This window comes from Panicum virgatum, chromosome 3K (genome assembly GCF_016808335.1).
Source record: "Panicum virgatum strain AP13 chromosome 3K, P.virgatum_v5, whole genome shotgun sequence".
NCBI classification, from domain to species: Eukaryota; Viridiplantae; Streptophyta; class Magnoliopsida; order Poales; family Poaceae; genus Panicum; species Panicum virgatum.
Window position 1 is genome coordinate 51,591,732 of NC_053138.1, and position 139,934 is coordinate 51,731,665.

The window sequence follows — 139,934 nt, forward strand, 5'->3', positions numbered from 1 at the left end:
AATTTCTTGCAGCTTCTTTTTTGAGCTTATGCCCAAGGAACAGAGTGGTGTAGTTTATGACGCAGCGGACTTGTGCCTCGTAATGAATGTCCACCACCAGCTTAACGCATCGACTGTCAGAAAAAACCGCAACCTTTTTCGCATATCCATCCGCACACCTGTAGAAATCCTATATATAAACACAATGTATCCAGTCATTATTACAAAAATGTCCAATGAATGCGATGTAGTTGAGCAGTGTAGTGCAAGGAAGACTTACCCAAAGCTTGGCCTTCACTCACTATGACTTGTTGTCGAGGCATCTATTTTCCCTATCGAGATAATCGGGGGCCTTGCTGTAGTGTGCCCACGTCCAGCTGGCTCGTGCCTTCCACAAATGTGAACCAGGCCTGGGAAGTGGAACCTGCACAAAAGACCCAGGATGTCGTTGACCTTGCGGGTGTGAGCACCTCCAGTGAGTACTTCCCAACTCCTGCCAAAAGTGATTGATATAAAATATTAGTTTCTATTGTGACTTTCAATTTATCAAATGAAAAGTAGTGATAACATCTAAAGTTACTTACAAGGGAAGCAAGGATCGAATCACCGTGCGTCCGGCAAGAGGTATCGCCTGTCCGGGAGTCGTGAGGGACCTCGCAACCAGACAGCTACCGCCGTACTAGAGTCGCCCCCTATCGTGTCCTTCTCTTCCTCAACCTCCTCCTCCGCACCCAATGACTCCGCGGATGGTACGCTGTCATCCTCCTGCAACTCCTCCTCCTCCTCCTTCTCTACAGGCTCCTTCACTCGACTCCTCCCTCGACCCTTGGGGCCACCCTTCCTTGGACCCTTAGGGCCACCCTTCCCTCGACCCTTGCCTTTGGTGCCCCTAGCGACGGACCCCTCAGCTCCCTCGGAACTTGGGACCATTGTTCTAAAAACAGACACACAAGTTCACTGAATTCCACCGCCCACCATCTTAGTTCAATCACCTGCAATTAAAAATAGTAAACCAATCAGCACGTATAAACATAATTAAAAAGAGAAGCAAAATATACAAGACATAATTAGAAACTAACATGGTATTACAAATAATAATTCAATCAGGACGGATCATCCATGTATTACAAATAATCATCTTGATTGGGATTAGCTGGATCATAAGTCTCTTCATCACTATCATGCATGTCGAGATACTCAGGCACGTGCTCCAAAGGAGGAATGTCGTCATCAACCCCTAATTGTACTCGCTCAAGTAACTCTACATTCTTCGCATTATGAACCTCATCTCCAGCATCCTCGTCATCAACCCATTCATCATGGTCTACTTCCATTCTGATCGATTCAATTAATTCTATCACAAAATGCCCTTGTAGCCCATCTTCTTGAAAGAACTCTTCGTCATATGTATTTGGGTCTACGTTGTAATCTTTATTGTTTGGGATAGGTACTTTACCGTGTGGTGACACCTTGTACACAATGTCCCAACCCTTAAGACGCTGGTCGGTTTTGCAAAGGTATGAGAGATAATAAACTTCTGTGGCTTGTTGAGCCACAATATAGACATCATCTTTTCTGCTCAAAAAAAAATATAGACATCGTCTCCTAGATAGACGGATGACTGTCGAATTTTGACTAGTCCATGATTAGAAGTCCATCGCACTTCGTTAGGATCAGACCAGTGGCATTTGAATATGACAGGCTTAAGAGGTTTGCAACCAGAAACCAGTTCGTATATTTCTTCAACTTTTCCATAATACTCGACCCCATCAAGACTTGTCGTACAAACTCTGGTATTTGTAGTTCTTCGATTGGGCTGACTCTGCTGGTGGCTTTTTATGTGAAAGCGATATCCATTCACGTCATAGCCGGAGTACGACATGACCCTATAGGCACAACCATCGGCAATCTGTGGAACTTGGAATGTCAAAAAAAAAGTACGAGCTCCAGAATGACCATAACTTTTGTTTGAACCCAGAAATGAAATCGGGCGATCCACGTCCCGCACCCTTATATCAATGGTTTTACTATGTTAGAAAAAGAAAGGAATATATAGTCGCAGTTAAGTGTGTGTTTGTAGCTTCTAGTTTGAACAAACACCTAGAGAAAATACGTGGCCCATACTTGCTTCGGCAGGCAGCTGCCCAGTTGAAGATCTGTACAAAACAGGTGTATTGCGCGATTTAAAAACACTGAAGCCTTAGCTTATGTTCAAAGAAGAGGGAGAGTCCTGATCACAGTGCTATGATAACTCGAATCATTTCCAACTCACTAAAACAAACTTTCTCCTATCATAATTGATAAATCAATCCACATCCTGAAGAACATATTTGTTGTCATATAGCGCTACGCGCAGCAGTGTACTGCCAGAAAAACAAAGCAATCAGAGTTGCAACAATCCATATCTGTTCTACTGGCTGAAAAGAGATTAAAATGTGACAACTATACCGGTCATCATTCGTGTGATGATGTGACCACTTATCAATCAAGCGCACTGCAATTATACATGCATTACACCTATCAATGTCAGAAAATAACTTGGCAACTAATGCGCTGCTTCTTCGTAAGTTCCATAAGATTTGTCATACAACCTGCTCAAGAAGTTTTCATTGACTATATCCCTTAACGGATTCAGTGATTGGTCAAGAATTCGTAGAGAAGGACCTTTATTCGGAAAAGGGCCATGTCTTGTTTGTCCATACCCATTGTCAAGACACGAATAGTGGCTAGAAATTGTAGCGCGCCAAATTACAATCTAAGTACCAATTCAAAAAATTTCTGCACTATTTAGCTTTCTAAATATGCACATATTTCTCATATTTCCCTTGTTGACAGGTTGCAAGCACTACGTGAAAAAGCCAAATTAGTAACGGGCATAGATTGCTATTGGTAACGGGCAAAGCACCCGTTACCCTTTTGGCGTTACTAATGACCCATCATCAGTAACGGGCATTTGCCCGTTACCAATAACAGTCATTAGTAACGGGCAATAAGTCAATGCACGTTACCAATAACATAATATCAGTAACGGGCATCAATTACGCCTGTTACCGATAACAAAATATAGGTAACGGGCATCAACATGCCCGTTGTTGATGCCCGTTACCAACAACAGTTATAGGTAACGGGCATTATGGTAATGCCTGTTACCTATGTGGAATTAAAATACAAAAAAAAAGAAATCAATTTTTTCTATTCTTTTATTACATCCACACAGTTACATTCATACACGCTTGTACGCACACATCATTATTCTTCTCAAGGAACTTCTCGCCATTGACCATGATAAGGGGAATGTATTGCAGGACCAATCTCTTGCACTGGCAACAAGATAATAATATGATTAAATCCATGCCATGCTTGCCTAAAACATTAACTAAAGAAACAGAAAACAGCTCCTAGTATTAAACTTCAAATTTATACACACAGTTCTAAGGATAAACATTTATGCAAGTTTTTGTTCTTGCAGGGAACTAAATCTAAAATTTCTGCAATTTAAGCAAAAGTTTACACATCAGTGGATAGTAGGAAAAAGGTACCAAATTGCTTACCTGCTGGACATGACCTTCGATCTTATTGCACTCCTTGATAAGAATTTAAGCAAGCAGGAGTGATGGTCTAATCACAAAGCAGGAGTTATATCTAAGCCGTAGAACTTAAATGCAATGACAAATACTCCTGCTTATTTCATCCAAAAAGAAATAGCTTGACTCAAAAGAATGGGCCACGAAAGATTCAGTTACCTGTACTAGAAATTATAGTACTGCATCATCAGCCAGCAGTGATTTGACTTTCAATCCATGGAAGTCTGCAAGTAAACCTGGAATATATGAAATAGATGACTAATCAGCAACAATGCATTACAGTCATTTGGCAAATTTACTAAGTGGTTACTAAGAGGCCATGAGTGCAAGAGAAAGAAAAAGGTAGCTCATGAATCAAGATCTACACAAAAACTAGGATATAACAGAGGCACTCAACTTCCAGTTCCAGCAAAGTAAAATAGTGATGCCAGTACACTGGAGCTAGCTAGTTGATTCCAGCAAAGTATATATATAGATGACTATGAAATATATTTGATTCTGCCTAAAAATAAAAGGACAGCTAATGTGGTACCAGGGATATGCACAAGCAGCTGCCTCCTCAGTATCATAGGCCCCTGCAGATCGTAGATAATTAATTGGAAAGACAAGCTTAGATATATTTAGTAAATTGTGGGACTTACCCAAATAGACTATTGAACTGCAAGCAGATAAGTCTCTGATGCTACTTTGTACACATAGTTTTCAACCTGAATTTCTGAGATTTTATATACCAAAAGCTACTTAAGCCATTCACAGCATATCTATTTCACACCATGCATTTCATCGAACATGAAGAAGGCAGGAGAGACCATGCCTTACCTCTGTTGTACGCTAATGGGGAGGAAGGGCAACACCCCTGTCATGGCGTTGACGAGGGCGAGCGCATTGCTGGTGACCTAGACGACCTTGACGGCCCTGCAACGGATGGCGGCGCGTGTGCCGGCGTCCACGCCGTGGGCGGCAAGCACTCGAATCGAAGGGAGGAGGGAGGGCGAGGGAGCGGAGGACCAGCCGTCGTAGATCTGCCATGCTCTGTGCGGATCCGGTCGCCATGGCCGCCGTGCAGGCCTCCACCACCGCCGCCACCATGGGAGGGCGCGGGAGAAGGGAGGACGAGGGGGACGGAGGGCCGGCCGCCGCATATCCTCCATGTCCTGCATGGATCCGGCCGCCGCGCAGGCCTCCGCCACCGCCTCTGCAATGGGAGGGGGAGGGAGGAGGAGGGACTCGGAGTGCCAGGCGCCGCCGCCATGAAAGGGCGCGGGAGGAGGGAGGAGAACGGGGCGAAGGGCCGGCGCCACCGCCATGGGAGGAGGACGGCGCAGTGGGCGCTGGGCGGACGCCGGGGGGTGGGGGTGGGGTTGAGTGGGTTGGGCAGACGCGAGACGGAATTTAACGGGATTGACATGAAAATTCGGGTCCGGAACCAGTGATAGGTAACGGTCATTCCACGATGCGTTACCACAAATATTAAAAGTAACAGGCATTAATTAACACCTGTTACCAATAAGGCTGGGCTGCGATCTGGAGACTTTTTGTGTAACGGACATAAACTCATTGGTAACGGACGTTAATAATGTCCGTTACCTTTAATATTTTTAGTAACGGGCCATATAAATCCGTTACCAATGCTGTGTTACCTATTTGAGGTTTTCATGTAGCGAAGGACATACAAAAATATTAATTTACCAGATAATTGTGAAACCATGGAGAAAGAAGTTTCTCGCTACTGCAACTGCAAGATGATGGTAGGAACTACCAGTTAGGAGTGAAAAGTCACAGGCCAATCTTTACTAACATGTGGTCTGATTTTGAAGAAATTTATTTATAATTAGAAGTAAACCCACCTAACAAGTAATAGACAGCTTATTTCCGAAATACATTTTATTTCTAATATACTGAGATCATTGTATTTATGTTGTTATCATTCATTCGCAGATTCTATAAATAAAAACATGCAACCAGAAATAAACAGTACCAAGACAATCATTTAACATTTGCAGAAAAGTTATACTACCATTTATATTTATTTATTTTTGTTCAAAAGGCTAGGCATTTCATTTTAGTTAACGAGCTCCTATATATGTTTGGTACTGTAGTAACTTTTCCACTAAATGGCTGTCCATTGTCTATAATTGAGTAACGGGCGTAGTTGATGCCCGTTACTGATGTTATGCTATTGGTAATGGGCATTGACTTAATGCCCGTTACCAATGACTTTTATTGGTAACGGGCAAATGTTCGTTACTGATAATGGGTCATTAGCAACGCCAAAAGGGCAATGCCCGTTACCAATAGCAATCTATGCCCGTTACCAATTTGGCTTTTTCACCTGGTGTGCCTGTACTGCTGGAAAGTAATTTTTGCTTCTCAGCTTTGTACTGTAGTATTGCTGGTAACTTGGTAGGATATGGTTATGATAAACAAAGGCATTCATAGAATTTTCTTGTGTGTGTAAATTACAAAGGGAAATCGTGGCCCGTTTGGATGATGGAACACATGCTCGCCTGACTAATTCGTTGGCTCCCCAAATGTTCGGCAAGAACTGCCTGGAAATGTATCACTAGCCGATGGCCGTTGACGAGAAATAGGCAAATACTCCCTCCGTTCGGAAATGATCTACATATTTTGACTAGAGAAAGTCATTCAAAGTAAAGTTTGACTTATTAATCACTCTTAGAATATAATGTCAATTACGAATAACTCAATGTCATCTCAAACCTCTTTGAATACATATGTATTGACATAAATTTTATAAACTAATTATACATATAATTTAACTAATTATTAGTCAAAGTTTATAAAGTTTGACTTTTCCTAGTCAAAATACGTAGATCATTTCCGGACGGAGGGAGTAGGTAGCAAAGGGTAGAGCAACTGGAGTTGGGTCGGCAACAACAATTGATGCCCATCCAGATGCATATGAGAGGGATTTCTCGGAGAGCATGTATGAATCCAAACGCGCCCTGGGTCTTTCATGAAATGTGCATTTCCCTGATACCTTCCATGTCTGACATACAGGCGATGGCACCTGTTTACCAATGAAGCCAGTTAGGTCTCCAAGGTCTATATCTATTCCACAAGTTTACACAGGAGAGAAGTACATGCACGCATGCCATGTTTATTTCAAAGATTAGAAGCAATTACAGCATAGCGACACAGCGTTATATATTTCCGACATAAATGTGAAGAGGGTTCAATCGACCATACTCCATTGTGAAAATTAAAACATACAAGAATTAGGGTAACAGAGACCTCCGCACCGAGTGTGATTGAATACTAAATTTTCTTTAATTCTGTTGTTTAGGTTTCCGAGCCAATTTCCTTTTAGAATAAAATGTATGACAAAGTGTCTGCAGTCCAAAATTACGCATCGTTAAACAAAAGAAAAACTCCAATTACTCCCCTCAAGTATGGCCAAAGTCCAGATAACCCCTTAATTATTTATTGGTTCAATTTAGCTCCTAAACTATGTTATCTGATTCAATTTACCTCCTAATGTAGTTTATCTTTTTTATTTCTCCACATACAAGTGGAATCCTAATTTAAGGTTTTGCATGATTGTAGTTGGCATCACAAAGTGTCTCAAAAAAATTATTACGAATTTTCATCATTAGTTTTCCTATAATTTTGTATCATAAGGTTAATTTATTACTAAACACCGTATCCTGTTAAAATAATGATGAAAAATCCTTGACATATTTCCTAAAATATGTTATGATGTCTACCGTCATTCTTCAAAATTTTAACTTGAGACTTCTCTTGTGCATGGGTAAATAAAAAAGATAAATCTTATTAAGGGATAAATTGGACCAAATGACATAGCTTAGATATAAATTGAACAAAAAATAGTTTAGGGGATTATCTGAACTTTAACAATACTTGAGCGGAGTAATAAACTTCACTGTACATCAACCCCTGCAAGGCTGCAACCTGCAACTTTTGAGACTCGAGACCACGGTACTGTGGAAACTCAGACAGTCCCTCCTCAAATATCACACCTAACGAGTCTTGATATATATATACACACACTTTTAGCATGGGCAGTTTTAGAAAATATTGATCTCTATCATGCTTAGGCAAGAATACCAAGCTTTAGAGTCCTCAGTTGCCCAATTGTATTTGTTTCTTGATATCTGCATATTCCCATCACCTCCCAAGTCTGCATGCTGGTGTGATTGCACTAACCATGGTTCTCTCTAAATGGACTTTTAATAAAAATAAATCCAGATCATATAAAACAGAGGCTTCTCCCTATGCACCACTTTACCGGCTTACCGCTTTGCTCTCGACTGTCTAATGTATCAGATTCACCAAAGCAATTTCACTGTCTAATGTATCAGATTCACCAAAGCAATTTCACTGTCTAATGGCACATGGTTCTCTTCAAAAGGTTTCAACAACATCCTGAAATTCACCTTTAGAATGGTTAATTTAAATTAGTGTGTGACGCAGGTTCATGCATGTTTTTAAGTTAAGAAAATAATTAATTTCAGATTCATGAAATAGACCTTAGGATCTGAAACATGTTTGTCGAATTCAGGTTCATAGAGCCCTCCACGATTTTTTCCGAATTTATTTGGGTCCAGTCCTATTTTTCTAAGCTTTCTTGAACTTTTGGGCAAAGGAAAATCCTCCTTTTCTTTTCTTTTCTTTTCTTTACCTTTTCTTCGTTTCTTTTCTTCTTCCTACGCAGGCCGCCGGCCTCTCTCTTCCGCCGCCGGCCCTCCTCCCTCTCCGGCCAATACAATCCCGCACCACCACCGCCGCAATCTCATGTCCTCATTGCCGCTAGCTGCCCTGCACGAGCGCTACGCGTCCGTTGCGAATGCAATCCCGCACTGCCGCCGCCGCTGCAATCTCATGTCCTCGTCGCCGGCCGCCATGCAAAGGCCAGCAAACCCTCTTGCCGAGCACCGCGTGGCCACCGCACGCTGTTCTCCTCTCTATGCGCTACTAGCTCAGTACAGTGGCAAGAGCCAAGAAAGCAGACAAGCCAGCCAGCAGCTAGATCGAGACTTGGGCACTTGGATTTGAGAGACGGAGAGGAGGCAGATACGCTGGAGACGAAAAAAAAAAGGAAAAAATCTGTTTTACCTCCTCCAACTATCACGAAAATTTGGTTTTCCTACCGCAACTACAAAATCAGGTAATTCACCTCCCTCAACTTTTCAAACCGTGCATTTTACCTTCCTCAAGTGGTTTTGAAGACTGTTTTTGCTACAGTACCCGCGGATTGCTACAGTAGCCATAGTTTTGCCTTTTCCTTTTTAAAAAAATTCAATTGAATTTTTGAAAAATCATTGTAAATTATAAAAAAATTCTATTTTGTTGGACTCCACGTGAGAAGATCTACACATTAAACATATAATATGATATACTTTAGTATAAAGTTTTTGCTATGAAGGTTTTGTCTTTGTCTTTTTTATTTATTTGGTTGAATCTATGGAAAATCATTGTAAATCATAGAAAAATTATAAAATAAAAAATCTAATTTTGTTAGACTCCACATGAAATTGAATCTTGAGATAACATGCATCCAAAGGATGGATCTTGAGATTTAAATAAAAGTGCATTAAACTGATATTTAAAATAGAGTAAGATACATTAATCAAATGAAAAACTTTATGTAACAAAAGTTGTAGATATTGTTTCATAGAATCCAGAACAGTTGAGTTTGTATTTTTCTGGTTTTTCTACGATTTTATATCAATTTTACAAGTTCACTGCTTATTGTGCCCTGGGCGCCAGGACCTAAATGTAAAATTTTTTTACATTTAGGTCCTGTTGCCAACTGGATGGGCGACAGGTACCCTGCCGCCCATTAGGGGGGCGACAGGCACCCATTTTTGAAAATTTCCCTATTCGGCATATATTTTTGAATTTTTTTTAAATATAAAAATGAAAAAAACGCCCAGGAACAACCGAACAAGTTCATCAGAAACCTAGTTTCCACTTTTCTTCGGTTATTCGCTCTCAAAAAAAAACTTTTCATCAGCTATTCGGGTGTTCGGTTCGGTGCACCTCTAAAATCAACACCGATACCAATCATCAAAGTTGACAAATGAAAACAGAAACTGAGCAAAAAAAACAACCCTACAATTCAGTTCGCTTCGGCAATTGGTTTTGGGAAACGTGCCCACACCCTAGCGGTGGGTCCCTGCCGCCTCCACCGTCCAATGTCATGACCCAAATTTGATAATCATGATTAACATTTAATTAACAGCATCATGAATATCATTAAAGCATAATGAGGCATCATGTGCATGTGCTTGCATGAGTTTATTTATTTTTATAGATTGTTTGAATGAATGTTTGTGAAGAAAGATCGAACTTTTCTTTACAAAACTATGACCTAAAATATTTTACTCAAATACTAGACGTCAAATGTTGATTTTACAATATTTTTATAATTTTATATCCATTAAACCGAAGCATAAAACTCTTGGAATGTTCAAAGATTTCTGTTTTGTTCTTTTGGCTGTGATCAATCTAGAATGATTTTTAACTTTTTAGTGTTGCGCTATGATACTTGTGATTTTATCTTGCTTGTGTAATTTTTGGGTTATTTTTGGAGCTCGATAAGAACTTACTTTTCAATTTTCAATTTGAACGGGGCCACTTGTAAGTGCTGCCCTCCCCTTCTCCCACTTGTAAGTGTCACACCCCGTCCTACAAAGCCGCACTACCCAGACTCTCACGGTTGTGCATACGAGTCAATGCACGGGCATATGGCGCATGGCGCGTGTGGACCCGAATGGGACACACAACATGGCATATGGCACCGGCAGTAAACGTGCGGTTGTGTGCAAAGAGATGACATTTTTTGATATAGGTCAGTGTGCGGGCATATGACGCATGGCGTGTATGGGTCCGAATGTGACACACAGCATGACATATGGCGCCCGCACTTGACACATGGGTCCGAGTTAGACCAATGAGGATGTCGAGTCCTTTTAGGGGGGTGTATGTGACACCGGCCCAATTTGGATGTGGCCCAGTAGTGGCCCATGTGTGCTATGTGCACATATTTAGTACCACCTTGATAGTTGAGTAAGGATGGAGCTAACTTATAAGCATTTGTCCTCCAGCCATAGTGTCTGTGTTGCATGAATTTATTCTAGATGTTTAAATAGTTGATTTGCCATGTTACACCAGCTAATATAATTGACTAGTTCTATTTGTTCTATAAATTTTTTAAAAAAACATATTTTTAAATTTTGCAATTACAGTTCAAAATATCGCAAATATAATCTTTAAATGTTGCAAAAGGTTAGTGTTGATGTTACAAAACTCTACTTCTACATGCTGTTAGACACATTGGATGTTGCGTGAAATATAGTCATATCGCGGCGGGAATTTTCAATCGATGACAATGTGTGTGTGTGTGTAATATTGCAAGTACCAATCTTTAATATTGCAGTAATTAATTTTTAATGTTGCAATGGAGCGTCCCATGAAAAATTTCACATCGGATATTCCAGCACTAATAGCTCTGTTTGTGAATACAGCTAAAGGAGGTTTTTGGGACAATGCGGTCTCACAAAATCTAAAGCGACGAATATGACGTCCGGGAAGATCTCATTGGTGCACGTCACAAATGTCGCATGTGCTGGTCACTACAGCACTATTACCTCGGGCCCTCGGCACTCGGCAGTACGCGGCACAAGGTTGTACCCAACCACTAGGGATGTAAACAGCGAATACGGATGGATATTATTGATATCATATTTATTTTTATATTTTTATTCGAATATAGAGTCGGATATAAATAGTGTTAGTTTTTGCCGCATAAGATTATAATGAATATTGATATTTTTCGAATATAGATTGGTTACGGATAAAAATTCTTCCAAATCAGATCGAATTTAAATACAGTCCAAAAATATCCATATCATTTGCATCCCTCAACCACGTGTAGCACGATAGAGGGCCGGGCCGGACAATGACACGGGTCGTCAGGCGTCAGCCATCAGTGTGTGGGAATAGTTAGAAGGAATCAGATATTTTACTACGATAGGACCTATCGTAGCACGTTTTAGCAAGATTTCTTCGCACCGGAGAAAAAACAGAAGGTTAGAAAAAAGTTGATGTGTCAAATTTAGCACCATACGTGGTGCTGTATACTGGGGATGCCCAATAGCAAGATTTCTTCGCACTGCTGGAGAAAAAAACGAAAGGTTAGAAAAAAGTTGATGTGTCAAATTTAGCACCATACGAGGGTGCTATATAGTGAGGATTAGTGAGGATTGGGCTGTGCCACCACACCAGTTAATCCATCCGGAAAAGCAATCCGCCTCGCCGCCGTCGGAGAAGATGAGCGAGCGTCGGTACACCGAGCAGGAGGAGGCCCCCGAGATCAAGTCCCTCCGCCGCACCATCGCCGCCTACGCCAAGTACGCGCCCCCCGACCCAAACCCCGCTCCGCTCGACAGCTCCGATCCCCCTCTTCTACCCTACTGGCCCGTACGAATCGGCCCCCGTTCATTCCCCACGGCACCGCCATCTCTGGGGTTGATTGGAAGTGCTTCCGCATGCCGGTCCGAGTCGTGGTCTCGTGGAGCGATGGGATAGCCTGGAGTTTGGACTTGGGAGTGGAGCGTAGTGTGGTGGCTTTGAGTGAAGTGTAGGGTTCGTGGGAGCTCGCCAGTTCTAGGGAGTGAGATGCTAGCCGGAGTTGATGATTGAATGGTGGCCGGGAACCAGCCCGTGGCGGCTCAAGGATAGAGAGATGCTTGCTTGCGCATGATGGTGTTAGCGTGGATAGTGAATCAGCACAACCGGAAATCTCACTTTCGCCGTGTGCACTGAAGTTTGTCGTGTACAAGTTCATGGGCACACGGCAAATATAAATTTTGCCGAGTGTACTTAAAAAACACACAGCAAAACTAAAGCACATGGCAAAATCATCCTTTGCTGTGTGCTTTTTTTAGCACACTTTGCCGTGTGTTTTTTTGTGACACACGGCAAAATAAGACTTTGCCGTGTGTTTTATTTTGGCACACGGCAAAGTAATAAAAAAATTTATCTTTTCACCTCGAAACTTTTTCTACTCTTCACATACAACATGTGGTACTCTATGTTAAAATTTGATATATTTTTGTATTTATTTGTTATATTTAACTAATTAATTTTATTTCAAGCAATTTTTTGAATCAAGTCAAATTGAATCGCAAGTGATTCAAATAATAGAATAAATTAATTAAAAATGATATTCATGTTATTTAACATAGTTTGAGCTCTTACCTATCAAATGAAAATAAATTGCAAACATCTTGTCTAGGAAATACGACCACAAACGTGTGTTCGAATGATTTTAAAATTCTAAAAAAATCAATTGAAGTCTGAAAATTATGAGATTTGTCAATATCTCATGATATCATATGTGGAGGCTGTGGTAAAAATTTGAGTGAGTTTTGCAATTTTGTCACGTACGATGCTTATAAATGGAAACATATGCGAAGAAGAATCAGAGTTGAGAAGGATGCGATTAGGTTTGCAGTCGAAGTGACGATCAAATTTGAGTTTGACTTCAAAAATTTTTTATAGCCAATAGGCAATATATATTGTTTCATGTAAAATTTTGACAATTTTTTGGAACCATTTGATAATTTTAATATATCAAGTACAGTTATAGAATTTACATAAATTGAATTTTGATCTATAACTCCATAAAATAACGCAATAATATGAGTAGAAAAATTAAGTACATATAGTTGACTGAATTTGATAAGATATATTCAAAGTGCAAGGTAATCAATTTGGAAGAATAAAAAAAGAAACAAAAAGAAAAAAAGAAGGAAACAAAAAATAAAAAAAATAGTTTTGGCGTGTGCAAGATCAAGGCACACGGTAAAGCCTAGTGCTTTGCCGTGCCTAGTGCTTTGCCATGTGCCCCAGATCTGGCACACGGTAAAGTGAACTTTAAATTTCGTAAACGATCTCGGATGGAGAAACTTCCAAAACGAAAGTTGTAGATCTCGAAAAGTTATGAAATTTTGTAGTTGACAACTTTTTAATTTGAATTCGTTTAGGGTCTCAAACAAGCAATTTAGAATCGGTTTAGTATAGTATATGGGGAAAAAATGAAGTATAGACAAAACTGAGTGTGGTGTAGTGATAGAGAAGATTAGATGTGAGGGGAAGGTCGCGGGTTCGAAATCTGCCGGACGCAATGTGCACGAAAACAGTTGTGATTTGCGACTTTGGTGGAATGGACACGTGGCTGACCGGTGGGGTCCTCTACGAATTAATTTTTTTTGTTTCTTATTTTTAAAATCAGTTTTCTAAAAAATTCTTTGCCGTGTGTTTTTTTGACACTCGGCAAACTCTTTACCGTGTGCCCGATAAATGGCAAAGGGCCTCTTTGCCGACGCCTATTTGTCGTGTGCTTTTTGCCATGTGCAACACATGGTAAAGAGTTTGCCGTGAATATTTTAACATTTACCGTGTGCCGTGGCACACGGCAAAAGAGCCGATTCCCGTAGTGCAGTGCTGTGGGTACTGGTGTTAGACCCAGTGAAGTTTCTGTTGGTTTTCATTGACTTGTTACCCTCATGTTACTAGGGAGAAAAAAATCAGATACACCTAAGTGATGTGGGTGTTTTCTAGCACCATGCTGGTTTTTGTAATTGTTGTTGATTGAGGCTATTAGAGCACTACTCCTACTACACAAAGAGTTTGTAAGAATGTGTAAGAAACTATTTTTAGAGATGGTGCCACACTCGCTCCTACTTTCTACAGCTAAAAATAGTTGTTTTTAGAGGCGAATACGTTACCCACTCTTAAAATGCATTTGCAGGGGCGGGTCACCCCGCAATCCGTCCCTAAAAATTAATTTCTAGAGACAGATAAAGAAATGATCTGTCTCTAAAAATATCTATTTTTAGGTGCGAACCACGGCCTGACCCGCCCTACAGATCTAATTAAAAAAACACTAGACGTCAAAAGTCGCGTCCTGCGCCGCCGTCGCCGCTCCCCGTGGGCCGCTGCCGCTCACTGCGCACCGCGTCGCCGCCGTGCACCACCGCAGGAGCAGCTCCGCCGGTCGGATCCCCTGGCTGCGCCACTGACTCCTGGGTGTGGCCGCCGGAGCAACGCGACGGGGCACCGCCGCCGAAGCTCCGCGCCGTCCTGTCCCCTTCCTGTCTAGGGGAGGGCTCGTAGCCGTTCCCTGCACCACGTCGCGGCCGCCGTGCTTGGCCACCGTGCGCCGCCGTCCGTCATAGCCCCGCAGAGGCTGCTGCAGATCTGCATAGGCCGGCGCGCTCGCGTATGCCGCAGGCCGCTGCGCGTCGCCTGCGAGTGCCGAGGCCCCGCGCCGCCGCCTTGCTCGCAGCCTCGCACCGTTCGCCGCACTGGCGGCCTCGCGCCATGCCGCCAGCGAGCGCCGCGGCCCCGAGCCGCTGCAGGCCCGCGACGCCGCTTCGCATGCGGCCTTGCGCCATTCGCCGCACCACCGCCGCGGCCCGCGGCCTCGTGCCGTGCTGCCGCAGCCCCGCGCTGCCAGCGAGAGTCGCAGCCCCGAGTCGCCGCCACCGCTGCGCGCGCACTCGCGCCGTGCCGTGTTAGCCCCGCGCCGCCTGCTCGACGGCGCCTGCCACGCACGGGGCCAACCAGCGCATGTTCTCTGCTTCCTCCTCGGCGCTGGTCCTCATCCTTTTGCTTTGCAAGTCGATGGCGCAGAGGAGCGGGAGCGTTGGAGAGAGATGGAGGGGAGCAGACCGAGGAACCTTGGAGAAAGAGACGGAGAGATTCAGGCCATGTTTAGTTTTCAAAAATTTTCAAGATTCTCTATCACATCGAATTTTTAGACACATGCATGAAACATTAAATGCAATTTAAAAAAATAAATAATTGCACAATTTAGCTGGAAATGATAAGATGAATCTTTTGGGCCTAATTAATCCATAATCGGACACTAATTACCAAATAAAAACGAAAGTGCTACAGTAGTCGAATCCAATAATTTTCACCAACTAAACACACCCTCAAGATGGGCTGGTTGGCAGCGCACGACTTGTATTTAATTGCTTGCAGCTCGCTTGCCTGCTTGGTTGGAATTTTTTAGGGGCAGGTCACAGCAGCACGACCAAGAGAGAGTAATGTCAGCAATCCTCGCACGTGTTGCTAAGGCATCTTTACAGGTTTTTGCAAAAAAGCCGTAAACGCATTAAAGTGAAACGGAATCTTGCTAATTTGAAGTACTAAATGAAGTCTATTTATAAAACTTTTTGCATGGATGGGCTGTAAATCGCGAGACGATTCTAATGAGCCTACTTAATCCATGATTTGCAACAGTGATGCTACAGTAACCATCCGCTAATTATTGATTAAACATGGATTAATTAGCATCATTAGATTCGTCTCGCGATTTACAACCCATCTATGCAAAAAGTTTTGCAAATAGACTTCATTTAGTACTTCAAATACCCTCTTTACATCTTTACACAATTTTGCAAAATGAACTAAACCCACCCTAAGCCAATGAGCGCGCAGCCTCACTCATCACATGGATCGCCACATCTCGTCGCCTCAATTTTCAGGGGTATTTGTAGGGGTTGCCCCTACAAATAGATTTTTAGGGACGGTGATGCCCCACCCGCCCCTACAAATGATTTTTTTTCTTTTCTAAAATTTTGTTTAAATGAAAACATGTAGCAAAACACATAAAAATAATAATATTTTTACCATAAGCCTATTGCGACATGTAGAATTTAAAAAAATATTAAAATCATATTTTAGTGTATTTAATAGTTAAAAGTGTGAAACCATAATATATAACTCACTCACTCTACTCTCTCGTACAACTCAAAGTTTACTTTGTGATTTCCACACTCATAATCACTATATACACTGAAATATGTTTTTGGTATTTTTTATAATTCTATAGATCATAATAGGTTTATGGTACAAATTTCACATTTTTTAAATGTGTTTTGCTATGTTTTTTGAATTAAACAAAATTCCAAAATAAATTTAAAAATCATTTATATGGGCGGGTGATAGGGTGACCTGCCCCTAAAAATGCCATTTGTAGGGGTGGGTCACCCCCTCACCCGCCCCTAAAAATAGTTTTTCTATTTATCCAAAAATTTATTTAATTGTTTACATATAGCAAAATAAATTAAAAAATGTGAAACTTTTACACTATGATTAGTGAGAACCGTAGAAACAAAAGAAATATACCAAGTATATTTCAGTGTATATAAAGGTTAAGATTATGAAAACCTCAAAGTATGACTTGAGTTATATGAGATACTATATAGTTATAGCTAGTAGAGAACTTATAATAATTTTTTAGACCGTTAGATGACCTCAAATGAAAAAGTTATCAATTATAAAATTTTAGATCTCGTCATTCTCTACAATTTTGATATAAGGTTTGACTTCGTCTGAGATCATATAAAAAAGTTATGAATTTTTTGTGTGAAACCATTTGTAGCTACGGACCATGCCACCACCCGCCCCTAAAATGAATTTGTAGGAACAGGTGAGGCCATGACCCGCCCCTACAAATGCCACCATTTTTAGGGGCGGTTCATGGCGTCACCTGCCCCTAGAAATGCTCTTTTTAGGGGCGGGTGACGTCATGAACCGCCCCTAAAAATGACGCTCATTTTTAGGGGCGGGTGCTACAGTACATCCCCTCTATTTGTAGCAACGGGTGAAATTTTGGTCCGCCCCTGAAAAAAATTGAGGCGCCCTTACAAATCATTTTTGTAGTAGTGGAGGGTGCATTTGATGGCAGTCTGCTATTTTGAATCCTCAAAATGTTACCATTGGTGATGAATTGCCTATAATCTGCAATGGTGTAAACATTTTGGATGTAGTTGATCAACATACCATCCTTAAAATATTGAATGCAGGATTGGAAGACATGTTTAGTTTTTGTCAGCTGTTGGCTCGGTTGGAATTTTTTACCTAGGCAACATCGGTCACTCAGAACATGAAATGATATTTGTGCAATATAACTAGATGAGAAAAATTCTAGCCCTACCCTTTTATCATGATCAAAGTTTAAAACATTTGTTTTTATGGTTGTAATAGCTATCAAGATGCAGCGGAAAGGGATGTCAAGAGATACGAGAGATCATTCAAAATGCTTCCTCCTGCACACAAGGTTTATATTTGTATAATCATCACATGTTTTCCTTTATTTTAAAACTAGTTGCTCTTTGCTAACTACATTAGAGTTCATTTTTTTCTATTTTATTAGCTCATCTAATGTTGTGCGCTCTCCCTCACTTATGCCTTTTCTGTGTAGGAACTTCTTTTCCACCTTGGTCTGAGGTACCAAAGACTCAGATGGTAACATTTTGTGCTGCATGCGTGTAATCATATAATAGTACTGATAAATAGTTCTCCTGCTTTGTATATGAGATTTTTCAACATGCTCTATCTTGATGGGGCTCTTCACTGAAACATTTGAGCTTATGCCCCTTTAATTTTTTTTTTCGAAAGATTATGCCCCTTTAGAATAGTTCTCCAGTTTTTGTTGATTAACTTGTCTTTGGTTTGATACTGCTGTACAACTTAGATGTATGGATACAGGGCATGTGGATGGCATATAATCATTTATGTAAAAAGGCCTTTGTGCTTAGTGCTGATAGATTTGCTGCTTTTATTTGACGCTTTATTGCTTGACAGGTGTATATCCATGAATGCAGCTTTTATCATGAACATGCTTGAGGTCTGATCTTCTGAGACTGTTATCTCGTGATCAGTGTTTTAAAAAACATTTTTAAATGTCGTTTAATCTTGATTAAACGCTGAACGGTGGCCAAGCGTTGCGTTTAATCACAGTGTAGTTTAATCACAACACACGTTTAATCTTGTTGAATCTACGTTTAATCACAAAAAACTCTAAACCATAGGCAAGTGTTCGCCTAGCGTCTAGCGTTTTTCGAAACCTTGCTCGTGATATCTGCAATGCACATGTTATGTTGAAAACTGCAATGCACATGATGGCATTATTAAAAATGAAAAATTGCAGAAATTTGAACCTCCTTTCGACATGAGTCAGTATGTAAATGTCGGTGGTCATGACCATCCATCAAACATGCATGACCACAGTCATGTGGATTGCACCCATTCCAGTGGGAGGGGTGATTGCTCGACAGTTTCTATCTCCAGAAGCAATTCGCAATTGGATGGGCAGCATGATAACCCCCAAGAAGATGCCAAGACTCATGAATCTTCAAGAGAAACTAAAAATAAAAAGGCACGACCTTCTGAATCCTTCTTTTATATATAATGGGTGCTTTCGTGCAGAAGCCACTTTTAGATAATTTCACTAGTGATATATACGTTTTTGAAGATTCCATTGTATTGCATGTAGAATTTGACTGATTAAATATATAAATATCTAACAGGACGAGGAAGAGCAGATGGCAGGCTGTTCTCAGCCTGTTGGCAGCAACTTGGGAACATCCCAAGGTGCATGTAACAGTGATACAGATGCGAGCACAGCTGCTTACTGTCAAGATAAAGATGTCTCTTCATCTTCTGCTGTTGATAATGTAAGCTCGCTCCATTTGCATGATGTAAGCTGTTGATAGTTCTCAATTGCATAATGCGGGCGATCATATTTGAATTTCATTATCATGAATCTCAAGGATATAGCATGCTTTCTAAATGGGAAATATTCCACGTAAACGGTAATTGTTGGAAATATTCCACGTACAATTGAAATTGTGTTCACACGTTTAGATTCAAATTGCAATAAGTAATCAATTGTGCCAAGATACCTGCACAGAACCAAAATTCCAAACAATAGCAAATTATAGTCTTGTCAAATCTTGTTCTGGGAACAATTTAACATGACGGAGAAGCCACTTATCATATAGGTTGGAAATCCAACCGAACTGAAACAGACTACATGACCGATTTGAAGTGATAGGGCTCGATCCAGTTCCATTGCCATCCCATCAGAATGTAGGTATCAGAGATAGGTAAATCCATGAATTTAAGGTAGGATAGGAAGTCAATCAGCACTCCTAGATTTCATTAAGAAAAATCGTAAAAGCTTTAGCTAACTGTAGCAGAACCACCCAAACTAAACCGGCTTAAGTGCTCTAACTATCATCTTAATAGTTAATCAAGTTATCACGCACTTAAAATGGTTAATCCAATAGCCTGTTGGGTAATAAATCCTGATTAAACTACTGTAATCAAGGATCGAGACATGCACTGGAAGGCTCGCACGAAGACGAGCACAGATGATATCAGCATACCGGGTCTCTCAAATTAATTTACAACACAGAGTTTTATAGATCAGTTTGAAATACAAACGACAGAGTTCAAATGCAACGGAATTTAAAACAGAGTTCAAGTTTAAAATACGATAGCTAAACGGACGACGATACAAGGTGAGCTTCACATCTTGCCCACCGATGTGCTACCAACTTGCCCGAATTTCACGGAGAAGACGGGACCTACTCAACGGTCCAACCAGGAGGAAGAGGATGACCCATCCACGAAGCACAGACCTCCTCAAAGTCAGCGGGAACACAACCTGCTCATTCGGATCACAACAACTCTGAGTATACTAATACTCGCAAGGCTTACCTGACTATGGTATATACTTAACTGACTCCTAAACATGCGAGCTTTTCGCTCTGTAGTTTATTTTGCTGAAAAGCTACTAATAGTAGATCCTTGCTTTCAATAGTTTAGCTCAAGTTTAGTATAACCAATACCAACTAGGTTTGCTTGAATATCTAGAGCACTCATGGTAGACCATATTAATCCTCTAGTAATATCACAATCAAAACATCTTCATTCGATTCTCATTCCAATTCTTTACTACGATGTGACATAGTGATCAAGCCTCTCATATCCGCGAGTCATGGCGAATCGATCTGATTTAACCTTGCAAGGTGGACCTAACTCACATGACACATGCAAGCCCCGTCAGTCCACCCGCGTCAACTGTTCCCATCATCACCCCGACGTCCAGGTGAGGAGCCCGACATGGCGAACACACAGTAAACCCGAGGACGATTACAACACCCGTCATCATTCCACTCCTAGAGTAGCAGGTCACGATTCAATGTATCGTTGCAAATGAGGTAATTAGCTTACCTGTTTTGATTACCTCCTACTTCCGGCATGTGGCTAGTACTGTTCAATCCTCGATCAACAATGCCAAAAACGGTACGGTCCTCAATCAACATAGGCAGAGGCTTACTTTCCATCCATTTCATACCCTAAACCAAACTCATCTATGTCTGCTTTCCATTTTCCGTTCCTCATTGATTCATTCTCAAGCCACTTGCCATAAGTAACAAGATCCTATATCACGCAAGTGACAAAAAATCACTCGACTTCTACCGAATCCTAACTAAGCATGGCAGTACTAACGATCTACACTAGTAGAGTAACTGAGGGAACCTAGGGATCATGCATCTATGGTTGCAGTCAACTCTTAGAAACATAAATGCACAATAATTATATAATAAACATTGAATACTGAAATTAAGAGTCATGCTCCGGGGCTTGCCTAGGGTAACACTAAGTCAGTGTTACTACTAACAAGGCCTTGAGCCCTTCCGACCATGGCCGGGTCTTCAGCTGCTCCAGCTGGTCCCCTCTTTAGGATACGTCCACCAAACATTGTCTTGTGGTTCGGTTCCATCATCAAGAGCTTCACGTCAATGCATTGTACTTCTAGTGTACCTAAATCAGATGCAAAAATATAATGCTGGTGTATGAATACATGGACGGTGCATCAAAAAAGGCAAGCAAGACAAGCACAAGGGCATTATTGCATGGGCATGAGCATCCATATGAATGAAGGTTAATTAAACATCACACAAGTCTACCATAGAGATAGCAAAGAGATAGCAAGCACATCAAGCATGGTCAACAATTTAATTTCAGTCAATCTATTGCAAGGCATTTGGCTACCAAGAGCTAGTTAAGTTTAGCATCACACAACTACCAGGTTATATATAAATAAAGTGTTTCACTTTCAAAAACATTACTAAACTTATTTAGAAAAAACAAGCAACACTATAAAGCGAGGATGATTAACTAGAGATTTTATTTAACTAACAAGCAAGCATATAAAAAGAAAGTTATTTTAAAACAACCACATTTTAGTCCTAAAGGGTTATAGCATGATTTACAGATGCTCAACACAAGTTGCTGAATTTAACCATGCATAAAAGAAATTTAGCAATAAACATAAAAGGAAAAGCTACAGCTAGTAGCTAAACAAAGAGTAAATTGCACCCCAGGTCCCCAAACTTGTCCCGAGATTTCGCTTGGGTCCCTAAACTCTCAAATCGTGCATCTGGGTCCCTAAACTCTATTAAGTGTTTCATCTGAGGTCCCAAATGCGTCACACAAGCGTCTGAAGCCGACGTGGCATGCCACGTGTTGCCACAGTGGCAAATATTTGCAAAAATCCCCCTGTATATTTTTGTCTTCTCCCATCTGCTCCTTTTCTTCCTCCCTCTCTAATCTCCCTCCCTCTCTCTCTCCCTTCCATCTCCGTTCGTCGAGCACCTCCGCCATGGTCTGCTCTACCCGAGACCGTCCTTCGCGCGCCGCCGCCGCGCGCGCGCCTGCTCACCGGGGACCGCATCCCGATCGCCCACCACTTGGTCCCGCCGACGAGGAGCTGCTGCTGCCGCGAGGGACGCCGGATGTGGCCTCCACGCACGTCGGTGAGGGAGAAGGAGACCGGCCGCGTGCGCAGGGCCCGGCCTCGCCCACCGCCGCGACCTCCATGGCTTGGGACAGAGCACAGAGCAGAGGGGAGCTCGAGGCCCCTCGCTAGGCAACGCCTCCACCTCAGCGCCATGGCCTCGAGCTACTCCTGCCCCGGGAGGGGTGCTCCGCCCTGCCGCGAGCCCGCCGCAACCATGGCCCGGGCGCGGCAGCGCGGAGCTCGGTCACCCACTAGCCTCGGCGGCGTGAGCTCCAGGGCCGCCGCGGAGGGAGAGGGAGGATAGAGGATGTAGGTGTGGGGCGGGCGCACCGGAGCCGAGCCAAGCTCGCCGCCCGCTAGGGCCATGGAGGCCGCCGCCCACCAAGGCTCGAGAGAGGAGGAGGGGGAGGGAGGCCGGAGCAGCGCCGCGTGTCGGGCCCATCAAGGATCCGCTCGGTGACGCCCGCCGGAGAGGGAGAGGAAGGGGAGGTGCTGCTGCCCGATGGCCTCCACCACTCCTCGCCCCACACCGCCGCGGCGGAGCAGCAGAGGTGGGCGCGGACGGCCGAGCGTGGCGAAGGAGCCACTCCTCCCTGCCAGCCTCCGCGTGCGGCGGCGCCATGGCCCCGCGTGGCTCGGGAGCAGGGATGGCGCCAGGGCCGGCGGTGGCGCAAGGAGGGAGAGAGCTAGGGCCGGCGCCGGTATGGAAGGAGGAGGGGCGCCGCCCGCCGGAGCAGAGGAGAGAGAGAGAGAGAGAGAGAGAGAGAGAGAGAGGGAGGATCAAATGGGAGAAGATGAAACTCTAGAGGGGTGTTTTTGCAAATATTTGCCAGTGTGGCAACACATGGCGTGCCTCGTTAGCTTCGGACGCTTGCATGGCGCATTTGGGACCTCAGACGAAACACTTAACAGAGTTTAGAGATCCAGATGCACGATTTGAGAGTTTAGGGACCCAAGCGAAATCTCGAGACAAGTTTGGGCACCTCCGATGCAATTTACTCCTAAACAAAAGCAAAAACTTAACTTGCAGCCATGATCTAGTAATAAAAATTTACCAGCATGACAATCTATCAATAAAGCATGCAACAAAAATTTACCAACACCTATTGATAACAGAAAATATTTACTTTAGCTTAACAAGACAAACTGAACAAATAAAGATCTACAGACATGCACATAACTTCTAGACATAAAACTTTCAGAGTATTAAACATGCAAAGAGCAGGCTACTGCATAACTTTTATGTTTTTTTGACATCTAGAACTGCGTATATTAAATAAACAAGCTTAAACAAGCATTAATCATGATTATAACAATACATCACAGAAACATCAACCAAACAGCAGGTTTAACATTCCTCCACGCACTACCAGCTTGGGGACGGCGGTGCGGGCGCCAGAGCTCGGTGCAGGCAGCATGGGGAAGCGACGCGGGTTGGCGCTGGAGCTCGTGGACGGCGGCACGAGTGACAGAGCTTGGTGGGGTATCGGCGCAGGCGTCGGAGCTCGTGGCCAACAGCGAGGCACCGCAGCTCGGCGAGCACGCAAGGCGAGGGAGAGATGGAGAGGAACAATGGAAATGAAAATGTAGGGGCCTCCCTAGCCACCCATGGGAGAAGGGGCCGAAGGGGTAGATCTGGGGTCCTCCCTATTCTAGGGACCCGAGTAGGGACTCTGCTGGATTAGAATTTTTTGCTCTCGGTCCTTATTATTTGAGTAGGGGCTCAAATAGGGACCTTGCTGAAGTTGCTCTAACCCAATAAATTTTATTCTTTTAGCCTGCTCCTAACTCCAACTATGCATTTACAAACTACAAAAGCATTATTTCTAGCATAAGCAAAACTACACAGCAAAAGCCGTCAAACAAGCCATTTCATGGTTCTATCATGTAGAGCATCAAAAAATGAAGCTAACAAAACTGGTTTTGCATTTTTAGCATTTTTTTTCTTAATTTGTTATGCAGTTTACAATTTCAGCCAACAAACAAAAAAAGAAAACAAAATCTACTCTTACCGCGGCGCACTGCAACCCAGCGGGAGGGCGCACGGGACCCGCCCACGACGGGGACGGCGGCGGGCCGGCGTTCCGGCTGCGGCTGTGCAGGAAGGTGAGGGAAAAGGGGCTGGGGAGGTCGAAGAGGGCACGAGGAAGCGCACCGCGTACTCCAATCGGGCGGAGGTAGGTCGGAGAATAGAGCTCGACGTGTGGGGGCAGAGGAGCAGTGGTGACCGGCGGTGGCGGAGTCCGATTTGGCCGGGGAACGGCTCGAACGGGCTCGTGGAGAGGCGGCGCAGGTGGAGGACAATGTTGGGGAGGCTCTCGTGAGGGGAATCAAAGTGGGACGGCGGGGAATGGTTGGCGCGACTCTGCTCGGCTCAGCTCGAACCGAGCCAGAGGAGGAAGAAGGGGAGGGGAAAACGGATAGTGCGCCGCGAGGCATAAGAACGCGCTCACGCGGCGGGCGAGGATCGCCGGACGGCCGACACGTGTAGTTGTCGGTGCTGCGCCGTGTCGCCGGCATGGGCATGAGTACGGCGTCACAGGGGAGCATGTAGAATAGTGGTGTTTCAAATGAATTTGACTCAATTTTGACCATCAAATACTCAAAATTTCATACTAAAACTTGAAATTTGGCCAAAATAAAAGTTGTAAAGGAAGGAAAGATCTACATCTTTGATATTAGACAAAAGTTGATTTGAGTCTTGGATTAGGGAGAAAAACGTGATCAAAACTAGCTAAGGGTAGAGTACACTATGCAAACTGAATTCATGCTAATGACAAGCTTGGGCCTGAGATTAGCAAGTTAAGCATAAAATTAACACAGGGGTGTTATACTGACTAATCCTAAAATTTTAGATAGGATATCACACATCATTTTGCAAACTACTTTTGGCCATCGAGCAGATGAACACTGACCTTTTTCTGTGCATCATGCACTAATTCAGTGACTCCTATTCTAAATCCTTCTAGTATCTTCTGCTCACAGATAATTTGTTCAAATATCTATGGAATATGAATTCCTATTTCATTGTTTTAGGTAACACCACGACATTGCACAAGTTCATTGTTCAAGTTGAATGTTCCTCCAATAGATGTTGACATGGTAAGTGGTGCTATGATTCAATCCATTTTACAGGGAGTGATAATACAATGCTATAAGTGCAATGTTGCTGCTTTTCATTTTGAAATGATTTCCGTTTTATGCCCATGACATTTTAATTGCTGAAACTGCTGTATTTTTGTGATTTCTGTGTGCACTTGTGTGTGAACTTGATGGTTTCCCCATGAGAAAATTGCTATTATAGGATTCGAAACAAGCTGCTGCTAAAATAGAATTCCTAACGTTCGCTTCGCTAAAATAGGTCTCGAAGCATTTGCACTTCGTAATACATGAAATTATCCCCAATCTAATTCATTTGATAATCTAAATACATATTTGGAGGCCTTATAAAACTGATTTGCCCTTAGGCTTAAAAGGCCCTTGCCTGGGCGCCTCGCCGGCTTGCGCAGGGAGGTGGTGACGTTGCCGCACGGCGCCGTGGCCGCGGACGCTCGAGGGCCGGCGGCGGCACCGTGGACGCAGCCGTGGCCGCGCCCGAGGGCCGGCCGCGTCATGATCCTGAAGCAACAACAGCAATGTGAATCAAGTTGCTCGTCATGACGCGCATCGACGCGGCCGGCCACGACAACTAACGAATGGCCCTAGCTAGAGCAGCAGCTAGCGCGCGCCTATCCACACGATCTATCCAGCCGCAGGCGCGGCATCCTGCGTGCGTATGTGTGCACCGCGCCCGGCGAGGCTATACGACACGACGGCCGCCGAGCGAGCGCAAGCCATCACGAAGACCGTGTGAATCAACAACAGCCATGTGAATCAACTTGCTCGTCATGATGCGGCCGGCCCAGAGGCACAGCGCGGCAGCCACGGCCGCGTCCACGGCGCCGCCGCCGTCACGGAGCGCGTCGCGGCTGGCCCTCGAGCACCGCCCTTCGTCCGCGGCCACGGCGCCGTGCGGCAACGTCACCATCTCCCTGCGCAAGCCGGCGAGGCCCCCAGGCAAGGGCCTTTTAAGGCTATGGGCAAAACAGTGATATAAGGCCTCCAAATATGTATTTAGATTATCAAATGAATTAAAATGGGTATAATGTCATGTATTTCGAAGTGAAATGTTTCGTGACCTGTTTTAGCGAAGCTAACGTTAGGAATCCTATTTTAGCGAAGCCTATAATAGCAATTTTCTCTTTCCCCATATATGCAATTGCTCACCAGTTTGCTTGTTGTTTTGGACATTTTCTATTTTTTTGCTGCTTCTATGAGTCATCTTGTTATGTTTCATGCAGGTAAGATGCATCGTAAGAAATATTGTGAGAGATTGGGCTGAGGAGGTAATATTCTGTTCTACTGTAAATAGCTTGAAGCAGAGTTCTTTTCCACTGCACTGATATATACTACTGTTTTTTTTCTATTTATATTGTTCCAGGGTCAAAAGGAACGTGATGAGTGCTACAAGCCCATTCTTGAGGAGCTTAATCATCTTTTTCCTAACCGCAGCAATCAGAGGTAAACCTTCCCCTTGTTGCTTCAATAATTAGGTTCCCTGATCTTTCAGCAGTGGAAACTAACAATGACATATTTTTGTGACATTAATTTTTTAATCTTTGTGTTTGCATGAATTGTGCATCCATGTATGTACATGTTGCTGTTCATTTTTTTACTTGTGGGTGTGCTAGTTTGTTATCAGTAATGACAAAAAAGCTGTTTTTGCTTTCAATCAGGGCCCAGAACCCTGTGAGGTTGTAACTTTGCTGTTTTCAAATTGTCCACTTAATCTAAGCATTATTAGAACAAAAATTTAGCAAAATTCTCCTCACAGGTTGCCTTAATATGTGTTTAATTATGTAGAATATCACCTATACTTACACCTTCTGCTAGCTATGGATGGTCATTGCAAGCCTCTCGACCTAAGAAATAAACAGAAGATACTTTGGTGTTCACTGTTACTCTTGCGTTGTTGATATTTATATCTGTCAAACTTCATAGGCCTCCTTCATGTCTAGTCCCTGGTGCCGGGCTTGGGAGATTGGCGCTGGAGATATCTTCTCTGGGTACGTCAATAAAACTCTTGATAAAAAATTGAGCTAAAATTCTCTGGGAATTGTTGAGATATTTCTTGATGTTTGTATTTTTTTAACCTTGAACAGGTTTTGCAAGCCAGGGGAATGAGTTCTCATATTACATGCTGATTTGTTCAAGTTTCATCCTGAACCAGTATGACGATCTATTAAATATAAGCTATGCGCCAGCTATTCATTGTTCATACTTCATAATGCTAATGATATTTCTTTTCTTACCAGCACCCAAGAGGCTAATGAATGGACTATATATCCTTGGATACACAGTAACTGCAATTCTCTTTCAGACAATGATCAACTTCGGGCTGTTTCATTTCCTGATATTCATCTCTCAAGGTAGCTATTATTCCATTCCTATGTGTATCATATCAGCGTAGCTACTGCCTGCGAACGATAGGTATAGAGTACCTTTGCAGTATGACGTGCTTCCTACTTTCCCTACAGAAATATGACCGTTTGATGTTGAAATATTTGTATTTAGTAGTCAAATGTGCTTTCACATTTTGGATATCTAATTGAACTTCATTTTATCTAAGAGTTCGGGTTGAACATTGGGCATGTTTCAGTCATTTGGCATTATAAATAGTGTAGGTAAAAACCGAGTATTTGCTTGCATTGTTGCCCATATGTCTTGCAAAAAAGAGATATATTGATTTTATTTCTTCTTTTATTTGCATTGATACTCAGCTTACGTATGCTTGAGTGCTCTTTTCTATCAACAGTGCAGGTATCACGGAGGGATTTTCAATGTGTACTGGGGATTTTGTAGAGGTCTACAGTGAGGAAAGCCTAGAATGTAAGATGATCCAATGATAGATACGTTCATTCTGTATGAATATAGATAGTAGACAGCTTGAGTTCAATTTTTTTAAAAAAAAATTAACACACTTTTGTAACCTAACATTCTTTTCATAAAAGGGGTATGTTTCAGAATCAGCATAGCTCTTTGTAATGTAGTACCTGATGCCCAGTGAACACACAAACACTTGCCAAAGGCCGGAGGTCAGCTTGACCTGAGGCCACTTGATTGAATTGGAATGGCAAAAATGAGTTTGGGTTACATTATTGGGGAGGGGGTTGCTGTGCTTTATAGGCAGCAGCTCACCCACTAAAGGCATAAAGCAAAAAGATGCCAAGGCACTTCAACTTGGAAGCCAAGGCAAGTCTAATGCTAAGCTAATGCATAAAGTAAGATACAAATACTAGGCTTATTTAGCTAACAATCTCCCCCTAAGACTAGTGCTGGGTGATCTGCTTCAGTCCGATCTTCTTCCTCATCTCCTGGAACCAGTTCTTGCCCAGAGACTTGGTGAGAATGTCGGCCAGCTGATTAGTAGTGCAAATGTGGTCAGCCTTGATGCTTCCATCTTCCAGACACTCTCTGATGAAGTGATACTTGATCCGGATGTGCTTGCTCCTGTCATGGAAGACTGGATTCTTGGCCAGGGCTAAGGCAGACTTTTGTCCACCTTGAGCTCCACCACATCCACCTTGCTGCCTAGCAGCTCCCCGAGCATCCTGGACAGCCACAGCGCTTGTGTGGTGGCTGAGGCGACGGCGATGTACTCTGCTTCACAGCTCGATAGCGCGACCACCTTCTGTTTGGTCGACTGCTAGCAGACCAAGCAATCACCGAGGAAGAACATGGTCCCGCTGGTCCTCTTGCTTGTGTCGACATCACCGGCGAGGTTGCTGTCGCAGTAGCCGATGAAGCGCATCGCACCGGAGGCACACTTGTAGTGCAGACCGTAGTCCAGCGTCCCCGCCATGTAGCGGAGGATCTGCTTGATGGCCTGCAGGTGCTCCACCATCGGCCTCTCCATGAATCGGCTCACATACCTGACCGCGAACGCCAGGTCCGGCCGGGTGTGAACCAGGTAGCGGAGACTGCCCACCAGCCGGCAATAGTGAGTAGGGTCGACCTCCTCTGCTTCACTGTCGCGATTGAGCTTGAGCTTCTCCTCCATCGGCGTGTGGGCGGGGTTGCAACCCACCATGTCGCCGAGCTCCAGGATCCGCTTGGCATAGTGAGTCTGACGGAGCGTGATGCTGCTGGCGTCCTGGCTCACCTCGATGCCGAGGTAGAAGCTCAACAGCCTGAGGTCGCTCATGTCGAACCTCTATTTCATGACCGCCTTGAACTTCTCCACCTCCTCTGCATCCGTGCCGGCGATGATGAGGTCGTCGATGTAGACCCCGACCAGCAGAACAGCGCGCTCGCTGCCCTGCCGGTACATCGCCGCCTCGTGCGCACTCTGCTGGAAGCCCATCTCCCTGAGCCCGTACAGAGCCTTTCGTAGGCGGTACACCTTGCCTTCTTCTCCGGAAATGGCAAAGTCAGGTGGCTGCTGCACGTACACCTCCTCGTTGAGGTCGCCATTGAGGAAGGCGGACTTCAAGTCCAAGTGGTGCACGCTCCATCCTTCTTGGGCCGCCAGTGCGAGGAGGATACGAACGGACTCCATCCTCGCCACCAGCGTGAATGCGTCGTCGTAGTCGATCCCCTCCTACTAGACGAAGCTCTGCGACACCAACAGTGCCTTGTGCTTGATCACGGCGCCCTTCTCATCCTTCTTGAGCTTGAAGACCCACTTCAGAGGGATTGGGCAGTGGCCGGTTGGCGGATCCATGACCGCCCAAGTCTGGTTCCTCTCCACGGACTCGAGCTCTAGCAGCACCGCCTCGCACCACGCCGAATCGCCTTGCGCTTCCATGTGTGTGGACGGCTTGCCGGTGTGCGTCAGATGCAGCTCCGCGCACACCCGCGGCTCTGCCTCGAGCACGGCTTTGACGACGAGGATGTTGTCGATCCGATGGTATCGGAGAGGCTTGCAGTCGTAGAACGCATCGAGGCGATCCCCGTCATCTTCTAGGGGCGTGGCTGACTCGATTTGAGTCTGCTCGGCCGCTCCCAAGGTCGCTGGAGCATAGGTATCAGGGGTCGGCGTGGACGCGGGTGTCGGCACAGACGCGGGCGTCGGCACGGACGTGAGCATCGGCGCGAGACCGGGGGTCGGCGCTGCCCTAGGCATCGGGGTTGGCACTGACCCAGGGGTCGGCATGCACCTGGGCATCCGCATGGAGGTCGACGTGGACCCCCCCCTCGGGGTCGGCACGGCGCCCGTCGATGCTGCGCTCCCAGTCTCCCCCGGAGCTGGCGAGTTGGAGTCGAAGTTGTCGAAGATGAGCTCCTGCACCACTGACGCAGCATGGGCTGTGCTCCCGCTCCAGTCCTAGCCGCGCGTCTCGTCGAAGATGACATCGTGCGACATGAGCACGCGCCGGGACACCGGGTCATAGACGCAGTAAGCCTTGGCGCCGTCTGTGTACCCGATGAACACCACTGGCCTGCTACGATCATCAAGCTTACGCACCTGGTTCAGCTCCTTGGCGAAGCAGAGGCAGCCGAAGAAGCGTAGGTGCGCCACCGCTGGAGCTCGCCCGTACCAAGCCTCGTAGGGCGTCTTACCCTGCAGGCTCTTGGTCAGCGACCTATTCAGCAGGTGGATGGCCGTGACCACTGCCTCACCCCAGAACATAGCCGGCATGCCTCGCTGCTTGAGCAAGGCCCGCGCCATGGCCACCACGGCCTGGTTCCTCCGCTCCACTACACCATTCTGCTGTGGCGAGTAGGGAGCAAAGTAATGATGTGTGATACCTTCGTCAGCGCAGTAGTCAGCAAAATCCATGGCGGTGAACTCCCGGCCGTTGTCGGTGCGGAGTACACGTAGCTTGCGCCCACAGGCCTTCTCCACCTCCGCCTGAATGCGTTTGATGGCGTCCGCGGTGGCCGCCTTGGTGGTCAGCAGCGACACCCACATGAAGCGTGTGGCATCGTCCACCAGCAACAGGAAGAAATGCCTACTGCCGGGCGTCGCCGGTGTCACTGGACCGCACAGATCGCCATGTACCAGCTCGAGCTGCTTCTGCACGCGGTACTGAGTCGTTGCGGGGAAGGAAGTACACCTCTGCTTGGTGATGACGCAAGTGTCGCAGAGATGGCCGTCATGCTTATTCACTAGCATCTCGTGCACCATGTCCTCCTTGCACAACTTGTGCAGAGCGTCGAAGTGCAGGTGGCCAGAGCGCTCATGCCACAGCCACACTACATCATCCTTGCGGGCGGCGAGGCAGAGCTCCTGACTCTCAGCTTGAGAAGGACGGCGCGGCTTGGCCGTGTTGAACTGGTAGGTGTAGAGGAAGTTGGAACTGCGCAGGACTTTGATCATCAATTGTCCGCGCTGATCCCAAATCCTCGGCACGCCATCCTTGATCCTCACTTCATAGCCGTCCTTGTCCAGATGCCCAAGGCTCATGATGGAGTTCTTGAGCATCGGGATGTAGAAGATGCCGTGCAGCACCCACTGCTCGCCGTTCTTCCCTTCAAATGCGACGGAGCTGACGCCCTGGATGTCCACCTTGGACATGTCGCCAAACCGCATCAAGCTGCACATGTCGCCGTCGAGGTCGATGAAGAGCTCACGACGTCCAATCATGTGGTGGGTTGCGCCGCCGTCGAGGTACCACTCATCGATCTCCTCTTCGACGGCGGTGTTCAGGACGACACGGGCGCATCGCTCGTCGATCTCAATGAGGTGAAGCTCTCCCTTGGAGCCCGGGGGTCGGGCGAGGCGGACCCGCTCCCGTGGGGGTCGGGGATCGGGTGAGCCGGACACCCTCTCGAGGGGGTCGGGGGTCAGTCTCCCCTGCCTCCAGCTCGACGGTGTCGTGCATGAGGAAGAGGCCGGCGTCGATGTCTCCCTCTGCGACGTGTGCCGCGCCATGATTTTGCCGCGACTGGGGCCAATCCTTAGCCCAATGCCCAGTGCGGTTGCAGTTGTTGCAGGTGTCGTCGCGGCCTGCCCTGCGTTCGCCGTCGGCGTCACCTCCCCTATCACTGCGTCCGCCGCTGGGGTTGGTCGCGCCTCCAGTGTGGTCACCCTTGGGCTTGTTCTTCTTGCAGCCGCGGGGACGTCGACGCCGGTCCTGGCCGTCCTTGGACGTGCCGGCATGGTCCCCCTTCTTGCCGGCGGCGCGCCACTGCTCGGAGTACAGCAGCTTGCCCTGCTCTAACTCCAACGCGCGCTGGCAGTCCTCGACCACCTTGAACCGCCCGGCAACATCGTCGATGGAGAGATCCTAGAGGTCGAGAAGGGTTTCGATCGAGAAAACCAACTGCTCGTACCTCTTAGGCATGCACCGAAGAAACTTCTCCACGGCGCATCCCTCGTCAAGATCGGTGTCGCCGTTGCGCACCATCTGATTGTCACACCCGGTTTATGAAGGCAAACCGAATGCATCTCATATGTGCGCCAGGATCAGTTTACACACATATGATTAAACATAAAGTGAATATCACAACTAGTGCAAACGTAAAGAGAGTATTAAAGACTTTATTACAAAACCGAATGTCTTAAACGAATAATTAAACATCTATAGAGTAGCAGCGGAAACTTCTTCAGCACAGGCAGATGACTGGGAGACATACGCCTAGAAATCCTCGAAGTCTTCTGGAAACTCCGGGCAGTTGTTATTACGGTCTGAGCAGCAAGTATGCAAGGGTGAGTACACTTATGGTTGGTACTCAACAAGTGGTAGAAAAACAACTATAATATATGCACGGCTAATTCAAGGAATAGCTGACACGGTTTAACTGCACTCAGCAATTTTAGTTGATCACATTTTATTAGCAAGCATTAACTAGATATAAGTATATACCATTAAACTCATAAGATAAGCATATATGAAGATATACATCATAACCACAAGTAAAAGCATCGATTTAGATCAACTTCAAGTTCAATTATCATGTGAGGGTCCAAGCCGCTCTTGACCGTGAGCACGGCTAACCGGTTAGTTTTAACTCTGCAGAGGTTGTACACTTTCACCACAATCCGCGTAAAAGCTCCGAAGAACTTTAAACCCAACCATGCAAGTGCGGGCCAAGCACCATATCACACTTCCTTAGGTATGACTGCATAGGGACGCTACGAGGCCTTTACAAAGATCCCCTAACCGATGACAACCCGCTAAGGTTTCAAGCCAAAGTGGTCATAACACTGTCCTAATGAGGTGATACCTTACCAAAGGATCATAAAACAATATCAATTGCCCCAAGAGGACTGAGCTATATCCCATCAATGCATCCCCTCTTGCCCTTTCGGTAAGATTGTCACAAGCTAGAGTTTCTAATTAAGCAGCCAAGACCAGAGCCATATAGTAATTGTGGTTGTACTGTTTTCTTGGGTGGTTCTCCATGTTCCAATTAACACATATGATCTTGATTAACAATATTAAACCATCATGAACATGAAGTAACAAGTATAGCATTTGTAATATTATCCACCCATATCCAAGGTAAAGCAACTAGCATAGCTACCCAACATGAAATTAAACCCAAGTTGATCAAGGAATATGGTAAGCAATACTAGGTATGTCCTTAACTCGGTTCCCATCATATTATAGACACATGCACGTACATAAAAGTAAATGTGATAGATTTGGTGATTTAATGGGTCAAAACATGATCAAGGGTCCACTTGCCTTCCTCAAACTGCTGCTGATCCGGTCCTCCGAAGCCTTGATCTTGCTGCTGCTCCTCGAACTGCGGATCGTCTAACGCATCACACACGCACATGCAAGCAAACAAGTACAAACAATAAGAAACAGTACACCAAACAACAAAAACAGTACAAAAAGAGGTTACTAAACTATTCTACTCGTTGCAACGATCGCATGAGCGTAAAGATCATCAAAAACGGATCTAAAACGAGAAAGTTATGGCTAAAACAAGATCTAAGGGCTAAAACGTAAATAAACCTTATACTCAGGGGCTAACTCATGAAAACAGGGACTGATTCGTAAATATTTTTCAACAGCAGTGGACGGCGGGTTAATTTTGGAAAAACAGAGGGGCTTAAGTGCAAAAAGACCATGGTTGACCGGTATCTGATTAGTTGACTGGGATCCGATCTAATTTGAACCGTCCGATTTAGATCTGACGGCTGGAAAGGGCTCGAGGCTGCTGCGGCGGCGCTGGACAGCCGGCGGTGAGCTAAGCGGCGGCGTGCGGCGGCGGGACGGCCGGAGTAGGCCAAAACGGCCATCTGGGCTCCTATTGGCTCGGTTCTTGGACTGGGAGCACGCGCGCGAGCACGCGAACTCGATTAGGGGGTTTGGGAGGGCGCTAGGACAACGGAGCGGGCTAGCGGCGGCGCATGGCAGAGCGGCGGCGGCGCTTGCTCCGACGAGCTAACGCACGCGCGAAGAAGCAAGATAGAGGGAGAAAAGGGATCAAAGAACATCACCACCTTGACGCGATGCTCCTGGAAAACTCGAAGGCGGCGAGGGCGCGACGGAACGGCGGCGCTGCGTTGGATCGAGCTCCGGCGGAACTTCAAAGGCGGCGGCGCGGCTAGGGTTCGCGGAGGCGGCGGATTCGGTTCGATGGGGGTTCAGGGGTCGCGGGGCTTGCTTTTATAGGGGCGGAGCGTGGCCTTGGCGTGCGGGCCACGCCAAGTCGGAGGGGGCGTGCAGCGGCGCTCGGACTCGGGGAGGAGTCCCGGCCCGTCCCGAGCTCGGGGATGACGGGCGGGTCCCCCGCGTCAGAGAGAGAGAAGGGAGGGAAAGGCCGGAGCGGACTGGGCCGCGAGCTGGGCCGGCGCTAGGGAAACGGGCCGCGGGAAAGAAAAGGAAGATGGGCCGGTTTGGGCTGGAAAAGGGCAGGGGGAGAAAAAAAAGAAAACCTTCTCATTTTCTGAAACGGTTTAAAACTCTTTCAATTTAAATTCAAACCCAAGGATTTGAATTTAAATTGACCAACAAGCAAATAAAGATGCAAACCAGCATGAAATGCACACACCTATTTTCCTTATATTTATTTTATGGCTAAATATTTTATTTGATTCCCGACATATGCCCTAAATTCAAGATAAATTAAATGAAACCTTATCGAGCCTACAGTAAACCTAATCAAATTTATTTAGGCTCCTAATTTGAAAATACGGGTGTTACACTGATCCATCAGGTTGGTGAGGCAGACAGCAAAGTCTTCAACTTGCTCGTCAGGGCAAAAGGTGAGACCTTCCCACTCTCCTCGGAGACGCTGGAGCGCGGCGCGGTTAACGCAGTCGTTCCCAACGCGCTTGGCCTCGATCGCCTCCCAGGCAAGCTTGGTCGTGGGCTTATTGGCGATGGTGGCGCCGATCTCCGGCGGGATGGCGGCGCAGATGGCCTCCAGAGCCCGGCGATCCTGCTCGTAATCGACGTCGTCAAACTTGATGGCATCCCAAAGGAAGTGCGCCTGTAGCTTGACCTTCATGAGGAGACTCCACTCGTAGTAGTTCGACCGCGTGAGCATCGGCCACCCGCCCCCGATCTCGCGGTAGATCTGCACGGCCGGCGAACGCCCACGCCGCCCACGACGCCGTGGTGGAGACGGCGATCCGCGGCGGTGGCGGTTCTTCGACTGGTGTGATCCAACGGACTCCGCCTCCTCTTCCGCCTCCTCCGCCTCCTCCTCGCCCGCGATCTCTACTCGCAGAGCAGCAGCGGCTTCCACCGTGGCCTTGGCCACGGCCGCTGCATCCTAGGCTGCCTTCGCCGCTTGGGCAGTGGCTGCCTCGGCGGCCTCGAGACGCGCCTTCTACGCCTGCGCGGCGGCAGCGTCGCCGCCCGCGCCAGGGGCCCGGCGTGCTCTCGAGTTGGAGGTGGACATGGCGGCAGCGGCGGCGGCGGCGGCGGCTGGGGAGGGGAAAGCACTAGAACCCTAGGCTCTTGATACCAATTGATGCCAAATGAACACACAAACACTTGCCAAAGGCCAGAGGTCAGCTTGACCTGAGGCCGCTTGATTGAATTGGAATGGCAAAAATGAGTTTGGGTTACATTATTGGGGAGGGGGTTGCTGTGTTTTATAGGCAGCAGCTCACCCACTAAAGGCATAAAGCAAAAAGATGCCAAGGCCCTTCAACTTGGAAGCTAAGGCAAGTCTAATGCTAAGCTAATGCATAAAGTAAGATAGAAACACTAGGCTTATTTAGCTAACAGTACCATTTGCTACAGCTTTACAACCCTGATTCTAGGATGTACTTCAATGGTTTCACCTTTATTTCTCACTTTTGTCACTTTTATGTTTTGAATCTGTATGATGGAGCAATGCAACTTTAACATTCTTTGCAATACTGTCTATTGTTCCAGCTGCATGGGATGCTGTTGTAACTTGCTTCTTCCTGGATACGGCACACAATATTGTTGAATACATTGAGATCATATCAAAAGTTCTCAAGGATGGTGGGGTGAGTTCTTCCGCTCTAGGAATCATCACGAACTATTTATTTTTTGTAAACCAATTGCAGAGAAGTTCACAGTTCAGTGATTTTTGTAAACTTACCATTGTTAAAGCTGTTCTTCGTCTCATATTTATACTTTGTGTTAATTTCAATCAACAGGTCTGGATAAACTTGGGCCCTCTTCTATACGACTTTGCTGATATGACGCCAGATGATGTAATTAACTAACTTCCATTATGCACAATATAAGCTGTATCTTTTCTTTGAAGTTGCTTGATTTATCTCTCCTTGAACTCAGGATATGTCTATCGAACTAAGTTTGGAAGATGTGAAAAAGGTTGCCGACCATTATGGATTTGTGATGGAGGTGAGGGTTTATGCATTAGATTTATATTTGATTGATTATGAAAAACTGTTATTGTTCTCATGGGTTACTTTGATATATGATTTGCAGGTGGAGAAAATGATAGAAACTACTTTCAGTGCAAATATGAGAGCAATGATGCAGGTAACCTTCTAATCTTTAAGGTGATGTTGTTTTTCCAATTCAGTATCTCCAAATAGCTAGGGGGTTTTCTTTTTTAGGTGCATTCTATGATTTCGTATTTCTGTGCATTGATTTTAACCTCATTTCACATAATCAGCTGTTGGGCTGGATAAGTTTTAATGACTGAAGTATTGTTATTCTCATGATCAGTTGCTTGCCTTGGTGTGTATAGGTTAATCTAACTTTTGAAAGCTCTAGTTCTGAAAAGTTTGGGTTATAGCTATGCTGAATTCTGTTCGTTGACATCTGACATTCCAGTCCCTGCCGATTTATTGTGAATGTTTGAAAACCTCTTGTATTATCACAGTATCATAACCAAAGTCTTATTTGTACGTCAATTGAGTTGCAGAATCGATACCGTGCAGCATTCTGGACCATGAGGAAGAATGCGTCTCGGGCAAAGGCTGAGAAGCATTGTTGAACTTGGATCTGTGGTACACAAGCTAATAGGCTGAACTTGGATCTTGTCACACCCGGTTCTTAAAAGAAAACCGAATGCATAACTATATGTATGCTAGGATCAAGTTTCATACATACAGAGACATTATAAGTGAATAATCAGTAACAGTATCACGAAAAAGAGAAAAACAACAACTAAAAGACTATCAGAGTTTACAGCTTATCCTGGAAACGAATGCTTCAAACTTCACAGGCAATCGACTGGGGGTTGCGTATGCCTAGAACTCAGCATCATCTTCAAAATACTTCTCAGCAATTTTCCATTCTGAGCAGCAGTAAGCAAGGGTGAGTACACTTATAGTTGGTACTCAGCAAAGCCACATGAAATAACCAGAAAAATAATTTAATTCCATCTTTAAGTTAAATTAATCATGTGAGGGTCCAAGCCGCTCTTGACTGTGAGCACGGCTAATATATCAGTTTTACACTCTGCAGAGGTTGTACACTTTCACCACAATTCGCGTAAAAGTTTCGAAGAACTTTGAACTCAACCACGCATATGTGCTGATCAGGCACAATACCACACTTCCGAGGTGTGATTGCATAGCGACGCTACGAGGCCTTTACAAAGAATCACTATATGTACGCACTGGTCCCTTGCTTTCTGCGGTACCTCAGAAGACGAAGCTTCCTTCACCCGCTCCTCAAATATCGATAACCCAAAATCCACCAATCAAACGCCCCAGGCACGACATATAGATCATCTAATTACTTAGCCAAGACCAGAGCCATGTAGTATTGTGGTTGTACGGTTTTCTTGGGTGGTTCTCCATGTTCCAATTAAATCATATCATCTTGTAAATAAAGCATAGATAGAAGTATGGTTTTCACTTGGAACTCTTGATCTTCAATCTTCAAACAGCGATCCTTCTACTCGGAGCAATCAACGAGCAACCATACAAAGCAAACAAAAAGATACAACTAAGAACATTACACCATAACAAAAGAAAGGCTTTAAAAGAACGTACTAAAGGACAGGGCTCGCTACTATGGTTACGAGAGCGCAAGAAAAGCAGAAAACGGAACTAAAACGGCGATTCTATAGACTAAACGGTGCTTCAGGGATCTAGTCGCGATTAACTAAAAGGTTAAGGACTAACAAAAGAGATTCGTAAGGTCATGTTGGGAGCCCATGCCTCGTTGCCTGCCCACAAGATATGTGGATTGACAAAATTGGGCTTCCTTAACATCCTCAACCTACGTATCCTAATCTAGGCTCTAAGTCAACCTTGGAGTGGCATGGGTAGGCCCAACACAACAACGTGCTTGTTTGGACTTGAAGGGCTATTTGTTAGCCCTAGAAAATATTACTATTTAGAAATATTAATATTTCGCAAGACGAATCTAACGAGGTATGTTAATCCATAATTAGCGGATGTGTTTATTGTAGCATCACTGTAGCAAATTATGGATTAATTAGGCTCATTAGATTCGTCTCACAAAATAGCTTATGGATTATGGAATGGGTTTTATCAATAATCTACATTTAGTACTCCTAAATAGCAAGATTCTCTAGGGCTATTTTTTTCCCTAGGGTGGTGGTCTTTTTTGGTTGGTCTTCTAGAGATTCTAGAAGACCACTTCTAGGCTCTGCATGAAGTACTAAATGAAGTCTATTTGCAAAACCTCTTTCAGGGATGGGTGTAACTTTTCGCGACAAATCTAATGACAATAATTAATCGATGATTGGCTACAGTGCTGCTACAGTAACCATCCTCAAATCGCGCGTTCAAAGGCCTCATTAGATTCGTCAGAGTCCTAGCGCAGGGGTTCTGGAGTTGGTATTGTAAACTGCTTTTATTTGACACCCCTAATTAGCGGTCAAAGTCCCTTCTAGCTAGGAACTTCTAGGGAGTAACCAAACAAGGCAAATGCCTTCACTAACTATCCTACTTGTCTAGGTAGGCATGGGCGTGGGGAAGAAATTTGTGCCAAAATGATGTTGTCAAGCTGCTACAGATGATTGAGGGAAAAAGAAAGTGGTCTAAGGCCCTGTTTAGTTTCTAAAAATTTTCCTACAATACCCGTCACATTAAATCTTTGGACACATGCATGGAGCATTAAATGCAGTTAAAAAATAACTAATTACACAGTATAAATGATTCATACGAGATGAATCTTTTAAGCCTAATTAGTTTATAATTGGACATTAATTGTCAAATAACAATGAAATATACTACAGTACTAAAATCCAAAAAAATTCGCGAACTAAACACAGCCTAAGATGTGAAAAGCAGCGGCTGGTGTGGGGAAAGTGTAACACCCAAAATTAAACAAAGGGTAAAGTACACTTTCTACATGGGAACGCGTAAAATGTAGCTTCAGTAAAGGCAAGTAAATGTAGCGATGTGGTCTACTCGCTTTACCTTTGTTATTTTAATTGCCTCCATTAAATTTTAGAAGCTCACACTAGCCAGATAAGATCAGAATTTGGCTTTATTTTGTTGAATTATACGTTTGTTTATCTGTGGCATTGCTCTTGGAGCTATAAATTCTGGAGGTATATGAAGTTCATGCATTGCAATCATGCTTTTGCACTCTCATATTGAATATGCATATGAAGAAACCGTAGCCAGATTGGTGCGGTAAGTACCGGTACAACAACGCACTTTGAGATATAGCAATGTGGTTGCAGCCCTCACTTCCTTCCTTGAGATTTGTGGGTAGAAGTGAAGTCATCCATTGCAGTGCACCATTAGCATGTGCATTGAAGCATTCATAATGCATTGCACAATTTGCATATGCATTGAAGAATCATTATGAAGATCTATACCTGAAGTTACACTATCTCAGTATGATGTTTCTTTTATATGAAAATATTAATCTGATGTTTAATCAAATTGTGGTTTAAATAGCTTGGTTAAAGCAGTTTGCTTGCTGAGGTTTTTCCATAAACCTCACACTTTGATTTAACCCTCACGGGTGCTTGAGCTTGGACGTTGCATGCTTGGAATGGGAGTAGCAACACGTTTGCACACACTTATCAATTTATGTTGAACAAATGTTCTATAATAAAATGTTTGATTGTGAAGATTTTGATGTTGTTTCAAATTCTCTCGCATGGTTCAGTTTGTGAACTGTTTATTTCACTCTAGTGAAATTTTGTTAATCTATCTAAATGATTTTTGTTGCTTCCGCGTACTCTGTTTTAGTTATGCTGTGGTGTGGTAATTCTCCAGAGGATTGTTGTGTTTCTTTCTGGGGTGTTACAGTTGATATCAAAGCCTAGGTAATAGGTTCTAGGCTTAAGTTGTTATGATAAAATTTGACCAACAATAAAACTTGACACACTTGCACATATAGGAATGGGAGTTTTATATAAAAGTGCAATACCTTTTCTTGCTTTATCTATGGCTTGTGTTATTATTGTATTTGTGTGTTGTTTGTGCTATCAATTAAAATAGCTATAAATATCTTTTCTTCAATGGTCTAAGCATTGGAGATTTTTGTTGTTAACGTGGCCTGTATTGAACCCTATAGAATAGATTAAGTTTGGCTTTGCAGATGGGTTGAGTGGAGGGCCCCCACAATGCCCCTCTGCTTTGCCAAGTAAGATTGACCGAGGGTTAGGTTGACCCAACTATTTATATTCATAGGAAATGGTTCAATGACAGATGGATTGGCCACCATGCCGTGCATTGTAACTATTTTCTTTTGATATATCAAATGGGTGGGTCATTGTGTGCCTTGTCCTATAGATTGGAGTGACGTCCAGCCTAACCTTAGCCTGGTGTAGGTCTCTTTCCACTCAATTCAAGTCTATCTTACCGTTAGTCATCAAGATGAGGTGATAGCAGACTCAAGTGGAGTTTTGTGAGGTTGCAAGTATTTAAGCCTAGTGTTGTGCTTGGTGATAGTTTGGATGCTTAATGTAACTTGAAGTCACAGAGGCTGTGTAGCCTTGTCTGGCTAGTCTATGTGTTTTAGTGGCCTTATTGGCTATAATAAAAATATAAGTGGTTTTGAGTTGTTCTACCATAGTGGTATAGATGATCTAATAGCAGAAGTGTACGAAATGTTCTTCTCTTCGCATTGGTTAAATGGCATTCTATAATATGGTGCAAGTGACAAATTTGTGAGGATGATAACTTATAGTTGTTCTAGGCTAGTGCCTATAAGGACAACAAATTTGGAGGTTGTTTCATGGTGATTTTGCCATGCTTCATTGTTGAACCTATCATGATACAGACAATGTTTTAGAAATATGATGTCATGAAGCATAACCCTTATTGGTTGGTGTAACATGGACATTCTAGAAGGCATCTACTAATGGAATAAAGATGTGATGCTATATTGGTGAGTCAACAAACATAGTGGTAGCTGACCTATAGTTAGTGGTTCTTGTTGTTTAAAGATGCTCATGTCAAGGGAAGCTCTAAGGCATTCGAGATTTGAAGGAGGAGGAAATGTTGTGGTGTTCCCTTGACGATTCTTCATGAGACTTAAGTTCTTTATTTTCTCTCCTATATTCTCTGATGGATCGAGTGGAGCTAAGAAAGTGAAGCTAACTCCTAGCTTAAAGTTTCAGGTTGTAGTAGAGGTTTGAGTAGTTGTTCTGGACTCTTTAATGAGAAGATTGAACTAAGTATTCTTAGTAAGTGGATTATTTGAAGCAAAGTTTTGATGTCCAGATGGATACACATACTAATCGAAGTGTTCGGCAAGATTGCTATACCAAAAAGGTTTGTTCCCTTGACAATGTGGGATCATGTGGTTGGAGTTGCAAATGAAGAAAGTATGCTTGGATAGAGTTTTTCCAAAGGATCTATATGTGATTCCTTACTTTTTTTTCTCTTGTTGCGAAGGAGGTCAAGTGTTTTAACCGTCATCTGCAAGAAGACCAAAGACAAGTTTGGAGAACAGTTCTCTCTAAGCTTAATTCTAAAAGTAGGTGCTTTGTTTTGAGACAAAGAAGAACATGTAGTTATTATGCAAGTTTGTTACATAGTGAAGGATAACCCTTGTTACCATGGTTAGAAGGCAAAGGATTCATCTAATGAGTTGCCATGTTTGCCTCCTAAATTGGAGCCTCTATTTAGGATTAAGTTAATTCAGGGAACTTAGCTCATCTTTTGGTCTCCATATAGGATGTTAGCCATTGAGCAAAAGTAATTGAAGAAACAGATTGGTGATCTTATAACAAAGGGATTTATTAGACAAGTGTCTTGCTTTGATCAACACCTATGATATTTGTGGAGAAGGATAGAACAAAAAAGGCTTTGTGTGCATTATTGAAGATTTAATCAGGATGGAATAATTGTTAATCCCAGGAATGTTGCTTCTGTGCTCGAGTGGGAGAGACCGACAACTACCATGGATGTTTGAAGTTTTCATGATTTTTCTGGATACTATCATTGGTTTGTTTAGGATTTTCCCATGACTGCAAAGTAGAAGACGAAGCCAACTATGAAGGGTGTTCCATTTGTTTGGACTGATGATTTTCAGTTGGGTTCTTGTAATCTGAAGGAGAGGGTGGTGAGTGCTCCTATTTTGGTGTTGCTAGAGAGTGGCTAGCATTTCACAGTGTACACGAATGCCTCCCGTGTCGGTCTTGGTTGTGTGTTCATGTAGGAGTGTAGGGTGATCGCTTATGCATCCAAGCAATTGAGGAAGCACGAGGAGAATTATCCAACACAATGACTTGGAGTTAGAAGCAACGCGTTTTTGCATTGAAGATTTGGAGACATTATCACTATGGGAAGTTGTGTGATATCTTTATGGGTCATCGAGTCTCAAGTACATTTTCACTCAGAAGGAGTTAAACTGGAGACAGAGGAGGTGGCTTGAGTTGATTAAGGATTATGATTTAACTATCCACTATCATCCTGGCAAGGCAAATATCATTGCAGATGCACTTAGTGGGACCGATGTTCCTAAGACTTATATGTCACTTGGACTATATAGGTATTTTTCTCATTTACGCTAGTGTTGCCTATGAGGAGACTCGGTTGTTGATTCAGTCACCGCTGCATAAGCCAATGCGAGTGGCATAGTTGCAAGATCGCTTACTCTCGGCTATCTGCAAACGCATTGAGGTAGGTAAACCCCGTGAGCTTAGGTTGAGGGCACTATTTATTTTGGACGTCATCATTGTGTGCCAAAAAAAAGCTGAGGCGAAGATGGTTATTTTGAGGGAAGCTCACCGCACTCCATATATGGTACATCTAGGTGAGACTAAGATGTATCAGGATTTGAAGCAAATCTTTTGGTGGAAGCGGATAGTGGTTGATTATTACAAAACATGTGGCTTTATGTGGTATTTGTCGGAAAGTGAAAGCTAAGCATCAGAGGCCAACGGGATTGTTGAAACCATTGGTGATCTCTATGAGGAAATGGGAGAACAGTATCATTGACTTTGTGGTTGGTTTACCTCGTTCCCCTAGGGGTAAGTATGCTATTTGGGTTGTAATTGATAGACTCATGAAGGCTGCCCATTTTATTCCCATGAAGACTATGAAGTGTGCCTAAGTCTATTGTTTCTGATCAAGATTATAAATTTATATCTATTTTTTTGGAGAAGTTTGCATAGTTTTTTTGGCATTACCTTGGATCTCAACACTGATTTTCACCCGTAGATGGTTAGTCAGTCGGAGCGTACTATACAGACCTTAGAAGACTTGTTTCGATCTTGTGTCCTTTCCTAGAACAGTAGCTAGGAAGAGCACTTTCTTAGGTAGAGCTTGCTTGTAATAGCTATTATTGGGCTAGTACCAAAATGGTCGCAGGTGTATTTCACCACTCTATTGGCATATCGTTGGTGAGAGATCTTTGGTTGGTGTGAATTTGTTACAACCGACTCATGATAAGATATGGGAGATCCACTTGGACTTGTTGACCGCTCAGAGTCGTTAGAAGAGCTATGAAAATGTTAGGCGGAGGGATCTAGAGTTCTCAGATTGTGATGAGGTTCTTCTCAAGGTGTCGTCAACAAAAGGTGATGTTTGTTTTGGCACTAGAGGAAAACTCAACCCGAGATATATTTGACCTTGTATAATTATTGCTTGAGTTGGAGCCTTGGCCTATCGTTTGCAGTTTCTTGAGTCAATGGGTGATGTGCACCCCGTGTTTCTTGTATCGATTTTGAGGAAGTATCTAAAGGATCCAGAGCAGAAAATGGATGTTGAGCTAGTGATTATTCAGCAGGACTTAACTATGGAGTGTCACCCAGTGCGCATATTGGATTTTGATGATCGTGTTATACGGAATAGGACCATCAGGTATGTGAAGGTGCTATGGACTAATCGGTCAGAGCGGGAAGCTACATGGGAATTGGAGGCGCAGATGCGCGAGAAATATCCGGAGCTCTTCGAGTCTGGTAAGTAATTAGTTATTTATATGTGGTTTTTCTCCCCTACTCATGCGTTAGTGATGCTAAATTCGGGGACGAATTCCTCTAAGGAGGGGAGAATGTAACACCCAAAATTGAACAAAGGGTAAAGTACGCTTTCTACATGGGAACGCGTAAAATTGATAGATAAAATTAATTTTTTGGATCCATTGCTCGAATGGACGAACAGACACTATGGTTACGCAGAGCTCGTCGAGTACTTTCCGTTTGACCATCTACATGTCGCGTTTGGAGTTTGGAACAAAAAGTTATAGACTTTTCAAGCTGCTGGACGGCCGGGCCCACATATAGGACCCATGCTACAGTAGTCGCGCTACAGTACCCCTTTCCTAAACCTAAGCCTGCGCCGCCCCGCCCCCCAGATCGAAAGAACAGAGAGGGTAGAGGGGGAGGAAGAGAAGAGAAGGGAGATTAGGGCACGTCTTCGTCGATCCTCGTCGTTCCACTCCAAAAATTGGTTGGGGTTCCTTTCCTCTTTCCGTTTTCCCCATCTCCATGGCTTGTTCTCGCTGTTCATGGTGGTGCCGCCTTGTGTGGTGTAGTGCAGCGAGGTTGGATGCAAGGAAGAAGCTAAGGGTAAATGGAGTGGAATCGCCGTGGTTGCCGTCGTCTTCGCCGTTGCCTTCATTCTTTCCAAGGGAGAACCCTAGGTAAGACATGGACCTACTGCAGAACTTGTTTTCCCCCTGATTTTAGAAGTTTTTAACTCATGGGAGTAGCGGTATTAGTCGCCGTTTGGACTAGGATTAAGGTTTTGTCCTCGTCACTATTCTCAGCACGCCATCAATCTGCGCAGTTCCTGTTCCAGACAATTTTTCGTACTCTTAGTGATCTCAAAAGAATATCAAACCTTTATATGAGTTGTAGAAGAGTTAGAGATCTTTCCATGGCCGCAAAGAACACCTCAATCAGATTTAAGATGAGGGAGAAATTAAGGTTGGAATCTGACTATTTTTCAGTCTCGTAATTCTGGGCAGTGTCTGTTAACCTGAAGTTTTGGAAACCTTAATGGCATTTTTGGACTTCCTAGTAGTTATAAGAGTTGTATATAATTTCATAATGTTTCCAGATTGGTAAAGATCATAATCATCCTAATTTTGGAGCTTTAGTTATGACTATTTTAGCAGGACTGTTCTGCAGAATCTGTCAGATTGTCAGATTAAGGTTCACCACGAATTTACTCATTATTAATGATTTTTTTCCTTTACTTCGTGATAACTACAAAGTTGTAGTCTATGAAATTATCTTTCATGTGGCAGAATATCAGAATTTTTGACGAACAGAATTAAAGGTTCCAAAAAATAGAAGCAACAGTACTGCTGTTTTCACTAGATTAGCATTTGTCGATGTGAGGACGTTGGGTTCGGGCGTAGGATTGCTTTACTCGATGTCTTTATTTTGAAGTGTGTTTGTTTTGGTTCTGAGCTATGTTTGTGGACATGTGGTGCACCTTCTAGAACCATGCTTAGCTCACGTTTTTTATCTTCAGTAAAGGCAAGTAAATGTAGCGATGTGGTCTACTCGCTTTACCTTTGTTATTTGAATTGCCTCCATTAAATTTTAGAAGCTCACACTAGCTAGATAAGATTAGAATTTGGCTTTATTTTGTTGAATTATACGTTTGTTTATCTGTGGCATTGCTCTTGGAGCTATAAATTCTGGAGGTATATGAAGTTCATGAATTGCAATCATACTTTTGCACTCTCATATTGAATATGCATATGAAGAAACCGTAGCCAGATTGGTGCGGTAAGTACCGGTACAACAACGCACTTTGAGATATAGCAATGTGGTTGCAGCCCTCACTTTCTTCCTTGAGATTTGTGGGTAGAAGTGAAGTTATCCATTGCAGTGCACCATTAGCATGTGCATTGAAGCATTCATAATGCATTGCACAATTTGCATATGCATTGAAGAATCATTATGAAGATCTATATCTGAAGTTACACTGTCTCAGTATGATGTTTCTTTTATATGAAAATATTAATCTGATGTTTAATCAAATTGTGGTTTAAATAGCTTGGTTAAAGCAGTTTGCTTGCTGAGGTTTTTTTCATAAACCTCACACTTTGATTTTCCCCTCACAGGTGCTTGAGCTTGGACGTTGCATGTTTGGGATGGGAGTAGCAACACGTTTGCACACACTTATCAATTTATGTTGAACAAATGTTCTATAATAAAATGTTTGGATGTGAAGATTTTGATGTTGTTTCAAATTCTCTCGCGTGGTTCAGTTTGTGAACTATTTATTTCACTCCAATGAAATTTTGTTAATCTATTTAAATGATTTTTGTTACTTCCGCATACTCTGTTTTAGTTATGTTGTGGTGTGGTAATTCTCCAGAGGATTGTTGTGTTTCTTTCTGGGTTGTTACAGAAAGCCACATGGATCAAAGATGTGATGGTTTCTATTGGCTCAAAGTTTACCATATACTCTTGACCTACTAGTATTTTTTTTGCCAGTACTAGAACAATTTTTATTATTGGGGCCATCATTTAGAGCCTGTTTGGCAGAGCTCCGGATTCTTCAAAAACGGCTCCGGCTCCAGCTTCTCTGGTGGAGCGGCTTTTCTAATAGAGTTGAAGCCGTTTTGAAAAACTTTTGGCAAAACCGTTTCACTTAGTTGTTTACTATACTTGGGGAAGATTAAATGACCATAAAACCCCCTCCTTTTCTATTTTCTCTTTTCCTTTTATTTTTCCTTTTTTCTCTTTCCTCCTCACCGCTTCTTCTAGCTTCTATCTTCTTCCCGTGAGCCGCCTGCTTTGCTCCCGGCCACCTCCAGCTCCCGTCCACCCCAGCCCCTACACATTCTGCTGCTTTTGCCAACGTCCTGTCGGCGCGCGCGACGTCCGCCCTGCCTCGGGCTCCCGCGCAGCCCGGCCGCCTCCACCACACCTCAGGCTCCTGCTGCACACCGGCTACCTCCGCCTCGCCTCGGGGTCCCGCGCGGGCTGGCTGCCTTGCGCTTCGCCGCCCCGTCGCCGCCTGGCACCGGCATTGCAGTTCCGGCCGGAGCCGTCCTCCCAGAACTGGCATTGCAGCTCCACCCGTCGCTGGATGCTCCAGCTCTACCCCATCGAACATGCGTCTGGCCGCAGCCGCATCATCCAAGGATAAAGTTGGAAAGCATGTTGTTGGGACGAGGAGGAGCCTGACGGAGCCACGTTTTTGTGGGTCCGGCTCGCCGGAACCGCTCCAGTCAACGGGATTCCAGGGGCTTCGACATCGAAGTTGTTTTCCAATCACCAAACAGGGCTTCGCCTGGAGCCGTTGGATGAGCCACCCAAGGAGGGCCTTACTCTAGACAAATTTCACTCTATTCGCTGTGATATGGCTGGTGGCTGGCGCTGATTTGTTGTGAGAGAAAAATATTGTTGGCTGGTTGCAGCGAAAAGAGTGAAAACAAACACACGAGCTCATGAAGTGAAGTGCCTAGAATTAAGGATGGATCTAGACATCCGAATTCTTAATAAAAATTTAATATTTTAAAATAGATATGTTTAAAATTTTATGCTAATCTTTTTTTATATTATCAAGCATATTATTACACATAAGAATAAAATTTTGTATAGATTTTTTTATGTATTATTTGCTCCCTACAATTAAAAAGGTGAAAAAAGATTCGAATCCGTATCCGATCCGTATTCGAATTTTTATATCTATTATTTGAGAATATATATGATAAATTTGAGGTTTAGTTTTTATGAATCTTTACAAAATTAATGTTAAATACAAGGCTATAAATTTACATAGTAAATTCTATATCTTATTTGTCCATAATCGAAGAAAAATGACCAAAAATTTGACATTCGAATAAACATCCGAATCCATCCTTACCTAGAATGCATATGTAGAAAATACCCCCTTTGTTAAGAAACAATTTTCGATGGTTATTCACAAGTTAGCTACCTTCCATAATTCAAATGATATACTATACCATAAGTATGTCCAAGTGAGCCGATACTCCTTTCTTTTAGTTGAAAAAGAAGCATGGTCGAATCTTTATATTTTGCCCTATTCTTTATGGCAGCAAAACATTTTCTATTCAGCTAAGCACCAATTGTCTGAGCTGTGGGCCCCACCTACATTTTCCCCCAGTCTTCCGAGGGAAGGAAGCGGGAGCGGAAGCCCAGCATAAATTTTTGCCGCCTTCGAGCTCCCTTTTTGAACCCAAAACCAACAACCGAACCACCTTCCTTCGTCCCCTCCAGTCACTGCGAGTGGGCCCATGCCGTCGTCCGCGGCGCCCCAGAAAGCGGCGGCGGCGGCGGCGCCGGCTGAGGAGGAGGCGGCGGAGCACGGGCCCTTCCCCATCGAGCAGCTACAGGTCTGACCAACTCCCTCCGCGGCACCATTCTCCCAGCTCTCGAGTCGATCCCTCCAAGAACCGCGCTTCTTGGATGTTTCCACCATTTCTTGGTTGGTGGATCCCTGGGGGATTAGGGTTCTTGATGCTTTTCGCGCCCCTGAAACCGCGCGAGTTCGAGGGTTTTGTCGACGATTTGGTCCGTTAGGAGGGGTGCGCCGAGGTGGTTTAGCCCAATTTGAGGAATGTTCTTGAGGCCTCCCAAATCCCAATACCCATGTTCTCGATTGTTTTCTCCACGGAAATTCCACAAATGCCAAGGGAGTGAAGGTTCTCCCCTCTGATTTTCGTTTTGGCGCTACCCAGTCCTAATTTCTTGTAGGATATTGAACTATCTATCTCAATTGAACTGGATGCGATCTGTTAGTCTTATCTCAATTGGATCTTCTTGTAGGAAAAAAAATATATACAGGTGTAGCTGAGCCATCAAATCATTCTTGTAAAATTTTCTCTGCAGGCTTCTGGAATAGCTGCACTTGATGTGAAAAAGCTCAAAGATGCTGGTCTCTGCACAGTGGAATCTGTAGCTTACTCTCCGAGGAAAGATCTTTTGCAAATTAAAGGGATTAGCGAAGCCAAAGTTGACAAGATAATTGAAGCAGGCAAGTAATTGTTTGCTTCTGTTCTAAAGCACATTGTTACATTTCTTTTTGTATGCAAATAAAATTTCCGTGTGTACATCTGGCAGCTTCCAAGTTGGTTCCACTAGGATTTACTAGCGCTAGCCAACTTCATGCACAGAGGCTTGAGATCATCCAGATTACAACTGGATCAAGAGAGCTCGATCAAATTTTGGATGGTAATTTACTGCTGGCTATCATTACTTTTTAAATGTCTTACTGCCATAATTGTGGTATATGATAAGTAATAACGAAACTGTGTAATTATGTTTTCAATTTTAACAGGAGGAATAGAAACTGGGTCAATCACAGAGATCTATGGTGAATTTCGCTCTGCAAAGACTCAGTTGTGCCACACTCTCTGTGTCACATGTCAGGTATTGCGCTGAAATACCGTACCACATCACCATAACCATACTGGCACGATTTCTAAAATAACATGCTACAATATGTCTGTCTTTATATTGAAAAGGTGCCTACTATTTACAGCTCTTTGGTGCAAGCAAAATATATTAATCTGCTCTTCTTGCAGTAATTGTGTAATTTGTTTTTTTTGTTTGATAAATGTGGTAGTGTTTATGCAGCTCCCATTGGACCAAGGTGGTGGTGAAGGAAAGGCTTTGTATATTGATGCAGAGGGAACATTCAGGCCACAAAGACTTCTCCAGATAGCAGACAGGTGATATGGCAACTGCAATATTATTTGCTTCACTACTATATATACTCGAACTATTAAACAAGATTTTTTTGCTTACAGGTTTGGCTTGAATGGTGCTGATGTACTGGAGAATGTGGCTTATGCCAGAGCATATAACACTGATCATCAATCAAGACTTTTGCTGGAGGCAGCTTCCATGATGGTGGAGACCAGGTGAGTTTATCCATTTATACAGAATTTAAGATAGTGATACATGTCTAGCAAAAGTGACAAACTAAACTTGCTAAAAACACTGTACCTTTGATTTCGCATGTTTTTTTGGAGGTGTTGTAATAATAAGGTAGGAATGATATTCAATTTGTTTTGGGTTGCTTACTTTGCTACTGATAAGCACCTAGCAGCACTAAATATGATATTAAGAAACTTCATTAATTGTCCCTGTGGAGCACAAGAAAAGGGTATTAATTGTAATTCACGATCCACATTAACTTCAGGAGTTGGCACACTGGAATCGGGCAATGCATGCTATTTTAATGTGCATCGGTTCATATGTGCTTTGCTGATACATATCAAATGCCTTTTCTTCTTTGCTTACTAAAGCCTACATGGGTTCTTCATTGGACAAAACCTTTGTACTATCCGAACTGATATCTTGCGGGACAGATCAATTTGTTACATTTGCTTTAGTTTGGATGATCCTAATGGTGTGGCTCAATGAGAGCATTTTTTGTATGATAATGCTAGTGTAGCAAGTAACAAGGCATTTTGTATGATAATGCTAGCATAGCAAGTAACAAGGCATGTGCCAGGTTTCTTGCTCCTGTCATACAGCCCATTACACAAATTATTTCACAAATTATTTAGATCTTGGCATCCTGACATCTTAATTATTTCACAAATTCAAACATTACAATTCCATTTACCTTTTGCCCAACACATGCTTCCCATCCCTAGTATGCTAAATTGAAGCTCTATTTATGTAGGTTTGCTCTGATGGTCGTGGATAGTGCCACAGCCCTATATAGAACTGATTTCTCTGGTAGAGGGGAGCTATCAGCAAGACAGATGCATCTGGCAAAGTTTCTTAGGAGCCTTCAGAAATTAGCAGATGAGGTAATCAGCTTTTACTTTGATCACTGATGGCAATCACGAAATATTAGGTCTACTGAATTTCATACATTTGGTCTTGCAAACATTATGCCAACCAAATCGGAACAATTACTTCTACTTTATTTTGCTTCTGCTAGATCAGCAGATCAACCATAGCATCAACAGATTGGTCTCATTCCTATTTGGTATGCTCACTGTTTTTGTTTTTCCCTTTTTTTTTTCTTTTGCTGACTCTAGTTTGGAGTGGCAGTGGTAATCACTAACCAAGTAGTTGCTCAAGTGGATGGCTCTGCAATGTTTGCTGGGCCACAAATCAAACCAATTGGAGGGAACATCATGGCTCATGCTTCCACAACTAGGTGGGCTACATCAAGTAACATGGTGTCTCTATAGTTCTGTTTCTGTTCAGTTCCATGGTGTCTTAAACGTGTCAATGTTGCGAAATCAGGCTCTTTCTTCGCAAGGGGAGAGGGGAGGAGCGGATCTGTAAAGTAGTAAGCTCTCCTTGTCTGGCTGAAGCTGAAGCAAGGTTTCAGATATCATCTGATGGTGTCACTGATGTCAAGGACTGAAAACCTTTATCCATTTGCAGCCTACAGCGTTCCTTGCCTGCTCATATGAATCCCATGTTTGCTGTTTGCATTTGGACACCAGAGATGCTTGAATTGGTGCAGGAACCTTCTTGTACAAACACAATGTCAGTATGGGCATTGTGCATGAGTGCATCTGTTGTATCTTGGACTGGCATTCTAATCCTGTTTCGGATACCATCCAAAAGGTGTCACTGATATGTAGTGCGGCCAACTGATAGATGTACAGTCAACCACAATTTGGCAACTCCTCAGCATACTGCAAGCATCCCTGTCCATCTCAATGTACTTTCTTGCCATGATGCTGATTAATCAATTTCGTTTTCTTTTAGTGACAGACAGTTGATGCTGCCAACATGGGACTCGCTTGGTTATTATGTAAATTATGTTCCTTGTATACATACAAGTATATCGAACAGTGAAATGGATACATATTCCTCCGAAGATCTATTTTTTATGTAATCTACTGTGTAACAGTCCATAATATTCACTATTCAGTACTGTTATCTCCGTACTTAGAATGTAGCCATTGTTGATCTTCGGTATCAGCACAGATCCAACAATCACCACCCTTCTGTGCATACTACCATTCTTGCTGCATTTGCCAGAACTATGCAGGTTCAATGCTTTATCTCAAAGCTGCTATCGCATCCCTTGCATTAAGATTGTACCATTGTGAAATCTTTGACCAAAGTACCTGGATGGATGTTGTATTAACATGAAGGTTGATTTTTATGTGAATCAGAATGCGCAATGCTGGTTTAAACGTTAAACTCATTCAAATCCATGGCATTGACGAGGAAAATGCAAGATGTCAATGGCTACCAAATTATCACAGCTAGCTACAGTGTGTCCGACAAAATTGTTATCTTCTCTTGCACAACTATTCTCAAGAGTTTCTCAAGCATCGCATCAGTACCATAAAGGTGATACATCAGTCAAAACTGACAGGAAAAACCCTGGATTCAACAGCAGTAACACCTCGTCTGAGACAACAGTTTCCACATCAATGATCATAGGTACAATTGAATGAGCTCATCACTCACAACAGATGGTGTGAGAACTCCAAGATCGGTCAGGAGAAGCGTGAGATATTGCGGAGGGGTGTAGTCTCTTGCTGATGTCTCAACTTCCACACCAGTGGGTACAGGGACTCCAAAATCTATCGGCCGGTGAGCTGGCGTCATGTCCTTTTGGTCCAAGGGATATAGACGAGCAAACTGGAAAAGTAGCAAAGACATAGGCAACACCATCAGAGGCTGATTGCATGCCACAACATCATGTTACAGTGCCAATCAAAATGCACGATGGTTGATTGCAAAAAAAAAAATGCATGATGGTTTACATAAACTTGCTGTGCATAATGGAATTAATCACTTAGGTAGTCATCAGTAGTGTTTCAACGGCAACACAATATGTAGCACAATATGTGGCAGGCGGAAAACTGAAATTAATCTCTGCTGCTATAAAACATTCTCTAAGATAATCCACATCTTGCATTCTGTAAGACATTTTGCATCCCAGCACCAATTAAAATATATCACGAGATTATGGCAATGAGGGAAGAGCTTGTGAATCAACAAAACGAAAGTAACTTAAGTAAATTATCATAGCACAGATACCTTGTAACTTTCAGCTGCCACGTAAACAGGTTTGTTCATACTATGAGCCACAAGAGCTATCTGATAAGTTCCCATCATGTTGATTATTCCTCCGCTCTCAACAACCCCATCAGCACCAACAAATACCATGTCAACTTCATACATGGAATAAGCAACAGCTGAATCAATTAGCACCTTAACAGGGATGCCTAATGCTGCAAGTTCATTTGACATTCTTAAACCAGTTCTGTCTGGCCTGCCCTCTGCAGTCAAATGAAATAACAAACAGACATTAGAAATTACAAGAGTTTGCAACCAATGCTTCATATGGATGCTTGGTGCTTCCTATTGCTCCCAGAAGCAAGAACGTGGTTAGGCCAGATAATCAAACCAAGTAAATAACCATAACAATTCAAAACTGAATACGATGATAGATATGTTGCTTAACAGTGGCAATATAATTGTCATGAGGGAAGCAAATAGTGAAACAAGGCCTACTGCAATTGGCAGAGCACTATGCATCATGACAATTGCATTTCATGCAATAAAAACTATTTGCTTCCATGCACTCTACATAAAAGAGTGCATACTGGAACATAAGACCGACTGCCTAATGGAACATAAAAGAAATTTAAGTTTGAAACCATTATGATGCACTTCCATGCAAGAATATACTTCCCATCACCATCGTTGTAGATTATTAGCATGTCATAGTACACTTTCATGCAATGCATACATCTTGCAACTAGATCATTGTACCTGTGCATAGTACCCGGAAGAGCTTGCGATTTGATGCAGCTAGCTTTAGAACTTCCAATACCACTCTGGAATACCCATGTACGAGCATAGTACATCCATCATAAATGAAATCCTGGCTGAGCATTGCAATTGTCTTGCGAGCCTGGAAAGGCATTATAACAAAGCATTAGTGAGGCATAAGTACTTGTGTATAAACTAGATTGTAAGTTTTGGATTGGCGGATAACCTTTAATGATATCTCTCCAAATTTTTCTCCACGCTCAATTAGGCGTGATTTTGCTGCATCAAACTTCTCATGCTCCAGATGTGAGGTTCTCGTTACAAACCGCATGAACAAATCACAAGCAGCAGACAGAGAAATAGAAGTAGCATCCCATGACTGAAATACATAGGAATTTTTGTGTTAGTTACCAAAGTGAAAAGAACACATGAAAGCTATAACAGAAAAAAAATGCAGAGCAGCACATGATACGCCATCCACATGGATAAATCATAACTCCTAGAATTATTATAAATATATTGTCAGAAGAGATTAACAAAGGAAAACCATGCAAAAAATATGTGATGACAGGTGACATCACGGTGAATGCATGGATTTGCATGCATCTTTGCTGATATATGTCAAATGACTTTTTTCCTTACTAAAGCCTATTTGGTTTCTTCATTGGACAAAACCTCTGTACTATTCAAACTGATATCTTGTGGCTTTGTGGGGCAGAACAAATTTGTTACATTTTCTTTAGATAGGAGGATCCTAATGGTTTGGCTCAATGGGAAAGCATTTTTTGTATGATAATGCTGTAGGTTCAGGTAACTGCAAAGGTACACTTACCCATCCTGGGGTTCAGGTAAGCTGCAGGTATAATTCGCAATTCAAAAGGACAAAGGACATGAAGCCAAGCATGATGGCTTTGCACATCAAAATGATTATATCCATCAAGGACTGACATTCAACTGTACAATGATAGGTCAGTTGAGTCATCCTGAGCATGGTAATTAAGGTGACTTTGTGCCACTACAAAACTAGGGCCAAAAGTGCTAATTAAGGCCCGAACCACATTTATGCAAACAGAATTTCTATTCGCTATCTTTGCTTAACGTGAACACACATAGTTCCAGAACGGATAAGCTATCAGCACCAGGAAGGCCAAGACCGGGTTGAGGAATTATACTGATCACTGTAAATATACACACTAGCGCAGCAGTTGGGAACCATGGAGAAGGTGAATCAGCTGGGTTACCGACCTTGAGCTTGTCGGAGGCCTTCTTGAGCTCGATCTCGAGCTCCATCATGGTGGTGGCCCTGCTGGAGCGGATGACGGCGGCGAGCGCCATGATGGCGGCGACCGCCTCCGCGGCCTCGGGCTTGCGGCGCCAGAAGTTGAACTCCTCGATCACGCCGCCGGCGCCCCCGGGGGACGGGGGCGGAGCGGCGGCCGCGTCCGCCGCCGCCGCATCGGCACCGGGGTTGGCGGCCGCGGAGGCAGCGGCAGCGTGGGCCAGCCAGTCGCTGGAGACGACGGCGTGGTGCTCCGCGCGCGTCTGGTAGTAGGCGGAGATGGGCGGCGGGGCGGGGCTAGGGTTAGGGTCCTGGGCGGCGTCGAGCTCCATGGCAGGGGAGTGGAGGGGGAGAGAGGTCAGAGGAGAGGAGGGAGACGATGTGAGCTGTGGCTCCGTGAGGGATGATCTCAGCCGTCCGTTGCACCGAAGGGAGGAGATAGTGTAGTTTTCGGTGTCTGCAATGGCACCAGAATTTCAATCAAATTCATTCCCGTTAATTTAAAAAAATCATTCCCGTTTCAAATCTATCAAATAAATAAAATTACTACATTGTTAGTAAATTCAGGTTGAATGAATTTCAGAGTGAGCAAGGTGAGGTTAGAACTTTATATACTCTCATTATTACAATATAAAATAAAATCCTTCTCTTTAATTTGGCTCTCTCTCTCATCTTATAGTTGGGTCGAATATCTGTGCTTTCTTTTTAAACCACCCGCTTTGCTTTCCCTCTCTGCAAATTGGCATGATTTCAGTGACGAAGATGCACCTTTCCCCCGACAACAATATCATGCACTATGTCCTATTTTCATTTTGGACATGGAGGATTTCTTTTTGTACAAATTAAACACGAATGATATAACCATATGAATTACAAAAAGTTCACTGATTATTTGCTTTTAGTGGTATATTCCCTGTATAACCAGGGGGCGTAGCTGTATAAGTAGGTCGTAGTTCTACGATTTAATTATCATATTTTCTTCATTCAAATCAACAAAGGGCATTTGGTCTAGTGGTATGATTCTCGCTTAGGGTGCGAGAGGTCCCGAGTTCAATTCTCGGAATGCCCCTATTTTTTCAATTTTTTGCTCTAGCTTTTCTTTCTTTTTCTGCTTCGATTTTAATTCAGGCCATTTGCTGGATTCCAGGTGGCACGGTGTACCCGTTTCATGATTTAAACTGACAGCGGATAAAGTTATTATCATAAAAAAAACTGACGGCAGATAAGATGAAGTTGCTGCGTGTTAATCAATGGGACATAAAAGTTCCTATCCAAAACTTAATTTCATTTTATTACGGAACATAGAAGGCCAACGCTGCGAAAAAATCACTTTTTGGTGACATAAAGCAAATTATCCTATATTTCTTTTGTTTCACCGGTAGGGATGTGCGTGCGTGGCAGTATTTAATTTTCCTTCCATCAAGAACAATGTCATTTATTTTCCTTCCAAAAATAATACACGTCTTTCTTTTCCTTCCATAAAACAATAAGATATCAATTATTATCTTTCTAAAATAAATAATGACAAATTATGGGTGAATGCATGTGCAAAGGAAAATAAAGTGTGTGCCAAAGAAAAGTAATACGCGGTACCAGAGGTGGGTACAAAAAATTGCTGGTGTAAAAAGTATTAGAATTTTAGTGAAAATATTTTTCTTAATTTCGTGGGTCTACAACTCTTTCGCCAATCCTTTGGGCTGGCAAGTGGGACCTCCGTGAGGGGTAAGGTAGGCTTTAATCCTGGTGAAAAAGAGTTTCAATTGTTTCAACTTTTATTATTTTATTTCATATTCATGTGTATAAGATTTGTGTCCAAGCCCATATTAAAAGTTGAGAAATCCCTCAATGCCATAGAATATCTAAGGATCCTCTCACTACCATCGAAATGAATCATACCTTTCACTACCATCGAAATGATCGCTTAGGGTATGCTCTCTTTGATCCAGTTTTTTTTATCAACAAGCAATGTTTAACTTCGATTCAAATATGTTATTGCTCCAAGAGCTCTTGTATATATGAATAGCTAAAATTCTGATATAGATATTATATAAAACGAAATAACTAGCGAAAAAGAAATGAAATCCAACAGCTTCTCCAAAATCTAAAAAGAGATGGTTAGCACTTAGCGCTTGGCAAAGATGCCTAGCGGCACCCCCTGGATAGTAAACGAGGATAGAGATAGATAGAGTTTTTTGTTTTTCTTTTTTTTTAGAAAACTCGCCCAAGATACAAGAGCTCTTGGAGATGCTCTTATCATGAGAAATCCTCTCACTACCATCGAAATGATTCTCGCTTAGGGTATGCTCTCTTTGATCCAATTTTTATTATCAACAAGCAATGTTTAACTTCAATTCAAATATGTTATTGCATTTATCATGGGAAATGCTTTAAAATATATAACTTTCACCATTTAAAGTATTGTACTTTTAAAAACGTCCACTTACTACACCAAACAATTTACTTCACCTGCACACTTTCTAGACAACATTTTGATTCAATTTGCTCCTCAAACTATTTCAATCGGTCCAATAAAATATACCACTATTGAGATTTGAGATTTGCAGGGGCTGAGATCTAAGTTCAAACTCTTGTAAGATGGTTAAGGGCGTGATATATCCTATGTTAGAAAATACTTTGAACTTTTTTCATCATTAATTATTACTTTTTACGCAATCTTGTATATCTATGAGTTTAGTATTAGACGCTCTACACTACGAAAATAATCACGACGTGTTTTTTTTTGAAGAATTTTTTTTTGAATAATGTTTTTTGAAGAAATATCACAACGTGTTTTTGAATCGTTGCATCAACTCAAAAGTTCTTCTTCGGCTGGCCTTTGGTCCCAGCTGCAGTCCAGTTCCCTCAAAACCATTGGTGGGGAGCCGCCGCGTCGCTGCCCGGTGGGCCCGCCTCGAATTACCGCGGGCACAAATGGAAATGGGCAATGGCCCCCCTTCTTCTCTTCCCTCCCCTCCACACCACAACCCCGCTTTCCCTTCTCGTCCCGCCCCCCACTCCTCCCACCCCCGCTCCCTCCTCCCCAAACCCTAGCGGCCTCCCTCCCTCCGCAGATCCAGGGCGCGGAGGTTAGGTAGGAGAGGAGGGCGCGCCGGGCGGGGTCCGGGATGGACGGGCCCAAGCGGCAGCTGCGGGTGCGCCTCCGCGTCACGGCGCGCCGGCGGGGCGGCGACGGCGCGGACGGCGGCCGCCCCGGCGCGGGGGCCGGCGCGGGCGGGCGGAAGCGCCGCCTCGACGCGCCCGCCCTCAACTCCGCCGCCAAGCTGCAGCGCCGCGAGATCGGGGGCCGCCAGCTCGCCGCGCGCGGCGGCGGGCCCGCGGCCGCCGTGCCCGAGCGCTTCCGGAACATGCGGCTCCAGGTAGATTTTTTGCCTTCGCCGCCTCCGTTACTCGCTGCTGTCGTCCGGGTCGGGGAGCCCTACTGCGGCTGTGGGTGGGCCGCGGCGACGCCGCGCGCTGTTGGCGCCGGCGAGCCTAGGGTTTTGGGCCGGCGTCGGTGCCGCGCGGCGTCGAATTGGTGGGAGTCCGTGGGTAATTTGACATGGAATTTTGATCTTGCTCGTACCCATCAAGCTAGGCGGGAAAATCTCGTTCTTGAGAGGAGAAAGATCTGGTCTTGGGGATTCCCCAATTGTTGAGTTCCTGCAAAAGGTCCGCCTTTACGGCTAATACGAGGCATTTTAGGGTCATTTCCTGAGTGTGGAACCTTTAACCGTTATTTTTTCTCATGTGTGATGGTCTGGACGCATCTGTTTAAACATATCATTCATGTTGGTTGGCGCTGTCACCTGCTGGAATTGAATAGTATCATCAATGTTCAGAATTAGCGCAATTGGGATTTGCACTTCGGGCTATCCAATCAAAGAGATATCTAACTATCTAAGGTCCGGTAATTTGATGTAGTGCTTTGGTGGAAAATGGGAAGTGTGAAATGGCTTGGAATGGACATTTCTAGTATGTACATTATGCATTTCTGTTGTAAAAAAGATATGTTCTTGGATGCTCCTCAATAGTTGAGTTATTGTGAAGTAGCTGTCTTCGCTACAAATGAGATGCCTTTTAGGGTTATTTTTGAGTGTGGAAGGATCAACTGTTAGCTTTCACATGTGCAATGCTCTAGATGCATTAGTTTGAACACATAATTCTTGTGTGTTCTCTTTGTTGGGGCACGCGGCGAAATTAGTTGGGGACTCTTGCTTAGGGCTGTGTTTTCCTTCGGTCTCCGATTGTGCTAGGTGGGAAATTCTGCCCTTTAGAGGAAAAAAAAAGTTTTGATCTTGGGGATTTTCTTGTGAAAGATCACTCTTTGAGGAAAATGGGATGCCTCTTGAGGGTTATCTTGTGTGCGCAGGATTGAATTGCTGATTTTGTCATGAGTTGTGCTGTAGATACCTCAGTTTGAACATGATTTTTATATGCTTTCTTTGATTGGCACCTGCAACTTGAACTGGAGCTTTGATATAAAATGGAATGTGTGAATGACTTGCAATGGACATTTCAAGTACGTGCATTACACATTTGTGTGTGTGTTTGGGGGGGGGGGGGGGTGTTAACATGATTCAGCATTTGAACTACTCAATAGACTGTGAGCCTTAATTTGAATTTATGCCCTGTGTATTCCTTCCTATTCATCTGTACCATTTGAGAATTTTATATGGTTATCGTGCTTCATGATGCACAAATCTGATTAAAACTGCCATTTCTGTTTAGTGGAGGTACCCTAGTGCTGGGTCCTGATTCTTTCTTTGTATCTTTGTTCATTGGGCTTACTACAAGGGTCAAAACATCTATATTGTTGCTGAGATATCTACTAGGTTTCATGGGTGTGAAATGTGAATCTTTACAATGTTTTGGTAATGCTCAAACTTTTCAGCGTGTAGAATTACAGAGCCTGTAATGTTTTCTGAGTTCATGTAAACTACATTGACATCATAATCCTTTTATCTGGTGCAGGAAGAGTTTGATACGTATGATGACAATGCTCACCTATTTGTGAAGCTGCAGTTTCTTAGAAGACGATCCAAAATTATTGAGATTGTTGCAGCAAAGGATATCATATTTGCCTTGGCTCATTCTGGTCTTTGTGCTACTTTCAACCGAGGTTGGTGTTCTAAAGATGAAATATGTATGTGACACAATCCAATAAAAATATGGATATCATCTGATCTCTGCCTTTGTATTTTTGTGTCATCAGTAACAAACAAGCGCATAGCCTTCTTGAATTTAAGCCCAGATGAAGTCATTCGGAGCTTGTTCTACAACAAGAACAATGATTCACTTATTACTGTATCAGTTTATGCTTCCGATAATTTCAGCACATTGAAGTGCAGAACAACCCCAATTGAGTAAGAACATATGCTCCAGAAATTTCTCTTAGTATCTATGTGATGATATATGTCACTTTCAAGAAGCACTCTATGAATATGCACTCTTAATGTAATTGACATTTTTTCCTTAGTCCTGTATATGCCATATTCACGTGTTTTTAATTGACTTATGATAGTTTTTGGGCTCGACTAATATATGGTTTTTGTATTATAATATTTCTTTCAGGTATATTAGAAGGAATCAATTAGATGCTGGATTTCCTCTATTTGAATCAGAATCTCTGAAGTGGCCTGGATTTGTGGAGTTTGATGATGTGAATGGAAAAGTACTCACATATTCCGCACAGGATGGGTAGGTCTTTGTAAACTGTTCATTGCATTGAATAGTGTTTTTCACAACAACATTGTTCTAATTGTTATCATTCTATCTGAAGTATCTATAAGGTCTTTGACTTGAAGAACTACTCCTTTCTATATTCAATACCAGATGAAAATGTGCAGGAGATAAAGATCAGGTTTGTGCTCTCTTTCCTTCCTCTATCTATATTCCTGTATTTTAGAGGATAAACATTGACTTCTCAATATTTTTTTTATATATTCCAGTCCAGGAATCATGCTCTTGATATATGATAGAACTCCAAGTTATGTTCAATTGAAGATATTATCAATTGAAGATGGAAAGCCACTGAAATTTTTTAAGCACTTGTTGCACCGCAACAAGAAAATTGATTTCATTGAGCAGTTCAATGAGAAGCTCCTTGTCAAGCAAGAGGATGAAAACTTCCAGATACTTGATGTATGTCATATTCATGAGACTTATGTTAATCTTTTTTTTTTAGCTTGTCTTACTGCATGCAGGACTAATGATTAGATGGTCTTTGTGTTTTGAAGGTGCGGACTTCTGAGCTAATTGAAGTCAGTGTCTCCAAGTTTATGACCCCTTCAGCATTTATTTTTCTTTATGAGAACAATCTCTTCTTGACATTCCGAAACAGAACAGTCGCTGTATGGAACTTTCGGGGAGAGCTTGTGACTTCATTTGAAGACCATTTGCTTTGGCATCATGATTGTAGCACCAACAATATTTACATTACTAGTGACCAGGATCTGATTATCTCGTATTGCAAATCAGAGGTGGTGGCGGAAGATGGTACAGGTATAGTACTCAAATGCTGATTATTGACTAAAAAATTAATAGGTTCCATTGTTTATATAATAACTTCTATCTCACTAGTGTGGTCTTTTTACGCGCCTGTGTGCTAGTACACTGATACATAAGTTTGTTCAATCGTTTTAATATTAAATCTGGTATAAATATTCATGTTGGCCACCATTACCATATCACATATCATATATGTTGAACATACTATAGAACCTCCTTTAGTTCTGTAGAACTATTTGTGGGAATTATCCTGACACATGTGTCATCTGCAGTTACTCCAATTGGATCCATCAACATGAGTGAGATTATGACAGGCAAGTGCATTGCCAAGATCGCTGCCAGCGACCCTGCCCTCAATGTCATACCTCGCAGAAATGGTCGCAAGAAGCAGTCCTCTGTATGGAGCACAGTTCCAGAAGCTCTGGAGGACGTCACGGCGCTGTTCTATGATGAGGACAGGAACGAGATCTACACTGGCAACAGCCATGGCCTGGTCCATGTGTGGTCTAACTAGATAGTAACATGTACATAGTCTCGCCCTTTTGATTCTGACATGAAGATCCGATTAGCTTTACTGCATTCTGTATAATCCCTGACCCAGGGCTCACCTAGCTTTTGTATTTGGCAATAGAATGTTTCCTTGAGCAATTGTGAGAACGCGAAGTGATTCTTGTAAATGTTTATTTATTTTGTTTTGTCATGGCGTCTACCATGTTTTTTTTAACATAGAAATTGGCCTCTGAATCAAACTTCGGTGGATACTGCCTGCCAGGTTTCTGGCGGTGAGACAGTAAACGTCTGAAGTTCCAAGATCAAATGTAACAGCAGTGATTGGTGAAATGATGTGTTTTGTATTAGCATTGTAGCAACAGCTTGCAATTCCTGATAGCTTCCTGTGGCTCATTGCCTGTAGCTAATATAGGCTGCTAGATGATCCTATGTGAAGTGAAGTCCTCTTTTTTTTAATCATTGGGTACTCCATATCTGACTGATCTGAAAATTCGAACATTCGGAAGTTCAACAAATCATCGGCCATAGCAGCTACGAAACATGAAAGAATTTCAGTACAATTATAACCCCCATCAATATAAGTAATGCTAATATTGTATCAATATTATTGATGACACAACTACGTGACACTAAATCTTCATACAAAAACGTAGTGTTATTTTTCGAAAGAACCTGTCAGAAAAAAGATGCCGGCCAGTTTGAATCCGCCCAGATTGTAAAAAGCTGGGCCTGTAGCAACCAGAAGCTAGAGTGTTAACTCTTTTTTTTTTTTTTGAGTCACCGCTAGAGTGTTGACTGTTAAGCCAAGCTTTTATAGATTGTGAAAGCTGGCCATGGAGGCATACCTGGATCCATCCAAGCCCAGTCCACGTCTTCCACAACTCTCGCCACAACTGCAACAAACTTGCGAACAGGGCGGGCTCAGGATTTGGGAGCCGGGTATTCAAAATTTCAAGGAGTGCAAAAAAAAATTAACAGCCCAACATACATATTAGTAGGTAGCATATGATTGAGTAATAACAACACAAATTGTTCATAATTTGAAATTATTCAACATATAGATAATATATGTACTAGAACAAATGGCATTGATAAGGATGCTTACAAATTATAAAATAACTTTATGTTCCTTCGTAGTTTGAAAATACTTGATGATGTCCTCATCTTTCGTTTGCAAAAAAAATTCCTTTTTAAGGAATGTGGTCAAACAATTATTCAAAATTTCTGCCTCATCTTTCTTCTTAAGTTCTTAGCTTGTTTTTGATAGTGTTCATTGCAAAAAAGATTCTCTCAACACTAGCAGTTGCAACAGGAAGAACTAGAACCAATTTGAGAAGTTTGTACACAATGCCATACCGAAAAACCATATCTCTTTTAACTAGCATCGTAGAAATCAGTAGCAGCACTGCCGCCCTTCTTCCTTTTCATAGTTTAAACCTACAAATTGTGTTCAAGTTTTAGAAAAACTTCCTTACTACATGTCTACAACTCTACATTGCTGCTAACAAGTGCTAACGTGAATAAATTTCAATCCAGTGCTCTACTTCTCACCTTGGTTCACTACGACAGGCTGACTTTGTTCGGTTGGCTGCCGGCTGCTCAGCTAGCGGGCGAGCGCCCCTCGGCCCCTACCGCCCCTAGGCGGCCCAGCCCTGCGCGCTGCGCGGCGTGGGCACTGGGCACCAGGGTTAACCTTTTCGTTTTTTTTCCGAATCCCGCCAACTGCCGGAAACGAAATTTCGGCCGAAATTTCGCCGAAATTCGCTAATTCCGAACGGAAAGAGAATTCAAATTCAAAAACAAAATTCCGATGAATTCCGACCGAAATTTCGGTGATTTCGACCGAAATTCGGTGATTTTCGACCGGAAAATGATGTCAGTTGTGATTTTCCTACTGTTCCCGAGGTCAAATGAAAAACTTTTGAATACCAACTTTGTTCAGTTTTTCGAGATCTACAACTTTTGTTTCAGGAACTTTTTCATTTGAGCAATGGTTTGAAAGTTATTTAATTATTTCAAAAACTAACAATTAAAAGTCTTGTCATTTCATGTGACAACTTCCATTTTCTCTCTTAGGCCTCAACTAGACTTTTATTATTCTTGTTATTGCAGATATGCCTATAAAATTTTAGGGACATTGGTTAATCCAATTGAAAGTTGTTTTAAATCCAGGACAAACATGATTTGAATTGGTTATCAATTCATGTGACAGTGTTTGAAATTTTTTTTGGATTCAATTTGTATAGAGAATTGTTAAAGCATTCTGAAAGGTGTGCTTTCCTACTTCGTTACCTCTCATTAGACTAAAAAGCTATAAATTCTACCTCATTAGACTACAAATAACCTTGTTTTTCAACTAAAATACAATTTTAGCCTAGCAAATGATCTTAGATTTGAGTGTGTTCTAGTCCTATTTGCTTAGAAAAACACCTAGTTTTTATCATATTTTTTCCAAATTTTTACAAATTTTTTTGAATTTTTAAATTTGAAAACGGAAAATGGCGAAAAGTACCGAAATTTCTTTTCCCGGTAACTAGCGGAAACGGAAAATTTTCCGAAATTTCGGCGAAATTTCGCCGAAATTGTTAACCCTGCTGGGCACCCCCACCGCACGCGGAGGCAGCTCAGCGGCTGGCAGCCGCACGAAGACTGCCGGCGCCCTGCCCCTACCACCAGGTGCCGCTGCGCGCCTGGGCCCGGCCCCTGCGCGCGAGGCCCGGGCCGAGTGACGAGAGGAGGCCGGAGACAGCCGGCGGTGAGGCACCAGGAGCCGGCGACCGGCCGGCGGGGCAGCAGTATCGGGCAGGCCTAGGGCCTTGTTTGGGACCGCGGGCACCAGCAGCGCGTCGCTTAAATGCGAACGCAGCTCGGAGCTCGCTTCTTCGATTTTCCTCCGCGCAGTTCAAAGATCCGCGTTTTGCGCTACAGGCGTTGGGTGAACGCGCGTCTGACGCGAGGCGTTCGGCGGGATTCTGTCCCAAACACAGCCTAGGGCAGCGGTGGGGATTTTTTTTTTATCAGGACAGCGGTGGGGATTGGGGATTCGGGGAAGGGGAATCGCCAGGTAGAGGGAGAAGCATGGGAGGATGGGGGAAACGTGGGTTTGGGTTAATACATTTTGGGCCTATGGGGGTTACGTGGGCCGCGGGTGAGGGTGGGAAGTTGGGCTGCTGGGGTTGTTTGGGCCAAAAGAGAGATGAATAGCCTGATTTGTTGTGTATTTTCATTTTATTGAGTCATATACATAGAATATACTATATATACAATTTTTTTTTCAAAAATAATGGGTATTCAACTGAATACCATTGAATTCAATGGGCCCGCTCAATGCGAACAATCTCATGCAGATTACAGTCGTGGGCAGCTGCAGTTAAAACTTAAAACATCCTATATATAACATCCTGTGGATGATTCTGTCTCCACAAATTGAAGTCGACGACGTTCTCCTCCACGATCTTCTTCGTTCATCAGTCATCACTGACTGACCCGCGGCCATGGCGCCCGAGCGGTTCCGCGGCATGCAGCTCCAGGTACACAGATGACCAGACCTCCCTCATCCTCGTCTTCTGGTGCCCCGGCAATGCGCTAGGGTTACTTGTGGCGACTGTCGCCGGCGCCGTCACCTCTGACCTCTGCTGGAGTTGTATGTATTTCCTCGCTTTGTGCAGGAAGAATTTGATGCCTACGATGGCTGCGACGCTCTCCTATCTGCGAAGCAGAAGTTCCTAACAGAAAGATCCAGAATTATCGAAATTGTTGCGGCAAAGGATATCATATTTGCTCTTTCTCGATCTGGGCTTTGCGCTGCTTTTGACCGAGGTAGGTGTTCTGAAGATGAGATCTGTACATGGCACATTCTGAATATCTGATAAAGTTTGTTGGTTGTCATTTGGCCTGCTCTGCCTTTGTACTTTTGTGTCGCAGTAACAAATAAGCGCGTAGCCTTCCTCAATTCAAGCCCAGATGAAGTTATTCGGAGCATGTTGTACAACAAGTACAATGATTCGCTTATCACCGTCTCCCTTTATTCATCTGACAGTTATAGATCGTTGAACTGCAGAGCAACCCCGCTTGAGTAAGAACATATGCTCCAAAGTCCAAAGTTCTCTTTTGAAGAAGTGCCCTATAGATGCTAGATATTTTCTAATGCTATTACTGTTTTTCCTTAGTCCTATATATACACTATTCAAGTATCTTTTGAATCGACTTTTGTTGAACAATGCAACTTACCAAAGTTCTTGGGCTGAATTAATAGTATAGTTGACATATTTAATTGTTCCTGCAGGTGTGTTAGAAGGAATGAGTTAGATGCTGGATTTCCTATTTTTGAATCTGAATCTCTGAAGTGGCCAGGATTTGTGGAGTTTGATAGTGTGAATGGAAAAGCACTCATTTATGCAGCACAGGAAGGGTATGCCTTCTTTAGCAGTTCATTTTTTTTCCCCACAGCCATATTGACCTAATTGTCATTCTTTTATGTGCAGTATCTACAAGGTCTTTGACTTGGCGAACTACTCCTTTCTCTATTCAATACAAGCTGCGAATGTGCATGATATAAAGATCAGGTTTGCGCTCGTCTCCTGATTTGATATATCTTACAGTATTCTAGGGACCCAATTGATGCCTTTTAAATTTCTTATTTCAGTCAGGGATTCATGCTCGTGATATATGATAGAATGCCGAGTTATGTTTCATTGAAGATATTATCAATTGCAGATGGAAAGCCAATTAAATCTTTTAAGCACTCGTTGCAACCGAACAAGAGAGTTGTTTTCATGGAGCATTTCAATGAGAAGCTCCTGGTCAAGCAAGAGGGCGAGAACATTCAGATACTTGATGTATGGCATTGTTCAGGAGTGATATATTACTTCCCCCCCCCCCCCTAGAGGAACCCCTAGTTAATTCTTGAGAGCCTAATAATTGACATTCTTTATGTTGTGAAGGTGCGGAGTTCTGAGCTAATAGAAATCAGTGCCACCAAGTTTGTGAACCCTCAAGCATTGGTTGTTCTGTATGGGAGGAATCTCTTCTTGATATCCCGGAATAGAACGGCAACTGTATGGAATTTCCAGGGGGAGCTTGTGACTTCTTTTGAAGACCATTTGCTTTGGCATGACAATGTTTGGAGCGCAAACGATATTTATATTACTAAGGACGAGGGCCGGATTATCTCGTACTGCAAATCTGAGGCAGTTGAGGATGATGGTACAGGTGTAGCACTCAAAACCCTTCATTTTCTGGAAATTGCATCACTCATTTATATAAAAATGCAACTACTTTCATCTAGAGAACTACTACACTGATGTATAAAAGTGCTAGGCTTCTGACATTAAATCCTTTTGAGCATACTGTACCATGGAATTCGGTTTGTAGAACTATTGGCGGATAATTTCCTGACACGTGTCATCTGCAGTTACTCCAATTGGGTCCATCAACATGAGCGACATTATGACGGGCAAGTGCATTGCGAAGATTGCTGCCAACAACCCTACCATCAGCATCGCCCCTTGCAGAAATGGTTGCAATAAGCGGTCCTCGGTCAGCTGCACCCCTCCAGAAGCCCTGAAGGACGTTACAGCGGTGTTCTACGATGAGGACAGGAATGAGATATACACTGGCAACAAACACGGTCTGCTGCATCTGTGGTCCAATTCATCCGGGTTTATTTTCAGGAAACTGTGATTGTGCAGTCTTCTTCTGCATTTCCTTGCTACGCACCATGTTAATAACCTAGAATTTAGCCTCCATGTCAAACTTAGACGGACATCTGAAGTGATTCGCCAAATACTGTGTTCTTTCAATAGCACTGTCGTCAGAATTTTCAGTTTTCAGATAACTGTGGTTCCTTTTCTATAAGCTGAATTTTATTTTTCCTGTAAGCTGAATTTTAATGCCCAGATTAGTCTTGTCTGATCAAATGGTTTGCAAACAATTCTTGATAATTTTGCTGAACAATCAGCTCAGCTGCTTGTTTGCAAAGCGAGTAACATTTGGAAGGTAGTCTAAATGCATGCAAGGTGGATTTGATTAGTATTATTAATGTACCTACATTTGGAAGGTAGTCTAAATGCATGCAAGGTGGATTTGATTAGTATTATTAATGTACCTGTTGCTTTGCAAGAACACTCGGACCCGAGTAGTCTGATACTCATGCGTTGGTTTTGTACTCATGACTTTGAAATATTAAAGAAACTGAAGGCATTTTGGTCCCCATGAATCGGGTGTCAAGTGATGCAAAGATCAAGTTCAGTATGAAACCTAAACATTTTTGGCAGATAACACCCCTGAAAATGGCATATGCTAGTATAGTTGCAAAGACAGCAACAGGACGTTATTTTCTCATGAACAAAAACAGAATTCTGTTTATCAAAGAACCCCGCACTACGTCTACAACAAAGTTCCAGAATCAAGTTACAGGAAATGTTGAGCGAAGAGGGATCCTAGATATTTACATCACACTAGAGAACAAACATGCTAGCTTTCTACCCAACAGGTTCACAGATGCAAAGAACAAATGAAACATTGTGGAGAGCACACTCCAATAGAAGTACAAGGACTCAGTAGTTCTCATTGGGAACAAAGAAGTCAAATGTCACATCAACGCTACCAGATGATTCTCCAGTGTCCTTGAAGTCGACGCCAACAATTTTCCCTCTGTATTGCTCTTCAGATTCCTGGTACTCTGGCTTCACACGGCGCACGGGAACAGTCACGGAGTACACCGTGCCAAGGCCAGCATCAGTTGAGATATCCACTTGGACGTTATCCCGTGATTCTATCTCGACAAACTCAGATAGCGCCTCAATGACATTCTCCACAATCTTTTTCTTTGCTTCATCACTGACCTCACACCTGTCTGAGAATAGGATCATCTTAAGCCTCTGTTTTGCAATGTTTGCATTGGAGTTCTCCTTTATGGTTGACACAGGAAAGATTATCTTCCATGCTAATTTCAGACGGTCAAGAAATCCCATGTTAACGACATTGTGAAGGAAGCCTTCCACCTCTTGAGTTATAGGAGAAAAATCCTTCCTTGAAAGAGCATAGGTCTGGGTGGAGCTCTGTGAACAGCTTTGACGTTCAATGATTAGCCGGCTGTTTGTAAGCATGTGATTGCTAGATGCTCCATGAGGGAAAGTACAAAAGTGTGCCTGCAGCATGACAATTATAATGGTCAGAATTCCAGTATAAACAATGCCAACATACTAGAAGCACATTGCAGTGCCAAAGCTAGTGGCAGTGCCTGGTATGATTCCACTCAAAATCCTAAACCTCCAATACTGAAACTTGCACGAATCTGCATGATAGCATCAGAGCTATACGCAGTACTAGGGCTAATACCTGGTATGTGTGACAGAGCAGTGCATTAGTTTAATTATTCATACATGAGTCATTTCATAGTTAATTGAGCAAGCACGCTTCAGGCCTTCTATCAACAATACAATAAAGAAATGTGCATATGAAAAAAATTAAACACAGAGCTAATCTAACAGAGCAAGAATAACATGACAGCAAGGCAGGTAGAAACCACATTTTATGAGGTGAACCCCTAAAATTTGGTCAAAGATAGCCTCAGGAACTCTCTTAACTCTTGAGTCCTGATGACAAGGCCAGCCTACTCTTATGTACTCCCTCCTTCCTCGTTTATAAGGCACACACGCATATCAAGATTCAAACATTTATATCTTTGACCAATAATTTAACTATTAATTTTTAATTTTTATAATGTAAATTTTATATGATTGGATTCGTCATCAAATATAGTTTACAATGATTATAAATTTATAATCATAAATGATATAATATATGACAAATAAATGGTCAAAGCATCGTTTGGAAGACCGTGCCATGTTCCACCGTGCCTTATAAACGAGGAAGGAGAGAGTACCATCCAATTTTAGGATGAAAAAAATGACATCTGATTTGAGATTTATATTTTAAAAAATTGAGAAAGATCCTAATACAAAGTAATTTTTATAAATACAAACGTTCTTATTTATAGCTACCTTTCCAACCAGATTCATACTCTCCAGATCTACTACCAAGTATCGATGTACAATGAAAAGAAGAAGAAACCACACACCAGCTTCGCTAGAGCACCAAACCCACGTGAAATGGAGATGCCAAACCCCTACCAGTCAGTTTACATTCATTGCTACATTTGATGGAGTAAAGTCTAATTTTCCAATGTATTATCATAGGCAGCAAAATATGATTGCAATTAAACGAGACCAATAAGAAAGGAGACAAAGGCTACTTTAGTTTTGAGCATAGCACACTATCAAATGGGACACAATCACACAAAATCTGTACATACAAGGTAGCAAATGACAGAATGAAGGGGAAAAAAAATCCTTTCACCAGGAAATCAAATGCAGGGCAGTTATTTATGGTAGGACAGCATGCGAAGATACAATCAGTAATTCCAGAAGGGTATACTTGAGGTAATTCCCACAAACGGGTACATGAAACCTGATCCACATCTCCTACCAGCTTACGTTCTGAATTCAGATATGTAGAATCAAGGAATGAACATCAGAGTTACAAGCCAGAACAAGAACCAAATTAACAGAACAAAATGATAAAACAGCAAAAAAACTCTTTTGTCCCAGGAATGCTGGGGCAGGCCACAGGCTAAAAGGCAAAATGATTAATCTTAGAAAGTGGCAGCTCTGAAAATATAGCTAATACTAAAGGGTTATCCAGAAACACAAGGGTTCCAGTGGGCCTTCCTCACTGTGGTCCCTGCATACTGCATTCGATTACACTACTCCCCTCCACACCCAGCAGACCTCTTCCTCCGCCCCTCCAAATTCAGACTATTTATTATTACAAAAATTCAGACAATTTCTCAAATAATTCCTCCATTTCAACCAGCCATGTCTGTTGTTAACACCTAGCCGAGTTAATGCCTACCAATCAACAAAAAAAAAAATACTTCACTGCGGACATCACCGCAGAGCACGCCTCTCTACTACCCACCGGCATTAAGTACACTGAGGAGTGAGATTGTGAGAACTAAGGCAGCGTCACCCACCGGGGGCTCACACAAATCCAGCAACGCAAGAGCCGCTCCGCGTATCCCAACCAGAATCCCGGCCTTCCAGGGCACCCCAGCGCCACACCCGCGCGCTGATTCCAGCTCTATTGCGCCGGATTACATGATAAATCAAACGGTAGGGTTCTGGGAGGAACAGACCTTGGCGCCGGCGGCGCGGCGGAGCGGCGGGCGGAGCGAGGACGCGGACGGGGCGCGGAGCGCGCAGGCGTCGCCGCCGCCGGAGACGGGCAGCGCCATGGAAGGGAAGGAAGGATGCGAGTGTGCTGCTAGGGAGAGCTAGGGTTTTGCTCGCCGGCCGCTTTCTCCGTGGTGGGGAGCGGCGGGTGTTGGACTGGGCTGGACCTGGACTGGACTTGGAAGGGAGCTGGCTGGCTGGAACGGCGACGCCAGGTGGCACCACGTGGGGTTCTGACAGTGGGCCCGAAGGACTGGATTGACGAAGACGGTTGGACGAAATGCTGGGGAATCGGTGGTCACCTTTGTTCTCAGTTTGAAAAATGCTACGGCGACATCGTCGGCACGTAGCCTTGCTCACACTTCTCTACCTTTTTTTTTTTTGCAAAACACGAAAGCCTGAGCCTATCACTGACAACGCAGCGTCAATTAGATTTTAAAATGAATTTAAAAACTATATAATATGTGTCAAATCGAGAACTCGAACAAAGATATGTTTCAGCACAAGAAATCTTATCAACTCAGCCACCCTCAATTTGCCTCGGCAATCTAATTTTGTTCGTCCTCGGATTTTGCTGGAGTGATTTTTATCATATTTGGTGGAGATTGTGTTATTTTCAAGTTTTTTTTAGACATGGGAATAATAAATCGGTCTCAATATCCATCTTGTGGATGTATACGGCCAAAAAATTACAAAAGTTCTGAGCTCTATGTCTGAAATAAAGGATTTCACCAAAAACAAAAAAGAAAAGATATAAAACAACAAAAAAAACTCGGCCGGAGGGGTGAACGGACTCCACCGTTTTCATTAAGAGGAAGCGACTCGGCTTCTCCTGGCCACAGAAAAATCTCCGAACCCTGGCCCATGCCCGAGAGGGCCAAGCCTTGCGGCGAGCACAGTAAGGAGATTTTTTTTACCCACGAGCAGAACCCGTGGGGAGCGACTGTGCCACACCCGGTTATTCGTACCAGACTGGGATCGAACCTGGGCGGGTGGCCTCCACGACGGGCAGGGCGGATCTACAGGGGGCTGAGGGGGCTCCAGTCCCCCTACTGCCCAAAACTCCATGGAGCCCCCCCACCACAGCCCCCCTAAAATTTTGGAGATCATTGATGAAGGAAGGGAGGGAACAAGAAAGAAGAAGGGTCACCAGCCCCCCTGCCTTCCATTCCTGGCTTCGCCACTGACGACGGGAGTGCCCACCACTACGCTACGAGCGCGTTGGCATATAAAACAACAAAAATAAGGTAAAAAACTAGGTTCCAATCTTTTTCTTTATTCCCACTTCAACCCGCAATGTCTTCACGTAGTTACCAATCCATCATATATATATATCTCTCTCGTCTGCTTGGTGTTCATATCGTCGTTGCTTGCCAAATCATTTCACATAAACTAGTGCCTTGCGCGCGCCTTGGCGCGTGTAATTTATTTATTTGTTTTTGTTTGGCAATATAAGTTTATATAGAGATTTGTAGTAGATGTATAGACAAATGGATATACATAGATAGAAATATGATATTTATTTTTAAAGCAAAGAATGCAAAAAAATAGTAGCTGAAATCCGACGTCTCAATCTCGCCGTCGAAGGCGGCCGGGAGCGGTCCTGGGGCATCTCCTCACCATGCAATGCGCGGCTATCACACCCGACCTGCGGCACCGCAGCGTACCGGAACGAGTCCGAGTCGCCCGCCGGTGACGGCATGAACTCGCCACACCCATTGAGGGCGTGCCCGGCGGTCCGCCCAAACTCGCCGCGTGGCTCTCCGGCCTAGCTTCACTGCCGTCGTTGCAGTAGAGCACACACCCATTCAGAGGCCACCAAAATTACCGGTCGAGAGTTCTAGATTCAGATATTTTGTAGTGACCGAATGGATAGCTGACGCGTGGACCATTCGTGTCTCAAGGCCTCAAAGATAACGATGGCACGGCCAATCACATGCCCTGTCAATTTAGGATCGAATAGTAGGAATCTTTTTTTACTGGCGTGTCCAGTCTGCCCTTGCGCCGACCTTCGGGGCATTCACATATAGAAATTAGGGCCGTGATTAGATTCAAAAATTTTATCCCAAAAACGTCACATCGAATATTTGAGCACAGGCATGGAATACTAAATAAAATCTATTTACAAAACTTTTTACACGGATAGGTTGTAAATCGCGAGACGAATCTAATGAGCTACTTAATCTATGATTTGCAACAGTGATACTACAGTAACCATTCACTAATTATGAGTTAATTATGAATTAAGTATGCTCATTAGATTCGTCTTGTGATTTACAACCCATTCGTGCAAAAAGTTTTGTAAATAGATTTTATTTAGTACTCCAAAATAGCAAGATTCCCTTTCATCTGTAGTCATACAGTGGTACTACAGTAACCGCTCACTAATTATGAGTTAATCATGAATTAAGTATGCTCATTAGGTTCGTCTCGTGATTTACAACCCATCCGTGTAAAAGGTTTTGTAAATAGATTTTATTTAGTACTCTGAAATAGCAAGATTTCCTTTCATCCGTAGCCATACAATGGTACTACAGTAATCGTTTACTAATTATTAGTTAACCATGAATTAAGTATGCTCATTAGATTCGTCTCGTGATTTACAACCCGTTTCGTGATTTGCAACCCATCCGTGCAAAAAGTTTGTAAATAGATTTTATTTAGTACTCCGAAATATCAAAATTCTCTTTCATCCATAGCCATACAGTGGTACTACAGTAACCGATCACTAATTATGAGTTAATCATGAATTAAGTATGCTTATTAGGTTCGTCTCGTGATTTACAACCCGGCCTGTAATAGGTTTTGTAAATAGATTTTATTTTGTACTCCGAAATAGCAAGATTCCCTTTCATCCGTAGCCATACAGTGATACTACAATAATCATTCACTAATTATGAGTTGATCATGAAGTAACTATACTCATTAGTTTCGTCTCGTGATTTGCAACCCATCCATACCAAAGGTTTTGTAAATAAATTTTATTTAGTACTCCGAAATAGTAAGATTCCCTTTCATCTGTAGCCATACAATGGTACTACAGTAATCGTTCACTAATGATTCGTCTCGTGATTTACAACCCGTCTCGTGATTTACAACTCATCTGTGCAAAAAGTCTGTAAATAGATTTTATTTAGTACTCCGAAATATCAAAATTCTCTTTCATCCATAGCCATACAGTGTTACTACAGTAACCGATCACTAATTATGAATTAATCATGAATTAAGTATGCTTATTAGGTTCGTCTCGTGATTTACAACCCGGCCTGTAAAAGGTTTTGTAAATAGATTTTATTTTGTACTCCGAAATAGCAAGATTCCCTTTCATCCGTAGTCATACAGTGATACTACAATAACCGTTCACTAATTATGAGTTGATCATGAAGTAAGTATGCTCATTAGATTCGTCTCGTGATTTGTAACCCATCCATACAAAAGGTTTTGTAAATAGATTTTATTTAGTACTCTGAAATAGAAAGATTTTCTTTCATCCGTAGCCATCGGATCACGATCGGACGGGTGAAATTTTTTTGGCCGACGTGGCTGCCTGAGAGGGCGCGGAGGGTCGGCGCTTTCATATATAGAAATCTCTGCCTAGCGTATAGGTGTGTGGAGATGTCGCCATCGCCTCCAAAAAGGAAGTGGCACCACGATGTGTCACCAATATCAATTCCAGCGTCGTGTCGATTAGAATTTCCTCAAACAGATTCCTATAGCACCCGAGAATAACAGGAACCAGTAGATAGTGCATCGGCAAAGCCTCCAACGAACAAAGGCGCAAGAAGCATTGCCATTGTTGGCCGGCGTGAGGCCCAAAGACAACTCCACACACCTACACCCACCAAGAGCACCAGCCAGCGATCCACCTCCGAGGCTCGAGCCTTCATCAGCGATAGTTGCCATTGTTGCCCCCATCTTGCCTTCGCGCCGACTCCTTGTGTGAGGCCAGATCCGGGGGAGATGAGCCTGCCGCCACCTTCATCATGGCAATGCGGGCTTCCAGTGGCGAGCTCCGGCGGCAGCACAACAAGGGGGGAGGGGGTGGGGACGAGTGGGATGGGAGGCAGCACCACCCGTGTCGCCCGGGGGGGGGGGGGGGGGGGTGGGCAGTCGAAAGGGTGGTTTTCGCCTCAGGTGATCAGAAAGACGATCTTGATTTGCTATTGAAGAGATTCGTCGGATTCTTAGATTCAGCTTGACACATGGTAAATTTCACGAACTCCTCGTTTTCCAACAATTAACAACATTGGTTTAGTCAGAAACAGAAATCAGCAATTACTACTACTGCCACTAAAAAGAGACCAGCATTAGAAATTTTGGGAGCGCTTCACCTTCAGGTGACCGAAGGACTCAGGATTCATGAGCCTGATCTGTACAGAATGTGCAGCTATGTGCTCCAGTTAAATTTTAGGGAAATTAGTCTATGGTACATTTTCAAATAGTGATTTTGTGCCGCGCACACTCTATTATTTGAATTTGTGCACAACACACTGCGATTTTGTATTTTTGTCTCCAACACACTGCAGCACATAAAAGGATTTTTTTGCCCTTGCAAAAACCGGACCCACCCGTCAGCTCTCTCCCTCTCCCCGTCAGGAAGACAGAAAGAGAGAGAGAGAGCCGGAGCCGAAGCCGCGACGCGTCGCCGGGGGGCTCGAGCCCGGGGTGGATCTGCGTTGAGCTCGGTGTCGAAGGAGCCTCCGGCGGGGCGGAGTTGCTGTTGCCCGCGCCATCGGGCTGCCCTTGCTCCGGGCGCGGCGGAGCAGCCGAGGCGGTTCCGTCCACCGCCGCCGCCTGCGGATCTGCCATGGGAAAGGGAGGGACTGGGAGGAGGCGGATCCATGCTACCGGCCCCTGCGGAGAGGGCGAGATTGAAGCTGCGCCGGCTCGCCTGCTCTAGCTCTGGCCGGCGGCCAGTGCGCGGGCCAGCTTAATGTGGGGAGCTGGAGCTCCAACGGCTGGCGCGGGCGCGGAGGGGCGAGCAGCAAAGGAGGGCGATGCGCTCGTGGCCATGCGCTCGCCAACGCTGCGGTGAGGGGCCCTGCTAGCCGGGGAGAACGAGGATCTCGCGGGGCCCTGCATGCCGCGCCGAGCTCTGCCCTGGAGCGCGCGGGTAGTGGTGGGGCCGGCGGGGGCGGAGGTTGCGGCGGGGTCGAAGGTTGCGATGGCACGGAGCAGAGCGCAACGCGCGGAGCGTGGCGGCGGCGAGCGAGCAGCGTGGGCCTTCGCGGGAGCTGCGGCGCGGCCTCACATGGACTAGCAGCGGGCGGGCGGCGCGGAGCTGCGGCATCCGCGGGGACCGGAGGCGCGGCCTGCACCGAGCGGCGTCCTGCGCCGATGCCCCGGGCGGCCGTCCGCCGCCAGCGAGGGAGAGGATGGAGGGGGGCGCCGTCCGTCCGCCCGCTGCCCCGGCAAGCTCCAAGGCCGGCACGCCTCGCGGGGAGAGTGAGCATAGGAGGGGCGGCGCGGCCCTGCGGCTCACTGGAGGCCGCCAGGGTCCTGCCTCGCCGCGCGCTGCTCCTGCCAAAGCCCCGCCGTGCTGCGCTTTTGTTCAGAGGGGAAGGAGGAAGGAGGAGAGGGAGAGAGCTGACGGGTGTCCCCGATTTTTGCAAGGGCAAAAAAGTCCTTTTATGTGCTGCGGTGTGTTGGAGACAAAAATACAGAATCACAATGTGCTGTGCATAAATTCGAAGTATGAAGTGTGCGCGGCATAAAATCACCATTTGGGGATGTGCCACAGACCAATTTCCCTAAATTTTACCATGTAACAGTATGCTTATCATTTACAGCATTCATACAGGGAAGATATACGGTATTGGGGTTGCAGTTCATCTTTTGCAGGGGGCGAGAGGTCCCTCATCTGTTGAGGGTCACCGAGAACACAACAGAGAGTATGAACCACGCCAGGAAGAAGTAGCCAACGAGCTTTGTCGGGACCTCGTCTTCAGGTTCCTGTTCCCAATCATGCAACAACAACCCGGATCATGTAACGCACAACAAAGAGCGAAGTCACATGGATTTAACTGCTTGTTTTCTTATTAGGAAAAAAAGTGTTTTCCTAGCAGGGATTTGGATGGAATTTTGTACTTTGAAAATTGGTCTCATTGTCACTAAATCATGGGTCCTACATGTCATCCTCACAACCAATTATAGTTTTCAAAACTGCAATATTTGAGAGTCCTTTGCTGTTTCTCGACATGGTGCTATTAATGGTAGTTTATTTGTAAAACCCTTAGAAGCAGCAACTTTTTATAGTCATTTTGGAGAATACTAATGAGTTAGTATTGTCATAGTTTTAAAAATGACAAGTCATCCTCATAAAATGAAAATTGCAAACCTGGGGAGGATCTGGTGCCGGCTCCAAGGGATCTACTTGAAAAGGCCAGACATATCGCTCAGGTTGCCCACTTCTGGACATGCTCCAATCATATAATCTTCGCTCTTCCTCAGTTGATAGTATGGTAAATGATTCCTACAGATGTGCAGATATGACTGAAGTACTGGAAAATGGAACGGGTGAAGTGAGGCATTCTGGCTCCCAGTTTAGGATCAGAACCTTTAGGAGGTCAAGTTCCTTGTTGAGCTCCTCTTCTTCCAGTTTTTTGCTATTTAGTTCTTCACATTTTTTCTCATAGGCAGCGGTTACCTGATTATTGAACTCAGTTATTGAAATATCATAGCGCTCAGCTGAAAGTAGCTACCAATTACTGACAAATAAAGGAAACCATTAAAACAGTAAAGTGAATTTGGGAGTAAAGCACAGTGGAAATAAACTTGAGAAGTTGATGCAAGATAAAAGGTGCTATACCGCCTTTAAATCTAACCTCTGCAATTACACTCTGGATTTATATGCTCTCTGATGGAGCTAACTGAATGAAACACGACGCACTTGACAGCCATACAAATTTAGTTAAGCCACATGTTTACTCTTAGAAGAGGTGTTTGTCTGATTACTTACCATGTTTTGGGCCCACTGAAAACATTAATTAATGGGCCCATGCTATTGTGGCAAATTACATTTACCTCATCAGTAGAAGCTAGTCTTGTGACTCCAAGCCTCCCATAGTGATCAGCATCTGTAATAGCTGCAAGTATGCCAAAGATATGCTTCAACACAGAATAGCTTTTATAAGTAAGGACATTATAAGTAACTGTCACATCGAATTTATCCCGTTTCCTAATTCCTACCCGTTGAGATATTTCATTGCAGCAAAACTTTGCAAGTCTGCTAGAATCTGAAAAATCAATGCATGGGGAAAAAAAATCCGAAAGTCCCCTGAAAATGCCAACTTTATAAGCTGCTACCATTTCACCCAATCCATATTTCTGAAGAAACTGTTGAGCAGGAAACAATGGCATCGACGCGATTTATATTCCCAAGGGAAGGAAGGAATGTGCCACGGGGACCAAGAAACGCACCTAGGCCACGCATCGCCTTCTGCACATTCTCCGCGGAGATGAGCGAGTAGGGCGGCCGCGTGGAGGTTGCGGCGCCCCCGGCGACCTCGGTGCCCGCTTCATCCACCTCCGCCACCGCGGCGGCGCCCTCGGAGCCTGCAGCGCCGCCGGCTGCGGCGGCGGCGGCGGCGCACCGCGCGCGGAACGACGCCGCAGCCGCGAATCGGGTGGGGAGGGAGCGGAGGCGGAGGCGGGGGGTGGAGGGTGAAGAGTGGGAGCGGGAAGATGTTGCGGACGCGAAGGCGGACGGCGCCGGCGGGGAGGTGATGCCGAGGGCAGCCATGGTGGTGGTGGAGGCTGATGGTGGGAAAGAGGAGAGCGCGGGAGATAAGGGAGGTGGGGATGGAAATAAACGATTTTGAGCTTTCCCTTTTTCTTAGTTCATTCACATTTAATTTTCAGATTTACTAAAAAGAATAAGAATATAATATTTCTAGTCTCAAGTAGAAATTCTCACAAAATTGTATCAAGCAGTAAACCGTGAGTATATGACATTTTTGTGATGGAATTTTCACGAGTCATCATGTAGTTTCCAAGATGAGTTAGGAAATTAGGCGACATAAATAAGATCCTGAACACAAATATTTGAAATCTTGAGCGATTAGGAATCACCTCATATTCAAATCAAACACCTGCAAAAAGCACACGCACTTAACTAATACGGGCCCTTTCCTATCAAGCGCATATCTCAAATACTACTCTCTGTCTGGGGAAAAAAAAAGTCGTTATGTGACTTCAATTGTCCTATAATTTTTGTCACTATTATTCCAATTAATAGTGCCAACTACGACTAATAAATAGGAACAAGTAAGACTACACTAATTTGACAGATTTGTTTATTAAAAAAATAACCTCCTTTTATTTTATGATGGATAATGGATGAATGAAGTACCGAAGTAGACAGGAGTAGATTATCGGGGGACTTGCAGTGACCACATGCTCTCATTCCGATAAGAAAAAGGCCTACATGTTTCCCACTTCCTACCTCTCGCTGTCGCTCGGTGCCCCGTCGTCTCTTTCAGTTCCACTTCCACAGGGCGTCTCCCCAAATTGACTCCTGTCTCCTGCCCCTCACTCACCAGGCGGATGTTGAGATGATTATGGATGTTGTGATTCCACAAAATTACTTGAAACACCCTCTTAGTACAAAGTTAATGTTATGTGGAATGGTTTCATCCAAGATGAGATGGTTCAACTCACCCATCCAAACGTGCATCTTGAACCATTCCATACAAGAATCAAATGGTTCAACCAACCAAACACACTCTAAGAAACAGCTATTGGGCAATGCGAGCGTCGACAAATAAAAAAGGCCAACCCAAATGGTGTGATACCCAGAGCAGGGCACCGTTAGGTCAAAAAAATTGCTGCTGCAGGGCTCCCTATGGGCGCAACAGCACCATTATAATTATTTTCTGCCTCTATTTATCTTCTCCGATCCCTCTACCCAAGGTAACAAATAGCAGATAGCGGGTTGGTTGCGGATTGCTCTCGGGGTAGCAGATAGCCGACAGCGGGTGCTATTGCGGACGCACGCTAAATTCCAATAGCGGCATCTAATGATCACTCGTGAATTTAAGTATATACGTCATGAAACAAGATTTTCTATCACAATAAAAATCTACTTCACGATAGAATAATGATAGATCGATATATAACTTAATAATGAGAATTGATTATTAATAAACCATTACATCTCAACATCTAAAAATGCTATTACGACCGCTAAGTTTCAAACCGCTACACAAGGAACACTACCTCATAGCCGGAGGTCCTGTACCCCTTCATGCAGTCGGCGCGGTCGATCAGTTGAGGAGAGGCAATAATCAACCATGCCATGAAGCGATCCACATGCAAGCAGGTACTCCATCATAGGTGAAGCCGGGCAAAGTATGTAGCTAGCTAGACACAGCTAGCGCACACATGCATCTGCAAGTTAAAATCGCCACGGGAGAGGGGGTGTGAATGGACCCCACTGTTTTTCAGTAAGAGGAAGTGACTCGGGTTCTCCTGGCCGTAGAAAAATCTCTCGAATCCTGGCCTATGCCTGAGAGAGCCAAGCCTTGCGGCAAGCACAAAGAGAGAGATTTATTTACCTGCAGGCGGAAAGCGACGCTACTGAGCCAGGCTACCCAACTCGGTTCGCACATGCATCTGCAAGTTGAGCAGATTGTTTCGCGCCTTGTCTGTAAATAAGAGGTTGGATAGGAAACTACATATATACGAGCAATTGCCAGTTTCTTTTTATCCCCTTCTACGGCCCCGCAATGCTGTTTTTGTGGGTGTAGACTGTAGACGAGCCGCGATGGCGAGCATGGACGGCGGGCACCACGGAGAAGCAGCGTAGGATCCGGCGGACCGACGGCGTGGATGGAAGCCGACTGCACGCCCGTGACTTCCTTCACCCCCTGAGGTGTGGTCGTGGATCTGCGCGTCAACGGCCCGGCCCCACACGGCTTGACGCCGCCCGCACTGTCGCGGAAATTCAGGCCCCCAGACGTCACCCACCACCACACCCCTCCCACAAAAAGGCCACTTCACCGCGTACGTGGGGGCGAGCTCAGGAAGCAACCCGCGATTCCCCCCTCCTCTTCTTCTTCTGCCCGTGAAGTTCCGATCGAGCCGGATCCGCGAGGCAGGCACCACCCGATCGCCGCGTTTCGGGAGGGAGCTTCCGGGGGAGGCCGCGGATGATGGAGCCGTACACCACCGGCGGCTTGGGAGGTTTGTGCTTGTTGTTATTGTTGTTGTTGTTCCGCCGCGTTTGCTTGTGGCTTGTGGGGGTTTGTGGTTTTGGATCTTCTCCGATGCGGCGTCGGTCGGTGACCCTGCTGTGGACGCTCCCGCAGGGTCGATGCTGAGGCGGAGGCCGCCGCAGGGCTCGTTTGGATCATCCAACCCAGACAACTACGACCGGCGCGAGCGCCAACGCCTGGGGCTCCCATGGTCGCCTCCTGGCTGGGACGCCGCCTGGGAGCGCGCCCGGGACCGGGACGCTGCCACAGCGGCCCGGGGAGCCAGGCTGCCGGAGCGGCCCGGGGAGCCGGACTGCGCCTACTACGTCAACTTCGGCTTATGCCGCCTCGGGGAGCGCTGCAAGCTCAACCACCCGCGCGATCGCGCGTCCTTGGTATTCTGCTCTGCTCTGCTATGTTTTTCGCAGCTGCCGCCGGTGCTCTACCTCTACTTGATGCTGCCCTGACACTGACTTCTGCGTTGATGTTGAACTACAGCTGGTTGGCGACCTTGTCGTGGACGGGGGAGGCCGCGCCTCGGCGTGGATATGGAAGCGTGGAGCGGCCAAGCTGCCGGAGCGGCCGCTCCGGCCGGGGGAGCCGGACTGCGACTACTATCTCAAGTTTGGCACCTGCCGCCTCGGGGAGCACTGCAACTTCAACCACCCGCTTGATCGCATATACGCTGTAAGCTCTGCTACTTTTGCTTCTTTCTTCTCTTCTTCTCTGTTTTTTTTTTCTTTTCGCACCTGCTGCTCTACCTCTACTCGCTCCACTCCAGTCAGACAGTCAGTGTGCAGGCTGGAGAGCTATCTAAGACTTGATGATGCTGACACTGACTCACTTTAATTATTACCCTACACAATTTACTACTTTGCCCACACTACCCCTATAAAAAATTTTCAATTTTGTTCTATCCACCCCTGAGTGCAGCTTTATTGTTTCTCCTTGCACCAATTTGGTTCGATTTACTCCGATCCCTAAAATGGACCATTTGCATTGGCATATCAGTGGAGCAATTAATTGGTGGTCAAAACCTTTTTTATATGCCTTCTAATATAAACACAAGTGTACTGTGAAAAGATACGATGCTCTCTGTTATTGATGCGCAGCATTTCTTTGCAGGAAGATCCTCTGCAACACCCTGCAGGCTCCGGAAGCAGCAGTTCACTACCAGAGTCTGTGGCACCATCTAGGCTCATCGCTCAGGTTGGTTTCCTGTTCGACTTTCTGGTCAAACCTTTGTCGTATGGCTTATAATTTAAACAGGAGGATGTGTACGTGCTATGAACAAATACGATGCTCTCTATTATTATCTAAGCGCAAACGTTTCATTGCAGGAAGATCCTTCATTGTCTCTGCAACACCGTGCTGACTCTGGAAGCAGCAATTCACAGCAAGAGGCTGTGCTACATGTTGACGATGCAGGGCTTTCACCATCTAGGCCCGCATATGATGAGGTTAATTGGTTTCCTGTTCGACTTTCTTGTCGTGCTTTCCAAGTACATTATTATTACCTGGCTATTCTTTCGTGTGCCTTGTGGCTGATCTTTCGGGGGTGTTTGGATGACACGGACTAATTTTTAGTACCTGTCATATCAGATGTTTAGATATTAGTTAGGAGTATTATATACAGACTAATTATAAAATTAATTGCATAAATGGAGTTTAATTCGTGAGACGAATCCATTAAACCTAATTAATATATAATTTGTCGATATGGTGCTACCGTAAATATATGGGAGCTGCGCCACACGATTTGGCACCACAAAAATGGGCCACTCCCTGAAAATTTAGTTTGCCAAAAAGGGCTAAAATGAAAAAAATTGCCTTTGTCCACACTACCCCTGTAAAAAATATTGACTCACTTTACTCTCTAAAATTTTCAATTTTTTTCTATCCACCCCTACGTAAAACTTGTCTTTATTGTTTCTCCTTGCACCAATTTGGTTCAATTTACTCTAATCCCTGAAATGGACATTTTGTAATATCATATTAGTGGATTAGTTGGTGGGCAAACCTTTGTTGTATGCCTTATAATTTAAATATGAGAAAGTGTACTATGAATAGATGTGATGGTAAAAAAATCTACCAGGAGAGCTGGCCTATCAAACTCAAATGAGACTACTCCAGTAATCTCGGAATGCGCCTACTGAGGCTTACACACCAGTCTAGTCTCCTCTGGCCAGTGTGACGTGAGCCTCGAGCATAGGGCTCGAATGCTAGCGGGGGGCTTCACAACAAGGGAGGACCGAGCACTGACCTGATATAGCTCGTTCGCCTCTCTTTATTATTGATGCGCAACATTTCTTTTCAGGAAGAAGGGCCCGATTGGCTCCAAGGGAGCTAATTTTTAGCCCTATCACATTGGATGTTTGTGCGCTACTCCCTCCGTCTCTAAATAACTGCCGTTCTCGCTTCCTAAGAAATGACTTTGATTAATTTTATATAGAATAATATTAATATTTATAATTGATAATTGATATAATTAGATAGATCTTTAAATCTAGTTTTTTAACAAATTATTTTGGAGATACAAATATTGCACGAATTTTCTATAAATCTAGTCGAACTTGTGTCATGAAAACCAAAAATGACGTTTAATAAGGGACAGAGGGAGTAATTATTAGAAGTATTAAATTTAGACTAATGACAAAATAAATTGCATAACCCCTAGACTAATTCACCAGACGAATCTATTAACCTTAATTAGTTCATGATTAACCCATGTGATGATACAGTAACCATATGCTAATATGGATTAATTAGGCTTAATAAATTCGTCTCGTGAATTAGCCCTAGGCTTATGTAATTAGTTTTATAATTAGCTCATGTTTAATCCTCCTAATTAACATAAAAAAAATCTGATGGGACAGGACTAAACTTTAGCCCCTGGGTTCCAAACACCCCCTTATTACCTCTGCAACGCCCTGCAGACTCTGGAAACAGCAATTCACTGCTAGAATCTGTGGTAGATATTGATCCAAACCTTTCACCATCTAGGCTCACTGCCAGAGTCTGTATATATAGTTATGTGCCTTTAACTCAACATTCCAAAAAATATTCGTGACCGACACTATTTCTCATGCGACTTGCCCCGACACATTTATTCGTATTCGTAACTGAGACAATTCATATTCGTATTTGTATCGAACAGTTATTCGTGTCGGAATCATATCTGAAGAAAAATATGAAAACAAATATAGTATTAACGATTTACGTTCGTATTCAATCCGTTTACATATGCCACCTTATATAATTTAAACAGGACGAGGCGGCAGAGCCCTTACTACTTCTTGAGCACCCTGCTGACTCTGGAAGCAACAATCAAGAGCAAGAGGATGCGGTAGATGTTGGTGCAGGCATTTCATTGCAGCCAGAGCCTTCACTACCGCTGCAGCACCCTGCTGACTCTGGAATCATCAATCCGGAGCTCGAGGTTGCGGTAGATGTTTGTGCAGATGTTTCATTGGAGGCACATCCATTCCTACCGCTGCAGTATCCTGCTGACCGTGGAAGAAATGATTCATTGCCAGAGGTTGCAGTAGCCGTTGATGCAGAGCTTTCAGCGTCTACGTCCACCGCTCAGGTTGGTTTCCTGTTCGATTTTCTTACCAAGCATGCATTTCAAGGACATTATTACCTGGCTATTTGGTTACATATTTTTGATTTGATGGTATCTCTTCTTCATGTGCTTGGTTAGCTCATATTTATTCTTGAACCGCTCAATCCTTGTGGCTGATCTTTTGCTGATCTTTATTATCCGGAAACAAGCATGTCGAGGACGACGTCCACGGCACTCCAGACGATCAGATCAAGGAGCAGCAGAACCGTTGCACCAAGTACTCAAAGAAGGTCCTCATGTTCGCCATCATCACGTTTATTGATTACGCAGTTTCCATATCATCCACCAGATATACGGTCCTCACCAAGGCCTCCATGGCAGCCTTGTTTGTGGCCATCTGCTCTGACCTCTTCTCGTTGAAGATGAAGCCAAAGTGGTGCACCTTGGTCTATGTCTCGTGCTTCCATCTGGTGCTGATGACAACTCTCATTTTCGTCTCGCTGAACAAGGACTACGCCTACGCCGTTCTCATCGTGCCGCTAATGATCGGCGCGCCCCTCCTCCAGCGCAAGCTATGGCCTCAAGAGCGTCAACAAAGCACCAGCGATGACAGAGCTGATGAAAAACTCGACGACATGTTCAACCTAGCAGCTCTAATCCTCAACGGGGGCAGCCTTACCATCGCTCTCATTTCTATTGTCAGGCGCTTCATTTCAGGTCCGGGGAATTACAGAACAGGCTGCGCCGCAGGGTTCTTGTTATTCTTCACCGTCGTTGTTGGGCTATACCTGATGATGGTTACAACTGTGAGACATGCAGCGCTCACTCTCCATGCCAAGTACCTCCACAACCTGTTCATTGTCCTGGTCGTCGGTACCCTTATCACTACCTTGGGCCCTATTTGGTTCCACTAGAGATTCCTCCAAGCTGGTGATTCTTAATAGCTAGATTATTCTTAATATATAGCTAGATTATGATCTGGTCTACATATTTGAAGTAGTTGAGGTAAAAGCTGATGTGTTTGGATTATTTACAGTTATTTTTTGCCAATTATTATTTGACTATTTGGGTGCCCATGTGTTGCTACGGTAAGAAGCTGTTCGGCTTCTGTTGATGTCTGTACTCAGTGCCACTCATCGTCTCAGTCATCAGCCCGGACCGGCACAATACAAGCTCCCGTACCAACCAATTTAATAACAGAAGAATTAATAGACTCCACTCTTCTTTCTCACCACCACCAAGTAATGGCAACCCAAAATAAAAATAGCAAAACAGATAAGCAGCGGAAGAAGTCAGACACAATATGCAGGACAAACAAATGCAATTGCGCAATGCATGCATTTTTTTCAATGTTGCCCAGGTTCATACCACCGCGATCAAAATTATCCTTGCTGAGGGAGACCGAAACATCACGGGGTGACACTGCACCATCTTCACAGGCTCGCCTAGTCGCCTGACGTCGACTGCAACATGACGTTGTTACTGACGTGTGGGCCCAACACCACTTGAGCCCACGCGTCAGTGACGTCGTCAGAGGAACTCGTTCCCTTGTGTGGCATGGACTTTGGGATCTCTTTTAATGGGACGACTTGTCAAATCTAGTTGTCAGGTGGCCCAGTACACGCAGCTACTAGAGCTAGCATGTACTACTCTGCCAATGACTCGAGGAGCTACAGAGCTAGTAGTATGTGTAGTATTCGTGAGGCTAACTCTGGACCTCAATATTAACTTTCAGACAAGAATGTATGAGCATGTACAGGCAACAACATGGTCCCTTCTGCGTTCATGCATGCCAAAGTAAACATGCTAGCTCTAGTAGCTGCGTGTACTAGGCCACCTGACAACTAGATTTGACAAGTCGTCCAATTAAAAGCGGTCCCAAAGTCCATGTTCCAGTGTCGCCGTGCATACATTAATTATACACTGCGCATGCTCGTACTACATAATTGCAACCTGTTACCAGCTCGATCGTTCTCTACTGCTCATGTTTGTTTGGTTCGCACGCCGGTCGCCCCCTGGACGGGCGACCGCCCCCCACCCTCCGGAGTCCACAGGTAATTATTTTTCTTACATATAGGTCTCTGTCGCCCCGTGGGTGGGCGACAAGCCCCTGTCGCCTGTCGCCATCCACTGGGTGACATGACCCTATTTTTGAAATATTCCTAAACCGGCATATATTTTTGAGTTTTTTTAATATAAAAACGAAAAAAATGCGCTCACGAGCGAGCGACCCGTCGTACGTACGTTAGATTTTTCCGTGTGCGAAGCCCAACACAGAAAAGGAGGATCGGACCATGGACCGGCCCAGGTGTACTCGGACAAGGAAGGCCAACGAGAAGCTCTTTGGACGACCAGATTGGGTTAATTGCGTGTGACTTCTCTCAGCGCTTTTTTCTTTTTTATATTTTTAAAAGATAAAAATTTCAAAAATATATGTCCGTTTTGAAATATTTCAAAAATACCCCCGGTCGCCCCCCCATAGGGCGACAGGCTCTAAGTGTAATTTTTTTATTCAAATTTGCAACGAGGTCCCTGAAAAAAAAAGGCGCTGGTCGCCCCCCACGGGCGCGGCAGGGGGGCCTGTCGCCCCCCAGGGAACAACAGGGAACCGAACTCTTCGAAATTCAAATTCAAAATCACGAGTTACTATTCACGACACTATTCAAATTCAGCAGTTACTATTCAAATTCGTGGCACTATTCAAATTCCGAATATGAATAGGAAAATCCCACTCACAAGGTGGATGAACCACTTCAGGAGGTCTCCTCTTTATGCACTATTTTTTGGAAATAATTAGGGAGTATTTAGCAACTCAGCGAGCAGAGCGTCGCTTTCACGCTACTATTTGCAGCAGTATTCTGGCAATATAAATTGGCTAAGTATGTGCTTAACTCTTAATTAAGAAGATAAACAGTGCACGAGCACTCACCAGAGAGTGGCTCAGGCACCCAAATTCTACACTATTCTACAATAGCGACTTACTGGGTGGTGGATATGAGTGCGTGATTATTATGTGCGCGATTAGTGAAAATGCAGAGTATGGTATGTGTGCTTCTCAGGATCTTGGCAGGTTGGCGAAACCAAAACTTCAGCCGGTGCTCGGTACTCACCGCATGCATCGCTAGCTTGCTTCAGAACCAGGCCTACCCGGTCTTCTCCCGAACTAACCCCGGCCGCGCGCACACAGGACTCAGGCTCTACCGTCTCCCCAGGCAGTTCCACCCGAAGGGAACACTTCTCTGCGGACACAGGCTCTCTCAGACGCCTCTCCATGGGCTAAACGAGAGCAACTCAACGCAGAGGTTTCTCCTCTAGGGTCCCTAGCGTAGAGACATCACCCCGTATGAACGAGCTCAAAGGAAAGCAGGAAAATTCACAGGAAAGCTTAATCCATTTCACAGAGCAAACTTACATACGGCTTTCCCTTTCGGGAAACCCCAAGCACTTACACAACCTTGGATTACCTTACAGGCGAAGGGCGATTACAGCTTCTCCCTTATTTCTATATTACAATGGGAGTGAGATGGCTACTAATTAGGTGGAGTGGATGCGCTCTGAGTATTAGGCTCGGTGTCTTCTCTCCTCGCTGGCTCGTGTGGTTCGTGTGGAATGCCTGCGTCTGGCTTCTCCTTTTATAGAAGGGAGGAGCCTTCAGGCTTAAGGAAGCGCTGGACACCCGGCGTCTTCAATTATCCTTCTTCACTGTTGCCTGGACAGCTGGACGATAACGCTGGCTTCAATAATTGTCCTGGCTACAGTAGAACTCACTGTTCTGGACGGCGGTGCTGGCTTCAATAATTGTCCTGCCTACAGTAGGACTCACTGTTGAAATTACTATTTATTCCTTTTGTCTTGTCCACTTCCTTCACGTGATATTCTCTGGATATATTCGAGAATATATTCGGTGTATAGTCTTCCACGCCCGAATGATTGATGTCGCAGACATCAAGCAAACACTCTGCCATGCTTATCCACGGCGAAATTGTTGATGACACCTTATCAACATTCTAGAAACATTAATATTAATCTTGCTGATATTCTTCTTGTAATATTTCTTCCACTTCAGTATCAACATCTTCTGGCTGCCATATTTCATACCATGCCAACAATTCTCGATATTCTTTTCTTAATTCACATTCTGTACCATAATTAGGCTTTATCAGTCTTCCCACTTCTCTTTGTATGATACTATTTTCGCCATAATATTCTCTTAGGAATATTTTTATTATCTTATTTTGATACATCATATAATATTCAGGATCAAATTTTGTATTTCCTTCTATTTCTCTTGCTTCAGTAAATATCCTCCACTTGTCATGATTTGCATTATTGGCGAATAACTCTTCATAATTCTGCCATATATCAGAAGACCAAGTAGTAGGAAATTTATATGATCCTTTTGTAATATAAATATCATGGCTTGCTGGTCTTATAGGTTGTGTAAATTTTGGTGGATTAGAGCAGAATCTAATTCTATATCTTCCTTGGACACAAGCTAATTTTTTAGCTGCTTCTTTAATAGCCATTCCAAGGTCTGATTGACATATTTCTCCAAGTGTCCCATATATATCATGAGCTAACCCATGGTCTATAATAGTTCGTAAAGAGATATTATTACCAGTATTTCTTTGTATACTTCTGAAGTATTTTAAATTTATATCAGCCTTGAATATTATAAATTTATGACGAGGCTTGACAAATAATTTATCATCAATATGGAGTAAAGGAAAGATATTTGCTTTGGCAATTATTCCTAGTTGCCTTTCTTTTCCTTGATATAATTTTATAAAATAATTTTGTATATCAAGAAAGGTTTTGTATTGTCTTTCAGCATATTTGCTCCATATTAGATCTATAATATCCTGCGTGAAACATGCAGGACTTGCTCAATCTTAAAACTTATTCTAGGAACTGAAAACTCTTGTGCAGTATTGCCTAAATATTTATTCTCCTTCTCTAAACTAACTTCTTCTACCAATTCTGACTTATTTTTCACTTTCTCATTATTTTTCTGTTCTAGACATGCCATACAGGCTTGTCTTAAACAGACACTACATGTTGCTCTTTCTCCTGGGTCTTGATAATATATGCAATATACACATTTTATGCTAGACTTACCTTCTTTATAATCACATTCATGATTACAAATTACTTGATCCATCATTTTTATTTTTAGACCAGCTAATTCATCAATTAAATCTAATTCTTCCTCACTTGATTCATTTTCTTCATCATATTCTACTTCATCTGTCTCTATTATAGAATATATTGACTCATCGTCCATTATTTCATCATCACAAACTAAGATATTCTCATTCACACTATCTATTATTAACACCTTTTCTTGTTCTTCTTGCTTACTAGAATACCTTTTCTTATCTTTATTAGTGCAAGTTTTACTTAAATGATCTGGTGAGTTACTTATAAAACACTTACATGTACTATCATAATTCTTTCTAGGATTATATCTTTGTACATATCTTTTATGAAGGAAAGGAGCTCTATTATCTGATCTCCTCAGAAAATATCTCTTCTTTGTTTTTACATTTCCCTTCTTATAATTCTTTGGATATCTTTTATTTCTATATCTCTCTTCTCCATATGTCAATGGTATTTGAACTATCTTGTTGCAAAAATTATAATCTGATTGTTTCATTGACCTTTGGGCTTGTATATTTGTGCATATCTTTCTAAGCTGCTTAAAAACAAATGTTGTAGCTTGAGAAATATTATATTCTTTGCATTACTTTTTATATTCTTCGAATATCATGGACCCTAAAGGGTCTGGCAACTTATTAAAGTATCTTTCGACGATTCCTTTATTATATCCTTGCTTAGCAGTTGTAGCATTATACAAATAGTGCTGAGAGAATTCTTTTATTCCTTTTCAGTTTGTTAAAGTTAACTTTTCTATTTCTTTTAATCTTTCATTCTGCAATGTAGTATATCCTAATTCAGGATCTTCTCCTATAATAATGCTTGAAATAATATTTGCAAAATTATATGGATTACTACTGGCTCTTTTTAACTCTTCATAGTAATTAGGAAAGGCTTCTATCCATTGCTCCCATAAAATCTTAGCTGATTCTCCAAAAAATGTTTCTAAATATGTAAGCATATCTTCTACTCTATTTCCAATATTATGCTGATTTTGTATGTATTTTTGCACTACCAATCCTTTCCATATACTGATTATATTCGGCCAATCTATAGGGTCGTGTGCTGCTAAATTTAATATAGCACCATCACTTCTATAATTTTGAAATTGAATTGTTTTTTCAAATTGTCTTCCTTTTGAACCCATATATTTATATTATCCAGGTATATAGCTATATGCAGGTTCTTCCTTTTCTGGTGGTCAAGTTCCTGACATTCTAGAAGGTCTTTTTTTTTCTTCTTCAGTTTTTATTTCTAGACCTCGTCTTCTTTTAGATGAACTAGCGTCAAGATCCATTGCTTCTATAGCATTATCTTTGTCTTGTAAAGACATATGTATTTCTAATTCTTTGCTATATGGCTCATTTATATCTTCATCCTTTTCCTCATAACTTTCTAATAAATACTTATTATTAATTTCCCACTGTTCCTCTTCACTAATAATATCTTCTTCTGTATTCTCTATCTTTACTTCATTTTCCTTTTGCAACTTTAATTCTTTATTATCTAATTTATCTTGTAGTTTCATCTCATTTTTATTTTGTTTTATTGGTGTATAAGCCTTTCTACTATTTAATTCTCTTTTCTTTTTAATTTTGTTAAGCCTATAAATTTTTCGTCTAAAGTAAATTTCTTTTTCTCTTATAGCAGACCATTCACATAGCATTGAAGTATTGTATTCATCAGGAATCTTACTTAGCTTTTGCTCATAATGCTTTATTTCAATATCAATATCTATTTTTTCCATAAATTCACAAACACTATGTCTTCTATTTTCTTCTACATTTGATTCAGAACTAGATGCTTCTAAATCATCCAAACTTTTTTCTTTATAATCTACAAACCTAATACAAGTTTGCCCCTTTCTATTTTCATAGCTTATGTAATCTTCAGGCTGTTTTAAAATCTTTTGTTCTATTAAAGCAGCAATATTCCATTTTTCTCCTGCTCTTTCTTCAGAGCTGATTTTAAGAGGACTCCTAAAATTTATTCCTTTGGATTGCATACTTTCTATTACATTATTCACATTTACTTTATATCGAGTTCCACTTCTATTGGTTAGTCTTCCAATGAATTCTATGCTTACTAATAAATTGGTACCTTTAAAGTCTTCATAACCTTTGGTCTGAAAAGCAAAGACCATTTTGTCTATAAATTCTTTTATTGGCATTATTAAATCTGGAGCTATATATGTTATTAGCATATTTTCATTCATGTCTCCTTCTAAGAATCCTAATGACGCTTTGTGTACTGATTCCCATCTTTTATCTAATAGGGTGATTAAAACTTTTGTTCCTAATTTCTTCCTTGTCATTCCTTTAATTCCTATAATGTACATTCCTTGATGTATGTATTTATATCCAGTATATTTCAATCTTTTCTCAATTTGCTTACTAACAATTCTTAACTGAACAGGTTCTGTTAAAACACTTAATTCAACTTCTCTAGATATTCTGTATAATCCACTTTTATACTCAAACCAACCCATTTGATATAATTGTTGAGGTCTTATTTTTCTTAAAGTGTCTTTCTGGTATCTTTCAAAGTCACTTTCTATGTCTATCATATCTTCTAAAGTTTCAACTTCATCACATCCTCCTTTTAATTTATCCATTAAGCTTAAAGGCCTAGTATCTTTTTGCACTACCTGGAGACACTGGTCTCTTCTAGTGAGGCTGTCAGATACTTCCATTTATCCGAGTTTAATGATCTAGTAACCTCTAGTATTCCAGATGATGACAACACAATTTCTTTACTATGCTCAGCAATATTAGTACTTTCTAGTTTATTGAATAAATAAGATATATCCCTTTTAATGTAATCACTATTTTGACTAATCTTTCCCAAAAATATTTTGCTTTCTTCCAATGCTTGCAAAGCTAATTCTAATTTTTTATTTGCTACTAAATATTGCTCTTCTAGATGCTTATGTTCTTTCTGTAATTTTTCAAATTTTAATTCTAAATCGTCTTGCCTTTTACCCCAAGTTATGTAAAAGTTATGAATTAAGTCTACTATTAAATTTATCTGACCGTGAGAGGTATGCCAAGTATGTTCTTCAGAACTATTTATTCTGCACCTAATATTTATATTTTCTTTAGTACTAACAGTCTTTCCGGTATTGACCTCTAAATTCAAATAATGTAGCTTTTCAATTTTGACAAAGTATAATAATTCCCTTAAATTCAAATTTTAATAACCCCGGCTCTGATACCAGTACGGGGAACAACAGGGAACGAACTCTTCGAAATTCAAATTCAAAATCATGAGTTACTATTCATGACACTATTCAAATTCAGCAGTTACTATTCAAATTCGTGGCACTATTCAAAATATTAGGTACTATTCAAATTCCGAATATGAATAGGAAAATCCCACTCACAAGGTGGATGAACTACTTCAGGGGGTCTCCTCTTTATGCACTATTCTTTGGAAATAATTAGGTATTTAGCAACTCAACGAGCAGAGCGTCGCTTTCACGCTACTATTTGCAGCAGTATTCTGGCAATATAAATTGGCTAAGTATGCGCTTAACTCTTAATTAAGAAGATAAATAGTGCACGAGCACTCACCAGAGAGTGGCTCAGGCACCCAAATTCTACACTATTCTACGATAGCGACTTACTGGGTGGTGGATATGAGTGCGTGATTATTATGTGTGCGATTAGTGAAAATGCAGAGTATGGTATGCGTGCTTCTTAGGATCTTGGCTGGTTGGCGAAACCAAAATTTCAGCCGGTGGAGTGTCTTATGCTTGTGTAAATCCTACTCGGTACTCACCGCATGCATCACTAGCTTGCTTCAGAACCAGGCCTACCCGGTCTTCTCCCGAACTAACCCCGGCCGCGCGCACACAGGACTCAAGCTCTACCGTCTCCCCAGGCAGTTCCACCCGAAGGGAACACTTCTCTGCGGACACAGGCTCTCTCAGACGCCTCTCCATGGGCTAAACGAGAGCAACTCAACGCAGAGGTTTCTCCTCTAGGGTCCCTAGCGTAGAGACATCACCCCGTATGAACGAGCTCAAAGGAAAGCAGGGAAATTCACAGGAAAGCTTAATCCATTTCCACAGAGTAAACTTACATACGGCTTTCCCTTTCGGGAAACCCCAAGCACTTACACAACCTTGGATTACCTTACAGGCGAAGGGCGATTACAGCTTCTCCCTTATTTCTATATTACAATGGGAGTGAGATGGCTACTAATTAGGTGGAGTGGATGCGCTCTAAGTATTAGGCTCGGTGTCTTCTCTCCTCGCTGGCTGGTGTGGTTGGTGTCGAATGCCTGCGTCTGGCTTCTCCTTTTATAGAAGGGAGGAGCCTTTAGGCTTAAGGAAGCGCTGGACACCCGGCGTCTTCAATTATCCTCCTTTACTGTTGCCTGGACAGCTGGACGATAATGCTGGCTTCAATAATTGTCCTGGCTACAGTAGAACTCACTGTTCTGGACGGCGGTGCTGGCTTCAATAATTGTCCTGCCTACAGTAGGACTCACTGTTGAAATTACTATTTATTCCTTTTGTCTTGTCCACTTCCTTCACGTGATATTCTCTGGATATATTCGAGAATATATTCGGTGTATAGTCTTCCACGCCCGAATGATTGATGTCGCAGACATCAAGCAAACACTCTGCCATGCTTATCCACGGCGAAATTGTTGATGACACCTTATCAACACTGGCAATTATTTAAACATTAACACATATTTAATTTTCGTAATATATAACTCTTAATACTCTTGTTGCTGCCCATGACCACGAATATCTAGCATATCATCATCAGATATTGGCATATTCATTTTTGATTCATAATCCTTCTTTATATTTTCTTCATAGTCTTTCTTTATGGCATCAAAATTTTCCTTTATTTCATGCTTCACTTCTTGCCATATTTCTTCTTTTATATCTTTCTTCAATTGAGGAATTATTGAATCTAGCCTTTCTTTGATCTTCTTTTCAACATATTCTTCATTTGATGCTTCTTTTTTTACAGCATCCTTATATGTGGGCATTCTTGAAGGTCCATCTTCTCTTATATTTATTCCAGGCAAATTTGTCTTCACATCATTTGCCTTCCTATATTTTTGAATATATTCTTTTGCTGCAGGTTCTAGGAAATAAATTATTCCCAAAATATTTCTTGCATATGATAGGGCTTGATCAATATCTAAATATTTTTTCCATGATATTCCTCCATCTTTTTCTCTTTCTATTTGCTGAGCTATAACTTCTTCAAAGTTTACATAGATTCCTGGTGTCTTTCCCCTATATATGACATATATGGGTTTCTTTTCAATATTGCTCGATAAGTCTTTTGGTTGTATCTTCCCATTCATCATATGAAAATATTCAGCTAAACTGTTTAATATTGCAAGCATATAGCCTCTATCATCTCTCTTATTATTATATTAGAACAAAAAATTATCTAAAATGCATTCTTGTATTTCATCTAAGACAATATGGTCTTTAGCCTTAAATTTATAAGTATTTGGTGGAAAGATTCTCAATCTGTTTTCAGTTCCAAAGCTGAAACTTTCACCACCACTAGGACTCATTCCTCTCTTCATTCCTGCAAAATAGATGATCGTGAAAATATATCAGGCAAGGTATTATCTTTACCTTTTATATGCTCGAAGATTACTTTATAACCATTTCCTGTAATGATGTCTTCAAATAAAACCCATCTCCTAGTTGAGCTTTTCTTACTATTGACTTTATTATAATATTTACATATAGCTTCACAGTCTGTCCTTACTGTGAACTCTTTAAATCCTAAATATAATCTAAAATCATTTATTGCATTTATTACAGCTAATATTTCTCTATCAGTGTTATTTATAGCCTTTAACTTATATTTCCCTGAAGCGTACCTACATATTTTTTCTTCTATTTTTGGAGAGTACTTGTTCGGCTTTTGTTTTAATATAGCTCCCCATCCTATTTCAGATGCATCTGTTTCTATTATAAAATAATAATCATCTAAAGGTAATTCTAAAGGTTTTAGTTCTTTGACCTTTTCTTTTATGACTCTTACTAATCTTATATCTTCAGAATTAAAATGCTTCTACCCATTTTTCCTTAACTTTGCATACAATGGTCCAGCAAGTTTGGCTAGGTTTTCAATATAATTTCTAGCATAATTTACTATTCCTAAGAACTGTTGCAATGTCTTTTTGTCATTCATAATATCAGGGAACTGTAAAATTTTCTTTGCAATATGATCTTGTAAATAAATTTTTCCTTCTCCTATTTCATGACCTAAAAAATTTATCTTTTCTTTGCATATCTCCATTTTCTTTTTAGAAAGTATTAATCCATGTTGCTCTACCTTTCTAAAAAATGTTTCTAAATGAGCTATGTGTTCTTTATAGGATTTTGAAAAGATTAACAAATCATCAATATAAACCAATATAAATTCTTGGTTTTCATTAAAGATATTCTGCATCTTTCTTTGAAATAAAGCAGGGGCATTCTTTAAACCTAAAGGCATAACAAGCCACTCAAAATGGCCTTGAGGACACGTAAAAGTCCACTCTATTGATTCTTCTACCATCTTTACTTGTCAAAACCCAGCTTTTAAATCAAACTTTGAGAAATATTTACTTCCTTGTATTCTATTGATCCATTCTTGCTTATTAGGGATATTATAACCATCATCTATGGTGTTATCATTCAATCTTTTATAATTAATAACCATTCTTGATTTTCCTCTAGCTATTTCTGCATGATTTCTTACTATAAATGCAGCTGACCTATGAGGACTTCTGCTTTCTCTTATGGCTCCTAATTTTAAAAGCACTTCAATATGCATCTTGAATTCTTCTATATCCTTAGGTGTAGCTTCAATAGGACTTGTCTTAATTATATAGTTAGGATTTATTATATTAATTTTACACACAATACCATTCTTATCCCAATATTTCATTGGTATTTCTCCAATTATTTGAATATATTCTAATCTTTGCACAATTTTATCTATGTCTCTTTTAGATTTTATATCTCTATACCAATTGGGTGCAAAGGATTGTAAACTAATACATTCTATACATGAATTTGCCATATGAAATTCTTCTATATTTTCACCTAACTCCTCGTCTGTATGATTATCAAGGTCATTATCATCAGCTCCTTGGAGTTCTAAATTAGTCTTTCCGGTATTGGAATTTATAGTTTTACGCACTTCTGTTATGTATGGAATATTATCTTGATAAGGAATAAATGTAATTCCTTACTCATGTATGATCGTTGTTTGCAACGAGAATTGTAAAAATCTTAGTCCTAAGATCATATCATCATGTATCATAGATAGGTCTGTTATTGTAATCTCATCCATAATATATTTAGTATTATTTATTTGTACCTCAATATTGTAGGCTAACTGATTATGAAGCTTCTTTATTCCAGACATATCCGTGGATATATCTGCCTTTTCTTGATCTATTGTATGAACTATTTCTGGGCATCTTGCAAAATATTTATCATGCATAATATTTTTGGTACAGCCAGTATCAACTAATGCTAATATTTTGTAAGTGATAGTAGGTGTTAATTTTACTTTCACAGGTATTCTTATTCCTACAATTTCTTTAAATGGCAGTTTGACTATATATTTGCTACCAAAATTTATTATAGCATCCTTTAACTGTATGACACTATTATCTTTGTTGTTTGACTGTGTTGCACTATTATCCTTGTTGTTTATTATCATTTGGTCCTTTAACTCTATTCTTACCAGCTTTTTCTTCAGCCTTTTGTACCTCACTGAGTTCTATCTTACTTTTTAGTTCTTCTAGTTCCACTTCTAAACTATTTATTGTATTTTCTAAATTTCTAACTCTTCTGGTTAATAATTTATCTTCTGCTTCTAATTCTACTTCCTGTCTCCATCTTTGATTTCCAGCTTTTAAGCATGAAGCACATGCTTGCTTTAAGCATACACTACAAGTAAATCTATTTTCTTGACTAGGAAAATAAATGCAGAAAGCACATTTAATATTATAGTCACCTCTTCCTTGTATCCAATCATGATCACAATTTCCTTGATCCATTAATTTAGTTTTAACCTCCTCTAAGGTATTAATTCTTTCACTATTTATTTCTAATGCATCCATAGCATTATCAAGGTTATATAAACTTTCATTATCTAGAGAGTCTATAAAGTCTCTGTATTGTTGGGCATTATTTTCTTCGTCTACATAACTTTCTAAAGGTTCAATCATAGACTCTGGTTGTTTGTCCTCTTTTAACACATTATTTATCATAATATTACCTTTATGAGTGTCTGGATCCCTTTTTGCTTTATGATTCTGCACATCTTTCGGGTTTGACTCATCTTCCCACTTCTTTATCACAACTGACGCTTTATATTTCTTATCATTTAGCTCTCTTTCTTTGGATATCTTTTTTAAATAAGCTATCTTTCTTATAAAATAATTTTTTTTTCTCTAATAGCAGACCATTCACATAACATAGAAGTATTATATTCATCAGGAATTTTACTTAGTTTAAACTCGTACTGCTTAATTTCATTTTCTAAAGCTTCCATTTTAAATACGACTGAGATATTCTACTAATTCTGGTACTCTAAAATATGTCACAAATTCCCTTAAATTCAAATTTTAACAACCACGGCTCTAATACCAGTACGGGGAACAACAGGGAACCGAACTCTTCGAAATTCAAATTCAAAATCACGAGTTACTATTCACGACACTATTCAAATTCAGCAGTTACTATTCAAATTCGTGGCACTATTCAAAATATCCGATACTATTCAAATTCCGAGTATGAATAGGAAAATCCCACTCACAAGGTGGATGAACCACTTAAGGAGGTCTCCTCTTTATGCACTATTCTTTAGAAATAATTAGGGAGTATTTAGCAACTCAGCGACCAGAGCGTCGCTTTCACGCTACTATTTGCAGTAGTATTCTGGCAATATAAATTGGCTAAGTATGCGCTTAACTCTTAATTAAGAAGATAAACAGTGCACGAGCACTCACCAGAGAGTGGCTCAGGCACCCAAATTCTACACTATTCTACGATAGCGACTTACTGGGTGGTGGATATGAGTGCGTGATTATTATGTGCGCGATTAGTGAAAATGCAGAGTATGGTATGCGTGCTTCTAAGGATCTTGGCAGGTTGGCGAAACCAAAATTTCAGCCGGTGGAGTGTCTTATGCTTGTGTAAATCCTACTCGGTACTCACCGCATGCATCGCTAGCTTGCTTCAGAACCAGGCCTACCCGGTCTTCTCCCGAACTAACCCCGACCGCGCGCACACAGGACTCAGGCTCTACCGTCTCCCCAGGCTGTTCCACCCGAAGGGAACACTTCTCTGCGGACACAGGCTCTCTCAGACGCCTCTCCATGGGCTAAACGAGAGCAACTCAACGCAGAGGTTTCTTCTCTAGGGTCCCTAGCGTAGAGACATCACTCCGTATGAACGAGCTCAAAGGAAAGCAGGAAAATTCACAGGAAAGCTTAATCCATTTCCACAGAGCAAACTTACATATGGCTTTCCCTTTCGAGAAACCCCAAGCACTTACACAACTTTAGATTACCTTATAGGCGAAGGGCGATTACAGCTTCTCTCTTATTTCTATATTACAATGGGAGTGAGATGGCTACTAATTAGGTGGAGTGGATGCGCTCTGAGTATTAGGCTCGGTGTCTTCTCTCCTCGCTGGCTTGTGAAAGCCGTATGTAAGTTTGCTCTGTGGAAATGGATTAAACTTTCCTGTGAATTTCCCTGCTTTTCTTTGAGCTCGTTCATACGGGGTGATGTCTCTACGCTAGGGACCCTAGAGGAGAAACCTCTGCGTTGAGTTGCTCTCGTTTAGCCCATGGAGAGGCATCTGTGAGAGCCTGTGTCCGCAGAGAAGTGTTCCCTTCGGGTGGAACTGCCTGGGGAGACGGTAGAGCCTGAGTCCTGTGTGCGCGCGGCCGGGGTTAGTTCGGGAGAAGACCGGGTAGGCCTGGTTCTGAAGCAAGCTAGCGATGCATGCGGTGAGTACCGAGTAGGATTTACACAAGCATAAGACACTCCACCGGCTGAAATTTTGGTTTCGCCAACCTGCCAAGATCCTGAGAAGCACGCATACCATACTCTGCATTTTCACTAATCGCGCACATAATAATCACGCACTAATATCCACCACCCAGTAAGTCGCTATCGTAGAATAGTGTAGAATTTGGGTGCCTGAGCCACTCTCTGGTGAGTGCTCGTGCACTGTTTATCTTCTTAATTAAGAGTTAAGCGCATATTTAGCCAATTTATAATGCCAGAATACTGCTGCAAATAGTAGCGTGAAAGCGACGCTCTGCTCGCTGAGTTGCTAAATACTCCCTAATTATTTCCAAAAAATAGTGCATAAAGAGGAGACCTCCTGAAGTGTATATATATATATACATATACATATACATATACATATACATATACATACATATACATATGTATATATATATATGTATATATATACATATATATATACATATATATATATACATATATATATATATATACATATATACATATATATATATATATATATATACATATATATATATATATATATATATATATATATATATATATATATATATATATATATATATATATATATGGCATTGAATGGTATTACAAAGCACTTTGGACAAGTTTTAATAGGATATATGCAGGTGGGTCCTTCTGGGTCGACCCGATCACTGACCCAGACAACCCAGCTATAGCTTGTTTTGGGTTTTGGGTCGACCCACCACAGAAATTCTTTGGGTTTTGGGTATTTGGTTGACCCAAGAAACTGGTACAGTCTCGTGATTCCTATGCACCTGCCGCTAAGGGGCCGTATAACGGCGAGGCTGCTGGATATCGTCGTGGTCACAATCAAGCTCTTGGTGAGAGGCCGCCACCACTGCGATGACGCCGATGAATATCGTCTCTCGTGCGCTCTTGATCAACCTCGCCGCCGTCTTTTGCGGGAACTGCGGCTGGCAATGCCGACACCAGGAGCGAGCAGCAGGTGCCGCGCAGTAGACTGATGAAAGGCGTCAAGCAACTCTTCGACAACGGCACATTACCAGGCTGCCTGATATGTATGTCTTGGTAAATGGCTCGGCGGCGGCGCTGTCCAGCATGCTGCCGCCGGCCGCCGCCGTGGTTACAGTCTGCACGTCGCCGCCGCCGCCGCCGCTGCAGGGACGAGCTCTCGTTGTCATCTGCCTCGCCTGCATCCTCTCCAGCGCGCCGTCATGCTGGAGACACTGACGTTGCGGGCGGGCGGCGCGGATTCTTCTTGATCATCGATGCTTGAAGATGACGTTGTGCGACCCAGTGGGTAACAACAACCGACGGTGTCATACCCAATTTGGCACTAGATATTAGTGGGTTGGCCTATGGGTAGGAATGCAAGTGAGTATCCATTAGTGTTTTTGAATTTCTCGTTTTAGTTTATTTTCTCTCCCAAATTAATTACGTAGTATATATGTTATTATTTTATTTTATCAAATTTTGGGTTGACCCATTGATCCAAAAAAGGTGGGACTTGCGAAAAGGTCTGTAGTCTAGTGATTTTAAGAGCCTCGGTAGCACCTAAGGTCCCGAGTTCGACTCCCCATGGGAGCGAATATTCTGAGATTTAACGGCGTTGTGCATTAAGTGGTATGCGACGTTCCCATCGACAGCGAAGCGCCTGTCAATCTCGAGGATTTGCCAGCTCCGTCTTCGAAGATGCTCATAGGGGTAGGTTTGCGTACGTATATTCATAGGGGTGTGAATGCGCGTGCGTTGTGAATATCTAAGATGTACTGTGTAATCTAAAAAAAGATGCGCTATTAAAAATGATGGGACTTGCATCCCTACCTATGGGCTATAGAGTTGGGTAATGGGTCCATGTTTCAAATTTGGGTCAACCCAGTTAAATCTGCATCGTAAGGGCCGTGGCTTCCCCGGACCAGCGTGGGCCGGGCCGGAAATCTTGATATAGGGTGTTTTTTATATATTTTTTTAAAAAAAATTTACAGAAATATATTTTTAGTTTTAGATTTTACAGTTGTATACCCCTACCGCCCCGCATGGGGCGGTAGGGACCTATATGTAAATAAAAATATTTTTTTTCGCAGAGGTCCTTGGCGGGTGCCTGCCGCCCCCCTGCCGGGCGGCAAATATAAAACTCCGCCCCTTCCCTCGCGCTCTCATTTTCTGCCCATGAGATCCAGAGAGGGGAGACGGAGAGAGGAGGGGTGAGGGAGGTAATTCCACCGGCGAAGCCCTGCCGGATTTTGGATCCGAACCGCAGGTAACCAATATTTCTTAACTATTATAGACTTGTTTCTAAAATAATTATGAATTAGAATAGATTTAGTTTTTGGATAGTGAAATATAGAATAGTAAACTTAGAATGACAGTAGCTTATTGTTATTGGAGCATAAGGCAATGGCTGCCTCCAATTCCGTTGGATTTTCATGGACCGAAGAAAAATCTAGTATATTTCTTGAGATCATAACACATCTTGTAACCAGTAAGAAGTGTGATCCATTAGCGGATGGTACGATAGAGATGATGTTGTCCAAATTAGTTGAGTTTTAAGATTTGACATTCTTTCGAGGTATTACAATGCAAGATTTAAAAAAACACCTGCTAGAACGTCGTAAGATATACATGAGGGTATGTGAACTAGCGAATCATCCTATGTTATTGGATTCTTACAAACTACTTGTAAGATATGGATGCGGCCAGAGGTGTATGAGATGCACATTAAGGTAACTCTTATTCAGTTCTAATCTCGTCCGTCATTTGTAATCCATATTTACGGAATAGTAAAATTATTGTGTAATTATATGCTAGGATTAGCCCGAGGACACGGAGTTGATTAACAATTCAATACCAAATTTCCGTAAATTGGTATGTATCTTCGGTGGAGTTGTGCCGCAAACTAGACGAAGGAGGTGGAAAAGATCTTCGGGTGATAATTCTTGGCCTCCGCAAGAACAGATGACCGGAGGTTCGTCAAATCATGCTGTACCACCTCGAGCACCTAGTTGTGTTAACTGGGATGACGATATGGATGACTTCATGCCCCCCAAATCATGGTCTCGAACACCTAATGTTCATCGCCCTGTACATGAACCTAGAACCAGAAAAGAGAGAAAAGAAAAGTAGAGAGGTTCGTCAAGTAATGCTGCACCACCTACAGCACCACCATCTGTCAACTGGGATGACGACTTAGATGATTTCATGACATGATCTGTAACATATGATGGACATCGGTTTTAGATTGTGATGTAAATTGTGACGGGATGCCTGTACCTTTAATTGCAATACTTATATGTATGCTATGTTTGATTGTAATGATTATATTTATGATACAATACCACATAAGATACAATGAACGAAATATAAATAGAATGTTAAACAAAATACCACATAACATTTTACATTGAAGGTTTCATTCGTTACAACCAAATTCGAGACAAATACATAATATACTTAGTTTCGTACACACAAATACATTGCAAGCTGTTACGTGCACAACTAAATGCGGCGAATTCTTGTAGGTGGAGCCGATCCATCCGTCGGATTTCCGGAAGGTCCAGCCTCGGCAGCAGCAGTGGGTACTGAAAGCTGTGGGCACTTCTTGTAAGTGTGACCGTCTGCTCCACACAAGTTGCAACATTTTTTCTTCTTTCCAGCCTCGGACTCGTCCATTCCATTCCGGATACGACGTGTCAGCCGTCGGCCTATGCCTCGCTTCGTAGCTGCATCAGGGATGAGCATTGGATGGGGTTTTTTTTGAGTGAATGGGCCTAGAATACCGATGCCGTATATCTCATGACACCAAGTCTGTGTTGCGGCTTCTTTTGTGAAATATTGAGAAATATATGACGCAGCATCTAACCCAGATACAGAACAAGCCGCGATGACATGGGAGCATGGTAAGTGAGGCACCTTTGGCTTCTGACATCGGCAGAATACCCTCCCGTCAATGGTTATCAAAACTTCTTGAATTACCCTTTGTCTGCAGACACCCTGTACGGTCCTATCCCTGCATGATATCTCAAATCTTTGCTCCTTTGTGCCCATCGATATGACTGAGTGAAATCGAGCCTTTTCAATTTTTTTTCTCCATGTACTCATTGACCCTTCTGCAAAAATACACTTCTGGATCATTGAGTAAGGAAGCGGCTGATGCGTATCGCTCCCTAAAATACCTTATACATCCATACATGATGAACTCAACAATGCCAATAAGAGGAAATCCACGAACACGACGCATTACCATATTGTAACATTCAGCATGGTTGGTCATCTCGATCCCATAACGTCTCCCATCTGTGTCATACAGAAGTGACCACTTCTCTTTAGGCGCACCATCAATCCACTGTGAAAATGGCTTAGCATGTCCAACTAATGAATCTGTAGAATGTCTCCTGCTGGATGATGAGGCCTGTCTCTTAAGAAATTCAGCGCTCATGTCATCAATTATACCCCATAAAGCATCGAACTTCCTCTGCTGATTCTGAGTGCACAATCGCTTGAACAAATTCATTAGATCCTTATTCTTGAACCGCTCATAAAAGTTAGCAGCCATATGCCTCACACACCACATATTGACAACATCTGGCCATATAGGAGGTGAAAATTGACTACCTTCTTGGAGCTGCCTTATAGCTGCAAGTAGACCTGCATGCCTATCACTGATAAGGAAAACATTAGGCCTTCCAGCAACAACGTGAATCTTCAGACGTTCAAAAGACCAGTACCAGCTTTCTGTGTTCTCATTCTCAACAAAGGCAAAGGCGATGGGAACTATCTGCTTGTTGCAATCAATTCCGATTGCCGTCAATATTGTTCCCTTATATTTCCCTGTCAGGAAAGTGCCGTCAATACATAGAACAGGAATGCAGTAAATGAATGCCCTCACACATGCTCCAATGCAGAAGAAAGCTCGCAGCAGAATGCTTGGCCCCCCTGACAAGCTCGGTACACTGTATGTATCAAAAGCACTTCCAGGATTTCTGTGCACAATTGCTTCAAGCATACGAGATAGATTGTCATATGATGCTTCATAAGTGCCAAACCTCATCTCAAATACTTTTTGTTTAGCCTGCCAAGCCTTTGCATAGCTGATCACATACTGGAAATTCTGTTCAATGCCCCTAATTATCAATGCAAGCTCGTAATCCATTTTGTCAAGAATCATCCCATACATCTTCTTAGCCACGAAAGTTGATGTGATATTATGATGATGTCCCACAACACCTGTCAATCTACAAGTATGTGGTGTAACAATTGAACATTCCCAGTGTGTCTTGAACTTTCCCTTATATGCATACACTCGCCATGTACAGTCTCTATCCGCACACCTCACCTCGTATTCTTTGCTGCTAGACTTCAGTACTCTGAATTCCTTTCTCAGAGATACAGCCCAGAGCTTCACAACATCCTTCACATCCTCAATGGTACGATACTTTGCCCCTTATACAATCTCATTCACTTTGTATTCAAACTCCGAACTCTTAATATCTTGTACCACTAGATTCCCAAAACCCTCTTCACGCCATTCACCTAGCACTGGAAAGCGCTCATCGTCCTTCATCTGTCAAACCTTGTGGTTCTGGTTCTAGAGCTTGCATATTCTCTTCTTCTTTATTATCTTTCATCTCTTCATTGCAGTCAGATGTTGTGTGTGTTGACCCTTCACCTAAATCACCGGTTTTCTGGTGAATCTGAATTTTCATTGCGAGAGGCCACCCACTTTCAAGAGCTGCGTGCATGTAATGTTGTCATTCTTCCGTACTACTTATATGCGTCAACTCTCAGAAATCCCCATTAGTTTCCCAGGAAGTCAAGGTATGAACCGTAAGCAAATGGGTCTTTGGGTTCACATTGAACATCCTGTGAAGACATTTCCGTATGGACTCAAAACTCCTCTCTAGGGGTTTATCTAGACTGCACTGTCTTTTTTCCAATGCTGATAGATTTACTCCATAGGAATCATGAGTAATTCTATAGAAGTCACCGTAATGAACTTGAAACGCCACTTTGCTCGACATATCTGGCCATGCAAACACTTCATTTTAATTAATCTAATATCTAGAAATATGCTATGACTTCAATTATAACCAATAATCCGAACCCTAAGTGCTTACAATAATAAAAAAATACTAATCATAAAATTAAACATACAAAAATTCTGGAATGACAAAGTTGAGAAATATTGGTTACCTGCGGTTCGGATCCAAAATCCGGCAGGGCTTCGCCGGTGGAATTACCTCCCTCACCCCTCCTCTCTCCCTCTCCCCTCTCTGGATCTCGTGGGCAGAAAATGAGGGCACAGAGGGAAAGGGCGGAGTTTTATATTTAGGGCGGGAGCCTGCCGCCCACCTGCCGGACGGCAGGCCCCCTGCCGCCAAGTGGTGGGGCGGCAGGGGGGGCCTGTCGCTCGGCAGGGGGCGGCAGGCACCCGCCAAGGACTTATATGTAAATAAAAATTTAGGTCCCTACTGCCCCCTGCCGGGCAGTAGGGGTATAGAACTGTAAAATCTAAAACCAAAAATATATTTCTGTAAAAAAAAATTGAAAAATAAAAAAGACCCTGATATAGGTTGCATTTGGTGGGCTGCGACCAAGACCTGTGATGTGAAGAAGCACCACCAGGCCGCAGCTCAGAGCTTCCTCTCCGCCGCCCGACCCGATGGCGCCGCCGCTCGCCGGCGCGGTCCGCCTCGCCGCGGCTTCCCGCGTGCTGGTCCTGGCCCTCTCCCTCCTCGCCCGCCTCCTCTTCCGCCCCTACGACACCTCCGCGTCGCTCACCCTGCCCTGCCTCTCCTCTTCCCCCTCCTCCTCCTCCTCCGCCGCGTCCGCGAATCTCTCCGCCGCCGTCTCGTCGCTGGCCGTCTGGGACGGCGTCCACTTCGCCCGCGCTGCCGAGTGCGGGTACGAGTACGAGCAGTCCTTCGCCTTCCTCCCGCTCCTCCCGGCCTCCCTCGCGCTCCTCGCCCGATCCCGTAAGCCTCGCCCCCCCCCCCCCCCATTGTTCTGTGCCGATGCGCGCGCTTGATCTGATCTTGTCGTCTCGATCGATCCTTCTCCCGTGCAGTGTTCGCGCCGCTGGTGCCGGTGCTGGGGTACAGGGCCGTGCTCGTGCTCTCCGGGTATGTCCTCAACAATGTCGCGTTCGTCGCCGCCGCGGCCTACTTCTACAGGTGATCGACGTTTAATGAACTCTATTGTTTACCTGTTCGTGTTCTCATTGGTTCTTCGTTGTTTCTACACGCTTCATGTATTGTCACTTGCACGCCTAAATTGGGACATCTTAAGTGATTCATGGGTGCTATTAGGTTCTTGATTTGACTATGCTTGATAGCATCGCACATTGGAACACAGTAGCTGTGTTTCCTGTGCATTGCCGGAATTGTGCCAATTCAGAGTTTTTGAGCGAACATGTTTGGTTGCTTCATGAGATAGTCTGCTAATCTTTGATGTGTTTTGTAGATTGAGATTCTTGTGAACTTCATTTGGTTCGTCTTGTTTTACAATATGTTTTGGTAGTTCCAATGCAAACTCTTTGCATAAGTTTTATTTAATTTTAGTTAAGCGCAGTCATTTGAAGTGTAGGACAATCCATCTCTAATTGCTAGAGTTCGCAGTTTTCCTCTACTCAATCATGTCTGATCATATGGTCATGAAAGGTCAGAAGTTAAACCTTTCCATGCATATTGCTGCATTACTAAGGCGATTACCAATTCTTATTTCAGATTATCCGTGTTGATCTTGAAGGACCAGAGAGCAGCTTATCGAGCATCTGTTCTGTTCTGTTTCAACCCTGCTTCTGTATTTTACTCGTCATTGTAATATTCTTTCCCTTTCGACCATTGCTAGTAAAGAAACTCATATGTTCGGCATATCGTAACAGCAACATAAATTGTCGTTTTGGCAGGTATTCGGAAAGTCTTTATGCGCTGTTTTCTCTTGGAGGACTGTTCTACCTGTTTTCGGGTGCTAATACTGTTGCAGTGATAATGCTCGCTCTCTCTGGTTCAGCTAGGTCCAATGGAGCACTTAATGCTGGTTATTTCTGTTTTCAGGCCTTGCTACAAGCATATGATGCTGCTGTTCAAAAGAAAAGGCCCTTGGTACGTTCCACTTCAGTTGTTATTGTAAACAGAAATACTTGACATGAAAAGAAGACTGGATGACATGTTATATTGCATTAATTTTGTTACGGTAAGAGAGGAAGAAGATGACTACACTGTGTGTATGTCTTGATAGAGGCCCAAAGGGCAACATATATAGTACAAGAAGAGACCCCCAAACCCTAGATACTAGAATATTACCATTATACCCTTAACACCCCCTCTCAAATGCAACGTGAATACAATGTCGTTGCATTTGGAGAGTTGACACTAAGCATTGGACAAACACAATGCACAACACTATGATTACATGACACAAGATACATCCAAAGTCCGAAAATGAAAGATGTCGAAGAAGCGTGCAACTCTTGAACTTGTCGATGTAGAAAATGATCTCCACAAGAGGGTATCGCCTTCACAACCGTACTTCAGCGAATAGCCCGAGTCTTCACAAACCAGTACGTCGACTCTTCAACATGAACCTTGCTTTGGAGACTTTGAACTTGACAAAGTAGTGGGATGTGTCAAACCAGCCAAAAGTAGAAAGCACCACTGCAAGACGGCAAGTGGCGAGACAGGAAGGTGATGACGACAAATAGACGGCCATTGATCATGACGTGGAGCAAGACGGCTCCGAAAGGGACCAAGAGGGCATTGTCGCACCAACGATAATGATGTGACTAGCTAAATCGACGGGACTTAGCTAACCAGAATAAAAACAAGATATGGGCTGATTTGACAAGGAAATGGTGGACACGCACGGCATTGACGAACTGGAGATGTATAACTGGACTTGGATTGACACTAATGCAATGTGACACTGACTGAGATGCTAGCAGAAGGATGCAGCTGGGATACGATTCGCTGCAGCAAAGAACACATTTAAGCATCAAGCAAGGACTGCTAGCAGCTGATATGGATGGACACATCACACATGTGGACTGAATATACTGAAGAAAAAGGACTCAAGGCAGCAGCAGATGACAGCAGCAAGCACAAGCAAAATATGAATTGCAGTAGATGGACACCAACAGCAGCAGAATTACGGAGCAACGAAATTGGACTTGGATTTCAGAATAGCAGAACAGAGGAAACAGAGGAACCTGCTACTCACGAGCGGAAGATGCAGGTGAACAAGCAATGGCGACCTCTGCGATGATGGGCGGCAGGATGACGGAGAAGATACGGCCGGCTGTGATTTGAAGGAGCCAAAGATGAGCAGGCCTCTGCTGCTCCAATCCCGGCCGCAGAGCGCACGGGCAGCAGCATCCCGGCGAGATCCGCAACAGGCGGACGACAGGAAGGCTGCGACGGGGCGAAGACGAGGCGCTGCAGAGGACGGCCGACAACTGGAGGCCGCGACGGCGGGAGCGGACGGACGGCACCGCGCGGGCCCGCGACAGGCAGTAGGCGGGGGCTGCTGCTGCGACGGGCAGCTGCTCCTCCCGCGACAGCAGCTGGACGGGCGGGCGGTCGTGACGGGTGGACGACGACGACGGGGACAGAGGGGCCGCCGCAACTGGCGGCAGCGACAGGAGGCCGCAACAGGCGGCGGACAGAGGATGACGGCGACGGATCTCCCCGCTCCCCACGCCCGACGAGCGGGCGCGGCGGTCGATCCGCGACGGGCGGATCTGCACCGCCACCGCCCCCATGGCTGGACGGAGCGGAGGAGGGCCGGGATGGACGGCACGCCGGGCGGCGACGGGCGGATGAGGGCAGGGACGGCCGGATCGGCCACGACGGGAAAAAAAATTGGTACGCTGCTCTGCTCTGCTACTTCGACTCAACCTACAAGAGGGAAAATGGGTTTGGGGCTTGGATTTGCCGCCCCCGGGAGGGAAGAATTGATTCTCCCGGGGACGGCGCCGCGGGACGACGAGGGTGGCGGACCGGATCTAGGCAACCTCAAGCTCTGATTCCATGTTACGGTAAGAGAGGAAGAAGATGACTACACTGTGTGTATGTCTTGATAGAGGCCCAAAGGGAAACATATATAGTACAAGAAGAGACCCCCAAACCCTAGATACTAGGATATTACCATTATACCCTTAACAAATTTATCTTTTGTTTCCATAAGATGCAATCAGCAATGACATGCTTATCTAATAAGTCTTCTTTCTTTTATTGGCCAGTTGGTGGTGCTGGCTCTTGTAGCTGCAGCTTTGCGTTCCATTTTCATATTTCTACCATTCTTTGCTTTCCAAGCATATGGATATTTGAACATATGCGTACATGGGAGCTCTGAGGAATTGAGGCCATGGTGCAAAGCAAAAGTTCCACTTTTGTATGGCTTCATTCAAAGCCACTACTGGTAATTATTTCTATCTTAAAGTAGCGTATTAGACTATTAGTATTAGTCAAAGCTAGCATCCTCTTTGTCCTTGCTTACCTCTGGAGTTCTACTAGGGCAGTATTGCATCACTTTATGTATGATTATATGCCTATACAGGGCTCCGTGCATATTTTGATTGATGATTTGTTTTTTACAACCATAAGAACTACATGCCCATCTTTCATGGATTTGGCTTGCTTGTTCCTTTGCTGTTCATCCTGTGATCTATTGCATTAATTGTTAACTAATCATCTTAGGCCAGCTCCAGCGCTGGTCGAAAACGAACTGTGCGTCCCTCATGGTTTGTTTCAAACACTGCAGCCACCGAACCATAAGCGAACTCTTGAAAAAACGAACCATGTTTAAGATGCGAACCGAGCGGTACTCAAGCCCAATAAAATATTCGGCCCTGAGGTGAGAAAGCATGAAGAACAAGCGAGTGGGACATGCTCACAGGGGTGTTTGATTAGTTTAGTATTTTTTCTCGGGACTCTAAACCGAACTCAACACAACAGCTACCAAACGTAACCAAGGTTCGCTGAATTTGGAAAGCAAAATCGAACCACCACTGGAGCTGGCCTTATGTGCATCAGTCTGCTTGGTTGTCATAGTCCTGTGCTAAGATGAACATGGTTATAAGACAATTAGTGAAAACCCATCCTCATTTGTGTTCCTTTGAATTTTATTGGAATATTGTGATTTTCACCATTTTTCTAGGATGCAGCTGTTGTGTGCATTTTCTGAAGTCAGCATATTTACCTCTAGCATGCTTAACTGCTCCTTATAAGTTACTTTTGGTTTCTTTTTAGGGGAGTTGGTTTCTTGAGATACTTCCAAGTGAAGCAGCTGCCAAACTTTCTTTTGGCCTCACCAGTATTGTCGCTTGCAATTTATTCAATCATTCATTACACAAAAATGCTTCACCAACTTTTGCAAACAACTAGCATTCACAGGCAGATTATCACTGCTCTTGAGGAAAGGTCAGTTGAGTCATATAAAAAAACAGATGATATGACAGTGTTGAGGAGTGAACTTTCTGCTGGACTCACTAATAAAGCTCATGGTACTATTACAATATCAGTGATTTACGTTTTACTTTTTTTGAAAAATTATTGCTCATTAACAATTTTTTCTTGGATTATCTCGATGCCAAGTCTCTTTGAACTGACCTAACAAATATTTTTCTAGAAATTACATGTGAAAAGAATTTTTTTTATTGAGGATAACCGTACAATGTTGGGGTGACCTATGGATATAATTTTTTTTTTGGATCAATAGATAGGCATAAAGCTTTCATACCTGACCTTACAAATATTTCCTTGACAGGAAACTCTAAGGTTAAACAGAGAAAATCAGTTGCCACCGAGACAGCTTCTGCAACATTCCATGACACACTGTCGGCTAACCAAAATATCAAAGAGAATCAAGATGAGGGCACCATATTACTTGTTCCATTTGTTTTGCATCTGACCTTCATGACATTCACAGCTTTGTTTGTAATGCACGTCCAGGTCAGTACATGCTTTTTCTCATTAATAAAAGCTTGTATGGAGGCCCTACTGATTCATTGCTTACATACCAACTTCTGTTTGATGAAGGTATCAACACGGTTTTTGTCTGCTAGTCCCCCGATTTATTGGGCTGCTGCTCACATTTTGGCTTCCCCAAACTGCTCCAAAAGATGGGGCTATTTGATATGTGTTTATTTCATTGCGTACATTCTTCTAGGTAGTCTACTATTCTCCAACTTCTATCCATTCACGTAGGAACCGTGGCATGCCTGGTTGCAATATCCAACAGTGAACTGCACCACAATGGATTTATAGTGCTCATCTGTTTATTGCTTTGGGTGCATTAACTCAACTAGTTGGAGCTAAAGGTTTCCGTAGGTAGGCGCTCCCCAGGTTCAGCAGATATATATGTCGACTCACTTGTTTGGAACTTGCTATATATCAGCCAATGTATTATTCGTTCTACTTGTTGGAAAATGTTTTTGTAATTCTTGATGTGGCTGCTTCATTGGCTTGAGGTTCAAATGAACCTTATTCAAGTTTGGCTACCTTTTGTGAAAGTTCTGGTCTAGGGATTGGCAACTATTCTTAGGCCGTAGCTACCTTTTACTGATCTGTAAGCTGATTCATAGGATGGGAATTTGCTAAATGTAGTGTATAACTTGACTGTACCAGCAATCCAGCATGAAAAACCAGGGCAATGTTTACAAGGAAATTCAGCACATGGCAATAACAATGATGAACTTATGCCAAGTTAATTAACAAAAATGTTAAACAAAGTTTAGTATTCATTCCAAAATCTGATACGGTACAAAATTTCCAAAATCTGATACAGTACAAAATTTAGGTAGTACATGTTCAGATCTCACAAGTCACAAGGCCCGGAGGCAATCTCTGGAAGAAGTTGCTAAACTGAGCATAGAGGTGATAAATATTATTCATCAACTGTGAGCTTTCAGGTTAGATCAGAGATGATCAAACAGAGCAGACTCATGGCAAAGACTTGCGCATGGAGTGAACACTAATGTGCTCGAAGATCCAGATTATTACAGTGGTAGCTGCATCTTCTCAAAAACAATTATAGCAACAATTGGACCTGCCACATCTCCCAAGGCACAACCTGCAAGACATACAAGGATACCGTTAGCTGATGTCGCTTCATACTTATGCTAATGCACTGACCTTATTCTGCTAGTTCTACATGAACTATGAACAGACCTTTTTTTTTTTTGAGAAAACAAGTGCATGCAGCATCCTATTAGTTGCACTCAAGAGAGCTAGGAAATTATTACTCACCAAACCATTGTCCATGCACTGGATGGAGGAGGGCACCAATGCCTGCTCCAACTGAGGCCAAAACCAAAGAGAAACAACTTTTGATGGTAATGCCATAAACCTTCCTCCCAAACAATCTGAATTTATCCATATCGTCAAACTGTTCTTCGTCGTCACTTGGTAGTGTTTCATCGCTAGGCTTACGGATGAAACATCTGTATACCTCAATTATAGATTGCACGACCCAAGCAGCAGCTACTCCCAGTGCATGTGCTGTTCAAAGAAGAAATTTGTGACAACAAGAAAATTGTGAGAATGATCCCTACAAAAGAAAAATGCCAGCGCTAACAAATCGGACCTCGGAATGTTGTTCTGGCAACACAGAATGTGTACTGTGGAGTTGACATTCCCCTTGAAGCTTTCCTCTTTGCTGATTTCGAAGCGTCTATTGAAAGATAATTACATTATAATGCATAAAAAAGGAGCAATAGATAAAAGTGATAACAACAATAGTCATAAACTGAAACAAATGAACTGCAAGATATTGTTGAGTAGCGTCATCATATATTATATCTGCAAGATTGTCATGTGATCATGAAAGAAAATGCAGCTAGCATCTCTCTCGCACATGTGGAGATATGTAAGCTTGCAAAAACACAAGCTGGGTTGAGTCTAATTGAAATGCGGTAGGGTTGGACCTTTTGCACTCCAGCTAAGATTGGGTTGCATTTCATTTACTAGCGGATACATGTGCATCTAATTTTTATCTCGATTATGATATTTCTTCTTGTACATGTCTAAGTCATCAGATTCCACCAATACACATTAGCTGGTAAATGAAGGAATTATCGAATTTGCAACAATAACAGTCTGTTTCGCAATACTTTTGCTGTCAAAGTATCGCACCATTGAGAATAAAAGCCACTCGCTACACCTACTTCAATGATATAAATGTGGTTAAGATCTGGTTAATAAAATTTATTGAGGCATGTGTGGTTTTTAAAAGACTATTTTCTTAGACTTTGTGCACCTTTGGTCTCTGAACATGATGATTCACAAATAATGTGATATAGGGAAGTGTTTTTTGTCATCCAAATTATAAATGTCCGTATTACACTATTAACAGCTTTGTAAGAACCAATTCAGCTGGAATGTTCACATGGCCGTGAGTTAAGTTCACTAAGTTAAACAATTGAGAGAGCAGGCACCTCTATTACAGTCGTCCGACTAATCGCGATTAGTTGGGCTTATCGTTCCCTTGGCTCCGATAAGGAGCAACAAATAGGTATGAGCGACTAGAATTCTAGTCGTCCGATTAGTCGTCGATTAGTCGCGATTAGTCGTTCGACTAGGTAGGAAAACGATCAGATTTGCAGTAATGGGCCGTGTCAACTGTGTGGTTGGGCTGCTGGGCTGGCATTAGGCCCATTAGGTTTTAGGTATATATGCACAAATGCATTTGCTTCAGACCCGTTGTCGCCCAAATCTCACGAGTGACCAACTGACCATCATTGCGGTGTTCATGCTTGATATACACTATGTAATGTATAGTATACATAACATATCGGTCCTAGCATGATAGGACGACTATACAAACGACTAGGCTCGACTAATCAGCCTGATCGACGACTAATCTCGACTAATTACCTTATCGGTGCCATGGCGACTAGGTCCGACTAGACGACTGTAAAACATTGCCTCTATAGCACATTATCACCAGAACAAGGATAAGAAATCATGCCAGTTGGAAATTAACTATGAGTGATCGATGGTTAAGAAACTTAACTAAAAACATGGACAAAAGGTACTAAAAAGTAAGTGTGCATGTGGTCCACAAGTTTTTCTTCAAGCCTATTGGGTTGTTGTTCGACAGATTCATAGTTATGGATTTCTGGAGTAAAACATGTTAAAGTTCCCTACATGATGATATTTGTTAGAGTATATTAGGCAACTCCGGATATGGTTAGTTTAGAATTAATTGTAATCCCGAGATAACCTTTATTATCTCTATGAGAGGCTACTTGCCCTCCAAGCCATGTACTCCTATATAATCAGCCCAAGAGGCTCAAGCAATATATCGACCACATTATACGCATCATACTTTCCTACATGGTATCACGAGTTAGGGTTTCAATCCTCAGCCAAGAACCCTAGCCGCCACCGCTTCCGCTCCGCGCGCCCCCGGGGAGATCGATCTCCACCGGGGGCAGCGCCCTTGTTGGATGCCCGGCGGATCCCTTTGATTCGCCGTGCCTGTCGTCGTCCAACACAGCAAGGAGACCTACCCCGCCGCCAGGATCCGTCGCTGCCGTCGCCTCCGCGCGGGTGGCTGCCGCCGAGCGCCGCCGTGGGGGCCGCCGCCTCCTCGCGGGTGGCTGCCGCCGAGCGCGTGGATGAGGGCCGCCCCCTCCGCGCGGGCGGGCGCTGCCGTGGGGGCCGCTGTTTCCGCGTGGGTGGCCGCTGGTTTGCTCTGCCCTGCCCTGCTTTTCTCTCTTGCATGGGGAGATAAGGATGAGGGTGAGGGAGGGGCTAATCGCTAGGTGCACCCGAGATGTACCCATGGTCCTCCTGCTGCTGTGTTTCCTTTTTTTTCTCGATCAGAGATCGGGTTTTGCGTCGCCCTGTCGTTCGTCTTCGCTCCATCTCGACACTCCCAAGGATGAGGTTGTCGTTGCGCCTTCCCAGGTTGCAGCGCCGACGCTCGGGGTCAAGCCATCATCACCGGTGTCGCCGCCTTTTCAGGCGGTGACTCCATCCGCTACCGGTCCTCGTCAAGCTGGCACTTGATCCGAGTCCGCGCCTCCTGCCGTTCTCGCGCAGACACCGCCGCCGATGTTGCTGAAGGAAGACCCCCGTGCACTTTTCAGCTGTCTGGTCTACCATCACCATCCGCCGCTAACCGTCCTGCTGCTGTCCTCGGCCAGAAGCTGCTGATCTTGTGTACTCGGGTGCCTCGACGACGCTTCAGACCCATGCCCTCCTCCACGGCTTCGACCATGTCCACCTCGACCTCGACTACTTCGGCACTAAGGGGCTACCATCTGCTTGACAAGCCTCTTTGGCTCCCGTTCCAGCCACAACATCTGCTGCACATCGACGTGCGACTGCAGGGGGATGTCATCTGTTCGGCTTATTCTCCAGTCTCATCGTTTGCGCGCTCCCGTTGTGACTGCGGGGGGATGTTAGAGTATATTAGGCAACTCCGGATATGATTAGTTTAGGATTGATTGTAATCCCGAGATAACCTTTCTTATCTCTAGGAGAGGCTACTTGCCGTCCAAGTCATTTACTCCTCTATAATCAGCCCAAGAGGCTCAAGCAATATATCGACCACATTATACGCATCCTACTTTTCTACAATATTAATACAATGCTGGTGTCATCAAACAGAGGATCCATTGAAACACAATAACCCGATGCATAGCACAGTATTTTGAAATATGTAGAAAACTCATCAGATGTCACAAGTTGGGACAGCTGAGAAAAATTAAAGAAGCCTTATTACCTTTGAGAAGTTTCCATGCTGTTCTTTGTGAAACATGACGAACTACAATCCTTTCCAATACTCGTCTGGTTGTGACAATAGAAGTCTGAAATGTAAAAGGACAAGAGTATATATATAAATAACTTTATACTTTGAATAGGAAAAATAAAATGGCCTTTTGGCCAATCTTAAGCTTCTTCAATATAACTTAGGCTTCAGGTTATATGTGCCATAAACCTCCCTCCTCACAGGTTAGATTATTTGGGCTTTTAGTACAAACCAAACGAATTTTTTCATGACAATCCCAGGAAGCCCAACCTACCTGGCCTCAATTCAGATTCCAAGCCACATGAGATTACTAGGAACGAAGTTATAGTTCATATATACAGACAAAAGTATTATTACTTATTTTGAAGGTAGTCAAGATGGAATGCTAACATCACAGTAATATTCTTAAAAAGTGCAGCAAGTAAAAAGAATTCAAGCAACCTTTATTCATGTGTCAAGCAACCTTTATTCATGTGTAGTGTCAAGTTACACATTAGAAACGTTCAATATCAAGCTAATGAAGTGTTAAAATTAGAACATACTAACTAATCAATCTGGGTATCTGATCACCAGTTTGACAATAGAGTGTTTGCACAAAACATGTAAAAGTAAGTGCTTCCTACTGGAGATGCATACTAGGCAGTTCGTTAAAGTTAGAGAGCTGATTGCGGGCAAGTTCATAGAAAGCGTGTACAAGTAAATAAGAAAAATAAAAGAACTTACCTCACGCATGATTTGCTTCACTGAATTGTGGAAGGGAGTAACCAGATCCACATGCTTCTCTTCAGGAGCATCTTGAAGCAGATCTTCGTCCTCATCATCAGTATCAGCGTGAGGTTTAGGCTGTATGAGTGGCAAGTAGTACAACAGGAAGGACCTCAGGGTTGTGATGGTAAAATTCTTCAACCCAAACGCTGAAAAGAGTGGCTTCAGTTCCAAAGGGTATTCCTTTGTTGGGTGTTGGAAGTGGTCTGTCCTTGCTTGTTTGATGGAGTCGAGGATCTTGGTATTGATGTCATTAATAAGTTCAGGAGCGCCGTTCCATCCAGCAGTCGTGCCAGCATCGCAATGAGCAACAGTAAACCCAGGAAAGCTGAAGCAGGAATGCAAATTAACCAGTGTCAGGACAATAAAATCAAATGAAGCAAAAGAAGACTAAGAAAACTATAAGCAAAACTAAACGTCTCGATATCATCAAGACTGTGTAGCAATTTTTTACTGAGTAACTTTCGCATATAATTATAATCAGAATTCAACCTTACTAAACTACAATCAATCTTCCTGCCCGCAAGAATCTAATAAAAATCTAATCTTTCAACTTCCTGCTCTTCCCACGATAAAGCAAGAGACGCCAATCAACCTACGGCGACCAAACCCAGCACCACCGGAGCCTAGCTCGCTGCTTGCACCTAGAAGAGTCGATCAAATCCCTCGACACAGCTTGTGCTACACAGCGCGTCGAACACCTCGAGCGCGGCGCGCCTACACGGGTGAGCCGGGCGCTGGCAGCCAAGCACGCGCCGGGGGGAAGCCCCGGCTCGCAGCGCGATAAGTCCTAGCACGAGTAGACCGAGGTGGAGGGGGAGGGGCAGACGAACCCGAAGAGGTGGCGCGCGGAGAGGGGCACCCCGGTCGAGGAGAAGGCGGCGGCGGCGGTCGCGGCGAAGGCGGCGGCGGAGAGGCCGGCGTGGGAGTGGGCGGCGGAGGAGGCCCCGGCGCGGGGCAGGCGGGAGGTGAGGTCGAGGAGGAGCGCGAGGCCGACCGTCATGGCTGGCGCGCGGGGGGATCTCGAGCTTGTCGAGGCGATGGCCGAGCCGACCGCTCGCTGTCATGGAGAGGAGGAAGAAGGGGAGGAGCCGAGGCGAGAGAGATATGGGCCGGGTCCGAGTTCGGGCCGAATTGCGCCCAGCACGGCGTGCGAGTAATGGACTCTTCTTTTTCTTTTTTCCCCTACTATAAAAAAAAGATGGATTCCTTCCTCTTCTCTTCTTACAAATTCCGAGTTTGATAATACAAACATGTTATTTTTCAAAGTTTGAAATATTTTGAATGCTCTGATTCTAAAACAGCTTTCTGAATGAGAAGACGATGCACTCGCCACTCGATTGGTAATTGCCAAGGCCACTCGCTCACTCCTGATGCAAGAAACTAGTGTTTGGGTCCTATGTCTTCCCACATCTATTAGACACATGTATAGAAGTGGATCTCACAGCTCGTGATGGATTTAGGGGCGGTTTGGATTCCAAGGGCTAAAGTTTAGCCTCTATCGAAGGTTCAATACCAATAAGGAGGACTACACGTGAATAGAAGTTTTGAACTAATTATATAACACTGTTAACACTCAAAATTAACAGAAGGGCCATATTAGGGAGAAAATAAGGTTGGGGTCATATAGGGAAGTTTTGAAAAAAAAAGGAGGTTAAGGAAGGAAGAGCTAACTTTAAAGGGCCATATAGAGAATTTTCTTAAAACTCTTCCTCATCTCTCCTCGTAATGATACTACCAGCAAAATTGCTGATGTGGCATGTGTCGGTGTCCCGAAATGCCGACTAGTGAATTTGAGATTGCATGTCTAGCCCAGATGGTGCGCAAAGTAGATGCAAGGATGTGAACTGGTTCGGGTGAAATCCCTACGTCTAGTTCATAATGTTTGTGTAACTCGCTCTTGTTTGCGGTAGGGTTACAAACAATTGAAAGAGAGAGTGAGCTCCCAAGTCTCCAGTGGCTAAGTGTTGGATGGGTTTTCATGAGAGAGTTCAAAAGTTGGATCCCCTGCGCAGGAGGTCCCCCGTTCCCTTTTATAGGCCAAGGAGGGGGGGAGAGAGAGAGAGATAGAGAGAGAGAGGGGGGAGGGGGGAGGGAGGGAGGGAGGGAGAGAGAGGGTCTTTGGGATCAGGATCGTGTCTTCCTTCTCCACATGTGGGTCCTGCCGGTCATGTAGATGACGACAGAAGTGTCCGCGTGTCAACCCCCTGGCATGGTGAGCAACCTGAGCTCCCTGTTATGGCCTGTCACTTTCCATGGGTCATGTTGAGACGTGCATATCCCTATTCTAGTGCCAGAGGTTTGACCTGAGGCATGATCCTTGAATGCGTAGTAGTTGAGGGCGGCGCAAGTCCCTAGGGATCCTACACCTTCGAGCCGCCTTCCCTTTGGGGGTCAGACGAGGCCAAGTCTGCACCCTCGGGGTTGGGCGAGGCCGAGCCCGCGGCCTTGGGTTGGGTGAGGTCGAATATGTGTCCTCGGGGTCGGGTGAGACGGAACCTCCCCTTTGGGGGTCGGCTCCATCCTCACCGGTCCCCTATGAGGCGTCGTAGGCTAGGAAGGCACCACATGCCCCACACCTAGACCTCTACTAGGCGGTTGGGACTTCTTCTGCTAGTGGGCCGCCCATGGCCATGGGTTTGCCTAACTGGGCCAGGCTATCCGGTTGAAGCGGGCTAATCCCGTGGCTAGGCCCCTAAGGACCGTACTTCAAGGTATCCATGATATTTAATCCCGTTAGCATGTGTCATTTAGTGACTATAAACTTGGTCTAAAAGCATGATTAATAATTTACCCTGCTACTGCTACTGTCTTTATACTAGTGCCACAACACTTAAGATGCATCTAACAACCAACTCGTATAATCATTCGTTCTTATAATAATTTGTTGTTGATATAGTTTCCATCATTGATACGTAGCCCACCTCATCCTCTCATAAAGTATTTGTGTTTCAGTTGACGGTAAGCTCGCAACCCACTTCTTTCTATCTTCTCTTCTTTGCTCCGCATCAGCATTAATGTAATATGACAACTCATACAGCCTGCTTACATCACCGTATAATATCTGTTCTTAACCCGATCAGCAGTCACTGCTTGCTCTGTTTTCTTGAGTCTTGTTTTCCTCTGTTTTCTAGTATGGATTTAAATTTAAACTCGAGCTTCTGCCACGTCACGATATACGGTTCTATGGGAATAGGCCCATGTAGTGTAAACGGGCCTCTTTGGTCCTGTCCTGAGCTTTGCTGCTTGGCCAGGGTTGCAACAAAACAGGGCACCCAGGAAATCTTGAATGACTCAGTAAAGGGCGTACCCAGTGCCGTAGGTTTCCCGCACTTGAATGACTCAGTATTTAACAATTTACAATTGATGTTCTATAGAATCAGTTTGATTTGAGAAAATAAAAAATGAGAAATAAATCCTAGTTTCAAATGATGATCCTAATTGTATCCTCTTCTGCTCCTTTGTTTTCCCTTTGCTTGTAAATACACTCTTTAATGTCACTAGAGTGATTTTGCTCTTGGGGGTGGGAAACTTTAATTTGATCTCTCAGTTTTTTTTTGGGTGCTCCATACTATTCTTCAGGGACATATTAATGTACATTAATAGATCCTTTGAACCCACTTTATATCGTTTTGTTATCAAACAAGTGGTAGATAGGTTGCCGTACCAGCGCTTGGTTAATTAGTTCTAAAAAAACCACCTAGGCCAATGCATCAAGATCTCAACAGAGATAAGGAATTGCCTCTTAGGATGGGGACATAGAAGCACAACATTACATGCATGGCTCGCTTTGGGAACACAATTTCGACGGTCAAATGGCAGAAAGGTAAAGTTCTTTAAGCTTCATAGTACTATGCCCTTGCCTGGTCCCTTGCACTTGCAGTATGTATCTTTCTTGAGAACATATATATAGTATATGCCTATGAGAAGTAAGATAACAGACCTAAGCATTGGTTGCTGGCTACCATGAATAGCAAGCTCACCAAGAACAAGAACCAGGTACAAGTACAACTGTACAAGTTACATTGGTGTGGTGCCCAACACAATTGGAGCTTAAGTTAGAAGGAATGAGATTGTCGCATCTGGCGCCCTAGACCAGTAATTTGAGTATGTACCAACATTTTACACAGTAGCAACACAAGTAGAAGCGAGTTGAGGTTTTTTTAGTTTCTTAGGCCTAGTGCTAGGCTGTATAAATTGCACGTATACAAATGCATGAGACAAAAGAAAATCTGCAGAGTGGGGATTTGCACGTGATACAGTGTACTTTAAAGTCTTAAAATATTCAACTTATAGTTGGCATTTGTGTATACTACTCAACAGGATCATTCATGTCCTTGGAAAGGGAAGATTATCATTGCCTAGGTATTAGTTAGTGTAGCTTCTCAATTATTCCCTCTAATTCAAACTTGCTCCCTAGCATGGTCCAATCTGATTCTGTTTATCCAAAAAAAAATAGCGAAAAACGGCCCAAGTAAAACACCCATTTGCTTCATGAAAGAATTTTTCATTCTTTTATGCATGGTTTGAATACACTATTAATTCTGGAACACCGAGCACTACCATTTTCCCAAAAATATTTTATAACTGAAAATCTGAGTTCTGAAACTGAATGAGATTTTCCAAAAATGTTGTGTTGTCTACTCTTGGATAATCGGTAATTTGAAAGTACCTAGGCAACATGATCTCTCATTCTTAGATGAAAATATGAATTGTTGGTGTTGAAATAGTCACCATTATGTCATCTAATGCTCTTTATATCATGGACGCGCGTTGCAAAAGTTCTCGTCTTGAAAGAAAAGATGAAAGTAAGGCCACCAGCCTTGGATTTATTATTCTTCCAGCAATCATAATGAGTAGCTTTCAAAGGAAAAAGCTGATGAAATAAATTATCTGAACTCGTGCACTTCTTTTGCAAAAGCATGCATTGCTAATCTACTATAGCTTTGGAATGTGAACCTGAATCTGTTCTGATGCATCAACACGACATCAGGTCAATAATTTTCAGAATCCAGAGCAGCTGAAAAAGTTCAGCCAAGCATACAATCCTACTGGAAAAGGTTTTAGAAACAAATTTATTCACGTCGGCCTAAAAGGCCTACCACAAAATACTGAAATTCATAACACACTGTTGTACGAGTGGCCTAAAAGGTCACAAAGTTGTGATTTCTCCTGAAATTCTTGTTATTTTTACATAGTGGCCTTTCTCCTCTTATTTACAAAATACATAAGTATCCTAGTTTAAGACCTCCCCCCCCCCCCTAGTTGTTTCAGAAGATTTGTTTATCACAGATTGTAAAGATTTCAAAATGTAAACAACCAGTCCTAATCTAAGGGACTTCTTGAAGCACATCGAAAAATCAGGCATTTTTTTCCTCCAAACATTCAAAAAATGGAGGCCTAAATTCCAATCACAATAACATCATATCCCTCCACAGATCTAGAGACGCTCTGAAGGGGTATGTTAAATTGGTGTACAAGTGCTTTTGCATTTCTGTCGTTTATATTGATAGTCAAATAGCCTTTCATGGCACTTGAGTGAGAATATGACTAATCTGATTTGTGTACTGAAAAGATAGTCCCTAAGATAGCAGGGATGAATGACCTTACAGCATAACTGGAGCTAGTAGGATGAAACAAGTCACAAATAAAAAAAGATGAATCAAGTCTAGAAAACATCAAGATGTCCACTTCAAGAATGTGCCTGAAAAGCATATTCATATCAGGACCCACACATTGTTAAAAGAAGGACCCACAGATGTGGAAACAACAAGAAGATAGGATCAGCAGCTAGACAGTGAGATATTGCCTAGTGTGCTTGTGCACTGTGGGAATGATTGACTTATTCGTCGAGATTTGTGGCTCTGCGCCTTTTGCTCGAGCTCATGGACCGCGAAATGATAGGTGCCTCTTTGAGATGTCCCTTTCTATTTGTAGAGAATGCCATGCATTAGAGAGAGAGAGAGAGAGAGAGAGAGAGAGAGAGAGAGAGAGAGAGAGAGAGAGAGAGAGAGAGAGAGAGAGAGAGAGAGAGAGAGAGGAGAAGGAATCCCTTTTTGTTTTTCGCAGAAGGTTCAGTAATCATGAGAGCTTGTGTGACCTTACTTTCATGGCTGTCGGCTTTAGATGCATCATGCTCCCAGCTAACCATTGTCACCTAAAGCTGAAAAGAAATCAGTTGGTGGAATTTGATTGAAGGCTACTTGTGATCAGAACACTACTGCCGCATTTGATTTTAATTGGCTATGCACAATTAATTGCAAAGTTGATGTCTATATTATTTGTGTGCATATAAGAGATTCAGAAGGCATATGACTCTGTCAGTTTTTATTAGTACTTACAAGGACTCAAAGACACCTCTCATGATTATAGATAGCAGAAAAATTAGTTTCTGGACAGATATTGTGTTGAACGATACATATCAGTCCACATTTCTGTACGTCAATCGCACCATTCTGCACATGAGCAAGAAGCCGAGAGCTGATTTGTGGATGAACAGGTGGACTTAAACTCATACACAGTACTTGATCTAGGTTATTTGGCATTTAAATTTTACCTAGTCCTCTGTTACAAAAATGAAATATAATGAAGAAAAAATGGCATTAATATTTAGTACTATTTAGCTGACCTACTGTTCTGTAATGTTGTTCAAAGTGTGTAAAGGCTACATTTTATCTTGTTATGTATATTTGCATATAACAGATTAGCATTTGTCAGTTGCTGCACGTTATTGTACCTACCTGTAAGCATATCCTGGCAACTCATCGTCTTTTAGAGATCTGATCAGAAAACAAATAGGCTTTTAGAGTAGCCTGGGAATGGGGAAACTACCGGATGCTAAGCGTTTCATTCAAAGCTTGTACTGTCGGTGGCTATTTTAACTTGCATGCTTGTCTGATACTCTGATATGCCACTTTGCAATCCTGCTCTGACACTGTAGATATAATACTTCTGGGACTTCATATTTAAAATATTTAATTGAGGTGATTGAGGAGGACCATTCCAAAGTAGATCTAATTTGATTCAGGGCCATTGATGTGTTTACTAAACTTGTTTCTTTGCCTCATCCAGTACTAATGGCTCATGAAACTCGAGAAGGGGCATTTGTTTTCTTATCACATAGGATTCCAGGTTTACAATTCGTGGGTTCTGTGAAGATTTGATCTATACAGCGATTGGTTGCCCCAAAGACTAGTACTGTTAGAAAATAGCATGATACTACGCATCTACATCCTCTTGTCTATACATGACCATACCACAATATCCAAAAAAAAAACTCCGTATGAAAAGAAAAACCTGTGCATTAGTCACTCACCACTAAATATTAATGTGTAATAAATTAACAAATTGTAACACTCCTCATTTTTGGGAACAAATAATTTGCACAGGAAAAGAAGGATGGGGCAAATCATGAATGAACATTGAGCATCTCCCATTGCAAGGGGAAAGACTGCTGGAAAGGGGAGAAATTTCATTACGGCTTCACCTTTCATGAACAAAGTAAAACCCTGCTTTTGATAAGGGTGACAGGTACAGTGAGTGGTAGAGATGAGTATGTGAGGCCCATGTGGTAACTTTTAATTAACCCAGTAGTGCACATGGCATCCTCTTACTCCTAAGCTTATCAGACCCCCAAAGCTCTGCCTTGCATGTTGTCATCCCATAGGCAAACTGCAATGGACCACACCTTAACTATTGCTGTTATGCTGTACTTAATTAATAACTCTGACCATGATGCAAAGACAGCAGTTACCTTCATAACCTAGTGCTGCAAAGGACAGGGGTCGTGGGAACTGGTAACAGTTCACCAAAAAGTTTCAGTTTTTCTATGCATTCACTGCTGCAGTTACCTTTGCCCCCATCTATAAGTTTCAGAAAAAATGGTACTGCAGATGCATTCTCCATGGTGAGCCCTACTCTCCTCTGCTTCTCTTTGTGCCAATTCAAAAAATCCATTTGATAGGGAAACACACAACCTTTGCTTGCTTTCTCTTTCATGCCTGTCTTATCATGGCTTCGTCCTCCTTTAGCATTTGCATCATTTGTGCCACTAAAGCTCCCGCCCTTGTGAAGCATTTCTTGATGCCTCCCAGCTCCCAAATGGCCATACAACTCACACTCATACTCATTTCATGTAGCCTTTACAGTATGTATTCTTCTTCTTCATCATCTTCCCTCTCAGCATCTTCCTCGCTCGCATTGCTGGTTCTTGTCATCTCCACCTGCATCTCCTTGCTCTTCTCCAACTTCAGACATCTACTCAAAGCAGCCGCCACCCGCAAAGGTAAGGCTCCCCCTTCAACGGAGGAGGCTGTGCATCAGGAGAAGTGCATTATGCCACAAGATGAGGTGACAGAGGATGCTCCAGAAGATTTGATCGGAAGACTATCAGATTCTTCAGAGTGCACCACAAATGACGAAGAGTGCACCGAGGAGGGCTCAATCTCAGATGACATCGATGATGATGATGAGAGCCTCATTGAGATCTCTCTTGTTGATGGGCACTATGTGGGCACAGGGCAGGATGAGCAATGTGCATACAAGAAGGAGCTCCTCGCCGAGTTCTTTCCTGATTTGGTGCTTGACAAGAGAGACTTCATCGACATCCTGTCGGAGATCAGCGAGGAGGACAGCCTGATTGAGATTGACATCGCAAGAGGCTCCATCAAGTGCTCAAACTTCGGTATCAAGACATGAAGCTGGCAAAGGTTTGGAGAAATTAAAACCTTCCTCTGCATTGGTTCAAAGCTCTAATCAGGGAAATTAAGGTAGCAGGTTGTACCTGTCCTACTACATGTAATGCTCTAAGGTGTCCTTTTTACAAGAGCTTATGGTTTTCTTTGTGATTCTTCAGCGGAAGCCTTGTTTTTGTCCTCTGTTTCTTAAAATATTATAGCTGAAATAACGTGATTGCATATATTCTGATTAAATGGCCTGTACTTCTTTTCTTTGATATATATATATATTCAGTAGATGGTAACTATGTCAGTACTGTGCATAACTGTACATGCGTCTGTACGTTGATTTAAGTGTGGTTAGCAGTATAATTTTACCATGTAAAACGGGCTAAAATTATTTTGACTGCTGGAGTAACACAAAATATTCAGCTAACCAAATAATGTCACCTTAACGTACCTGATATGGTTTATAGATAAGGTCAACTTTTGTCCTTCTCAATGAAAAGCCCAAATTTAGCTCGTGCGGCTAAGGTCCGTATAGCAGTTTGGTTCTTTGAATTCGAGAAAGGCATCTTTGTAGGAGAGAATAATGTGATCTATTCCTCCAAACTCTAGAAGGGTGGGATATATAGTTCCTATACATGGGCCTCTATACATGGGCTCAATATACACCAACACCCCCCCGCGCGGTCTGAACTACCGGCACAGCGGTGTTCAAGACTGGACAACAAGAAAGCCAACGCCCCCTGCAGTCTGAACTACCGTCGCAGCGGTGTTCAAGACTGGACAAGAAGAAAGTACAAAGGGCAAATACCCCCCGCAGCCACAACTAACCACCTGCTACGTTGAGGCTGGAGCGAAACTCCGAGAAGGTAAAGGAGGGTAGTCCATTGGTGAAGATGTCGGCAAACTGGGAGGTGGTCGGGACATGGAATACCCGAACGTCGCCGATGGCAACCCTGTCGCGCACGAAGTATAGGTCGATCTCCACATGCTTCGTCCGCTGATGCTGAACGGGGTTGGTGGAGAGATACACGGCGCTGACGTTGTCGTAGTAGATGAGCGTGCTCTTGGCGAGCGGGCTGTGGAGCTCCGCCAAGAGCTGTCGTAGCTAGGACGCCTCCGCCACGCCGTTGTCTCTTGGGCGACAACACGGTACTCCACCTCGGCACTGGAGCGGGAGACAACCGGCTACCGCTTGGACGACCAAGAGACAAGGTTGCCGCCCAGGAAGACGGCGTAGCCGGAAGTGGAGCGGCGAGTGTCCGGGCAGCCAGCCCAGTCAGCGTCGGTGTAGACCACCAGCTCAGAGGTGTGAGAGCGGCGAAGAACCAAGCTGAAGCCAATAGTGCCACGGATGTAGCGGAGGAGACGCTTCAGTGCAGCAAGGTGAGACTCCCGGGGATCATGCATGTGAAGACAGACCTGCTGAACGGCATAGGTGAGATCCGGCCAGGTGAAGGTCAGGTACTGCAAGGCACCGGCAAGGCTCCGGTAGGCAGTAGGATCAGCCACGGGATCACCCAGATCAGTAGATAGTTTCGCCTGAGTATCGACAGGAGTGGAGTATAGCTTGCAATCAGTCATCCCAGCCCGCTCCAGAATGTCGAGTGCATACTGCCGCTGGTGAAGGAACAGGCCAGACGGGCGAGTCTCAACAGTAACGCCCAAAAAGTGGCGGAGCTGACCAAGATTCTTCATAGCAAACTTCTATTGCAGAGAGGAGATGACGTGCTCAAGCAACTACTGACTGGTGAGCACAATATCATCAACATAGAGCAGCAGGTAGGCAGTCTCATCCCCACGGCGGTAGATGAACAGAGAAGTGTCAGCCTTGGCCTCGGTGAATCCCAAAGTCAGCATGAACGTGGCGAACTGAGAGTACCAAGCCCGAGGAGCCTGCTTCAGACTATAGAGGGACTTGTTGAGCCGGCAGACCATGTTCGGATGACTCGAGTCCACAAATCCCGCTGGCTGAGAGCAGTACACTGTCTCTGACAGAGTGCCATGAAGAAAGACATTCTTCTTATCCAGCTGGTGCACAGGCCAGGAGCGAGAGAGTGAGAGCGAGAGAGTGCGAGCGAGAGAACCGTGCGCACAGTAGCAGGCTACCACTGGACTTAAGGTCTCATCGTAGTCCACACCAGGCCGTTGAGTGAAACCCCGGAGAACCCAGCGAGCCTTGTAGCGCTCCAGTATGCCATCAGCCCGACGCTTATGCGTCCAGATCCACTTGCCAGTGACCACATTGCAACCAGACGGACGCGATACGAGGTCCCACGTCTGGTTGGCAAGAAGAGCCGCGTACTCCTATTCCATCGCGCGACGCCAGTGAGGATCCGCCAGGGCATCGCGGACAGAGGAGGGTACCGGAGAGACCCGCGGCTCTCCCTCGGAGGCGGAGAGAGTCGCGGCCTGAGACGCCATCCGTCGAGTCACCATGGGATGGATGTGCCGAGGATCCCGATGGATGACTGGCGGGTGGTACACCGCCGGCTCGACTCGAGAGCGAGTCGGCGGAGGCGGCTCCGGTGTAGAAGGCGGTGGCGACGGCTCCGGTGTAGGCGCCGCAGGAGCCGGAGGCGGCGCCGGTGTCGGTGCCGAATGACGCCGGTACACCTGCACCGGCTGAGCGTATCGCGCAGGTGCAGGGAGAGGCACCGGGGCCGCGCATGATGCAGCAGGAGACACCGGGTCCCCGCGCAGCACGACCGGAGGTCCGGGGGCCGCGTGTGGCTCGAACGCAGGCACCGGGGCCGCGCCTGGTGCAGCAGGGATCACCAAAAGCGGCGTCGGTGTGCCGGGAGAACCTGCAGGGAACGGACAGACAGTAAAAGGTGGCTGAACCACCAGGTCAGTCGGAAACAGAGACTCCAGCTCGGGGTCAGGAGAAGGTGTGTAGGAGGTGGAGTAGGGGAAATCCGACTCGTCAAAGACGACGTGTCGGGAGATCAAGACGCAGCGAGAGGTGAGGTCAAAGCATCGGTACCCCTTGTGGTTACGGGAGTACCCAAGGAACACACAACGAGTCGAGCGGGACGCCAGCTTGTGAGAAGCGGTGGCGGAGGTGTTAGGGTAACACGCACAACCGAAGACCCGAAGGTGGTCGTAGCGAGGAGGGGTACCAAAAAGAGTGGTGTGGAGTGGGAGCAGGAGAATCAGTGGACGGAATACGGTTGAGCAAGTAGCTGGCGGTGTGGAGGCTCTCAGCCTAGAAGCGCGGGGGCAGAGAGGCCTGGATCAGAAGAGTGCACACGACGTCGTTCGTCGTGCGAATCATCCACTTAGCCTTGCCGTTCTGTGGAGAGGTATACGAACAAGACATACGCAGCTGAACACCCCGAGAGAGGAAGAAGGAACGGAAGGTGGAGTTATCGAACTCAGGCCCGTTGTCACACTGGACGGCCTTAATGGTGAGGCCGAACTGAGTGGACACCCAGGCAAAGAAGTGGAGGAGGGTGGGGAATGTCTCAGACTTTGCGTGCAAAGGAAAAGTCCAAGAGTAGTGTAAGAAATCATCGACCACCACCAGATAGTATCTATAGCCAGAAAGGCTAAGAACAGGAGAAGTCCACAGGTCACAGTGAACAAGATCAAAGGCATGCGTTGCATGCAAAGAAGAAGAAGAAAAAGAGAGTCGAACATGACGACCAAGCTGCCACGCATGGCAGAGGTGCTCAGCAGGAGCCCTAGTACCAGGAACATCGGTACTATGACTGAACTGAGCCAGAACGTCGCGGCCAGGGTGACCAAGACGGCGGTGCCAGGTGGTGGAAGACGGCATTGTGGCAAAAGCGGCAGACAAAGAAGAAGGCGAAAGTGGTGCAGCGGAAGACGGAAGACGAAGGGTGTAAAGGGGCCCTGTACTGTCACACCGGAGGAGCGGATGCCGGGAGGCCGAATCCTTTACAGTGAGGCCAAAAGAGTCAAATTCGATGGAACAAAAATTGTCAGCAGTAAACTGACGAATGGAAAGAAGGTTATGAACCATTCGAGGAGCAACAAGGACATTGGAAAGACGAAAAGAACAAGAAGCAGAACCCACGGCGGTGACAGGAAGGCAAGACCCATCACCAACCATGATGGAAGAAGGACAAGAGGGGTGTAGGGGTCAGATAGAAGAGACAATACCGGCATCTGGGTGGTGTGGAAGGAGGCACCCGAGTCGGCGATCGACTCGGTGCTGACCGGCGGTGTCAGCCCATGGCATTGAAGGACTGCGTCAGTGCGGCCTGGTCCCCCCCGGCCAGGTCGGCTGCTGGCTGGGCTGAGCGGGTGAGGTCCAGAACGGCGCGACCGCGGGCGGCATACCGAATGCAGGCCACGCGGGCGCGGGCCCAGGCACGCGCGCCATGGCCAACGCGGCCGTCGCGAGCGCGGGCGCATGCACGGGAAGTCTGGCAGCAGGGGCGGCGCCGGGGCCCCGGGGAAGGCGGATCTGGCGGCAGGGGCGGCAGCGGCGCCCTGGGGTAGCCACGCACCGGGGGCGGCAGCCTGCGCGGCGCACGCGGCACCGAGGTAGGCAGCGGCCCGCGTGGGGTCCTTGGGCGCGACGGCCTGCGCGTCATGCGCGGCGGCGAGGGAGGCGGCAGCCCGCGCGGCGGGCGCCACGGCCGGCGTGGCGGCGAGGGAGGCTGCGGCTTGCGCGACCTGCGCGGCGGGCGCGACAGCCTGTGCGGCGTGTGCCCGCGCGATGTGCGCGGCGGGCGCGACGGCCTGGACGAGCTTGGCCACGACGAGCTTGGCCTCGAGGTCCCGCAGCACCTCCTGCGCGCACTCATGCGCGGTAGCAGGGGTGGCGCCGGGGGCCGCGAGAGGCGCCAGGGCGGCGGCGAGGGCATCGTTGGCCATAGGAGCTCCGGCGACGAGGGGCCACGAGCCCGCAACGAGGGTCGTGGCGGCACCTGGAGTGTCCGCGGGGGGCATGCCCTGCCCGTGGTAGGGAGGAGGAGGAGCGCCCGCGTCGGGGGCCCACACGCCCACGGGAAGGGCCCTGGCGCCGACAGCAGCAGGGGCGGCGCCCGCAGGGGGATCCCTGCAGCAGCAGCGGATGCAGCGGCCGCAGGGGCGATGGCAGCTGCAAGGGCTGGGGCGGGGGCGGGGGCCGAGCCCGCACGCGCGCCCCCTGCTCCAATTGCCGCCTCCCCTGCTCCGATCGCGGCCGGGGCCGGCGCGTCCCCTGCTCCAGTCGCACCAAGGGTCGGCGCAGGGGGAGGCGGCCAAGCGCCCATGGCCGGCGTAGGGAGCTGCGCCAGGGGAGGAGGAATCCCGGCGACGAGGGCGGCGGCGGCAGCGCCCGAGACGCCCGCGGGTGCAGTGCCCGTGGCACCCGCGGCGGCGGCGGCTACGGCAGCAGCATAGGAGGGAAGAGGGGGGAAGGAGGAGAGGGGAGGGGCCGGCGGCCGGCCAGCCATGGCGGCGGCGGCGGCAGGAAGGGTGGAGAGGAGAGAGGAAGGAGAAAACCTAAGCTAATGACACCATGTAGGAGAGAATAATGTGATCTATTCCTCCAAACCTTAGAAGGTTGAGATATATAGTTCCTATACATGGACCTCTAGATGGGCCTCTATACATGAGCTCAATATACACCAACAATCTTCATGATAAGGGCCTGCATTATTAGCTTCAGCACTCAAGTACCAGTGTCCTAAACTAGTACTAGTGCAGCTACTAGATCAATGTATGGTGGTTAACATGTAGTGCTGTATGCTTAAATGGACACTTATCATTGACAGATACTTAGGGCATGGAAAGTTAGGCGCATAATTATTATTCTTGTTGAAACTAAATTTAGTTTGGCTTCAAAAGAGCATTCAAGAATGACTATTGTTGAAGAGGTTGGGTGACTGGAAAAGAATCCAATAAGTGTTTGGTTTGCGTGAATTAGTAGAAGGGAAGGAGAACTTAGAGAAGGAAGACTTCAAGTTTCTTGCTTAGTTCATGCCTTCATGGGTTCATGGGTATAGGAATTTTAGTGGGATGGAGGAGAGAATTTCAGAGCTCACCTCCCACCCAGTATCCTAAAATGAAGGGTAGAGGTGGTAATATATTTTTAGGTGGAACATCGATGAATCATCATGGCATGTTGAGTTACAATTCTCTACTGCTAAACCTATCAACCAAATACTGGTTCATCATGATTTAAGTTGTATATATAATCTCCCAGTGCGAAACCAATTCAATGAAACGGTTGAATAAGAACTCCTTGCTGGACTTTGCCCTTATATAACCCCAGTACGCAGCATATATAAAAGACAAACTGGGCTCAAGTGAAGCCTACAAGGGAGACCAAAAAACAAAAGCCCCTGCCGAGAAAGAAAGCAGCCCATGCTGCGAAATTAACTGGATGCCCCAACCCAGCGCCTTTTTTATTTTTATATTTTTTAAAATCATTTTTTACAGAAATATATTTTCGGTTTCATAATTTACAGTTTTGTACCCCTACAGCCCGGCGGCGGGGCGGCTGGGTACTGGCGGGGCGGTAGATACCTGAATGTAAATAAAATTTATTTTTAATCGTATTTTGGCCCCTGGGGGTACCTGCCGCCCCCCTGCCGGACGGCAGGGTACCTACCGCCAACTGGCGGGGCGTTAGGCCAGGCAAAAAAATATTTTCTTTTTAGTTTCCAGAACAGTGAACTTCTAAATTCAATTAAAAATTATAGAAAAATCAAAAAATGCAAACTAAATTTTGATAGGATTCTTAAATCAAGATCTACAGAGAAAAAATACTCATGCATTTGAAATGTCAATTTTGCCCCTCTAAAATTTTAGGTTGTGTTTAATCTAGTTTATTTTGTATCTGTTGTTCTATTTGTCTAAAAATCTTGAAAATTTTGTGGTAGCCTAATTTTTGCATGTGTATTTCACTGGAAAATTTTCAGGTGCATAGCCTAGGTGCATGTTTGTGGATCTATTATTCTACTGCTAAATGATGGAAATCCAACAATAATAGATCCACAAATATGCACTTAGCCTATGCACCTGAAAATTTTCCAGTGGAATACACATGAAAAGAGTACTCTATCACAAAATTTTCAGGATTTTTAGACAAACAGAACAACAGATACAAAATAAACTAGATTAAACACAACCTAAAATTTTAGAGGGGCAAAATTGACATTTCACATGCATGAGTATTTTTTCTCTGTAGATCTTGATTTAAGAAACCTATCAAAATTTAATTTGTATTTTTTGATTTTTTTATAATTTTTAATTGAATTTAAAAGTTCACTGTTCTGAAAACTAAAAAGAAAATAATTTTTTGCCTGGCCTACCGCCCCGCCAGTTGGCGGTAGGTACCCTGCCGTCCGGCAAGGGGGCGGCAGGCTCCCCCAAAGGTCAAAATGCGATTAAAAATAAATTTTATTTACATTCAGGTCCCTACCGCCCCGCCAGTTGGCAGCAGGTACCCTGCCGCCCCGCAGCCGGGCGGTAGGGGTACAAAACTGTAAATTATGAAACCAATAATATATTTTTGTAAAAAATAATTTTAAAAAATATAAAAATAAAAAAGACGCCCCCAACCCAGCCCAATATGTTGTGGGTCGGCAAACCTGTTCAACCGGGCCATGATGGCAGCCAGACGCGGCGCATTTTTTTTTTGATTTGGAATGATTTTCCCGGCCCGCCGGTCCCAGGGGGTGTGCGTCAGAGCGGCGGCGGGAGAGCACGCTGGTGACGACGATGCGCCGCCCCTGGACGAGTTGGGGCTAGCTCGCCTTCCGCCGCCGGGGATGAGGCCCGATCCTCCCGTGGAGTTAGTCCATGCTCCTCGATCGGCGGCGACCGACGTGCCCAACACTCTGGCCGGCCTCTACGATCCCGACGCTGGCGGCTGCGTGCGGCGTCCGCACACTGCCCGGCCTCGACGCCCGCAGGAACCGCCCAGTCGCCGTCGGCCACCGCTGCTGCTTCGACTGGCCTCGCGACCACCGCGGCGGGAACCAACCAGCAAGTGGGGGCGTTCAGTTTCTGTTTGTCTTGTTCACCTCCATCTGTGCCGGTCGGGAGGGCGCGACGCGACGGAACACATTTTTCTTCTTTGAGAAAATACGCGACGGAACACATGGACTACTGACTGTTTGACTCCGTGATGTGATTGATTGTGTGAACACTGGGCCGAGAGCCAAGTGTCCGGCCCAGTCATGGTCCGCGACCCTGCCGTGCTAAACACAGATGTAGTAGCAGCACACCCTAAAAAAAAGACTCCCTAACAATCGAGTAAAAATATCATGATGCCATCAGTCAGTTTTTCAGCCAATAGAATAATTAAGGCCACAAAACATTAGTAGTTGTCAAAATTTGAGTGACCACAAGATAAAAAAACATTCCTGACAACAAACCTATCATCTACCAACTAGAAGCTTTTCTACAGAAAAATACAAAAGGCCATAACATGGACAGGACAATAATTTAAAAACATACATGAACTGAACTGATAATATAAAAATATACTGATGGTAACAGGAGGGGGCGGATCCGGTGGGGGAATAAACGCATCCAGCTATCGAGGCCCTGGATCCAGTCATGGAGGCCCCGGATCGAGCTCAGGAAAGGCGGTCGACAAGCACAGACTGATGGTTGACCCAGCGCCGGTGAGTGAAGGAGATGACGTGCAAGAGAGAGAGGCCGCCTTTACCAGGGATACTCGCGCCGGAGGCATCGCTGGCTGGCCCAGCCTCAGGCACCATGTGGGGCCTGCCGGCGCCCGGGCACCGGCAGGACCCGCCGGCACTGGGGACATCCACGCCGCCCGGCGCCCGCCCGCCCCCTTACGCTCGCCCACCCGCCCGCGCCTACGGATGCCACCGGGATGTGGCGGCGGCCATGGCCGCCGCTGCGCCGGAGGACGAGCAGGCCAGGGCCCGACACTAGATGGAGACGAAGGGGGAGGAGGGGGGAGTGGAGCCGCCCGCGCCGCGCCGGCCGCCACGGCCGTCCCCGTGCAGCGCCGAGGTCGGAGTGATGGGGAGGCGGAGGAAGCGATAAGGGACGGCGGCGTTTTTTTACCGAAGAAGAAGGCGACTTTTTTTTAGGGTAAAGTCCGTTTTTCAACCCTGAACTATCACGATAGTCCGATTTTGGCTCTTGAACTACGAAACCGGACATCCTACACCTCCAACTAACGAAACCGTTTGCAAAACAACCCTAGCTCAGCCAAAGGCAAACTTCACACCTCTCTCAATTAAATAATAAAGAAAGCATAGTTAATATTGTCTAAAAATCATGATATTTTTTTGGGAGGTAGATAAAAAGAGAAGGAATTTATTTTGGCTAGATGTGATACATTAAACATAATGGAATTTAAATTATAAAATTTTAAAAATGGGTAGAATTCAAAATTTCTTCAATTTTTGGGGTAGCTTAACCTTTGATAAAAATGAACTAAAAATTTGATAATTCATAATTTTTTATTTAGTTTAATAAAGTATTTTTTGTTGGCCTAAGTTTTTATGAAAGTTTTTGAATTCCTTCACAACGCTCAAATTTGATTCCTCAAATTTTAATTTATGAATTTTCTATAGAACTTGGGCTAATAAAAAGTACTTAACTAAACTAAATAAAAAATTATGAATTATTATATTTTTATTGCATTTTTATCATAGGTTTAGCTGACCTAAAAATTCAAGGAATTTTGAATTCTACCTATTTTTAAAATTTTATAATTCAAATTCCATTATGTTTAATGTTTCACATCTAGCCAATATAAATTCCTTATCTTTTGATCTACCTCCCCAAAAAATATCATGATTTTTAGACAATATTAACTATGCTTTCTTTATTATTTAATTGAGAGAAGTGTGAAATTCGAAAATTTTACTGTAGCAAAACCGCCTTTGGCAGAGCCAGGGTTGTTTTTTCAAACGGTTTCGTTAGTTGGAGGTGTAGTATGTCCGGTTTCGTAGTTCAAAAGCTAAAATCGGACTATGGTGATAGTTAAGGGTTGAAAAACAGACTTTACCTTTTTTTACCGGAAAAGGAGGGGCGTGGAGGAGATATTTACCGCGAGATGTGAAGGAGAATGAGTGGAAGAGGGTTTATGGGACGACGTGGGTCGTCGATGGCCAAGCAAAGTTATCTACTGAGGAAGCAGGTGGACACGTGGACATAAGGAGCTGCCGGAGGCAACCATACGATGGAATCAGGTAATGGAATCGGATAGTAAAATTTTTTGAAAATCGGATTCGGATACAACCACATAACATTTATATTAAAATCGAATACTAATACAAATATTCAAATTAGTATTTTAAATAGATACAAAAACGAATAATTTTGGTACTGTAGTAAAACACTGTAGAAAAGGTCACTGTTTCACGATTACTGTTTGCCACGGTAGCACGGGTACTGTTCACGCACATCTAAATCGTCAATCGCCGGATGGACGGCTGTCAGGGTGGAATGTCACCGCTACGGTGTTCAGCATGTCACCGAATGGCTTCGCCGGCTTTGGACTCACTCGGTTCCACCCTTGACTCCTTGAGCCTCCACTTTGTCCTTCTCCCTCAGGCATAGTCGTCCGTTCCCCTTCTCAGCTTCTCCCTCCACTCCGAGCAAACACCGCGACGATTCTCCACGACGTGAGCACTCTGATCCATTCGCAATCTTCCCCCCGTGCCCCTGCACTCATCTCTCTCCTTCTTCTGTTTGCTCGATTCTTCCCTGCGAGCCGCGCCAGACTGTCCCAATCCTATCCAGTGGATCTGCTACTGTAAACCCCTGATGCTTTCTTAGTGTTTTAGCATATTGCTTGAGAAAATGATTTTGGACCTTAAAGCAGTACTTCATGTCTGTGCCTATCCTGCTATCCATGCTCTGAAGTCTGTAAGCTGTTCAGATCCAAAAACTGGTTGGCTCGTACTCTAAACAAATTTAGTTGGCTCAGATAGATTTGGGTTGTTGTTATTTTCTTTTAGCACCTTTCTTGGATTTATGGATTGACGACGTACCAAATTATTAGGTGCGTAAAAACATCTATTTCATATGCACGCCAAAGTTTAGTGAAAGGTATTTAAGAGGAGTAACAATAGCAGAGTACTGCACTTCACATTTTTCCTTAAATATTCATTTAGTTGCTAGATGATTGATTTATTCTTTTGGAGATATTAAAGTGGAGTCAACTTGGAGCTTAGTCCACTGCACTGCACTGTTGTGAAGTTGGGCAGTTTTATGTTGGGGCACTTGTACATACGAAATAAGGTGGTGACTTAGTAGAAGATGCAGTTAGGTGCCTTCATACTTTTTTTTTAAAAATACTTCTCAGGGTGAATGTAACAAACCTAACAATATGTCTTGGTTCTCCTATCTTGACACAACTGATTTCTTCTCTCATACATCTATCTTTGTTTGCTGAAATATTTGATACAGAAACAGCAACCCGACTCACAGAAGGTACCCTGCATGCTGGGGAAGACAAATAGATGTTGGCTGTCATGTGAAAATGCTTTGCAGTCAGGATTTTGCTTGAAAGAAGATGAATGGTGAGTCTAGTAGTTATGATAAGGTGGAGAGCCTGTTACAAGGTGGAAGTTCAGAACCACACAATGTGCCACTAGAGTATTTGAGAAACATCACAAACAACTTCTCTAATGAGCTACTGCTTGGTGAAGGTGCTTTTGGCACGGTATATAAAGTAAGATTGAACCACATATTTCAAACTTGCCAAACATATGTCACCAGACTGTGCACAAACTCAGGCATGTACTAATAAGAGAGTTGAAACAGGGAGTGCTACAAAATGGGGAAACGATTGCCGTGAAGAAACTTAAGTTGTCAATACCAGGAGTTCATGATAGGCAATTTGAGAATGAAGCCAGTCATCTTATGAGGCTTAAACACCCAAATGTAGTGCTACTTGTAGGCTGGTGTTCTGAAACACAGTATATACCTATGGAGTACAACGGAACATACGTCTGTGCTGAGAAGCCAGAAAGGTTGCTTTGCTTGGAGTACATGCCTAAAGGAAATCTTCGTGGGTTTCTTTCAGGTATAACAATTCAACAGAGGCACATCCTGTTCTTCTTTCATTTGCTACTATATATAATGTGGTTAGAGCATGCCCATTTTTCATTTCATATTGCACTTTGAGAATGCTTCTTTGCAAATGCAGATGAATCTTCTGGACTTGGTTGGGACACACGCTACAAAATAATTCAGGGTATCTGTTATGGTTTACGTTATCTCCACGAGGAATGGCAACTTAATGTCCCTATTGTTCACATGGATCTGAAGCCTGCAAACATATTGCTCGATAACAATATGGTGCCGAAAATTGCAGACTTTGGCTTGTCAAGACTCTTCAGTGAGGAGAAAACTTGGACCTGCACAATAAGTCGCGATGGAACATTGTATGTCTAATGGCTCTTGATAGTTCATTCTTTCAGGGATAGCTAAAATGAATTGTCTGTACAGTTGTCCCATGGCTTTAAGGTTGACGCACTCATGTTGAAATGCAGGGGTTACATGTCCCCAGAATACATAAACAAGGGTATAGTCTCAACAAAGTCGGACATATTCAGTTTGGGTGTAATAATCATAGAGATAATGAC

The 139,934-nt window shown here is 43.9% G+C and overlaps 11 protein-coding genes, 2 long non-coding RNA genes, 1 other non-coding gene and 1 pseudogene across 21 annotated transcripts; 9 read left to right on the top strand and 6 right to left on the bottom strand.

The window, feature by feature from the left end:
- Positions 1-3,145: 3,145 nt before the first annotated feature.
- LOC120701524 lies at positions 3,146-3,590 on the bottom strand. The gene is made up of 2 exons (XR_005686141.1): positions 3,531-3,590; positions 3,146-3,299 (listed from the first exon to the last, which is right to left on the bottom strand). It is a non-coding gene; the product is annotated as an uncharacterized LOC120701524 (long non-coding RNA).
- Positions 3,591-11,802: 8,212 nt separating this feature from the next.
- On the top strand, positions 11,803-47,174 carry LOC120699519 (carnosine N-methyltransferase-like). Of its 3 annotated transcripts, none has more exons than XM_039983525.1 (18): positions 11,803-11,959; positions 17,613-17,685; positions 17,830-17,873; positions 18,213-18,255; positions 18,559-18,786; positions 18,938-19,084; positions 25,258-25,323; positions 26,562-26,606; positions 26,702-26,781; positions 27,262-27,326; positions 27,423-27,489; positions 27,576-27,689; positions 28,076-28,149; positions 36,552-36,649; positions 36,803-36,859; positions 36,942-37,010; positions 37,098-37,151; positions 47,085-47,174. In XM_039983525.1, the coding sequence occupies exons 1-18, from the start codon at positions 11,880-11,882 to the stop codon at positions 47,157-47,159; spliced, it is 1,479 nt and encodes a 492-aa protein (XP_039839459.1). In that variant the 5' UTR covers positions 11,803-11,879; the 3' UTR covers positions 47,160-47,174. The 3 variants fall into 3 exon arrangements, with proteins under 3 accessions (XP_039839459.1, XP_039839460.1, XP_039839461.1); XM_039983526.1 differs by lacking the exon at positions 47,085-47,174 and adding an exon at positions 37,540-37,760; XM_039983527.1 differs by lacking the exons at positions 11,803-11,959; positions 17,613-17,685; positions 17,830-17,873 and having other exon boundaries at positions 18,235-18,278; positions 18,480-18,786.
- A 1,989-nt stretch (positions 47,175-49,163) lies between these two features.
- LOC120699521 (DNA repair protein RAD51 homolog B-like) lies at positions 49,164-52,807 on the top strand. Its single transcript, XM_039983529.1, has 9 exons — positions 49,164-49,328; positions 49,825-49,969; positions 50,056-50,166; positions 50,273-50,364; positions 50,572-50,666; positions 50,745-50,858; positions 51,629-51,758; positions 51,993-52,114; positions 52,204-52,807. Exons 1-9 carry the CDS (start codon positions 49,230-49,232, stop codon positions 52,325-52,327), a joined length of 1,032 nt encoding a protein of 343 aa, XP_039839463.1. The 5' UTR covers positions 49,164-49,229; the 3' UTR covers positions 52,328-52,807.
- A 343-nt stretch (positions 52,808-53,150) lies between these two features.
- LOC120699520 (translation initiation factor eIF-2B subunit alpha-like) lies at positions 53,151-56,397 on the bottom strand. Its single transcript, XM_039983528.1, has 5 exons — positions 55,951-56,397; positions 54,932-55,084; positions 54,706-54,847; positions 53,968-54,209; positions 53,151-53,565 (listed from the first exon to the last, which is right to left on the bottom strand). Exons 1-5 carry the CDS (start codon positions 56,314-56,316, stop codon positions 53,359-53,361), a joined length of 1,110 nt encoding a protein of 369 aa, XP_039839462.1. The 5' UTR covers positions 56,317-56,397; the 3' UTR covers positions 53,151-53,358.
- A 584-nt stretch (positions 56,398-56,981) lies between these two features.
- On the top strand, positions 56,982-57,053 carry TRNAP-AGG. Its single transcript has one exon. It is a non-coding gene; the product is annotated as a tRNA-Pro (tRNA).
- Positions 57,054-58,977: 1,924 nt separating this feature from the next.
- LOC120699522 lies at positions 58,978-63,348 on the top strand. The gene is made up of 8 exons (XM_039983530.1): positions 58,978-59,361; positions 60,956-61,103; positions 61,197-61,347; positions 61,556-61,681; positions 61,764-61,844; positions 61,933-62,125; positions 62,221-62,485; positions 62,764-63,348. Exons 1-8 carry the CDS (start codon positions 59,110-59,112, stop codon positions 63,003-63,005), a joined length of 1,458 nt encoding a protein of 485 aa, XP_039839464.1. The 5' UTR covers positions 58,978-59,109; the 3' UTR covers positions 63,006-63,348.
- A 99-nt stretch (positions 63,349-63,447) lies between these two features.
- On the bottom strand, positions 63,448-64,685 carry LOC120699523. 3 transcript variants are annotated; one of them, XR_005685475.1, is made up of 3 exons: positions 64,553-64,685; positions 63,674-64,438; positions 63,448-63,532 (listed from the first exon to the last, which is right to left on the bottom strand). It is a non-coding gene; the product is annotated as an uncharacterized LOC120699523 (long non-coding RNA). The 3 variants fall into 3 exon arrangements; XR_005685474.1 differs by lacking the exon at positions 63,448-63,532 and having other exon boundaries at positions 63,551-63,730; positions 63,847-64,438; XR_005685473.1 differs by lacking the exon at positions 63,448-63,532 and having other exon boundaries at positions 63,551-64,438.
- Positions 64,686-66,402: 1,717 nt separating this feature from the next.
- Positions 66,403-68,799, top strand: LOC120701526. The gene is made up of 8 exons (XM_039985536.1): positions 66,403-66,531; positions 66,670-66,820; positions 66,926-67,076; positions 67,287-67,412; positions 67,486-67,566; positions 67,647-67,839; positions 67,945-68,212; positions 68,415-68,799. Exons 1-8 carry the CDS (start codon positions 66,496-66,498, stop codon positions 68,681-68,683), a joined length of 1,275 nt encoding a protein of 424 aa, XP_039841470.1. The 5' UTR covers positions 66,403-66,495; the 3' UTR covers positions 68,684-68,799.
- Positions 68,800-69,299: 500 nt separating this feature from the next.
- LOC120699525 (cell division topological specificity factor homolog, chloroplastic-like) lies at positions 69,300-72,405 on the bottom strand. The gene is made up of 2 exons (XM_039983531.1): positions 72,201-72,405; positions 69,300-70,152 (listed from the first exon to the last, which is right to left on the bottom strand). The coding sequence occupies exons 1-2, from the start codon at positions 72,297-72,299 to the stop codon at positions 69,559-69,561; spliced, it is 693 nt and encodes a 230-aa protein (XP_039839465.1). The 5' UTR covers positions 72,300-72,405; the 3' UTR covers positions 69,300-69,558.
- Positions 72,406-76,544: 4,139 nt separating this feature from the next.
- Positions 76,545-80,052, bottom strand: LOC120699526 (NAD(P)H-quinone oxidoreductase subunit U, chloroplastic-like). 2 transcript variants are annotated; one of them, XR_005685476.1, is made up of 6 exons: positions 79,657-80,052; positions 79,261-79,322; positions 78,794-78,883; positions 78,575-78,709; positions 77,994-78,189; positions 76,545-76,643 (listed from the first exon to the last, which is right to left on the bottom strand). XR_005685476.1 is itself a non-coding variant. In XM_039983532.1 (5 exons), the coding sequence occupies exons 1-5, from the start codon at positions 79,976-79,978 to the stop codon at positions 78,094-78,096; spliced, it is 705 nt and encodes a 234-aa protein (XP_039839466.1). In that variant the 5' UTR covers positions 79,979-80,052; the 3' UTR covers positions 77,896-78,093. The 2 variants fall into 2 exon arrangements, 1 of the variants encoding a protein (XP_039839466.1); XM_039983532.1 differs by lacking the exon at positions 76,545-76,643 and having other exon boundaries at positions 77,896-78,189.
- A 2,164-nt stretch (positions 80,053-82,216) lies between these two features.
- On the top strand, positions 82,217-87,069 carry LOC120699527. 2 transcript variants are annotated; one of them, XM_039983533.1, is made up of 7 exons: positions 82,217-82,419; positions 82,545-82,825; positions 82,929-83,117; positions 83,556-83,639; positions 83,771-83,890; positions 85,699-86,019; positions 86,205-87,069. In XM_039983533.1, exons 1-7 carry the CDS (start codon positions 82,386-82,388, stop codon positions 86,907-86,909), a joined length of 1,734 nt encoding a protein of 577 aa, XP_039839467.1. In that variant the 5' UTR covers positions 82,217-82,385; the 3' UTR covers positions 86,910-87,069. The 2 variants fall into 2 exon arrangements, with proteins under 2 accessions (XP_039839467.1, XP_039839469.1); XM_039983535.1 differs by having other exon boundaries at positions 82,220-82,381; positions 82,504-82,825.
- Positions 87,070-107,779: 20,710 nt separating this feature from the next.
- LOC120699528 (GPI mannosyltransferase 2-like) lies at positions 107,780-113,672 on the top strand. 2 transcript variants are annotated; one of them, XM_039983537.1, is made up of 8 exons: positions 107,780-108,159; positions 108,252-108,357; positions 108,910-109,002; positions 109,092-109,287; positions 111,423-111,601; positions 112,432-112,685; positions 112,949-113,133; positions 113,221-113,672. In XM_039983537.1, exons 1-8 carry the CDS (start codon positions 107,847-107,849, stop codon positions 113,386-113,388), a joined length of 1,494 nt encoding a protein of 497 aa, XP_039839471.1. In that variant the 5' UTR covers positions 107,780-107,846; the 3' UTR covers positions 113,389-113,672. The 2 variants fall into 2 exon arrangements, with proteins under 2 accessions (XP_039839471.1, XP_039839470.1); XM_039983536.1 differs by having other exon boundaries at positions 107,784-108,159; positions 112,949-113,672.
- A 191-nt stretch (positions 113,673-113,863) lies between these two features.
- On the bottom strand, positions 113,864-119,831 carry LOC120699529. The gene is made up of 6 exons (XM_039983538.1): positions 119,539-119,831; positions 118,664-119,033; positions 117,914-117,998; positions 114,767-114,853; positions 114,430-114,681; positions 113,864-114,253 (listed from the first exon to the last, which is right to left on the bottom strand). The coding sequence occupies exons 1-6, from the start codon at positions 119,706-119,708 to the stop codon at positions 114,180-114,182; spliced, it is 1,038 nt and encodes a 345-aa protein (XP_039839472.1). The 5' UTR covers positions 119,709-119,831; the 3' UTR covers positions 113,864-114,179.
- A 6,582-nt stretch (positions 119,832-126,413) lies between these two features.
- On the top strand, positions 126,414-127,677 carry LOC120699530. Its single transcript, XM_039983539.1, has one exon. The coding sequence runs from the start codon at positions 126,716-126,718 to the stop codon at positions 127,400-127,402; it is 687 nt and encodes a 228-aa protein (XP_039839473.1). The 5' UTR covers positions 126,414-126,715; the 3' UTR covers positions 127,403-127,677.
- Positions 127,678-137,810: 10,133 nt separating this feature from the next.
- The window catches only part of LOC120699531, a 4,749-nt pseudogene continuing 2,625 nt past the window's right edge, over positions 137,811-139,934 (top strand).

Coding starts and splice junctions, on each gene's coding strand:
- LOC120699519 (XM_039983525.1), top strand. CDS start 11,880: ATGAGCGAGCGTCGGTACACCGAGCAGGAGGAGGCCCCCGAGATCAAG. Junction 26,607..26,701: donor TGAGAGATTGGGCTGAGGAG/GTAATATTCTGT, acceptor ATATTGTTCCAG/GGTCAAAAGGAACGTGATGA. Junction 27,690..28,075: donor CCTGATATTCATCTCTCAAG/GTAGCTATTATT, acceptor TTCTATCAACAG/TGCAGGTATCACGGAGGGAT.
- LOC120699521 (XM_039983529.1), top strand. CDS start 49,230: ATGCCGTCGTCCGCGGCGCCCCAGAAAGCGGCGGCGGCGGCGGCGCCG. Junction 50,365..50,571: donor CTCTCTGTGTCACATGTCAG/GTATTGCGCTGA, acceptor GTGTTTATGCAG/CTCCCATTGGACCAAGGTGG. Junction 51,759..51,992: donor TTCAGAAATTAGCAGATGAG/GTAATCAGCTTT, acceptor TGCTGACTCTAG/TTTGGAGTGGCAGTGGTAAT.
- LOC120699520 (XM_039983528.1), bottom strand. CDS start 56,316: ATGGAGCTCGACGCCGCCCAGGACCCTAACCCTAGCCCCGCCCCGCCG. Junction 54,848..54,931: donor TTGGAGAGATATCATTAAAG/GTTATCCGCCAA, acceptor ATGCCTTTCCAG/GCTCGCAAGACAATTGCAAT. Junction 53,566..53,967: donor TGGCAGCTGAAAGTTACAAG/GTATCTGTGCTA, acceptor CTACTTTTCCAG/TTTGCTCGTCTATATCCCTT.
- LOC120699522 (XM_039983530.1), top strand. CDS start 59,110: ATGGACGGGCCCAAGCGGCAGCTGCGGGTGCGCCTCCGCGTCACGGCG. Junction 59,362..60,955: donor TCCGGAACATGCGGCTCCAG/GTAGATTTTTTG, acceptor TATCTGGTGCAG/GAAGAGTTTGATACGTATGA. Junction 61,682..61,763: donor ACATATTCCGCACAGGATGG/GTAGGTCTTTGT, acceptor TTCTATCTGAAG/TATCTATAAGGTCTTTGACT.
- LOC120701526 (XM_039985536.1), top strand. CDS start 66,496: ATGGCGCCCGAGCGGTTCCGCGGCATGCAGCTCCAG. Junction 67,567..67,646: donor GTGCATGATATAAAGATCAG/GTTTGCGCTCGT, acceptor TTCTTATTTCAG/TCAGGGATTCATGCTCGTGA. Junction 67,840..67,944: donor AGAACATTCAGATACTTGAT/GTATGGCATTGT, acceptor TATGTTGTGAAG/GTGCGGAGTTCTGAGCTAAT.
- LOC120699525 (XM_039983531.1), bottom strand. CDS start 72,299: ATGGCGCTGCCCGTCTCCGGCGGCGGCGACGCCTGCGCGCTCCGCGCC. Junction 70,153..72,200: donor GCCGCGCCGCCGGCGCCAAG/GTCTGTTCCTCC, acceptor GTCATGCTGCAG/GCACACTTTTGTACTTTCCC.
- LOC120699526 (XM_039983532.1), bottom strand. CDS start 79,978: ATGGCTGCCCTCGGCATCACCTCCCCGCCGGCGCCGTCCGCCTTCGCG. Junction 78,884..79,260: donor GACTAGCTTCTACTGATGAG/GTAAATGTAATT, acceptor TTCAATAATCAG/GTAACCGCTGCCTATGAGAA. Junction 78,710..78,793: donor AGGAACTTGACCTCCTAAAG/GTTCTGATCCTA, acceptor GCACATCTGTAG/GAATCATTTACCATACTATC.
- LOC120699527 (XM_039983533.1), top strand. CDS start 82,386: ATGATGGAGCCGTACACCACCGGCGGCTTGGGAG. Junction 82,826..82,928: donor CGCGCGATCGCGCGTCCTTG/GTATTCTGCTCT, acceptor GTTGAACTACAG/CTGGTTGGCGACCTTGTCGT. Junction 83,118..83,555: donor CGCTTGATCGCATATACGCT/GTAAGCTCTGCT, acceptor ATTTCTTTGCAG/GAAGATCCTCTGCAACACCC.
- LOC120699528 (XM_039983536.1), top strand. CDS start 107,847: ATGGCGCCGCCGCTCGCCGGCGCGGTCCGCCTCGCCGCGGCTTCCCGC. Junction 108,160..108,251: donor CGCGCTCCTCGCCCGATCCC/GTAAGCCTCGCC, acceptor TCTCCCGTGCAG/TGTTCGCGCCGCTGGTGCCG. Junction 109,288..111,422: donor TTCAAAAGAAAAGGCCCTTG/GTACGTTCCACT, acceptor TTTATTGGCCAG/TTGGTGGTGCTGGCTCTTGT.
- LOC120699529 (XM_039983538.1), bottom strand. CDS start 119,708: ATGACGGTCGGCCTCGCGCTCCTCCTCGACCTCACCTCCCGCCTGCCC. Junction 114,854..117,913: donor AGCATGGAAACTTCTCAAAG/GTAATAAGGCTT, acceptor ATCTTTCAATAG/ACGCTTCGAAATCAGCAAAG. Junction 114,682..114,766: donor TGCCAGAACAACATTCCGAG/GTCCGATTTGTT, acceptor TTCTTTGAACAG/CACATGCACTGGGAGTAGCT.
- LOC120699530 (XM_039983539.1), top strand. CDS start 126,716: ATGGCTTCGTCCTCCTTTAGCATTTGCATCATTTGTGCCACTAAAGCT.